The sequence below is a fragment of the Antechinus flavipes genome, chromosome 1, assembly GCF_016432865.1.
Source record: "Antechinus flavipes isolate AdamAnt ecotype Samford, QLD, Australia chromosome 1, AdamAnt_v2, whole genome shotgun sequence".
In the NCBI taxonomy this organism is placed as follows: domain Eukaryota; kingdom Metazoa; phylum Chordata; class Mammalia; order Dasyuromorphia; family Dasyuridae; genus Antechinus; species Antechinus flavipes.
The window spans coordinates 117,372,441-117,479,018 of record NC_067398.1 but is presented as its reverse complement, the minus strand read 5'-3'; the positions used below and the strand labels follow the sequence as shown (position 1 = coordinate 117,479,018).

General features: G+C 43.1%; 7 protein-coding genes and 1 long non-coding RNA gene across 21 annotated transcripts; 5 read left to right on the top strand and 3 right to left on the bottom strand.

The window, feature by feature from the left end:
* The first annotated feature begins 19,797 nt into the window (after positions 1 to 19,797).
* TMEM219 (transmembrane protein 219) lies at positions 19,798 to 24,451 on the top strand. 2 transcript variants are annotated; one of them, XM_051989221.1, is made up of 6 exons: positions 19,798 to 19,894; positions 21,620 to 21,829; positions 21,917 to 22,112; positions 23,000 to 23,241; positions 23,524 to 23,694; positions 24,345 to 24,451. In XM_051989221.1, exons 2-5 carry the CDS (start codon positions 21,665 to 21,667, stop codon positions 23,659 to 23,661), a joined length of 741 nt encoding a protein of 246 aa, XP_051845181.1. In that variant the 5' UTR covers positions 19,798 to 19,894; positions 21,620 to 21,664; the 3' UTR covers positions 23,662 to 23,694; positions 24,345 to 24,451. The 2 variants fall into 2 exon arrangements, with proteins under 2 accessions (XP_051845181.1, XP_051845176.1); XM_051989216.1 differs by having other exon boundaries at positions 19,800 to 19,928.
* A 754-nt stretch (positions 24,452 to 25,205) lies between these two features.
* On the top strand, positions 25,206 to 40,390 carry TAOK2 (TAO kinase 2). Of its 3 annotated transcripts, XM_051989146.1 has the most exons (19): positions 25,206 to 25,914; positions 28,466 to 28,632; positions 28,876 to 28,947; positions 29,072 to 29,173; positions 29,632 to 29,677; positions 29,866 to 29,962; positions 30,061 to 30,174; positions 30,327 to 30,418; positions 30,544 to 30,637; positions 30,738 to 30,819; positions 31,098 to 31,265; positions 32,343 to 32,597; positions 32,920 to 33,072; positions 33,161 to 33,526; positions 33,870 to 34,073; positions 34,676 to 34,915; positions 38,139 to 38,351; positions 38,544 to 38,726; positions 38,846 to 40,390. In XM_051989146.1, exons 2-19 carry the CDS (start codon positions 28,501 to 28,503, stop codon positions 39,365 to 39,367), a joined length of 3,135 nt encoding a protein of 1,044 aa, XP_051845106.1. In that variant the 5' UTR covers positions 25,206 to 25,914; positions 28,466 to 28,500; the 3' UTR covers positions 39,368 to 40,390. The 3 variants fall into 3 exon arrangements, with proteins under 3 accessions (XP_051845106.1, XP_051845085.1, XP_051845095.1); XM_051989125.1 differs by lacking the exons at positions 38,139 to 38,351; positions 38,544 to 38,726; positions 38,846 to 40,390 and having other exon boundaries at positions 25,471 to 25,914; positions 34,676 to 36,897; XM_051989135.1 differs by lacking the exons at positions 25,206 to 25,914; positions 38,139 to 38,351; positions 38,544 to 38,726; positions 38,846 to 40,390 and having other exon boundaries at positions 28,546 to 28,632; positions 28,814 to 28,947; positions 34,676 to 36,897.
* A 1,330-nt stretch (positions 40,391 to 41,720) lies between these two features.
* On the bottom strand, positions 41,721 to 46,391 carry HIRIP3 (HIRA interacting protein 3). Its single transcript, XM_051989162.1, has 7 exons — positions 46,233 to 46,391; positions 45,917 to 46,043; positions 45,549 to 45,693; positions 44,282 to 45,363; positions 43,165 to 43,327; positions 42,712 to 42,810; positions 41,721 to 42,217 (listed from the first exon to the last, which is right to left on the bottom strand). The coding sequence occupies exons 1-7, from the start codon at positions 46,295 to 46,297 to the stop codon at positions 42,042 to 42,044; spliced, it is 1,857 nt and encodes a 618-aa protein (XP_051845122.1). The 5' UTR covers positions 46,298 to 46,391; the 3' UTR covers positions 41,721 to 42,041.
* LOC127556221 (uncharacterized) lies at positions 43,258 to 43,660 on the top strand. The gene is made up of 2 exons (XR_007952380.1): positions 43,258 to 43,348; positions 43,483 to 43,660. It is a non-coding gene; the product is annotated as an uncharacterized LOC127556221 (long non-coding RNA).
* A 590-nt stretch (positions 46,392 to 46,981) lies between the features above and the next one.
* INO80E (INO80 complex subunit E) lies at positions 46,982 to 56,816 on the top strand. The gene is made up of 7 exons (XM_051989233.1): positions 46,982 to 47,218; positions 47,526 to 47,596; positions 47,695 to 47,747; positions 48,823 to 48,901; positions 49,932 to 50,043; positions 50,954 to 51,070; positions 55,978 to 56,816. Exons 1-7 carry the CDS (start codon positions 47,138 to 47,140, stop codon positions 56,200 to 56,202), a joined length of 738 nt encoding a protein of 245 aa, XP_051845193.1. The 5' UTR covers positions 46,982 to 47,137; the 3' UTR covers positions 56,203 to 56,816.
* Positions 56,278 to 69,268, bottom strand: DOC2A (double C2 domain alpha). Of its 4 annotated transcripts, XM_051989186.1 has the most exons (12): positions 69,101 to 69,268; positions 68,954 to 68,979; positions 67,638 to 67,942; positions 63,608 to 63,687; positions 63,125 to 63,199; positions 62,677 to 62,786; positions 59,692 to 59,818; positions 58,982 to 59,041; positions 58,562 to 58,725; positions 58,127 to 58,208; positions 57,617 to 57,713; positions 56,278 to 57,481 (listed from the first exon to the last, which is right to left on the bottom strand). In XM_051989186.1, the coding sequence occupies exons 3-12, from the start codon at positions 67,927 to 67,929 to the stop codon at positions 57,339 to 57,341; spliced, it is 1,230 nt and encodes a 409-aa protein (XP_051845146.1). In that variant the 5' UTR covers positions 67,930 to 67,942; positions 68,954 to 68,979; positions 69,101 to 69,268; the 3' UTR covers positions 56,278 to 57,338. The 4 variants fall into 4 exon arrangements, with proteins under 4 accessions (XP_051845146.1, XP_051845138.1, XP_051845155.1 ...); XM_051989178.1 differs by lacking the exon at positions 68,954 to 68,979; XM_051989195.1 differs by lacking the exons at positions 63,125 to 63,199; positions 68,954 to 68,979.
* A 13,061-nt stretch (positions 69,269 to 82,329) lies between these two features.
* C1H16orf92 (chromosome 1 C16orf92 homolog) lies at positions 82,330 to 85,985 on the top strand. Its single transcript, XM_051989114.1, has 4 exons — positions 82,330 to 84,376; positions 84,905 to 85,063; positions 85,534 to 85,621; positions 85,729 to 85,985. The coding sequence occupies exons 1-4, from the start codon at positions 84,325 to 84,327 to the stop codon at positions 85,748 to 85,750; spliced, it is 321 nt and encodes a 106-aa protein (XP_051845074.1). The 5' UTR covers positions 82,330 to 84,324; the 3' UTR covers positions 85,751 to 85,985.
* Positions 85,986 to 86,081: 96 nt separating this feature from the next.
* TLCD3B (TLC domain containing 3B) lies at positions 86,082 to 95,472 on the bottom strand. 8 transcript variants are annotated; one of them, XM_051989058.1, is made up of 6 exons: positions 94,982 to 95,472; positions 94,432 to 94,562; positions 90,676 to 90,759; positions 88,002 to 88,236; positions 87,683 to 87,778; positions 86,082 to 87,309 (listed from the first exon to the last, which is right to left on the bottom strand). In XM_051989058.1, the coding sequence occupies exons 2-6, from the start codon at positions 94,554 to 94,556 to the stop codon at positions 87,001 to 87,003; spliced, it is 849 nt and encodes a 282-aa protein (XP_051845018.1). In that variant the 5' UTR covers positions 94,557 to 94,562; positions 94,982 to 95,472; the 3' UTR covers positions 86,082 to 87,000. The 8 variants fall into 8 exon arrangements, with proteins under 8 accessions (XP_051845018.1, XP_051845027.1, XP_051845053.1 ...); XM_051989067.1 differs by lacking the exon at positions 94,982 to 95,472 and adding an exon at positions 94,765 to 94,975; XM_051989093.1 differs by lacking the exon at positions 94,982 to 95,472 and adding an exon at positions 90,963 to 91,040 and having other exon boundaries at positions 94,432 to 94,449.
* Positions 95,473 to 106,578: the final 11,106 nt, after the last annotated feature.

Sequence of the window (106,578 nt, the reverse complement as noted above, 5' to 3'; positions counted from 1 at the left end):
GTTAATCTATCTTGTCCTCTAAAGCCTCTTCCTTATGCTCAAAGTCTCTCTTCAGAACTTTGAGATTAATTGTGGGACATGGGAGACACTGGCATTGGACTGCCCAACATTGAGTGCCCTCATCAAAGAAGGTGCTATGCTTCATGAACAAAACAGATATTAAGTAGCTCAAAAGAAACTCAAGATATGCAAAGTTAGAGAATTCACTCTAATGTTTTCATAGATTATTAATTCCTCACCTGTGGTAGAAGCTTCTAAATTCCTATTTGTCTGATCAGTCACAGACATGTAACTTAATGCAAAAATAGTGATGTCATTTTGGTCCTCTTCAAGAATAAAGAACAACCAAAGCCCATTCATTAAAAACTAAGAAAGAATACAAATTATCATAGACAAGCAAAATGAATCTATCCAGCTATCATGTCCCAAAATGTATGTTTCTTTCTGATCCTTGTATCCATCACTTTATCAGGAAATGGGTAACATTTTTTTCATAGATCCTCTGGACGCATGGTGAATCACTGTATTGGTCTGAGTTCTTAAGTCTTTCCATGTTGTTATTCCTTACCATGTATTGTCCTCATAAATTGTTCTGGTTCTGTTTATTTTGCTCTGCATCAGTTTATTTTACCCAGAATGCTCTTAATCATCTCTTTCATCATTTCTTTTGGTGCAATAATATGTCATTACATTCATATGCCACAACCTGCTTATTCTTCAAGAATCTGAGGCTATCTAAGGCACTCCCTTAAATTCTGATTATTTTCTTTTTTTTTCCCCTCCTCCTCTTCCAGGATCCAGAAATGTGTTTTACTTGCTCTTGGCACTATACTTCCTCTTAACACCTTTTCCCTATTTCTACTTGTTTCCCTTTTTAGTCTAACATTCTTACACCAAACTCTTGGTATGTATGTACATGTTCAAGTCTTTTTTGTTCAATTCAGATAAAAGATTCAGAGGTTCACCAGATGCCCATTTCCCTATCTCTTCATCTTCTTGTTTGTAGACTTCTAATGCACCCCAATTAAGAGAAATAACAAGTTCCACCTTACTTTTCTTCTTTCCTACACTGGTATATTCCTTTGTTCCTCCCTTCCTTTACTTTCTCTTCTTCAAAAATATCAGAACAGAACCAATTCATTCCCAGGTCCTTTGTTTTTTTATTAATTCCCTTAATTTCCTTTGGAAACTCTAAGATTCTGAAATGAAACTAATTTCTTCCCTTCCAGTTAAGATGTTAGCACTGTATCATCATACAGCCTCTTCTAATTGCACAAGTACATTTACTTTTCTAGCTTCCTCTCAACTCCTATTTGCATTTTAGAATTCTTGCTCAGCTCTGATTTTTTCATCAAAAATTCTTCAAAGTCCTCTGCTCTATTAAAGATTCTTTTTTTTTCTTGCTCAGCTTCATTAAGGAAATTATTATTGGTAGTAATCTATATCTCAACTTTGCCTTTTGTTGTTCTTACCCAAAGGGAAATTTCCCAAAGTCTCTATTCTGTCAAGCTGGAAATCCAGAATATACTGGAGATACTGGCTCCCTCTATATGTCAACTCCTTCCCAAAGTCTTTTTCTCCTCTGGAGTCCTCTCTCAGAAGAGACCTTGGATCAGTGCATGTCCTCCCTCAGAGTTGGAAGCCAAATGAACTCACTTATCCTAAGTTCTCACCAATTCTACTCTCTACCAATGAGAAAAGTTTTAGACAAATGATCAGGTTTTAATCTCTTCTCACTCAAAGCAATTCAGAAAAAAGGATTCTACTCATCAAAGAGAACATTGAAAGGGAATTGTCCTAGGTCACATAGCTCTCCAATTCCCAGTCCAATGCTCTTATATTCTGTATCAATTTATTCAGACTCCCACTGAACATTAACTATATATGCACTACTCTGTCTAACATACAATGGGGAAACACTTCTATTAAGTTCCATGAAAGCATCAATATTAACCAATCTTCCCATCTCTCCCAGAGATTAGCACTGTACTACACAAACAGAAAGCATTTAAGGGTAAAATGCACAATCTTGAAATATAGTTTGATATAATAGAAAGAATACTGGATTTTGTTCTACATCCAAGCTCCTAAATTTCCTGTTGTGTGAATTTTGACATCATTTAACTTCTCTGAAGCTCAATTTCCTCAATCTATAAATTAGTGACAATATTCCCTCTCCTTGTAAAGCTTGAAAGTCAGGATGTAAGGTTTAAGACACATACCTTAATTATAGTAGAAGGCCCAATGTTATAAGTGCAAAAAAAAAAACATATCAGCAATTTTACATGTGTAACCAGAGAGAAAGAAGATAGCAAGATGCTCAAGCCAGTATGCTTAATTTGGAGTTAGAGGATCTGAGAACAAATCCTTAGTCTGCTACTAAATACCTCTATAGTGTTGTGAAAATTGTCTATCCATTCTGAGCCTCGGTTTCCTTATCTGTAAAATAAAGAGAATTGAGCTAGATGACCTCAAAGATCCCTTTCATTTCTAAATCTATATTCCTATGACAAAAAAAGTTCTATAGTTATAGAAGCTCTGAAGAGCTTCAAAGTAAAATGCAATAGCAAAACCTATAGATAGCTCTCTTTGAAGCTTAGTTCAGGCACTATCTCCCCCAATCTAGTAGTTTTGCAAAACCTTAAATGAAATATAAACAAATGTAAACTATTGTATCTGCTTTATATGGATTTCTTTTATATATACGTATATATATAAAAACAAGAGAAATATCATTTTCTCCCCAAAACTATTCTTAACTTTGCCCCAGCCAGAATCAATGTGTATGTATATATATATATATATATATATATATATATATATATATATGTATATATATATGCATATACATACATATCATATACCTATATGTATATATGTGTGCATTGATATAGGCATCTTGAGGGACAAGTAGTGTTTTGATGGGGAGACAGGCAGAGAGCAAGACAAGGAACAATATAATGAAAGAAGGGAAAAAGAAAATGGGCAGGAAGAAACATTCTTTCATCATTCTGCAACTTAATAAGCAAACATCATTGTCAAGTCATTGAAAGCTAACTTCACAGTATGCAATGCCAAGAATTTTTAAATGCTATAACTATTCCTGCTTGAATCAGTCAAATTTTGGTATAGAAGCCAAGAGCTTCATAGGATAACATTTGTCAGGCTGCCTGCCACATTTTCTACTTTATGAATGAGGTCAAAATTCCACTTTATAGAAAAAAGAGATGCAGGAATGGACCAATAGACATCCTACTTTCTCTAGTGCTAGCTTGTAGCTATGGTGATGGTGATCAGAACCATACAGTAAAAACTTCATTAATCAGTCCTCTGAGAACCAAGCTCCTCTTGGATCCTCCTGATGTAGTAAATAGAACACTGCACTTGGAGTGATGAGAATTAGGATTCTATGACTCATTTTTATGACTTACTGTCCAGTGAACTTCAATTTTTTCCTTTGCAAAAAATAGATAAGAAATATTTGTACTGACCTAACTTCACAGAGTTCCTATAAAGATCAAATAAGGCAAGCACCATCAAAAAGCTTTATATACATATATGTGTGTGTATATCTATATATGTGTGTGTGTGCATGTGTGTATATACATATACATATGTTTGAAGAAACTATTTTTATTCTATCATTTCAACCTCAGTGTGAAAAGAATTAGAAGACCACTTTCCTCAAATCTGATCAAAAGTCTTGGGAATACCTGAAGAATTAGCAGGGATGCTTTCATTCATGTAATTCCCTTATAGATGAATCAGGGCTTGAGTCTGAATGAGAAATGAATTATACTTCCAGGGCACCTATGTCTAGGTCAGTTGGGAGTAAAGGGAGATTCAATTCAGAATGCAACAATACAACCTGAGGAAAATGGCATGGAGAAAAAAGGATTAGCTCTGAAGTCAGAAGCTCTAAATTCCAATCCCAGCTCTACCACTTACTAGCAATGGTGCTTTAAACACCATATTTCCTTAATAGTAAAGTAACATTTTCATTATTTACCTCACAGAGCTATTTGTGAGGCTCAAGTGAAATAAAGTATTGGCAATGTTTTAAAATCCAAACTATTAGCTTTGTCTATGGACTTACCTAATGCCCATATGCCCCTAGACAGCTATTCTGGTTTCAAGGCATATTTTCTGTCAGCCTCCATTTAAAACCAGAGTTCACAAGCCTCCGGTAATGTGTTTTCCTTGGTGTCAATCAGATGCCAGCTAGATGGCAAAGAAAACTTGGAATCAGGAACATCTGAATTCAAAGCCTGTCTCAGATACTTTCTAGCTCTGTGACTTTGGACAAATTATATGACCTCTCTCAGCCTCAGTTTCTTTGTCTTTAAAATGAAGAAAATGATAGAACCTACCTCAAATGAGATAACATAAAGTGCTCTGTAAACCTTACAGCAGTATGTCAATGCTAGTTATATGTAGCTAGGATAACCCAGATTCCTTTGATATACTGCTGAATTACTTCCACTCATCTGCTGGTACAATAGTTAATAAGTTATAGATTGTTATGTTATTTGGCGCTGCTGTCTACTGGTTCTCAGCTGTCCACACCTAATGTTTAGTCCAATAAATTGTGTTTATTCTGTCTTTTACTATTCTTTAAGGTGAGGAGTAGAGATGGAGATAAGGAATGATCTGGCAGGTCTTTTAGCATGTGGCCTTAGAGGTCATTTTATAATTTTGATATTTAAACCCCAAAGCCACCACTAACCAGCAGAAAATCTTAGTTTCTGATTAAATCTATCTTTTGAATACTTTTGCTCAGGGATATGAACGTGAATGTTTAATATAACAAACAGATGGCAAGGAATAGAGGAGGAAAATGTATTCAAGACACACTTTTAAATTTAATCTGCATTATTAACATTTTTCTCCTTCATTTTCTTAAGTCTTAAACAATCAACAAAACTTTGAGTTGTGAAAGCTAAAACCTGAGATTTAACAAACTCAGGAGTGGCTTCAAACTAGCTCCAACACACTCTAGCTTTCCCTTTTATGAAATCAACTCATTATTTGACTTAGAGTGTGAACATATTTTTCAACTCCTTTCTACTCCAGTCCTGCCAATTATCTTTGTGAATCACCTCAGGGAGCAACACGAAGGGCTGGTAGAGCCACAAACCTTTGTCCTACTTTCTACCCAATAACAAAGTGGCTTCTTTACCCTTCAAACATAGTAGTAAAAACTATTCTTATTATAATTCCACTTGCAATCTGTATCTAACCATGGTGACCTTTTTATATTAAAGATTATTCTAGGCCAAAGTAAATGCTTGCTTTCATAGAGGAAAGACATCAGAATATATGAAATCCTGAACAAAAGGCCCTGAGCTAATGTTAAGCTGTTCATTATACCTATGCTTTAGCATCTAGAAATCCAAATGGATTAAGAATTAAATCAGAAACTCAGATTATCAACAAAATTTGGCTCATTTGTTCTTTGTAGGAGCTCATGATTACTTGTACAGGAAAAGTTCCTGAGAAGTTCAACCAAAGCCATGAAGAACAGCCTTCAAACTCTATGAGGAGAATGGACCCAAGTCTGACTCATAGTGAATCAGATTCTTTCTCTACTCCTTTTCTTCTTCCTTTGCCTTCTTCACCAATACTCAAAGATCCCAAAATGTAGACAAAGACGCAGAGATGAAAGATAAACAAACAAGAGATGAAACATTTCTTGTACAAAAGTGGAAAACTGGAAAGCCATCTTATTCATGAAATAAAGTTGGGGGACCAAAGAACCCCTCTTACCTCTATCTTTATCTTTATCTTCCTGAAATCTTGATCATCTATACCTAATATCTTTTAATAAATCTCATGTATATACACTTTAGCTCGATGATGGGATTTCTCCTTTTGCTCTCCCTAGGTGTGACCATGGATAGACTAGAAAATCACTCATTTGCATAGACCAACTGTGGCTACTAAGTTGCATTGATTAGGAGAAACTAAGTTCATTTTTTAAATTCCTAGGACAAACAGAAATTGGTCTCATTCAAATTGCTACAGTGACTGACTCTGATTTAATTGGACCATAAAGTGGAATTCTTTTGGTGAGACTAATTCACTTGGAATCTTGTTGGCTACACCAGTAGTGTACAAACTTTGGCTAGTCCAGCCAAGCTGGAAAGCTTTCAAGAATGAGTTCAGTGAATGACAGATTGTGTGTCTATTGTCTACGATTGAACCTAGCTAATTTCAAAGAGGCTTTTCACCAGAGGATGGTCCATTAGGAGATGTAATTTTTTTTTTTTTTTTTGGTCACAGCAACTATGAACATGGTCTACTTAGGAGTTGTGGTCTACTTCATTAGAGAACATCCACACATAAGAAATTATGTAAATCTTTAAAGCATTATCACAATAGTAATATAAAACCATTTATCTAGATAAAAGTAAAATGATAAGTGACCAAGCCTGGTTTTATTTAAAAAATATGACGAAAAAACATACAACCACCACCCTAATAACTAGGGGATATAATGTCCCCTACACTATTTCAGTCCCTGAGAAGGAGAGAGAGAGATTAGGCTGACAGCTTAACTCATTTTTTATAGAGTACAGTTCCACCAAATTTCAAGTTCAAAGTTCCTTTGGCCTTACTTACCAGTACTGATTCCTGGGCAGGGAGCACTATATTATTTTAAATCCTGACTCCAAAGTTGCCATGAATCAAATACTTGTAAACATGGTCATGACCATCTGAACTTAAAACTGAAAAAACTTAAACTATAAAAACATGTCAGACCAAAACTTTAAACCTGATTCTTGGGGCTACAAGACCTAAAGTAGAGCAAAAATGTATGGTTCCTCACACACACACACACACACACACACACACACACACACTCAATTAGTGCATATTGCCCATGCTGTAGATGATCAAGACCTTCATCCTCTGGATGCCAGTGGAAAGAGAAGGGCAAAATTGAAGTTTTTAGTGATTTTTTTGTTTCTTATTTGACTATATTTATGCCAAGTATCCCTTTCCCATCCTTCCCCATAATCTCATATGACTGTATCAGCTATATTATGTACATATATCTGTATATATACAGCTATACATATATATTTAATAAAAGGAAGGGGAAAATCAACACAAATGATTAATACAGAATGGCCAGTCATGCTAAGCGAGGGGAAGTGAACTTGAGCTAACTCTGGGGGAGTCCAGCCAAACATCCTTTGGCTGGGTTAACCTTGCCTAGAATCCCCCCAACTTTACTGCCATGGCCTTTTCCTCTGTCCTGGGACTGAGCCTGGGGGCGGTATTGAAGACCACAAAAACTAAAAGTATGGGGGTTTTGAGAATTTGCTTCAACAGTTTTTCTCTCTATTAAATCAGGAAACAATGAAAAGGAAAAACAAAAGAAGGCTGAACCAAAAAAAAAAAAAAAACCATCAGAAAACACTGTAAGTGCTTAGACATTTGATAATTCTACCTACAAGAACCTTCAACATCATAACTACAACAGTTACACCTTCTTAGATTTTAACCTGGATCTTTTGAAATCTAGATCTCCTCAGACATCCTTAGGATGAGAGTCATCTAAACATTTAGTTAAAAAAACAATTTCAAGTTTCTTTTTGATTCAACTTGTGAGTTGCTGCATTTTCTCCTCCATAAATAAAGTCAATTCAACAGTTAAAAAAAAAAAAGATTGATAAGTTGAAAAGACATGCAATGTATAACAGCTGTGGACCTCCTGCCTCCATGAAGAAGCAGGTTGGAAATGTCCTTTCATAACTCTTCATTTGATTCCTGAAGGATCTCTATAATTTTGTTATATTTATTTTTGATTTTTTTTGATGTGTAGTTCTTGCCATTTACATTGTTGTAGTCACTATGTAAATTGTTTTCTTGGCTTTCTTGCTTCACATTGTATAAGTCCATGAAAGTTTTTTCCTTACTTCTCTATATTCATCACACATATTTTACAGCACAATAACATTCCATTACATTCAGATACCACTATTTATTTAGCCACTCTCCCAATTAATGGGATCTACTTATTTTCCCAGTTTGTTAGTTTTAAAGATATTACCTATTTCCATGGAATGGAAAGAGACTGCTCCCACCTACATGGTAGGGAATTCAAGATGTCTATTCCTACAGCAGATCCTTGCCATCTCCCACATGGGTGCCTCTATCTTGGTGATATGGCATTTGCAAAGCCATTGAAACCAGGGGGATGCTCATCTATTAGAAAATAAACAAATTAGGTTTATAAATGAAATGCCATAAAAATGAAGAGTTTTGAGGAAAAGAGGGAAATTTTCTGTGAACTGATAAAAAAGTGAAATGAAGAGAAGTAGGAGGTGAATTTATATGGTAACAATATTGTAGAGAAAAAAAACAATTTGAAAAGATTTTAGAGTCATTACTAATGTATTTAAACCAGGAATCAAGATAAATGAAGATGAATCATGTTGCCCACTTCCTACTAGAGAGGTGACAGCTTCTAAAAATCTCAAATAAGACATGCATTTTTTTTAAAATGTCAATGTCAAATGGTGAGCTATGCCTATTTGTTTTGAGAGTTTTGTTAGTGGGTATTGGGGGGAGTATTATTGTTTCAATTAGGGAACAGTAGGAGGTATAAATAGATAATAAAAAAGAAAAAAGCTGTCAATTCAATTGTCTTGAAAGGAGAAACAATGTCAGGTTCATTCTCTTTTATTGTCTTTCAAAAGTGTGGCTTTAGATTTGGGAGGGGATTTCATTTTTGAAGCCTATATACAGAGAGAGAGAGAGAGAGAAAGAGAGAGAGAGAGAGAGAGAGAGAGAGAGAGAGAGAGAGAAAGAGAGTAGTAAACAGGTAAGTATTCTAGGTATGTTTTAGATTGGATTTCAAATCCTTGTTTCTATTCTGTATTTCTTTCCTTGACTCTAGGTACATGGGTCCTGAGATTCCTAGTTTTGGTGGCTATTTTGTAAGCTAGATAGGTCTAAAGTCATTGAGAGGCCTAGGTGTTAGATGCCCAATATTACTTCCTATAATTCTGTTCCCCTTCTCAGAGGAGATAACTATTATAGAAGGTAACAGTTTTGCAGATCAGATTGACAAAAAAAATAGAAATCTTGAGTTGTGGCTTGGACTGTGCAGAGGTGAAGAAAAAGTGGAGTCTATTCGGCAGTCCCATTAGTCTCATAGGAATCTATACATTCACAGAAGAGAATACTAGAAATGAATAGAATAGAAAAGTATGTCTGCATTTTAATGCCTTTACTCTGCATGTATCTCCCTGCTTCAGGTGTATTTTCTGTAAACAACATATTGTAGGATTCTGGCTTTTAATTTAGTCTGCAAACTGCTTCCTCTTTATGGGGGAGTTTACTCCATTCACATTTATGGTTAAAATTACTAATTCTGTATTTCCTGCCATCATGATATCCCCAGATTATGCTTTTCTTCTTTCCTTCCCCCTTACCCCCCTCCCCAGTATTAAACTTGTGAGCACCACTTGCTTCTCACAGCCCTCCCTTTTTAGTGTCCCTCCCTGTAATGGGCTTGAAACTCTTGAGTCGATGCACTGAGGTCAGGACAGCCGAACACGTCAGCTAACTACTGATTGGACACACTCTATGGGCATATGCTTGGAAAATGGTCCTTCCCACTATCCTGTGCTGCCTAGATGACTAGTGTATACAGAGAATTGTAGGAGAGACTAGGGGGTGGAGTAAGACTAGCCAGAGTCACTTTGGCGGTAGACGAGGGAGAAGGAGGTCGAGGAGATTCTGCTTCCATCCAATTCAATCCTACCCCTAAAGACCAAAAATAAAGATCAAGGACTTTTGCTTATCCTGACTCTGGCTGATTCTAAGGCATCCAGAGTGCTAATGCGGTCTTCACATTTGGTGCCCAACATGTGGACCAAAGACCCTAATTTCACTGAAGAAGTCTCTGGTGACCAGGATATAGGGTGAGTATTTTAACAGACAAACAGGGAACTTACTTTGTTAAGGGCTAAACTAGTATCCTTGTCTAGCTACAATGGGGCAGATATTGGGAAAAGATTCTCCCCCAACCCCAGCCTCAGCCCACGCCCACCCCCGCCCCAAGGGGGTGCTATAGAAAGCATACTTAAGTTGATCAAGGGACAAGGCTTAATTGTAACTTGGTTGCAGATTACTAGACTCTTGGATACATTAAAACGCATGTCCCCTTGGTTCTTAAAGGAAGAAGAGATAGGGTTAGATAATTGGAAGCTGGTAGGAGAGCAACTATGTGAGTACTACAATGATAAAGGGCCTTGTTCAATTTTCAAGGGAATATTCTATACATAGAACATAATACAATTGGCCTTAAAGAATCCTGCAAGTTATAGAAAAAAGAAAAATTCTAAGAATAGCCAGATGAGGAAGTATGAGGAAAAAGAGGAAGACAAAAAATGGATTAAAAGCAATATCACAGGAGGGCATGGGGAATTAAGTGAGGATGAAGGGTGTGGTGAAGGGCGTGGTGGTTCAACCCTACCTAAACCGGAACTGGTTCTTGACATGCCCCCATCAACTTCATCTTCCCAGATGGAGGGAGGAGGAGTAGTGGGAGAGGCAGTGACACCAGCGCACCTTCCCTCCCCAGCAACCACCCTCTCCTATGACCAGATTGCAAAAGGCCGTACTTAGAAGCCACAGAAGAAGGACAGAATTTAGGTGATCTGAAAATTGGTATGTATCCTATGATTCAATAGTTTAACTCTTCATGTCAAGAAAGTGGATTTGATATAGAAATACTCAAAGACCTGAAAAAGACTTGCACTCTTTATGGGGCTACATCAGCTTATGTTAAGATGTTATTACAGAATTTGGCTTAGGAAGTCTTAACCCTAGGGATTGGAAATCTATAACAAGGACATGCTTAGAACCTGGACAAAACTTGTTGTGGCTTTCTGAATATAGTGAGCTCTGTAGGATATCATGCCCAACAAAATAGTCATAGGGGAGTTAATCCTCCAATCACCTATGACCAACTAAGAGGTGTAGGTTCTTATGCAGAAATTTCAGTATAGATTAATTACCCCTTAGCAGCATATGAGCAAATTGCTGCTGCTGCTATCAAACCACGGGCTTCTCTCCCCAATAAAAATGACAAGGGTGAAGCCTTCACAAAAATAGCACAAGGGCCAAATGAATCCTTTGCTGATTTTGTGGGACATTTGCAGACAGCTGTCGTATGAACTAATGGTGAAAATGCAGTAAAAGACATTATGATAAGGCAACTTGCTAAAGAAAATGCTAATAAGGTTTGTAGAAGAATTATACTAGGACTACGCAAGGATGCTCCTTTAGAGGAGATCATAAGATGCTGTGCCACAATGGGCACAAATGCCTTTTATAACCAGGCTATGATGCAGACTTCCCAAGATCCAAACATGGGAATACAGGATCCCTTTTGGCAAGGGACTTCCAGAGACACTCATCAATGCTTTCAATGTGGTAAAAAGTAGGGCATCTGAAAGCTCAATGTTGGCAATGTTCTCACAGAGTGAGAAAACAGGATGGGAGAACAAGACCCAATACCCCATGTCCAAAATGCAACAGAGGCTTTCATTAGGCCTCAGAATGTAGATTGATTCAGGAAAACGGGATGAGGAGCCCATCTCCAGGGCCCCAGGCAAAAAACACTTGGGGCATGATGGTGCCCAATGCTATATTCAGGGAGTGCCTAGAAATTCAGTACCCAGACATGACCAATCAGCTAGGAAGCCATCCGATGGGAGAAAGGGATTATAATTGGGGAGAATAGAGTTGTATGCAGCTGGGACAACTGAGATACCCCCTGGAGAGGTGAAATCTGTTCCTCTCCAGCCTATGGATCCCTTGCCTCCAGGCACAGTAGACGTGACCATTTCACCTCCTGAGTGTACTTACAAAACAGTGTCCATCCATACACCGATGTGGGAAACTGGAGAATTTGTAAATATCGCAGTCACTAATACAGGTAGATAATGTGTAACTTATCAACCAGGAAAGGTAGTAGCATCAGGTTTACTGATACAGACTCCTAATAAGCAATCTGGTGATAGTCGCCCAAATTCTGACTCCAAACAACAAAATCCAGGAATATACTAGACAGCAGCTGTAACAGCTGACCAATCTATGCTCACTATCTATATAAATGGCATGCCATTAGAAGGATTGGTAGACATTGGTGCAAATCATAATTAGAGGTGTCAACTGGCCCAGTCACTGGCCAAAGATTAAGGCAGACACCTATAGATCTGGCGTAGGAGGATCAAGAGCAGCTGAAGTTAGTGCTATCCCTTTGAGATGGATATTTGAAGGTGAAACAGGAATTTTTATTCCTTTTATAGTTGAAAAAATCCCCATCAATCTGTGGGGAAAAGACATTTTACAACAATTAGGATTAAAAATGAGTACTTTGGTTTTTTAGGCAGGGCTGTTGTTGAAAGCCTGCCAACACTTTTATCTGTTCCTATTCAATGGAAAACTAATACACCAGTGTGGATAGAACAGTGGCCTTTAGGTAGCGATAAAATTCAGGTCTTATTAGATATAGTACAGGAGCAACTTGACCAAGGACACTTACAACTTTCTCTAAATCCTTGGAATTCCCCCATATTTGTTGTAAGAAAGAAATCTGGAAAATGGAGGATATTGACTAATTTAAGAAAGGTAAACGAACAGATGGAAACTATGGGAATTCTTCAGCCTGGGCTTCCATGTCCTACTCAGTTCCCTAGAGAATGGCCTTTTTGGGTTATAGACATTAAGGATTGTTTCTATTATATCCCTCTAGATAAGGAAGATATGAAAAGATTTGCTTTTTCAGTACCCAGCGTTAACTTAGCTGAGCCTTATAAAAAATATGAATAGACAGTTTTGCCATAGGGGATGAAAAACAGCCCTACTATGTGTCAAATGTATGTTGCTGCTGCTCTTATTTCAGTAAGAAAAGCATTTCCAAAAGTTATGTTATTACATTACATGGATGATATATTGGGATGTGCACCTGAGGAACAAATGTTAGAAGCATGTCTACAAAAGACCATAGAAACACTAAGATACTACAAATTGTACATAGCTCCCAAAAAAATTCGAAGACATTCTCCTTTTCAATATTTAGGATATGAAGTATATCCTAAGGTGCTTACAGTACAAAAACTATCCTTAAAAACAGAGAACCTAAATACCTTAAATGACTTTCAGAAATTGATATAGATATCCAATGGATGCATGCAGTGTTAGGCTTGACTACCTATCAGTTACAACCATTATATGACATTTTAAGGGGAGACAATGCTTTAAACTTACCATGCTAGCTTACAAAAGAAGCTCAAGAGGCTTTGAGAGAAGTTGAACTGGCTTTATCCAATGTGGTTGAAAGAGTCACTCAAAAACCCTTGGAAATATCAGTTTTTGCTACACAAGAGGCACCCACAGCAGTCCTTCATCAAGGAGACAGTGTGATAGAGTGGGTGAACCTCCCAGCACAACCAGAACAAAGCCTTACTCCTTACCCAGTGTTTGTGGTTAGAATTTTATTAAAGTCCATTGAGCAAGCAGTACAATTATCTGGGATAAGACCTGACAAGATATACACCTTTTATACTAATGCACAAATTAATGTGTGTTGTGAGACCATCCCAGAGTGGCAAATTTTATTAGCCATGGCTCCAAATTTTACACACAGGTCTCCATTAAAGATAACCCCAGACTATTACATAATTGGCAATGGACTCTTGAAGAAAAGGTTTCTAAAGTTCCTCTTAAAGAAACAATTATCTTTATAGATGCATCCAAACATAATATTTGTGCTGTATACTCTTGTGACTTAACTATAATGAGAGTAGTCAGAACTCCTTTCAGTCCACTCAGCAGAATGAATTGTATGCAATCATTCTAGCTCTTACTTTATTGAGTAGATATAAATATAATATCTGGTTCAGCCTATTCAGTAGGTATGGTACAAAGAATTGCCACAGCCCAAATAAAATTTGTAGCCTCTAATATATATCAGCTCTTCAAGAGCAAGTGAGAAAGCATCCAGGTAAGATTTATATCTTGCATGTCCACTCTCATAATGGACTTCCAGGTCCTATTTTTGATGGTAACTCAAAAGCAGATAGCCTTCTAACCATGTTGGCCAACACTCCTTTATTTTAGGAAGCCCAAGAATCTCATTTTAAATATCATCAGGCTGCTCGAGTTTTACATTTACAATTTGGAATAACAAGAGAGGAAGCTAGGAGCATAGTAAAAGCCTGTACAGCTTGCATTCCTTTCCATGCTCCTACACTGTCTCCAGGGAAGAACCCTCATGGTTTGAGACCCAATGAAATTTGGCAAATGGATGTGACCTATTATAAATCTTTTGGTCGTCTGTCTTTTATCCATATTGTGGTAGACACTTTTTCAGGATTCACTTTTGTAATACCAGCAGCAAAAGAGACAGCCCGAGTGATCACTGAATTCCTTATACAAGCATTTGCAATTATGGGTGTGCCACAAGCAATAAAAACATATACTTCTAAACATTTTGCACACTTTTGTGCACAGTATAAGATTTTATACACCACTGGCATACCTTTCAATCCTCAAGGACAGGCAATAGTAGAGAGGAGAAATAGAGACATTAAGACACTCCTCCAAAAACAAAAGAAAGGGGGAGCCACAGTTAACCCTAGAGAACTTCTAAATCTAGCTCTTTATACTATTAACTTCTTGATTTTTGACAAAGATGCACTGGCTCCGGCAGACAGGTTTTATAACCCACTGGAAGAGCAGTATCCAGTGCGAGCAGCTCCACTATCTTTAGATAATTTCTAGGTGATGTGGAGAGATCCAGAAAGTGGTGAATGGAAGGAACGAGATAGGTTAACTGCTTGGGGAGAGGGTTTGCTTGTATCTTCACAGATGAAGAAGGAATCAGATGGGTGCCAACAAGTCGTATTCTCCTTGTCCATTGAAGAGAAACAGAGCAGACCCTTGAAACAAAGGAGAAGACCCAAGAAACTTCGGATGGTTCCGTTGCTGATTGTGCCCACCACTGAAAGAGCTTGGCAGTTATGGCATTTGACTCATGGACATCAAAAATTATTGGACTTGAAAACTCTCAGGAATCACTGGATTCTCTGAGACATGATAAGATTGTTGGAGGACCTCAAAAACCTCAGGAATCATTGGATTCTCTGAGACACAATAAGATTTTTGTAGCACTTCAAAACCCTCAGGAATCATTGCATTCTCTGAGACACAATAAGATTGTTGTAGCACTTCAAAATCCTCAGGAATCATTGCATTCTCTGAAACATGATAAGACTATTGTAGGACTTGAAAACCCTCAGGAATCATTGGATTCTCTGAGACATGATAAGACTGTTGTAGGACTTGAAAACCCTCAGGAATCCCTGGATTCTCTGAGACATGATAAGATTGTTGTAGGACTTCAAAACTCTCAGGAATCATTAAATTCTCTGAGACATGATAAGACTGTTGTAGGACTTGAAAACCCTCAGGAATCCTTGGATTCTCTGAGACATGATAAGACTGTTTCAGGACTTCAAAATCTGCTGGAATCATTGGATTCCCTAACACATAAAAAGACTTTGCAGGACTTCAAAAACTTGTGGGGTTCATTGGATTCCCTGACATATGAAGCAATGGACAATAGATTGATTTTGGACTATCTCTTGGCTGCTGAAGAAGGCGTATGTGTGACTATTGTTGACATACCCTCCTTCTAGGACTTCTGGAAATCTTTTACAACACCATGTTGGTTTATATCGTTTGTTATACCACTACTTGTATTTACAATTCATGTTTGTTATACCATGTTGAGCCTGCACTGGCTGTGGGGAGAGTCACCACTAATAGCCTGTGCATTGTTGCTATGTGCTTGTGTAATGCCTCACATGCTGATGAGTTTGTGCATACCTGTTTCTAATAAGACCCTTCAGCCCAGAAACCCGCTAGCAATCTTCACTTCCCTTTGGTGCTTTTCATCTCCCTTCCTGAGAAGTCAGGATGGGGCATTATCACCTCCTTTTTGGGGTTCTCACCTCCCTGAGAAGTCAGGGATGGTGTGACCACCTGTGTTCTAAAACAAAAGAAAGTGGGAGATGTAATGGGCTTGAAATTCTTGAGTCGATGCACTGAGGTCAGGACAGCCGAGAACTTAAGGCTAACTACAGATTGGACAATACTCTATAGGCATATGCTTGGGAAAAACTATGCTGTGCTGGTTTGATGATTGGTGTATACAGAGAATTGTAGGGGGGACTAGGAGGTAGAGTAAGACTAGCCAGAGTCACTTTGGCAGTAGATGAGGGAGAAGGAAGGTCATGGACTCTCCATGATTCTGCTTCCATCTAATTCAATCCTACCTCTAAAGACCAAGAACAAAGACTAAGGACTTTTGCTTATCCTGACTCCGGCTGATTCTAAGGTATTGGTTGCTAATGCGGTCATCATACCTCCCCCCACCTTAGAGTTCCTACCCCTATCTTATCCCTTTTCTTCACGATTTCTGTATTCCCTTCAGCTTAGCTTACTCCTTCCCTTTTAACTTTTCCCCTCCCACTTTTCAATGAGGTGGAAGAAGTTTCACCATAAATCAAATATGTCTAATATTTTTCTCTTTAAGCCAATTCTGATAAGAGTAAGATACACACTATGTTCACCCTCCTCTATTCTTTCTCTCAGATATAATAGGTTTCCTTTGCCTCTTCGTGAGATATAGTACCCCCATTTTACCCTTTTTCTAATACATTTTCTTTTCCATCTCTAGTTTCTAGAACAAATTATACATGTGCTCTTTATATATCTTTATAGCAGAAATATAGTTTCCAAGATTTCTTTTTACCTTTTTAGGTTTCTCTTGAGTTCTATATTTGTAGATCAAACTTTTTGTTTAGTTCCAGTTTTTCATCAGAAATAGATGAAATTCGCTTATTTCATTGAATGCCATCTTCTTCCCTGGAAAAAGATGCTCATTTTGTCTGGGTAAGTTATTTTTGGTTGCATACCAAGTTCCTTAGCCTTTTGGAATATCATATTCCACGCCCTTTGATCCTTTAATGTGGATGCTGCTAGATCTTGGGTAATCCTTATTGTGGCTCCTCTATATTTGAATTGATTTTTCCTAGCAGCTTGTACTATATTTTCCTTGGCTTGATAGTTCTGGAATTTAGCCACTATATTTCTTGGAGTTTTGATTTTAGGGTCCCTTTCAGTAGGTGATCGATGAATTCTTTCAATGTCTATTTTAACTTCTCTTCTTATAACATCTGGGCAGTTCCCTTTGATAATTTCCTAGAAAAATAGTGTACAGGATCTTTTTTTCATCATATTTTTCAGGGAGTCCAATAATTCTCAGACTGTCTCTCCTAGATCTATTTTCCAGATCTGTTGTTTTCCCAAGAAGGTATTTGACATTTTTTCCCATTGTTTAATTTTTTTGAGGTGGGGGGGGAGGGGGTTTGCTTGACTGATTCTTGGTGTCTCCTTGAGTCATTCAATTCCATTTGTTCAATTCTGATTTTCAATGAATTATTTTCTTCACTCACTTTTTTAATATCTTTTTCTAATTGTCCAATTGAGTTTTTAAGTGAGTTGTTTTGTTCTATGGAATTTTTTTCCCATTTTGCCAATTTTATTTTTTAGAGAGCTATTTTCTTTTTCCAATTCACTAATTCTGTTTTTCAAGGATTTGATTTCTTTATCCACTCTATCTTTAAATGAGTGGGATGACTTATCCAGACTCTCCTGCCAAGCTTCTCTTTCCTTTTCCCATTTTTCTTCTAGTTCTCTTGTGAGAGCCTTTTTAATTTTATGAGAGTCCTGTGTGTTGAGGACCTTTTTGGGGATTCATCTGGAGACAGTCTGTTTTTAGTATCCTCAGGTTTTAAAGTCTGCTCTCTCTATATATAGACGCTATGAATAGTTAGAGTTCATTTTAATTTTTCACTCATTTTGCCAAAAAAAAATCAAAGAAAACAAACTAGGAAAAAAACATTTTTTTGGAGGGGTGGGACTGGATGGTATTAATGAGCTTCCTCAGAAGACTGCAGGGGTAGCAGTGAGGCACTAGCAGGACAGCAATAGGAATGTCTTCTGTTGGTAATTATTTGTGTTTTGATTTTTTTTTCAGTCAAGCACTAATTCCGAGGCTCTGTCATGAGATAAATTCTGAGAGCAAAGATACAGAATAAGTAGATGTGTGTGTCCTTTCCGCCATCTTGGCTGGAAGTCCCAAGAATTCTCTTAAAAAAAATTCTCTTCATATATATATGTATATGTATATATGTATATAATAGGTATGTGCGTATAATTTTTTTTAACTGTCCAAAGCCTGCTGTTAGATTGCAGGGTTGCTGGTTTGTCCTTAGCACTGTTCACTGATCTTGGTAATCCCAGTCATCCCCTACTCCAACTCCAGCTTTTGAATGAGCTGGAATGCACTTGCTCCTCACCTCTGCTCCCTAATACTTCAGGCTTCCTTTAAGATATGCCCCTTCTTAGAATGACAGGGAAAGACAATGCGGAATGTTAGAGGAGATATGGGAAAACTGGGACACTGATACATTGCTGGTGGAATTGTGAATACATCCAGCCATTCTGGAGAACTATTTGGAACTATGCTCAAAAAGTTATCAAACTGTGCATACCCTTTGATTCAGCAGTGTTACTACTGGGCTTATATCCCAAAAAGATCTTAAAGAAGGGAAAGGGACCCACATGCACAAAAATGTTTGTGGCAGCCCTCTTTAGTGGCCAAAAACTGGAAACTGAGTGGATGTCCATCAATTGAACAATGGGTGAATAAATTGTGGTATATGAATAGTATGGAATATTATTGTTCTGTAACAAATGACCAGCAGGATGATTTCTGAAAGGCCTGGAGAGACTTACATGAACTGATACTGAGTGAAATGAGCAGGACCAGAAGATTATTGTAGATAAAAAGCTCTAATAAATTAAAAAAAAAAAAAAGATATGCCCCTTCTTACTGGAACTCTTTTTGATAGCCCAGTCATTAGTCTTTCTGGGCTTAAATACTCAAATAATCGTTTATATAAAATTGTTTCTATGCTATCTCTCTTCACATAGTAGGTGCTTAATATTTAAAGTATGATTGGTTGATATGGTCTTTCCCTTTTCTTCCTTCCTCTCCCCCCCTCCCCGCCCCTACCCCCCCAAAATTCCAAACTCTTTGGAGGCAAAAGTTTTGCATTTTGTTTTTGCATCTTCAGTTTCTAGTACACTATCTTATCCAAGTAATTACTTAGAATAGGTTTGGATATAAAAATGTGTAAACTATATACAAGTCATTGAAACAGGAATCCCCTTCTGTTATGATTGTTATTATTAGTCTTTGTATTGCATACCGAGAGAAGCAGACGTTATTTGTTACCTAGGTCTAGATTATAACTTCATAGAAGAGAGCAGTGGTTAAAGAATCAGATGCAAAATACTAAAGTAGCACAGAAGTGAGGATTGAAGATCCCACCCACTTACCACGTGGGAATCCTTCACCACGAGGAGGGGCCAGATTGTGTGATATGGTATGATCCAGAGGAGGGGGGAGTTTTGATCTAATGCCTGAAACAAATGCAAAATAAAAGTTCCTGTATTTTAATTTCCAGAGATAATCTATAGTTTAGGAGATATTTTGGGTTGAACATGAGGGGTTCATCTCTATTACAATAGCCTTTTTTGGAAGGAAAATAAGATAGTAATTTATTTTCTACCCTGCATTACATATTAAAATGGTTTGATCCAGTCATAATTTCCGGAACTGAGGAAATCGGCAGTTTAGGACTTTTTTGCTGATTTAGATTGGCAGTCAAGGTTAGGGGACGGAACGAATGCGCATGTGTGGTCCGCCTTTTCCTCGTCCCTAGCGTGACGTCAGGTGGGCTTCTGGACTTCATCTGAGCATTTAAAGGGTGAGAGCGCTAGGGGCTCAAGCTTATGCCCTGGAGGGAGCTGGGAGGGATGGGAGAAGGGGAAAGGAAGTTGGGGGAAGAGATCCTTTCTGAGTGCAGATCAATTTCCTGAGAGGGACCGTGGTTTAGAGGAAAGTAGCCGCAGATGCTGAATCCCATCCTGGTCCAGATGTTCCATTGGTCCCTACCTGATTATATTTACAAGGCTAAAGTGTGAAAGAGGGTATTGGGATCAATCCTTTCCACTCTAACCAGTCGCCCCTCTTGATGCTTAGTCCTAGGACAGTTCTACCCCGCCCCAACGGCCCCCTATCCTCCCAACACTGGCATCCCAGTATATTGAAAAGAGCCCATCACCTGGAAATTCAAAGTCTGCGTTCTAGTCCTCCTTTGGCGTAGTGCTGCTGGGATGATCTTGGAGCCAGTCACTTCCCCTTGACTCTCACTTTCCCCACCTGTATATGGGGATAACTATTACTTGCACCCACAATATTGTCAACTAGGAAGTGTTATGGAACGTATCCATAATGTGAATTGTTATTTTATTCCTTTCTTTTCTCTCCCACACCTCACCCTTCTATTTTTCGAAATGTCATCTTAGAGACCTTTTCCTTCAATCTGTATTATTAGTCTTAGTTCCTTCGAGTCTTCTTGACCTACAGCCCACTTAAACATAAACATAAACACACACACACACATACACACACACACACACACACACTCTACCTCCCTCCATCAGTTCCTCCATCTCCCCTTCTCCTCCTTGCCTCCCCTTTCTCTCTCCCTCCCTCCCTCCTTCCTTCCCTTCCTCCTTCTCTCTCTTCCCCTTCTCCCTGCCCTTTCCCCCTCCCCCTTTTTCCTCCCTCCCTTTTCTCTCTCCCTCCCTCCCTCCCTCCCTCCCTCCTCCTCTTCTCTCCCCTCCCTCCCTCCTTCCTTCCTTCCCTCCCTCCTTCTCTCTCTTCCCCCTTCCCCTGCTCTTTCCCCCTCCCCCTTTTTCCTCCCTCCCTTTGTCTCTCTCCCTTCCTTCCCCCACCCTCCCTCTCTCCTTTCCTCCCTCTGTCTCTCCTTCCTTCCTTCCCTCCCTCCTTCCTTCCCTTCTCTCTCTCTCTCTCTCTCTCTCTCTCTCTCTCTCTCTCTCTCTCTCTCTCCCTCCCTCCCTCCTTCCTTCTTCCCTCTCTCCCTTCCTCCTTCTTCCCTCTCTTTTGTTTTTCTCTTCTCTCCACCCTCCCTCCACCCCCTTTTCCTTTAAGGTAATTTAAATTGCAGGAATTATTTATTGATAGGGATTGAGCAAGCATGGGTAATTCCCTAATTCTAATGTGAATGGTCTTTCCTCTAGCAAAATTGGTTTTCCTATCTATTAGTTTGGGGAGAAAGATATTGATATATTTGCTTTACCCTGTACCCTCCTCTGAATCTCTGATCAGCTGTTTCCTGTTTTTTAAATTCAGGTGTCCCCTTCTAAGGGATATTTTTGCTGATCCCCTTCCTCTTCTGTCCCCACCCTATTATGATAATTCTGTCCCTCCTCAAATTAATTTGTACTTACTTATCTAGGAAAATGTTTGTACTATGACCTTTCAACATAATACAAGATTGAAGGGAGAGTTGTTTCCAGCCATAATAAATGCTTTGCAGATAACAGATACATAACACATACTTGTTTAATTGAATTTTTCTTCCACTGACAGGTTCTCAGCAGAGTGAGGATTAGCCCCCGCCCCCCTCACCTCCCTATGGGCAGCTGGCAAGCAGGAGAGAACCTGCAGCTCTGCCTGGCACACCGCCCACCTTTGGTTTGTGCTGCACTTGCATTGTTGCTACTTGGGGCTTCAGGTCTAGGCCTTGGTGGTTTTATCCTTAATCATGGTGATGGGCTTCGAAATCCTGATATCCCTCAGGTGAGATTACTCCCTCTCATTATTTCTGCAGATCTGTTTTAACTGTCACTTTCATCTTACAACCCTTTACCACCTTTGTGCACATAGGACTGGGTCTCCTTCATGAGATCTCTGGGTCAGCTGACTCTCTGCCCTTGGAATAGGACAGCTGCAGGGAAACCACCGGGACCTGAGTATCATACTGTAAAACTGCTGACTAGTTTAAACTTAGGAGATGATATCAAGAAGAACCGGACTCAACAACTACGGGCCACTGTCCATGGTCACCAAATGGGACTAAGTGGTGAGAGAAGAAAATGATAAGAGGAGTTAGGCATGACCTGAAAGTCTTCCTTTCCCATGGTTTCTTAGAAACATTTTCCTGTCTCTCCCAATAATGTGAAATAACAATCCCTTACATTTGAATATAGCTTTCAGGGTCTCTTTATATACATTATCTTGCCTGTCATTTGGAACCTGTGAAGGAAACCTCAAGGCAGACAAATATTATCTTCATTTATAGATGAGGAAATAGAAAAACCTCCTCTTCCCAGTAGCACTATGTTCCTTTCCTTTTCTTCATATAATCATAGAATGCTAGAGCTCAAAAGGTCCTTAGTCACCATGTAATCCAACTGCTCATTTTTTCCCATTATACCTCACTGACCATGATGTTGCTTGAGAAGCTACTATGTTCTGAATACTTTAGTGGATATAAAAATATTTTCCCAAGTTATATTTTGATGGAAGTTTATTAATAAAGTTGGAAGAGAAGACTTGTTAGGTGAGAATCATCCCAGCTCGCCACTAGACCACTGTGATATTGAGTCAATCACAACCTTTCTGAGCCTTATTTCTTCAAGTCTACAGTCTTCATTTCTCATGCTTCCATTTCCACTGATATAAATGAGAGATGATGTGTAAGGTTTTTTCTAATTCTGACATTCTATGATTATGATTCCAAGAAGAAAAGAAAAGGAACCATGTTAATGGGGATTGAGTTGTATGGTCTTCCAGGTTCCTTCCAGTTTTAAATAAGTAGTGTGTTTTTTAATTGAATTGGCTATATTTAGGTGAATATGAATGATGTAGAATATCTTCATTGGCATATATAGAGAATAATACTCTACCAACTTCCTAAATTGTGTTCTCCTGAGTTCCCATTTTCTCCCCTCTCTCTTTCTTCCCCAGGCTCTTCTGCGGAGGAGCTAGTATTGATCACAACCCTGGTGCCAGTAGAGAAAACTTCTGGGACTTGCCTGGTTTTCAGTGCAGCTCCCAGAATCCTGCCTTCTAGCCAACCACCCACATCCTGCTTAGAAGAAGGGGAGGGAGATATTGTGAATCCATATGTTGTTGAAAGTTCTAAGCCAGAAGATTGTTATGAGGTCTGGAGCCATGAGGGCCTTATTCTCACCCAGCTACTTACTATGGTAAGAGCCCCAGATTATGAGACCTTTTTGCTCTCTTTATCATTTTCCTACCCCTATGATATGTAAATCTTCCTTGTTTGTGTTTCCTGAATGATTTCTTCTTAGTCTGTTCCTGAGATTTAGGACGTACTTCCCTTGTCCCAACTACCTATCCTCTTCCTTAACACTCCCATTCTCTTCTCCCTTCCCCCCATCGTTAAACTCCTGATTCATGACTGTCTAGGAGAGCTTTTGGCAAGAGAAATAATCTCATCTTTCTTCCTCTGTTCTACTGACCCTCAGGAGGAACGTGTTTTGTGTGGCTCCAGGCTTCTCTACTTCAGCTGCTTTCTTCTCTTCTTTTGTGGCTTTCTATGCTGCTTCGCAGCAGTCTGCACCCATCCACGTTGGGACACATCTTGGCAGAGGGCCCATATCTAAACTCAAAAGGTTCAGACTGTACTTTGCTTATAGGTAAGAGCCTCTACCCCCTTTTCGGTAGACCCTTCATATTGTTCAACTCAGTAGGGAAAGAATGAGGGTTAGGGGGCCTGAAATTCTACTACTAGAGATTTGTTCATTCAGCAGACATTTACTGAGTGCTTTCTGTGTATGCCATTGCAGATGGTAAGCACAAAGACAGAGTAGAAGAGACCCAAGAATAGGAATCCTGTAGACAAATTAACTCCATGATTTGGATTTGTCTGTTTCAGTTCCTGAATGGAACTGCCCCTTTCCAGGCTCCCCCCTTTTTTTTAATTTAAAATTATTTTTTTGCTAAGGCAGTTGGGGTTAAGTGATTTGCTAAGGGTCACATAGTTAGGAAGTATTAAGTGTCTGAGACAGATTTGAACTCAGGTTCTCCTGACCTCAGGGCTGGTGCTCTGTCCACTATGCCAACTAGTTGCTCCTTTCCAGCCCTCCTTTATTGATCATATATGTGCCTTATGTATTTATTTCCCCAAATTTCCTTCCCAATGTTGTTTTTTTCCTCTGGGAGTCAGTCACCTTATCTTATGCTATATGGAAGATCCCGTGACCTAGGTGCCCAGGATATTAAAGCAAAACAAAACACAGTTCTTGCTTTCAAGCAGGTTACAATCTAATCTTTTTCTTTTTTCTAGATCTGTGATTCACATTCTGTAGGCATATCTCAGCCTCCTGAGTTGGATCAGATGGGAGGGGAAGGGGGAGGAGACTGAGGATCATTAAAAATATTTATTATCCCTTCTGTGAGTCGGAGATGTTTTTCTGAGTATAATAGGTATGGTGCTAGTCTGGAAAGTGCAGACATGCTTTTCTCCACCTGGAGAATTTGGGCTACTCCCAGATCTTTTGGGGCTTGTTCATAGATAGTCATAGAATGCTTGAAGGTTTACAAAATGCTTTTCCTGAGGGATGGGAAGGGAACTGAAAATTTAGTCCAAGCTCTCCCACTAGCCCAAGTTTCTTGATATGCAATACAAGAGGAAAAATTAGACCAACTTTCGAATTTTTGATTCTTTTCACCTTTTTGGCATTCTTTCCTTGTCCAGATGCTCTACAAATTTCAGAGTAGCCCACTTTCCCGCCTTTTCTTCCTCTAGCACGCCAGTTCTCTTGACCCCGCCCAATACCTCCCGCGCAGGCGTAAATCTCAGTCTCGGTTCTATTTAGGCCGTCCCTCTCAAAGCTTCCCCTAGCAACAGGCTTGGGACTTGAGGCGGGGTGAGCGCGTGCGACCTATCTCTTGCTATCTTCTCTTCCCCTTTCTGCTGGAGGTTTGGGGACAGGAGGGGGAGGGGATTGGCACCCTGGGCTCCGCCCCCTTCCAACCTCCTCCCATCCGGAGTCCGCGTGGCGGAAGCGCGCGCGCGCACTCTAGGAGCCCTCAAGCCTGTTAGGTTGCGAGAGCCCTACTGTGGCGGCGAGGCCGGCGGGTGCGGGAGGGAGGTTTCCTTTGGGGCTCCTCCCTTCAGGACCCGCCTTCTTTGGCCCGGTATTCCCCTACCGCGCCTGCGCGCTCCCGCCCGGCCACCATCTTGGAACTGGGGGGAAGCGAGAGAGGGAGAGAGACAGGGAGAGAGACAGACTGAGAGGACTAATAGAGGATCAGCCACCGAGGGTCAGACAGGCCGGCGAGCTCAGGGAAGGGAAGAGAAGGGAAGAAGGGAACGGAAGAAGGTTGTGAGAAGCCTAGCAGGCCGGGGGAAGCAGCCGCAGCAGCAGCAGGAGGGAGCCGGTGAGGGAAGGAGGGAGGGAGGGGCGGGCAGGCAGGGTCAGCTCTAGCCTTTCCCGCCTCCCCCTGGTGGAGAGAGGGGGGAAGGAGGAAGCCGGAGCGGGGGTGGGGGTCGCGGGTCTGTCACCCGCCCCTCCGCCCCAGCCGCCGTCGCCCCACGGGGCGCCCGGGGAGGTCGGCTGGGAGGCACTTGCCGGCCTGTCATTCGCCGTCGGAACATCCCCAAGAGGACATCGGGGGTGGGGGGGAGTGTCAGGCGCTCCCCCCCTGTCACCCGAGGAAGTGGGGGGTGGGGAGGGGGCTCTTAAGCTCTCCTCCCGCCCCCGCTCCAGCCTGGGATTGGGGCAAAGCCGAGGAAGAGGCAGCGAGGGGGTGGGGAGTCTCCTTCCCCCTCTCCCAGTGATCCCGGAGCCACTGGAGGACTCCAGGAGGAGGCGACGGCGGAGACGCTGGGGCACCGTAGCGACCCCCTCCAGGTAAGACCCCACCCCGCCTTGTTTGAGGGACAGCGTGCTGCACTTGTAGGGGGCCTGGGCTGAGCCCCCGATTGCACCTTAACTGACTGTATGTGATTGTAGGAAGGTTACTCGTTCTCCTAGGGCCTCGTTTTCCTTCTCTGTAAACTGTACTACCTCCCCCTTATTTTGAAGAAAGCGCATTGTATACTTTGCAAACCTTAAATCGAAACGTAAAGAGTTACTAGTAGTCATAGAGAGGGAGCGCCCTCCTGCGGAGAGGCAGGTTGGTCCCCTCTCCTGTTCCCATCCCTTGTCCAGACGGCGAAATCCCGGAATGCTCAGCCTTTGGTCTGGCATTCAGGGTGCTGGTAGCTTGTGACAACTCTGCCTGGGGACTGCAGGGACCATTTCACCTCAGTGGGGGGCTCAGGTGACAGCATTCTGATGGTATAAGTGAAGTGTCTTTAGGAAGGGGCATCTTCCCTGGATTGAACCTTTTTGTGTTATTCCTTTGATCGATGATTAAATCCCTTCTTGAGGTAGGAGACAGATTTCTGATTTGTTTGGTGAATGTTTGATGATTGTGTGGGTCACCTGCATCCATATTGCCCTGTAAGCAAGAAGTATTTAGAGGATTTGTCTCTTTATGTTAAAAAGAGGGAGATATACATGGAGGAAGAGTACTTTCCATTCATAGTGTTTCAATTCTTAACTCCTTCTGTCTCTTTTTGTTTGACATCATAAGGTTTAGAATGGGGACCAGGAGGTAGGAGGCCAGATGTACATTAAGAATGAGATGAAAATTTCGCCTCTGGTATTTTCCATTCCATCCCCCTTACCTCAGTTGATAGAGAGGTTGTCAGTATCTTGATGGGCAATTTGGAGACCCCAGCTGCCTTATACTTTTTTTCCTCCTACATTTGGCCTCCACATTTACAGGGCCTTAACTTGGATACCTTAACAATTCAATCCATTCATTAAGGTCCTACCAATTATGTGCCAGGCACTCTATGGATAGAAAATCAAAATAATTCTTGCCTTCAAGGACCTTACATTGTATCAACCAATCAGTAAGTATTTATATGTGCCAGGCACTCTACTAGGAACTGGACTCTGAGATACCTGGGAGGAATCTAATTTTCATTTGGCTAATTGCCAGGCCTAGTTGTAGTTTTGTTGGAGTCCTCAGGCTGTGGGTCACTGTGTTCAGGGTAATTTGGGAGTTTGAGGTGGGGAGAAATTTAATTTTCACTTCTAATGGCCCATATAGTTTTGGTGACGTCCCTTTCAGTCTAGGGGAGAGAAGCTTGGATGAACAAGGAGAAGGTATTTTTTCTCTAGGTCTTTGTTTCATACCTTTAAGTCCTGAGAAAACATCAAACTCAGTATTGCAAGTTGAACTTCTCTACTTGTGGGATGATAGGTGGACAATGTCCCTTGTGTGAATGCCAAGAGAAATGGACGGGCTAAAATTTATACTACCTATAGATGAAGATAAATCAGGCAGAAAGTCTTTGAACAAAACCTGTATTTTCAGTGAAGATAGGATAGCTTCATGCCCCAAGGAGTTTACAATCTGCTTGTGGGAAGTAGGGAACTGACATGAAACAAGAGAGAACAATAGGAGAATATAATTAAGTTTCAGATTATGTGATATAGATTATAAATGTTCCAAGACCTTAAAAAAGATAGGTGATTGATGGTTGGGGGTGTCCAGGAAAGGCCTTTATTAAGGAGATGGAACTGGAGCTGGGCCCAGAGTGGGGACAGTGAAGAAACTGGCTAGACTGGAGTGAAAAGTGCTTCTTGAGAAATAGTGGGAGATAAAGATGCACTGGGTAAGAGATGTAGGTTCAGATTATGGAGAACCTTGAAAGCCAGACAAGATGGGTTTATTTCTGTGATTTTACCATTACACGCTTGTTTCTAGAACCCTTTCTCTTCTCTCCCACCCCTAATCCCCAGTGAATACGGGTTTGACAATGGCCGGATTTCCACAGTGTCCGGCCTAGCCACTTCCTGTTCTCCTTCAGGGTAGAAGAGATGGGGGGTGGGGGAGGTAGAGGGAGTGGTACAGAGAACAGAAGCAGTAGGATAGCTGGGCAGCTTTTGGGAAAGAAGGGAAGAGCTCAAGATTGGAGGGAAAAGGAGACTTAGAATTTGAGATTGAGGATTGGAAAATAGAATTTCTAGATCTTTAGAGGGCCAAGAGATCTTAGGAAGTCAGTGTGCAAAGAGGTGGGTTGGGGTGGTGATTTTTAAGACTCTAGGATTTTAGGAACATTCCCAGCAGTTTTATGAACTCTGGGACCATCTTTCCTCACCCCCTTCTTCCGTTGCCATGACAACTTCTTTTTTGGTGTTTAAATGTAGTTTCCACTCTGCCCCTGCTGGTCCTCAACAGTGCCTTGCCCTCAACAAAGGAATGGGGGAGGAGATGGAAACCTGGGGTCTTGTACCAATTCTAAGGATTTCCCCACCCACCCTCTCCACCCAACTTCTTACCCCCATCCTAAATATCCCCTTAGCAATAGAAATACCTATTTCCAAGATTATTTCTAAACCCTAGGCTGGGCCCCAATCCCCGTCCCCCACGGGGCCGACATGCCGGCAGGGGGCCGGGCTGGGAGCCTGAAGGATCCAGATGTGGCTGAACTCTTCTTCAAGGATGACCCTGAAAAACTATTTTCTGATCTCCGGGAGATTGGCCATGGCAGTTTTGGAGCTGTCTACTTTGTGAGTGGGCTTTTCCCAACCCACCTTGTCATGTTGTGCTATGCTGTTCCCTCTTTTCCCTTCCCACTTCCTTAGGCTCCTGATCTCTCTCAGGCTTATGCTGAAATTCTTTCCCAGGATGTCATCCTGCTGCCCCTCAGCTAATTTAGCCCATCCTCCCACTGTTTCGCCTCCTTCCTAGTTTTCTTCTGGGGTCCTGGCCCTATTGCAGAACCCTCCCCTTACAACCCTACGGCCCTCTAGGCTCGTGATGTCCGGAGCAGTGAGGTTGTTGCCATCAAGAAGATGTCCTATAGTGGGAAGCAGTCTAATGAGGTATGTAGAGTCTGGAGGGGTAGGGTTAAGGATAGAAACAGCAACCAGGGCTCTGGGGTCATATGCCTATAGATAACCCCATCTGCTTGCCCAAGTTTATCCTCTATCTTGATTATTCTTGTAGAAATGGCAAGATATCATCAAGGAGGTGCGATTTCTGCAGAAGCTTCGGCATCCAAATACTATCCAATACCGAGGCTGTTACCTGAGGGAACATACTGCTTGGGTAAGTAGGGACTCTTAAACTCACTCTTCCCTCCCCCCTAACTCCAGACTTGACCTAGTCCCATTTTTACCAAATTAAATTTATGAACATCTGGCTTAGTGTTGGGATGGGGAGTGGAAGTATAGTAATGACAATAAGGCAAGAAGATATTCATGGTTTCTAGTCCTAAGGAATTCAGAGACTAACTAGTTGGGGAGACAAAATGAAAAACTTAGAATGGAATATTAAGTATCAAGATTAATGATAAAGCCTTAGAATGTAATAGATCAGGAAGAGAATGAAGACAGGTAAAACTTTTTATGGAGGAAGAGACTTGTTGGTCCTCAAAAGAATTAGCATTTAATGAGGGGGTGCTGGTGAGCATAATGCTTTCTTTTGGAACTGCTGGGCTATAGTTAGGAGTTGAGTCAAAGAGGCTAGTGGACTTACTTACCTCTAACTCTTGGCTTTTTCCTTAGCTGGTGATGGAGTATTGCCTGGGTTCTGCCTCTGACCTTCTAGAGGGTGAGTGACACCCCCACCCCATCCCCAGGCTAATGAGGGAACTCTGAGAGAAGTTGGAAGGCTAACAAAAAGGGAAGGAAGTTGGAATGGTGGTAATGCCCAGAGAGGCAAGGGGAACCCTTTCTTTCCTAGCTCTTTGCAAATCTTAAAATACTACATAATGTGAGTTGTTTCATCATTATCATTAGTTCATAAGAAGCCCCTTCAGGAGGTAGAGATTGCAGCTGTAACCCATGGTGCACTACAGGGCCTGGCCTATTTACACTCTCACAACATGATCCACAGGTAGGTACCATTCCTGAGCCCATTCATTAAATCTTTTTTATCATCCCCTCCCAGCCCAGACATCCCATTAACCCAGATTGATATTCTTTACCCGTCAGGGATGTGAAGGCGGGGAACATCCTATTGTCAGAACCAGGCTTGGTCAAGCTAGGGGACTTTGGCTCAGCCTCCATCATGGCACCTGCCAACTCCTTTGTGGGCACTCCGTACTGGTGAGAGGCAGTGAAGGTTGGGATATGGAGACAGGTAGGGGAGGATTTAAAGTAAGAGGAGTTGGGGAGGGGTTAGAAAGCAAGGTTTCAGGGTTATGCAGCAGAGACTTGGTGCAATTCAGCTCCTTTTCTTGCTCACCCTTTTTTTTCAGGATGGCTCCTGAGGTGATCTTGGCCATGGATGAAGGGCAATATGATGGCAAGGTAGACGTGTGGTCTTTGGGAATCACTTGCATCGAATTAGGTAATGGGACCTCAGCTTCCCCCCTTCTCTTCCCATCTTTCTGCTCCTTTGTCTGCCTACAGACTTGTCTCCTATCTTTTCTGCTTTGTCCTGGTCTCTGTATCCCTTCTCCTTCCTCTCCCCAGCGGAACGGAAGCCACCACTGTTTAACATGAATGCGATGAGTGCCTTATACCACATTGCACAGAATGAGTCCCCTGTGCTGCAGTCTGGACATTGGTGAGAAAACGGGCTCTTCACAAGATGGTCCAGGTTTGGGAAAATAGAGGCACCATGTCAAAGCAGATGTTTCCACTGTTTTGCTGGTTCTTTCTTCCAGGTCTGAGTACTTCCGAAACTTTGTTGACTCTTGTCTCCAAAAAATTCCTCAAGACAGACCAACTTCCGACGTGCTACTCAAGGTGAAGGGTTTTTTTTGGGAGAGGGAGGGGAGTTTTCTTTGTGAAAGCAAGAGTCAGAGAGCTGGAGGCTAGAGGCTAGAAAGCTTGATGACCTTAGGGAGGATAACATGGCCCTCTTGGGAAGGGAGCCTAAATTAGGGTGTGTCCTGTCAAAGGGAAGTGCTAGACTTTCATTGATAGGGAAAAGAGTTCAGATCTGATCTTTAGAATGCCCACATTCCACAAAGGGAAAGGACAAGAGGGGCAGGGTTAATATCCAGGTGTCCTTTCTTTCTTAGCACCGCTTTGTACTCCGGGAACGACCCCCCACAGTGATTATGGATTTGATTCAGAGGACCAAGGATGCAGTTCGGGAGCTAGATAACCTACAGTATCGAAAAATGAAGAAGATCTTATTTCAGGAGGCACAGAATGGCCCCAGCGCTGAAGTTCCCGAGGAGGAGGAGGTGAGCAATTCTTTTCCTGGCCAAGTTTCACATTTACTCACTCATCCATTCACTCAGTGAATATTTGTTGCCGCTAGTATGTACAGTAATAACCATTCACATTTTTAAGGTTCTTCACAGTTTACACATTGCTTTCTTCACAATGATTGAGGTAGACAGTACAAGTAGCAGTATTCCCATTTTGCAAATGAGGAAACAAACTCAGAGAGTGATTTGCCCATGGCTTTACAGCTACTAAGTGGCTAAACCAGAACTTGAACCCTGTGCATATTGTACTCGGGTTGGCACTGTGGGAATACAAAGATGACTGAGACATAGTCCCTGCCTTTGTGGAACTTGTACTGTGATAGGGGAGATAAGAGGTAAGAAATATGTACAAATAACTATAGTACAGGCCAGATTGTGAAAGGTGTTATGTAAGACATATATCTATAAGTTCATACAGAAGACCATGGAGATTCAGGAAGTAATTTTTGTATATATTAGGGGAATAGGGAAGACTATGGGAAGGATGACATTTGAGCAGCACCTTAAAAGTGTAGGAGGATGTCAAGAGTCAGAACTTGGGTTTGTGGGGTGGGAAGGGGGAGGGAGGACATTTTAGGCAGAATGGATGGCAAAGAATAAGTAAAAATGTGGAGGAAGGAAATGACAAGGTATATTTGGGGAATAGCAATTTATCTAGTTTGGCTGGAGTATAGGATGTATGTTGGGTAGCAAAGTAATGGAAGCTAAATCTGCATAGGTACGCTGGAGCTAGGTTTTAGGGTGCTGTGAATACAAGGATAGAATCTGGCCTTTATTCTAGGCATTGGGGAGCCTTTGAGGTATTTGAGTAGGTGTTATGATTAGACCTGTGTAACTCCAACAATGCTTTTTGTCCCAGCATTAGTTATGTTTCTGCTGTTCCCTTTCTCAGCTCCCCAGCTTCACCTCAATAATTTCTACCCCAGCAGTCCTCAGCTCACTCTGTGTCCTCATCCCCCTCCTCCTAATCCTGAGGCCTTCCTGGCATATACTAGCTCTTACTCCAGTCCCTTCCATGACTGTCCTTAAATGCACACTCTGTGTTCCCAGGAGACTGAGCCCTACCTGCACCGGGCAGGGACACTAACTAGCCTGGAGAGCAGCCACTCAGTGCCCAGTATGTCTATCAGCGCCTCCAGTCAGAGCAGTTCTGTTAATAGCCTAGCAGATGCATCTGACAACGAAGATGAAGAAGAGGAGGAGGAGGAGGAGGAGGAGGAAGGCCCGGAGACTGGAGAGATGGCCATGATGCAGGAAGGTGAACATACAGTCACCTCTCACAGCTCTATCATCCACCGACTCCCTGTAAGCAGTGTCTTCTTAGCATGTTCTGCTTTGGGAAACAGACCAGGCGGTGGGGACTAAGTTAGGGGAACCTGATGTAAGCATTAGCAATAAACAAATCTTGGAAAGTCAGTCTGAGTCAATTGAGAGATGTCTTAGTGCTACTTTTTCTTAGCAGTCTGGCTTAGAAGGGTCTTTATTTGAAAACTCAGGAATCTGGGCCTATAAAGTGTGCCTTTTTCTAGCTGTCTATTTGTCTTTTTACCTCCATCGCTTAGGTTCTTGGTCCCAAGAACTTGGGTCCATGAAAACATCTGTACCTCATTCTCCTTCTTTTCTCTAGGGCCCTGAAAATCTATATGATGACCCCTATCAGCCAGAGGTACCCCCAGGCCCCTTACAGGCCCCTCAGCCTCCAGCTTCTTCCTCTTCTGCCCGTCGACGGGCCTATTGTCGAAACCGGGATCACTTTGCCACCATCCGAACCGCCTCCTTGGTGAGTTAGGACCAAGAGCCAAGACCAGCAACCTTTAGTTCTGGTATTCTCTGACTGAGTCCTTTCTTCTTGTGCTCTCTGAACCCAGGTGAGTCGTCAGATCCAGGAGCACGAGCAGGACTCGGCCCTACGGGAGCAGTTGAGTGGCTATAAGCGAATGCGGCGGCAGCACCAGAAGCAGTTGCTGGCCCTGGAATCAAGGCTTCGGGGTGAGCGGGAAGAGCACAGTGCCCGGCTGCAACGGGAGCTGGAGGCCCAGCGTGCCGGCTTTGGGGCTGAGGCAGAAAAACTGGCCCGGCGCCACCAGGCCATTGGGGAAAAAGAGGCCCGCGCCGCCCAGGCAGAGGAGCGCAAGTTTCAGCAGCACATTTTAGGCCAGCAGAAGAAGGAGCTAGCCGCTCTTTTGGAAGCGCAGAAACGTACTTACAAGCTGAGGAAGGAACAACTTAAGGAGGTGAGAGGGATGAAGAAAGACAAGAGAGAGAGAAGGAAGATGAGAGCAGGAAATAAAGGAGACTTCTAGACATTTCCCCTTCTTTCCTGGCCCCTTTCCTATTTTCCTTCCATCTCCCTCTTTCCTTACCCTCATCCTCTTCCTTCCCTGATGTCCTCCCACTCTTTTACCCCTTTTTTACATGTGGGAGGAGAAGAAATTGGGAAAAAGACAAGTGTAAATGATAGAAGCAGGACAAGAGAGGAGAAATGGAATTGGTGGGATGGATGACAGAACATCCAGAGGAGATTTGGTGGAGCTGGTCCTGAGGGACCTCCAGTGGGCCTTTCCATGCCCTGCTTAGGAGCTTCAGGAGAATCCAAGCACCCCCAAAAGGGAGAAAGCCGAGTGGCTGCTGCGCCAGAAGGAACAGCTGCAGCAGTGCCAAGCAGAGGAGGAGGCTGGGCTGCTGCGGCGCCAACGCCAGTACTTTGAGCTGCAGTGCCGCCAGTACAAGCGGAAAATGCTCTTAGCCCGCCACAGCCTGGATCAGGACCTGCTGCGGGAGGTAAGCCTGGACCTGGCACCACATTCCCATCTCTTCCACTCCTTTTCCTGTCCCTTTTGATGCTTTTTTCTCCCATCCCTTCTACTTTTCTCTGTTTCCTATTCCTTATAGCTCCTTTCTGACCTCTTCTCTGCCTTTCTCCTTCCTGCTTCTCTTGTACCTCTTTACTTCAGTGATCTGTCTTCTTTCTTCCCCGAATTCCCAAGTCTTCCCACTCATTACCCGCTTTCTTCTTCTCAGCTTGCTCATTCTTCTGTTTCTATTTTTCCTCAACAATATCTCCTTGTAGGCTTTCCTTTTTAAGATTCCTCTATCTTGTATTCTTCCCTCCCCATTTCCTACCCATTCATCTCTCTCTTACTCTTCTCCCTCCTTGTTCTTCCCACTAAAAGCTTCCCAACAGAAGCTCTTCTTCCACTCCTCATAGACCCATTGCTGCTGGGTGTTTTCCCATTCCCCCCAGAGAAGCCCTTGGTAATTTGTGGCTCCCTTTTGAGATGTCACCTTCCTCCATCCCTATCCTTTCTCTAAGGCCTTTCCCCAACCATCCCCCAACCCTGACCCCACTGCTATGCCCTTCCACCCTTTCCCTACCCCACCAGGACCTGAACAAGAAGCAGACTCAGAAGGACCTCGAGTGTGCACTGCTGCTGAGGCAGCATGAGTCGACTCGGGAACTGGAGGTGAGACAGCTCCAGGCTGTGCAGCGTACCCGAGCTGAGCTTACCCGTCTGCAGCACCAGACGGAGCTGGGAAACCAGCTGGAGTACAACAAGCGGCGTGAGCAGGAGCTGCGCCAGAAGCACGCTGCCCAAGTCCGCCAGCAGCCCAAGAGCCTCAAAGTACGTCCTGATGAGCGCCCCCCAACCCCCCAATCCCTTACCCCTCAGGCCCTGGACCCGAGCTCTGGATCCCTGGGACAACAGCAGACTTGGGAGCTGCCCAGTAGCAGCCCCAGATTGGAGGAACGGAGCCTGCTAGGAGAGGAGGCAGCCCAGGAACACAGGACACTGGGAGAGAAGGAAACAGCTGTCCAAGAGCGGAGGATTCTGGGAGAGGAAGGGGATAGGGCCTCTCTAGGGCCAGAGGAGCGGAGCATTGTGGGGGAGGAGGCCAAAGAGGTAGTGGCCCTGTCCTCCAGCTCTGGGGAGCGGAAGATTCTGGGAGACCAGACGTGGAGGTTGCCCCATGGGGAGGAACCTGAGGATCCCAAAACCCTGTCCCCCAGCTCCAGGGAGCGAAGGATTGTCGGCCAGGAAGAGGCTGAGGAGTGGAGGTTGTGGGGGAAGGAAGAGTGGGGTATAATGGGGGAGGAGTTGGAGCTAGGATGGGACCAGGGGCCAGTTTTGCCCCCAGTCCTGGAGGAGGATGAGGATGAAGAAGCCCCCATTGGGACTCCCAGAGATCCTGGGGATGGTTGTTCTTCCCCCGAGATTCCTCCTGAGCCCCCACCTGGTCCCATAAGACTGAGCCTTTCTAGTCAGCTCCTAGGACTTTTGTGCCATGGCCTTCTAGCTGGGCTTTCCTTTGCTGTGGGCTCCTCCCCAGGCCTCTTGCCATTACTGCTATTACTACTGCTCCCACTCTTGGCAGCCCAGGGTGGAGGTGGCCTGCAGGCTGCCCTGTTGGCTTTGGAAGTAGGATTAGTGGGACTAGGGGCCTCATACTTATTGCTCTGCACAGCCTTGCACATGTCCCCCAGCTTTTTCCTGCTCTTGGCCCAGGGGGTGGCCCTGGGAGCAGTGCTAGGGCTGAGTTGGTTAAGGGGCCTTGCTGGGGTGCCCCTAGGCCTTGGGGCTGCTTGGCTCTTAGCTTGGCCAGGTTTAGCCCTGCCCTTAGCAGCTGTGGCAGTTGGAGGCAGCTGGTTAAGACAACAGGGCCCAAAGCTTCGGCGGGAACTGTCCAGGATCTGGCTGCGCATCCTACTACGCCTATCCCCATCAGCCTTTCGGACCTTACAGGGCTGTGGGGCTGTAGGTGACCGGGGCCTCTTTGCCCTCTACCCTAAGACGAACAAGGATAGCTTCCGAAGTCGGCTGCCAGTCCCGGGACCCCGCCGCGGGCGTCCACACCGGCCCCGAAATCCCTTGGCTTTACTGGCCCAGGCTTGGGCCCTGTACAAAGGGTGGAACTGGCAACTGGCTAGGGCTGGGAGGGGATTAGCTGCTCACCTGTCTCCTGGGGCTGCCCAGGCATTGGCCAGATGGGGTTTGCTTCGGGGAGAACGCCCAAGTAGGATTCCTCGGCTGCTGAGGCACGGTCAGCGCTGCCCAAGGCCCCCAGCTCCTCCTCGAGTTCCTCCTGGGGCTACCTCCAGCCATCGTCTCCGAAATAGGCAGCCTCGAGCCTTGCCACCTTGGAGATGATTGCTTCCCCACTATTCACCCCAGCAGAGAGCACGTGCACTTTATCTCCCACCCCACTGGCATGGGGAGGATCTTCCCCAGCCCTTATTCCTTCCCTTCCTTTGTGTGTTCTGTCCTTTTGTCCACCAAAGCCCTTTCAGTGGAAGGGGTTCCCATAGTTTGCCCTTCCTATCCACTAAATTGGGAAGTGACACTTATTTATGTTCCCTCCCCAGCACCCCTAAATTATTGGTGTCTTCCCATTGTGTGTGTCCTCATCCTCACCCTCATTACTTCTCCAGGGCCTGGGCGGTGTCCCCTCTGGTTTGGGACAGGGCTAGCTGGGAGGGGTAGTCACTTTTTCATATGATTTTGATTTGGTTTTTCTGTTTCTTACCTCCATCCCCAACCCTGCTCCTCAATTGCCCCCCCACCCCCAAGAAAGATAAACATAAATAAAACATTCGAGCGGAACCATACCCTTGGCTCAGGCCGCCGCCTCCGTCTGCTTTGTCCTGCCGCCCCTCAGCCTTCCCTGTAACCCCCCAGAGCCCAACTCAGAGCCCACTTCATCCCTCTCCTGTCCCACCCCATGACTGTCTGTCCCCCTCACTCCCATCTCCATTGTATCCCTCTCCCTGGATCCTTGTCCTTTTTGCTTTGCTCTCCTGGCAGTGTTCCTTGCCCCTGCCTGGTTTTGCATTTGGTTCTAGGGACCAGAATGTGGGAGGTACTGGCTCCCTTGCCCCCAGGCCATGGATTCCCTTGAGGCTTGGGATTCTTCCCATCATCCCACCTGGACCTATTCATCAGATGCCTTCGTCATCCTATCTTGTGCCTTTGTGTATTCTGCCTTGCCCCTTCAATGCACATTCTCCACTCCACCCACAGTCTTGTCCAATCTGCCCATTTTCCCCTTCCCTTATTCTGGCATGGCCCTTGAGGGCTAGGGCAAAGGGGAGGGTAGCCAGCCCCCCATAGGGGGCCATCAAAGTTAAAAAGTAAAGAATGGATCTTCTGGGACAGGCTGGGGATAGGGGGCTGAAAAAGAGATGGGTCTGGTGATGAAAAATGGAATGCATCAAAGGGAGTGACAGGTGGCCCAGAAAAGGAAAACCAAAGTATTGTCAGGGCAATAATTGCACAATCAATCACCTGTGGTCCTGCACCCTCGGGTGCCCAAGGCTCTATTCCCTACTGCCATCCCTTGTCCCATTCCCTGCTGCCTTCTTTTAGGTCGAGTCCCCATGTTGGGAGAGCATATTCCCTTCTCTCCTAATTCCCAGTTGGTGACTCAAGACACCATTTGTAAGACTCTCCATAGTGCTCTGATCCTTATGTGTTCTGTCTAAGCTTTATCTTTTTCACTGGTTCCACATCTGTCATGGTCATGTGTTCTGTAATTCTGTTACTTATTTCCTTATGTGTGCATGTTCTTTTTGTCTTGTGCACATTCTACTTTCATCATATGCTTTCCCATTCATCTCTACCTCCATGCATATGCTTTCTGATACCGTTTGGAGTATTTTCTCTGCTCTGTTCTACGTTGTGTAATTCATACTCTTCTCTTTGTGTTTAGCTTCCCCTCTCTGTCTAACATGTTTTCTGTTTCTCTCCCCTCTCTGTCTGCTTTGGTCTTTCCCTCTCCCTCCTTGTCTTCCCTATCCCCCTTCCTTTGCCCCGTCCCATCATTTCTCCACTCAACCCATCCACTCCATAGTCGAAGGAGTTGCAGATCAAGAAGCAGTTCCAGGAGACATGTAAGATCCAGACTCGGCAGTACAAGGCCCTTCGGGGGCACCTGCTGGAGGGCACCCCCAAGGCCCAACACAAGAGCCTCCTTAAGCGGCTTAAAGAGGAACAGACCCGAAAGCTGGCTATCCTAGCAGAACAGTATGACCAGTCCATCTCTGAGATGCTCAGCTCCCAGGCAGTAAGGCTCAGCAACAACACAGAGCTGGGGGGGAGGGGGAGAGATACAATTCGAATAATTTTAGAGGCAGAATGCCTCAGTAATCATGGAGAGAAGGTGGGAAGAAACTCAGGGCAAGGAAAAGATTCTGAGCACAGGGTGGGGGGTCAGGTGTTTCCTTGCCATCTGACCCCAGCTCCTACCCTCTCCTAGCTTCGCCTGGATGAGACTCAGGAGTCAGAGTTTCAGGCACTGCGACAGCAGTTGCAACAGGAGCTGGAACTGCTTAATGCCTATCAGAGCAAGATCAAGATACGGACAGAGAGTCAGCATGAGCGTGAAGCACGGGAGCTGGAGCAGAGAGTGGCACTGAGGCGGGCTCTTTTGGAGCAGCGGGTACGGGCAGGGGCCCCAAGAGTGTTGGGGGTAGTGGGGGGGATACCGGCGCCTGTATCTCCCTGAGCAGACTTGAAAGTTGCTCAGCCCTAGTCCTGAGCACATGTTGTATGTCGTAGGTGGAGGAAGAGCTGCTTGCCCTGCAGACAGGTCGGTCAGAGCGCATCCGGGCACTGCTAGAACGGCAGGCTCGGGAGATCGAGGCTTTCGACGCAGAAAGCATGAGGCTGGGTTTCTCCAGCATGGCCCTGGGAGGCATCCCGGCTGAGGCTGCTGCCCAGGGATATCCTGCCCCACCCCCAGCCCCTGCCTGGCCCTCCCGCCCCGTACCTCGATCAGGGGCCCATTGGAGCCATGGTCCCCCTCCGCCTGGCATGCCCCCCCCAGCTTGGCGCCAGCCTTCCCTTCTGGCACCACCAGGTCCCCCGACCTGGCTGGGGCCCCCGCCCCAGACAGGGCCTCCCCGAGGTGGGGCCCTACTGCTGCTAAGGAATAGCCCACAGCCCCTGCGCAGGGCAGCCTCAGGGGGTGGGGGCAGTGAAGGAGTGGGACCTGGATCAGTAGCAGGGCCAGGGGCTCTGAGCCGAAGTACTAGTGTTGCTTCTCACATTCTCAACGGTTCTTCCCATTTTTACTCCTGAACTGCGGCAGGGATAGCTGATGTCCCTTGCTTGGGTTCCTTCCACCTAGGCTGAAAACAGACAGAGGTGGGGGAAGAGAGCTGAAGCCTAGGTTTCCCTGGGGCTGGAAGGACCTAGCTCCCTCAGCCACTGGAACCTGGAAGACTGAGGACCTAAGCTCTGGGGGCTTTTGAGAGCCCAAGCCAGCGCTTAGAAGGGAAGGTAACAGGACATTTGCTGTTCTTGCTTCCCTGGTCCCTTCTTATCTTGTGAGCTTCCCTTGGGGTGAAGTCAGGCCCTTGGCTCTGAGTTTGGGAGTATATAGCCTGGACTCCAGTACAGACCCAGGAGTTCCTGACTTTCCCATCATGGTGCCAGTATCTTCCTCCATCATGGACTAGGGAAGGGGGAGATTGTGTGCGCGTGTGCCTGCGCGTGCATGTGTGTGTGTGGGCGTGTATGTGTGAGAGAGAGAGAGAGAGAGAGAAATACCCACCTAGGGTGCCTTGGGAACCTGTATAGAGTCCCTGGGCAGTGGGGGGAGGGGCGGGTAGGGTGTAGATACATAGATATATTCAGAGAAATATAATAATCCCTCCAGGTGCCCTCATCATATTGTTGCCAAGGGAACTCTGGGCCCAGGGGGCATGAGAGAATGGGTCCTGGAAGAGCAGGGTCTGGGGGTATGAAAGGCCCCTGGGTGGCAGAGAGAGGGGGAGGATACTTGGGTGGAAAGCTCAGGATCCCTCTTCTGAACCCTCCTTCCCCCATTGCTGTCTGATGTCCTGTGCCCGTCTTGTCAATTTTTTTTTTTTTTTCCAAGTCAGAGTTGGGGCTGGGGAGGGGGGAAGTGAGGAACAGACCTGAGAAAAGGCAGCTCCCCAGGGGTGTTAAATCAGAGGAGACTCTCACAGTTCCCTTTATATTCCTGCTGTTAAGAGGCAGGATGGGGGCAGTGAGGGCCAAGGCTCCTGGAACTTAGGGGCCATCATGGAACCCTGGGGCCAGGGGAGCTTTTAATAAACTGTTGGATATTCTAACCAGCTCCTTGACTCAGGCTTTCTCTCTAAGATGGGCAACATTAGACTGCCCCCTCATTTTTCCAGGTGGCACAGCACAATGGGAATCAAGGAGCTTGCTGGCCAGGCCCTTGTTTTAGCAGTTCAGGTTGATCTAGTCCTTTGGATTCCCACTCATTTGTGTCAGTCATTTCTAACCCTCAGGCCCTATCAATGCCCAGCTACACATCCCTTTAAGATAAAAATCTATCATAACCTAAAGTTAAGCAAAACTATCCTAACAGTATAAGCAACATTCTATTTCATAGTCTCCCAATACTCTGAAGACAAGTACTTTGTCATCTGTTATCAATCCCCAGCTACACATCCCTTTAAGATGAAAATCTATTATAACCTAAAAAGTTAAGCAAAATTATCCTAACAGTATAAGCAACATTCTATTTCATAGTCTCCCAATACTCTGAAGGCAAGTACTTTGTCATCTGTTATCAATCCCCAGCTACACATCCCTTTAAGATGAAAATCTATTATAACCTAAAAAGTTAAGCAAAACTATCCTAACAGTATAAGCAACATTCTATTTCATAGTCTCCCAATACTCTGAAGGCAAGTACTTTGTCATCTGTTCTCCAGGACCAATCAACTGTTCAATTATTCAGTGGGCTTATCTTTTAGCACTGTATCCTTTGGAATAGGCAGTCTTGAAGCCTAACCTACCTGCCTTAACATTCCACTTTTAGGAGAGCAGAGCTTCTATTTAACTGTCCTTAGTGGAGGAGTGGACCAGACATAATCCTGTGCCTGTCCAATTTAAGGCCTTCAGTAGGTTGAACCAGAATCCTACTAAGGATATCCAAAGATAAAAGAGGAGGCCAGTTGGGGACTAATAAGCGATATAATTGTCCCACTCCTTGGGCTATGAGAAAAAAATTACTATTTTACAATCCAGGAACCCTTGAGAATATTTAGTGATCCCTTTGCCTTATGATGCAATAGCCCTAAGAGACAAACTAACAAGTCTAAAATGACATGGCTAGTTAGGACTCCTGGAGGAGTTTTAAGGATTCATTCCCCAACTCTTGTGAGAAAGGAAGCAGCAATGAGCTAAAACTACTGGTTTATATGTCCCAATGATAAAACTGCTCTCACCTTTGCACACAACAAAAGTAAGAGAACTTAAGTGAATAGAAGGGAAGATGAGAGGTAGATGCAGCATAGGCTGTTCTGAAGTAAAATTGGTTGGTTATTGCAATGATAAGCAATCTGAGTTGGGCCAGCTTTCCTGAGTTGACCTAACACAGAAAAAGAGGCCTTGGCTTGGCTTCCACCTTGGGCCAGAAACATGAAGCAATAGGTAACAAATATTCATTTATTGAGACTTTTAAAGCCCACATAAATATCAGTATTTCAGTCAAAAACATGAGAATATGAACCTAAGAGCCCAGACTCAAGCAACTTCATCCTTGTAGATATGAAAGTCACTGCTTCTGTAACATCCTTTCAGATAAGAAAAAAAAAAAGTCACTTACCACGGACAGACAAAACTGGAAACAGGAAAATACATATATAAATACTTAGACCCAATGGAGGGTACTCTATACAATTTATACAAGGGCAGGACCAGATTCCTTCCTATGCTCAAGAGGCACTGTGGCTTCTAGAAGCTTTGGGGTGTCTTAGTCACTCTCCCCATCACTGCTGATAATGCCCCGAAGGTTTGACCAATCAGTAGGTGGTGGGTGGGCCCTTGGCTCATCCCCATCTGAATCCAGGGCTCTCCGGTGGTACAGCTCCTCCTGGGATAGCCCAACTTCCCCACGTGGGTTCCAAGCATTGCGTCTCCGAGATCGCCCTGAGAATTATAAAATTTAGAATTAGAGTGGATCTTAGTGATTCTTTTAAAATGTTTTGTGGAGAAGAAAATAGACCCAGAGATATTTCGGCATCCAAGGTCACAGACATAGTAAGACAGCCAGAATTTGAACTAGCTTCCAAAAAAAAGTTCAGCATATTCCCTCACAATAGCAAGGGATCAGTGTAGAACTGACCTAAAAGCCTTTTTCCCTTTCTTCTTCTCACTACTTTATACCCCCTACACAAAGTAATGTTATCAAGACAGTAACTTAAAGGATCTCATTTGATTCTAACACCAATCTTATTCATAGTTAGGTACTATTATTAACCCCACTTTTGAGATAACAATTGGAGAATGACACAAGTTAAGTGACTTGCCCAGTCATACAGTTAATGTTTTAGGATTTGAACTCAAGTCCTTCTGATTCGAATGCTTTATTTTTCACCCAGCTACTTCTATATATCTACTTTCCCTTTCCTCACTATCTGTACCTGAACTACTGATGATGTTACTGATGTCCAAAGAGGCCATCTCTGCTGCCTCCTCCCTTCGCTCCTTCACTGCTCGGCACTTCTCCAGGGAAGGGTTACCTGAGAAAAAAGGAATTTTTTTTAAGTTTAGCCTTGATATCTTTTCTCCTAGGACCAGAAGAGTGGGCTCCAAGAAGATAGAAGCAGGTGGGGCCAATACTCTCTTATTCATTGTTTCTTAAATCTATCTTTGACTTGGCTTCTCCACTAGCTCTTTGGTCACCTTTTAAGCAGGACTTTCCTTGATCCCCTCTGGAATTCTTGATCCCTTCTTTCTAGGTCTCCTGAGCTAACCTCCCATTGTCAATCTGATTACCCAAGGTGTCAATAAACTGGTAGTTTTCCCAGAAGCCTGTACCTCCTACCAGGCTTCCCTTCCTTCTCTGTTTCCTTTCCCAGTTGTTTTCACCTCACCCTCTAAGCCTAAATCTTGCAGCTCTGCTTTAAGGACTCTGAGTCGTTCCTGATGAGAGCGGCAGGAACCCAGCAGCCTCTTGTAATTTCTATGGGCACCACAAGCTCGGATATATCGCTTTAGCCGAACTACTGCAGGATGGTCCTCTCCTCTTCGAGAGCCCTGAAATAAAGAGGTTGGAAGGTGAGAAAAGGGTCACCAAGAATGACAGCCAGGTTGGGAGTAGGATAGAGGAAAAACTAACTTTACCCTTGACTCATGATTATGACTTCTACATTTACACTTTCTCCTTTATAAATTTACTTTTCCATACAAAGGATACTCCAAATCACCAAAGAAAAATCTAATTCAAAAAATATGGGAGTAACCAGTATTGAAGGAGTGATGAAAAGAGACATTATATATCGTTGCTGGAGCTGGAAATTGGTCTAACCATTCTGAAACTCAATTCTGAATTGTACTAAAAAAAAATTGATTAAAATATCCATCCCCAGAGATTCCACTGTTGAGCATACATTTTAAAGTGGCCAGAAAACAAAACAACACACAAAAGATCCCAACATATACTAAAATATTTACAACAGAACATTTTTTAATAGCAAAAAGTTGGAAACGGGTGCCCACACGGAAAAATGAGGTATAAAAATATAATAGAATGGCACTCTGCCATAAAAAAGCCACAAACACGAATAGAAAAGTACACATGAATTGATATAAAGTGTAGTAACCAATACCAGGAAAATAACAAATACAATTGACAACGTAGGAAAAAATAACAAAAATTAAATTGAAGGCTCTGTAATTATATGAACAAATTTGTCCCAGAAGACAGGACGAAACATCCCTCTCTCCCTTTTTTGCAGAGATGGGCAACTATGGATGTGAAACTTTGCATATATAGTCAAGACCACTGATTTATTAGTTTTGTTGTACAGTCTTTGTCCCACCCCTTCCCTTTTTCTATTCTTTGTAAAAAACCAAAGAGTAGGAAGGAATGGGATACATGTGGAATAGAATCAGACATAAAAACAAAAGACATCAATACAAGTAATTTTTAAACTAAATCTTCCTATCCTCTCAACCCTGCCCCCGGCATTCCCACACCCCATGTCTCACCTTCCCTGATTTGGCTTCTGGGCTACTGTCCTGAGAGGAAGTGGAAGAAGGGGGTGCACGGCCCTTTTTGGCCTCCTTCTTCTTGGTCCTTCCTGTCCTTTCTTCCTCATCCTCACTTGCTTCAGACCGGCCCTGGACATTTGGGGCTCCCTTTTTCCTGTATCCACTTTGGTTGCTGTCATCGGTTCTGCTCTCCTCCTCACTATCCTCCCTGGGAGCTTTGCTCCCTCCCTCCTCAGCCTCGATGCTCTCCTCACTTTCTTCCTCCATGGCCTTTCTCTCTCCCTTCTTCCCCTTCCCCTTACTGTCTTCTCCCTCACTGCTCTCACTCTGTTTTGCTACCTTCTTACCTCCCCTTGGGGTCCCCCCGTCTCTCTTTTTTGGTCTCCCTCCTGACTTTCTGCCCCTTGTTTTCTGCTCCCTTTCCTCTTCCTCCTCATCACTTGTCCCACTACTGTCTCTGGCCAGTTTTCTTACTCCCTTCTTCCCAGGACCTCTCCTAAATCTGGCATTCTCTTCAGTAGTCTGCTTTGGTTGCCATTTCCTAGCCAGGCTTTTTTTCTCATCTTCTTCAGAGCTGCTTTCCTCCTTCACCGACTTCCCCACAGCCCTCCTCCTTGCAGAGCACTCCTTGGTTTCCTCTGGGGCTCTGGACCCCTTCTTTTGAGGTGCAGCTCCATCCCCCTCCTCCTCGCTGTCAGTCTGATCACTCTCCGACACTTGGGCTGCTTTTCTCCCTCCCTTCACTCTGGGACTGACTTTCTGCTCCTCCTTCCCGGGCTTGGACGCTCCCTTCTTCCCAACCCGGCCCTTCTGTTTGGAACAGGCTTCCTCCTCGCTCCTGCTTTCACTCTCTTCTTCCGACACTTCCTTTACTCCCCTCTTTCTTACAAAGGCCCTGAACTCCTCTTCATCTTCACTTTCCCCCTCAGGGTCTTCCCCCTTAGCTGTCATCTTCCTGGATGGTGTCAGAATCTCCTCAGGCTCCTTCACTCCCCTTATCCCACTGCCTGACAGGGACCTCGGGGAGCTGGGAGGGCTCTCAGGCTGGGGATCAAGACCCGAGTCCTCCGAGCTGTGTTCTGCAAAGTACAAGGAAACCAAATTCAGCAGATGAGACCTTTCTTCCACCGTGGCTCCTGCTCTCTCCCCCTATCCCCCCCAATCTCCTCAGACATAAGGAATTGGATCTTCTCCTTGAAGAGGATGGGGGCAGAGAATGAGGGAGGAATTCCCGGGGCCCTCCTGCGACTTGCAGGAGACTGACCTGTCTCGGAGTTGATACACGGCTTCCTCCTCTTTTTCACTTGGGACGCTCTAGAGGTGCTGCTTGGGCTAAGTGATCGCTTCACCCGCTCTTGCTCCCCAGTTAGCAGTTCTTCTTCTGCCTCCTCCTCCTCTTCTTCCTCTCCCTGGCAGGGTGCAGGGAAGTGTCAGTGGGGAGGGGTGAGTTGGCCAGAGGATCCCGAGGCTTCCCCTCCCCCCTGGCCCCAGGGGCGCCGCGACCACCTCCAACTGCATCTTCGGCAGTTCCTCCTCCCAAACATCAGTGGGAGGTACTGGCCGGCCAGAGGATCCCGGGACCTCCCGAGCCGCCTCTCCCCTTTCCCTGCCTCCGCGGGGGGTCGGGCCCACCTCCACCTGCATCTTCAGCAGCTCTTCCTCTACCAGCCGCTTCAGCTTCCTCTTGTCCTCGGGTTCCAGGTGGTCCAGGCCCACGTGGGCTAAGTACTTCTGCCGTACGATGGAGTGGGTCAACACGCTGGGGGGCGGGACGCGGAGTCAAGGGGAGGGCGCGGGGGCGGGCTCGGGCGCCCCTCCCCATCGGGCTCCCCGGGCGGGGCGCGGCAGGGCGCGGCCTACTCTTGGTTTCTCCCGCGGTTCAGAGCCCAGGAACCCCGAACCCCCTCTCGTCTCCCTTCCTCTCCCCCTGTCTTTTTTCCCCTCTCACCTCAGGTCTGGGCGACCCCGGAAGAGGCTCCGGATGAAGTCCTGCATCTCGCGTTCCCGCGCCATCTTGCCCCGCCCCCTGTCCTGCTCCCACAACTCCCGCCTTTTCCCCACCTTCGCCGATGCCTCTTTCTCACACCGGCTCGTCCCCTTCCAGGCCACCGTAGTTTTGGCTCAATCGGGGCGGAGCTTCACGTTGTATGGAGTAAGTTGCGCAGGCGGCCTACTAGCCGGGGGGCGGGAAGCGGCCTCTCAGTGGAACTGTGAATTTGATGGTTTTTCCCTTTTTCGAAAAGTGTTCAGCCTTGCTTGGGTAAATCGCAGGCGCTTCCGCCGCGCTCGGCTGTGACGTATGCATTTCGCGAAGTCTGAGCGTGGTCCTAATTCTTCCAACGCAACATCCTGAGTTTAAAAACTCGGAGAAGGCCGTGATCTGCTTTAAAAGCAGTACGTCGCAGTATAGTCCTCCGAACTTTTAACTTCTCAAGCGGAGTTATGGGACGACAAACGTCTCGGCTCATCTTTCGTGATGTCATCGCGTCCCTACGCGCCCGTTGGTCAATACCTCCGCTGAGCCCGAGATAACTCCTCCCCCCCCCCCCCCCGGTTGCTGGTTTCATTGCGCACGCGCGTTTCCCTGACACTCTTGGGTAGTCCTTTTTCGTGCTCCACTCTCTTCATCGAAACCCCTGCGCGGGTGCTTCTGGGAACTGTAGTCTCAAGTGGAAGTGAGTAGGCGGATTCCGGAAGTTGTGCAGCGGACAGCGCCTGTTGTGGAGTGGGGAGTAGGTAACGGTTCTCCCCGAGCCTTGGCGGGGGGGGGCCTCCCCCGCAAGGCCTGTAGCCCGAGCTTGAGTAGGATCGGGCATCCGACGCCCGAAGTGAGTGTGATTTCCCCGGCCAGCCATGAATGGGCAAGCGGACGTCGAGGTGGACTACAAGAAGAAATACCGGAACCTGAAACGGAAACTCAAATTCCTAATCTACGTAAGTGTGTCAGGAGACCGATCCGTACCTGGCCCCTCCTGCCCCAGGGTCCCTAGACCTAACCTCTGACGGGTTCCTTGAGAATCTTCTCCCCCCACTCGCCCCCTCGCGCCCCCTCCCCTCCCTCCCGACGAGGAGGCCTGAAGACTCCCAAACCCTCAGGGATTCAGCTCCAGCCCTGCCCCCCAACCTTATGACCTTGGGCTAGCCCCTTCCGTCTGAGCCTTCGTTTCTCTCACCTGTGGAATAAGGGCTTGGTCCAAAGCATGTCCAAGGATCCTTCCAGCTCTGATGCTTTCTTATCCAGGAGCATGAGTGTTTTCAGGAGGAACTGAGGAAGGCGCAGAGAAAGCTGCTGAAAGTGTCCCGGGACAAGAGGTGAGCCCGTCTGAAATGGGAACAGGAGGAGGGTGTTCTGAAGGGAAAGGAGTCCGGAACACGACTGTTCAGTCCTCCTTCCCCATCCTTTTCTTTAGTTTCCTTCTGGATCGTCTTCTGCAGTATGAAAATGTGGATGAAGATTCTTCTGGTGAGTAAAAAACTAGAGCAGAGGAACTGGCCACCCTTGGAACAGTGAGTACTACTCACCCCCTTCATCTCTCTTCATCAGATTCCTTGAGTGCCTTTGCTCACAGTAATAAGTTTTTTAAGACTGATATAAAAAGCTCTCCTCTGACTCCCCCAAAAGCATATGAGGTACTTTACAAATGAGGAAATTTAAGATCGAGGAGATAGAGTTCCAAGATTGGCCAGAACCACGCATCTGTCTTCCCTATTGGTTACCAAAACCTTCTGCCTGAATTTATTCTTTTCAAAAAGTCAAGCCAGGAATCAGAGGAACTGAATGTTACTCTCAGTTCTGCTACTCTGCCTGGAACAAGTTACACTTTAGGTCTTAGTTTTCTAATCTATACAATGAATATAAAGAAATAATAATAAAAGTTAATGTTTACATAGTACAACTAAATTTTCAAAATACTTTTCTCATATTATCATATTTGAATCTAACAGTTCTAAAAGGATAGATATTCCATATTCTACTAATGAGAAAATTGAGTCTTAATTGGTGATACAACATTGGATTTCCTGAGATGGGAATCTTTAAATATTCCTGACTCAAAATCCCACACTGACTTATATAGACACTTTACTACAAATGAAAACTTAATATTCACATTCCCTTTTTAAGTGTTCCTAATTGCCTGCTACTTCGAGGATATCATTCTGGATCTTGGAGCTACAAGGGAGTCCCTGTTTGCTCCATACGAGTTTATGGTCTAAATTTGGGGGGGAAAGCATAAAGGTATTCTATAGAAAAAAGTAGGATATGCTGATCTAGTTAAAAGTACAAGTACAATTAGAGTTCAGGGGAAGAAAAAATCACTCTGACTGGGATGATTATGGAAAGCAGAGAAAAGGGCCTGGAAGGATTGGTCTGAAAGGAAGATGATGACTTAGAGGATCGGAAAAGATGAAAGAAGACATTCCAAATAAGTCAGAACAAGGAATGTGTATGGTGTGTTTAATAAATGTTGCATCCTTCAGTATGAGGGAGCACTGAGGAAGTAGAGAAAATAGTCCAAAATTTCCCTTTTCTCTTTTAGACTCAGATGCCACAGCATCCTCAGAGAACAGTGAGACAGAGGGAACACCCAAACTCACTGAAACACCAGCCCCCAAGAGGTGAGAACATGTCCTCTATCCTTCTCGTCTTAAAGACAAATTCTTTCTGTCCTTTCTTTTTTTCCCCTTTGCACTTGATTTTTTTGTTATTCTGTACTTGACAAACATCATCAAACATGAGCATTTTCATATACACAGAAGAATAGAAAAAGAGAATTGTAGGAGAAGCCAGGAATCTCTATTATATACAGCTTGCCTTTCTTCAAATAATATAATAAATTTACCATGTTAGTGTCAAAGCTGTCCTGCTTGCCTGTGTCTCCTGAGTCTCCTTTTGTTCTCTTCTGTATATTTTCAGTGCTACAAATGACTCTCTTTTCTTTATTGGTGGGAGAAGGGTATCCTTGTCAGTAGGGCCACTCCTTTCTTTGTAAAAGAGAAAAAAAAAAACCTAAAACAACCCACCCTTGTAACAAATAAGAAACAGTCAAGGAAAAAAAATCCTTACGTATTCCATCTTAGAAAATAATATCTTAATCTGCCTTTTTGGTCCTTCATTTCTTTGTTAGGTAGTGAGTGGGTAATATGTTTCATTAGTTGATCCTTTGGAATAGCAATAATATATTGCATTGTTCAGAGTTCTTAACTCTTTAAAAGTTGTTTAGGTTTATTGTTTTGTTTTGTTTTTTTACAATGTTGTAGTTATCGTATAAATTGTGTTTCTGGTTCTGCTTACTTCACTCTGTCAGTTTACCTGAGTCTTGGGTTCCTTCAATTTAAATATTTCATCATTGGTTATGGAGTATTAATAGTCAATTACATTCACGAGTCGTGATTTATTCAGCCATTCCCCAACTTTTAGGCACTCCCTTAATTTCCGTTTCTTTGCCACAATGAAAAGTGTTGCTATAAATATTTTTGTATGTTTAGGTCCTCGCTCTCTGTCTTTGATCTCTTTGGAATATCTGCCTAGTTGTGATATTAGTTCCCTGTCCTTTCCAGAGGGGGTGGCACAAGTAGAATTTGGCTAGAGTCAAGAGTTGGAGGTTTGCTATTTGGGGTCTGATCTTCTCTGTTGTCCCCTTTCTAGGAAAAGAAGTCCCCCTCTGGGGGGTGCCCCATCCCCCTCTGGCCTTTCACTACCCCCATCCTCAGGGTTTCCCCTGCAAGCCTCCGGGGGCCCCTCTCCGTACCTGACCTCGGTGAGTAGAAGTTTCAGTGGTCATGATTTGGCCAAGGTTTCAATGTGACAGCTTTAGTTTCTGTATCAGGAAAGTAAGGCCAGCTGTCTTGCTTGAAGTGGGTTTCACAGATTGGCTGAGACATCATGTGGTGAGCTTGCTTCAGGAACTGGCAGTGGCATTGTTACTGATGGGTTATGACTTTGTCCACCCAGTGTTCATAGGGGCTGGTGTATGGGATGTGTCTACCCTTTTGGCTATGAGTTGTGTCTGTAGTTTTGCCCAGTCTATAGTAAAACTAACTTTGTGCAGGATATAGACAGCCTTTTTGGAAAGAGAGCAGCCAGGCTGATGTTGGTGATGCACAAGGAGAATCCCATAGCTTCTCATGATGCTAAAATGCCAAGCTGAGGGCAGGCAGCAGCTTCTTCTGAATCAGGAACCAACTTAGTATAACTGACTGGAAATGAGCTGCTTTTGTAGGATGTGGGTCTTGGCCAGTTCCCTTAACTGATCTAAGTGAATCTGGTCCATCACTAAGAAGGGTCAGTGCTTACTTGACAAAGTCCTGTCTCTTACTGTTGTATGATATTCCCCCCTTTCCCTCAAGTTCATTTTTATGCAGACTCAGAATCTTTTTGAGTGCAGGGCAGAGGTAAGACAAGTGGAGGGAAGTCCTCCAAGAAGATGATACCTCTGAGGTGAGCGACCAGTTAGTTGTCAGTGCTGGGAGGGAGGCAAGCAGGTTTGGAAATCAGAGGATAGCCAGCTGGCCCCCACCATGCTCATCACCATTTTTTTTGTTTGTTTGTTTTTCCATTTTTTCTTGTTTGGGTTTCTCCTTTTCCTTCCCTTCCCTCAACTTCTTCTCCCTCTCCCAACTTCCATCCTTTTCCCATCTTCATTCTCCCCTTTTTCCCCTCCCCTGCAGCTGGCCTCTCCCCCATATTCCCCCTTCCCCTCCGACTACCTGGCCCTGCAGCTGCCTGAGCCCAGCCCCCTGAGACCCAAGCGGGAGAAACGGCCCCGCCTACCCCGGAAGCTCAAGGTACCTGAATTTTGGGGAAGTTGGGACTCTTGGAGGGGGGTATAGTGTGGGTTTGGGGTTGTCAAAATGATAGGAGAGGAGGAGCTTGAATCTAGGGGAATTTTTGGATTACAGATAGAAATTTAAGGATCTTTTGCTAAGTATTGAGAGCCTGTTGTATACCCAACGTGCTGTGCTTGGTGCTGTTGGCACTTACAGAAGTAGAAGATGTGGTTCCAGCTCTTAGATTATGGTCTGGTTTAGTAGCCAAAGAATAACCTTGAAAATAATTTAAGACATCATGTAGTTTTAAATTTCAAACTGTGAAACAGAGAGGTAAAAGATGAATAGGGAGTAAAGTCTCTAGGGAAAACTTCAGGGAGAAGTTAGGTCTTAGTGTGAACCTTGAAGGTTGACTACGTTCTGAATAAGTAGAAGAAAACAAGAAAAATGATCCACTTAAGATTTATATTATGGGCAGAGGTAAGTATGAGGTTGTGTATTTCTGATTAGACTAGAGATTATACAGAGACCACTGGCAGTTAAATTGAGTCCAGATAGTTGAGGACCTCCAAGCCCAGCAGAGGAATTCATATGCAGTACACTGTTCTTTAGCAAAAAGATGACTTGAAAATATTGTTTGATTAAAAACTGACAGGCCAGAAAGGTAGACTTGTCCCTCTTATCCTCCTCATTTTCCTTTATTCTTTCCAAGAAAAACCTCGAGACCCACACAGCTTCCTTTGAATATAGGTCAGGTGTCAGTCAGTAAACATGAATTGAACCCTTGTTCTGTGCCAATTACTATGCTAAGCTCTAGTGATACAAAGAAGGCAAGACTGGAGACCACATGGATCCAACTATGTATAAATAAAGCGTATGTGGGGATCAACTGAGGGTAGACTTAGAAGGAAGGCCCTAAGAATAAGGGATAGGCAAAATTTCTTGTAGAAAGGTAGAACTTTAGCTGAGACTTCAGGGAAGCCAAGAAGCAGAAGTGAAGAAGAAGTGCATTCCAGGCCTGGGGCTAGAAACTGTCTAAAATCAGGAAATGTCCATGACTTGTTCAGGGAAAGTGGTGTTATGGGATCAAAGAGTCCAGGAAAGGGGATTACATTGTAAGAAGACTGTAAAGGTAGGAAAGGGCCAGGTTATAGAGAGTTTTAAAAGCCAAACAGAGGGTTTTATGTTTGATCCTGTAGGTAATAAGGCAGCCATTGAAGATTATTGAGTAAATAAGTGATGTGGTCAGAACTGTGCTCTAGGAGGGTCACATTGGCAGTTAAGTGGAGGATGGACTAGAATGGGCAGGACAACTAGAAGACTATTTCTGTAGTGCAGGCCTGAGGTGATAGGGCTCTGCCAGTGTGGCAACAGTGTTGGAAGAGAAAAGAGAGGGTAATTAAAGATAAACAGAAATAAGAGTTGGCAACAGATTTAATACAGAGCTAGAAAGAGTGAGAAATATGACTAAATTTCCAGCCTAAGTGACTGGAAATCAATGATGGTGCCTAAATGGTGATAGGAAAAGGAAGGCAAAGCAAAGATGCTGGTATGACAGGAAGAAGAATAAGTAGCACTCCTCATCTTCCTCCATCCCCCCCCCCCAAAAAAAAAACCAAAAAAAAAAAACAACCAAATTCCCCCAGACAAAAATATAAATAATTGAAATATCCAGGAAATGAACCAGACTGAATCCTGATCAGGAAATCCCATAAAAAAGGTCACAGTAAGTCATTTTTCCAGCCTAGGATATAAGGAGGCAGATAAGTGTGTGGATAGTGAGAATAGGGTTTGGCCAAGAACATGCCAAGAAGAGCATTCCAGTACCCAACAACTGAGAGAGGACTAAGTCTGTACACTAGGGTGAGACAAGTTCTCAGACCCCATATCAGGACACCAGATGCCCCTGACAACTTTGTTATACACGATCCAGTTCCAGGTCACAGATCAGGGTATACTGAGGAGGGGCCTTTTCCAAGGATAGCCTTTGGGATGAAGAGTAATTACAGGTGCCAACTATGCATTGGGTGAGGAAAAAGTTCAGAAGCAGATAGTGGCTGTGTAGCTCTTACTCAGGAGTGGAGTACTTCTACTCCACTTGTACTCCAATCTGAAGCCTGCAAAAGAATTACTAAGGCAGGAATCCCAGGCCAAAGAAAAATCTGCAATTCTGTCACTAAACTAGTAAAGCTTTCCATTTGGCTGATGGTGACTGAGTCTAGCATGAGTCTACTGAACCTGAAAAGGCAAGCCCACAGGCCTGTTGCTCAGACCCAAACTCAGATCAGGAACTTGAAGAGCTCAGACCAGGGGACAGCAATTGAATTTGTCCAAGATTAGACCATCTTGGGAACCTTGAAAGCTTACCAGTCCTCAGCCTGAGCAGTCTTTGAAATCCTGGAATAATCCAACACTCAGTATTTTTAAGATCAGTCCACGTGTTCCCTTCAGGTGTGTACAGACAGGGCCTGATCCTAAAGTTAGAAAATAGGCTGGAAGGATGAACAAGTAATAAAAGAATCCCACCATTAAAAGCTATTATAGTGACAGGGACTTTCAAGACACAAAAGCCAGGAGAAGAAGATGGCACCAAAACATCTCCAAGCAAAGCCTCAAAGAAAAACACAAGTTTGGGGACAAGTTCAACAAGAATTCCTGGAAGAGATGAAGTGAGTTAAAAACAAGTTTAAAAATGTTTTTTAAAATGAAATGAGAATGCTAAAAGAACAAAATTAGGAATAAGAGCTATAAAAAAAAGAATTAGGGGGATTAAAAGTTTAGCACAATAGATACAGAAACTTAATCAAAAATCATACTCCCTAAAAATGAGAAATGGACAAAGTTAATGATTCACAAGACAATGAGAAATATTAAAATAGTCAAGAGAATGAAAATATAGAACTTTCGAGGTATTTCATGGCAAACACAATAAATAGGGAAATTTGGAAGATGCAATAGTTTAGGTAGAGAGTTCGATTTTGGACATGCTGAGTTTAAAGTATCTACAGAACATCCAGATAGGGACATCCCATAGTTAGAAATTTGAGATTGGAGGTCAGGAGAGAGGTTAGGGCTTGATAAATTATCAGAGAATCATTATGAATTTATTGAATATTTTTGAATATGAATATTTATGAATAATATTGAATATGAATAATTATTGAATCTATGGCAGCTGATAAAATCACCAAATGAAATAGTGAAGAGGGGAAATTATGACAGAGGCTTGGCAGGGAATACTAATGGTTAGTAAGATGAAGATTTAGTAAGGAGCTTAAAAAGTAGACAGATGAGGAAAATCCAGAAAGAATGATATTAAGAGAAAATATTAATGAGAAAAGAGCACTCAACAGTGACTGAGGGTGCAGAGCTCAAGAATAATTAGGCTAGAGAAAAAGCTTGGCAGTGAAATCATTGGTAATTTGAACAGAACAGTTTCAATAGAATAATGAGGTTGGAAGCCAGACTTCAGAGAGTTAAGAGAATAATAGGAAAGGCAGCAGAAGTAGCGATTGTAGACAACTTTCTCAAGGAGTTTAGCCACTAAAGGGAGAAGAGATGGAGGAGAGTAGCTTTTGGGGATGGGGGGTAGGGATGGAGTAAGGATTTTTTAAAGCTGGGGAATGATATATGGCTTAAAATACATAGTTATTTGCCTATAGCCTCACCTACCTCATTTCCAAGGGAAAGGTTGGGCTAAAGACCATCTAGCCCCTAGGATATGGGATAGACAAAAATTATATATTCATATCACTAATGAAATTTCTTCAAGGAGATTTTAAAGTCTTCAGAGAATATGGCATAAGCTCACAGAGAAATTTTAAGAAAAAGTTACAAATCATAAAAACTGTTAGGTGACCTTTTAATAATAACTGGCATTGATACTTTAAGGGTTACAAAATATTTTCCTCACAATAACCCTGCGATACCACCATTTTTCAGATGTGAAACGGAGGCCCTGAGAGATTGGGTGCGAAGCAGTATTCAAATCCAAGTTTCCTGACTTCAAATCCTGTGCTTTTCCAGTGTATCACACTGCCTCTCCCTTAAAGAGAGAGAGCTTCAGAAAGGCATTTGTTGACAGATCAAAAATCTTTAAAGGGAGCAGGCTCAGGAAGAGTATCATTCCTGAAGCTATAGAGTTAGATTGTTATTGACCTGCCTGGCCAACAGTTTTTTATTCCCCACCTAGGATTTTGCTGGCATGTATTTGAAACCTGAGGGGAGAGGAGAAGTTCGGGGAAATTTTAGAGCACAGAATGCTCCATACCGCACCCCTCAGCCAACAAAACATTTTCTGAGCACCAGTTAAGTGCAGGGCTCTCACAGAATTTACAGTGTACCTAGCGATGTACCAGACACTTGATGAGAAATGCCGACCAAGTGGCATCTACCTTCTCTCCTCCTCCCCCAGCACCAAATACCAAATTGAAATCATAGCTAGACTTGGCCATTGGGTTTGTCCCTTTTACTTGGCTAATGTCTCCACTAAATGCTACTAGACTCTGGTGTCAAAACATAATGCTTCTTAGGAACTCATCAGAAACTAAAGTGTGAGTCCTGGCTGAACAGGACTTAGGACTTTAAGACGGTGATTGTAACTGACAACCTGAGGAAAAAAAATTCTGCAAAGCTGTCGGAGACTGGAGTTTTCAAAATGAAGCAGTCATAGGGTTACCTGGTCCTCTGGTACTTTTCAGTGTGCACCAAGAGCTAACCCACTGAGGGGGTTATCTGACTGGAATATAAAACCATTAGTGATGGGTGGGGAGACCAGGTAATCTTGCCCGACTGTGTAGACTAATTATGGAAGGGAGAGGTCCAATGAATTTTCAGAAAAGTTCATTCCAAGGATAGGGAGGGAAATTTTCCTTATTATCTTTTTTTTTCCCCTGTATCTTTCTCCTCCCTTGCCTTCCCTACAGATGGCAGTGGGGCCATCTGAGTGTCCAGTGGGGGGTTCACTGACCTTCCCAGGCCGGGGAGCTGGTAGTGCTGGGGTAGGGGCAACCCTGGCCCCACTGGGGCCTCCTAAGCTGCCCCCACATACCATCCTGAGCACCGTCCCTCGCCAGATGTTCAGTGATGCCGGGAGTGGAGACGATGCCCTGGACGGCGATGATGACCTCGTGATCGACATCCCTGAATGACCTCCTATCCGAGCCCCTTTCCTCCCTCCACTTGCCAGGTGGCAGCGGCAACAGAAGCAGCAAAGACAAAGAGCGTCGTGTTTTTGGAGACATTTATTGATGCCCGGTCTTATTGGTCCGGCCATTGACAATCAGAAGAGGCGTAAACATGCAGCACGGCGCCCCCAGAGAAGAGGTGGGGAGGCAGCTCCTGGCCCTGAAAGTGGGCCCACGCTGTGTTTGGATTTGCAGCCAGCGTCGCGCAGGGAAGGCAGACAGACTCAGAGGTCAGCCCAGGGCCCCCTTACCCCTGCTGCTGGATGCAGCCCCAGGGGGCCTCTGCCTCCCCTTCCTGAAGGCAAAGCCCCCCCACATCAGCTACTGCTGTAAGGGGGCAGCTAGATAGGGCTAGTTTGTTTTGTTTTGTTTTGTTTTTTTACTGCAGACTTTTATTAAAGGGGTATGTGGTGGTTTTATTTGTTTTCTGAAATGTCCTCCCTCCTTAACCCCCTCCTAATCCGGGTTACTCCCACTGTGGGGAGTTTTGCCGGGGCAGCTTGGAGAGGTGGATGAGAAGAGAAATGACCTGGTTGGGGGGAGGGAGTGGGGCAATAAATTCTCTCCCTCCCCTTGCACATGCGAGTGGTATGGTTCATTTGCATATAGTATCCCATCAGGCAGTGGGAAGTTTGCATATATAGCCCCACCCATCCCTCACAAAAAGACATCCCCACAGTAACAAAGTGAATCTCACAAAATAAGACAAGAAGTGTTGAGGGGAGAGAGGGGGAAGCTCCTCCCACCCCCATGTAAACGTGCAACACACTCGTGCGAAGTTGAGTAACAATCACATGGCCCTGTGGTTCCCCCCTCCCCCCAAGAAGGGGCTGTTCCTTGCCCCCTTTTTCCTCCCCACTCTTGCTAAGGTTCTCCAGGGCCTCTTTCTCGAAAGGCTTAATCAAGAGTTTTCTGCTCTTTCCTGAGCCTAAGGAAATAATAGAGCTTAGTTTCCTTCTTCCCACCCCTTCTAGCTCTTGACTTCCAAGAGTGAAGGGAAGCTACCCAACTGAAGCCCCTGGTTTCCCACGTTCTCTTGCTTTCTTTGTTAGGAACTAGCTTGTGTCCGTGGGGCTGGTTGGCTGGGATCTTTGTGGGGTTTAGGTAGAAAAAGAGGCAGCAGCGGGGGGCAGTTCACTGGTCAAGGTGTGCCAGCGTTCCAGGGTCACATCTGATTGTCGAAGGCAGTCCCTCCAGTGTTTCAGGGCCTCTCCCCGGGAATTGGGGCCCAAGGATACTCCACCTGGGGAGAGGGGAAAAAAGGAACAGTGCTGGAATGATGGGCCTTGATTGCCCCAAATAATGCAGGTTTCCATGCGTAAATCTGATTTCCCATGCTGGCCATCAGAGTCAAACCCACAGAAGCCAGTCTTCTCACCAATGAAGTCATTAGATTTGCCAATGTCGTAGTCCCAGACTGTGACCTCTAAGGTCTTCGTGGCCAGAGTCGGGAGCTCCATCTCATAGAAGAATTCCTGAGGAAGTAGGGAATATGGAGGGCTAGTTTTCCCCACCTTCATCTTTGGGGTTGCCCAAAATTATTTCCCTAAGTTGGCCTTCTGTTCAACTGAAGAAAAGGGATGATGTGAGCACCAGGAAATCTTGTCTGTGCCACAGCAGTCATTGGCTGCCTAAAGACACTATAAGGCTTACTTAAGAACTTTGAGGAAGATGGAATTAAGAGGATTTCTTAGCTAGAGGTGTAGGAGCCCAGGGATCTATATAGTTCCTGTTTCAGTGGGGTCTCCATAATAGAAAACACCTTCCACATCTCCCAGAAGAAATAATGGAATCCTAGTAGTTAGGATGGAAATAAGTGTGACTTCACCTCCAAAATCAAGTCTCCCACTTACTGTGTCTACCACATTTTCCCCTACCCCTCAGTCACCTCATTAAACTCCGGATTCAGAGTTTTCTTCTTCACAGATGTTTTGTGCTTTGATTTCTTCTCTATATCTGGCCTCAGGTACCTGCAAAGACCACAGTGGGTCAGAATGCCTAGGTTCTGGGAGTGGGAGAGGGTAGAAGAGGAACTGGAGGTGGGGAGCAGTTGCTTGGGGCTGATGGAGGAGGGCTGGCTGGGGTTAGAGAACTAGGATTCAGCGGGTCTAGTGAGAAAAGCATTCATGGGGCATACAAGATACTTGGTTTCCCACTACTAACTCATAAATCACTCCCCATTGAAATTTGAGATTTTGATTCTAAGGTTCTAGGAACACTACAGGGTCAGTGAGAACCAGGGGAGGTTGCACAGGAAAGAGGTCCGGGTGCTGGGAGTCAGGACACCTGGGGCCCAGGAAGGGAGTGGGGCTGGGTCCCTCACGTCTTGACGTAGGGGTCTGAGTAGCCGTTGACATCCATGGCTGCAAGATGGGCGCATCGAACAATACCGACAAGCAGCCCCCGACGGTGAGAGCTGTAGGTGAGCCTGAGCAAGATGCGACCCCGTTCCTCCAGCAGCCCCTGGCCCTGCTCTGCTCTCTCCAGCTGAGGACAGGAGACAGAACACTTTGGAAAACTGGACCCTCGAGTCTCCAGCCATACCCAGCCCACTCTAGATGTAATGAAATGATTCTTCCTCTCCCACTTTTCCCCCTGCTCTTTCCCTCTTATCTTTAAGGAGTTGGAAAGGTGCTTCCTTTCATTTCTATTAGGTGTGGGTTTTTCCTCCCTATATAAACAGGACCCTTCTTTCTCTGGGAGACTACTGGAGGGGGTGAGAAGAGGAGCATGATTTCCTTACCTCTTTCAGATAACAGGAAATCCCTCTCAGGGCAGCTGTCATAGAGGAAGGGGATGCCAGCTAGAGGAAAGAGAAGAGAGTCTAAATGCCATCCATTAAAGAACTGGAAAATGACTAGAAGCCCAGCAGTTGGGGAATGGCTGAACAAGGTGTGGTACATGAAGGTAATGGAATATTGTTGTTCCACCAAAAATGATGAACAAGCTGATTATAGAAAGGCCTGGCAAGATTTACACAAACTGATGCTGAGTGAAACAAGCAGAACCAAGAATACATTAGACACAATAACAGCAAGAATGTGCAGTGATTAACCACGAAATGCTCACTTCTTCTCAGTGGTTCAGTGATTCAAAACAATCCCAATAAACTTTGGACAGAAAATGCTAACTGCATGCAGAAAAAGAACTGTGGAGACTAAATGTAAAATAACACATGCTATGTTCACTTCTTTTTTTTATTGCTTTTTTTTTTTTAATTCCTCCCATGGTTTTTCCCTTTTGCTCTGATTTTTTTCTCTCAACATGATTCATAAAGCATTGTGTATTAAATAAACTTACCAAAATAAATGCCAGCTATTTCATTCCATTAACCTCTTGGGTCCACAGACCCTCTTTCTTTTCCCAAGGATCCTAGTCTCCCACCTTCCCCAAGGTTCCATCTCTCCACCCCCCTTGATCAAGAAGTCTCAGCTCCAGATACTCAAAACTGACCGGGACCTGTCGCTCCAGACAGATATTAAAGTGCTTCTTCTGAGAAGGTTTGAGACGGCGAAGTGGTACCCGGGTCTCCCCAATGAACTCATTGTGGCTCAGCTTGTCCTCGTCACAGACAGAAATCCTGGAAGGACAGAGGTATTGGGGGCAGTGTCACAGAGAATCCTAGCTCTGGAGATTCATCTTCACCAGCCACGGGGCAGAGACGATGCCCTGAATGTGGGTGAGGAACTCATGGTAAAGGAGACTGCAGAAAAGTTGCAGGGGATCTGGAGGGGGATGTTCCCTCTTTGTGGGGCAGGGAGAGGCCCATCTTGCTACCTAGAGTTACAGGTAAAGATCTCATGGAGAACAAAGCTGTTATATAAAAATTGGGGGGTCCTCACTACTAGGGACCCAAGGGAGTAAGAAAACTAAAAGCCCAGGTCCACCCAAACCACCTTCCTTTCACTGATGTATCTTGTGGAAATGGCTTCCCTTCTCTCTTCCCTCCTTTCCTCACTTTGGACACCCAATCGGGAATTAAGGAAGGAATGCCAATTCCTGAGGGTTCTTGGAAAACCTACAAGAGGTCCCATCTCCAATATGAGAAAAATCTTTTTTACTAGTGTGATCACATCCAAACATGGTCTACATGTCACCATGTCCTTAAGCTCCCAACATCTTCAAGGACTCAATCCACAGCCGACATGTTGCCAGACAAAGATAGGTTTGGGTCCAGGAAGGAGGGGCTCCCTATCACCCACATTCCCAATTTCCCTGAGGAAAGAGCTGGAATGGCAGCCAAGACAAAGGCAACTCTTCCTTTATTCTCCCCCTCCTAAACTCAGCTCCAGAGATGGAGACTGATCTAGGGTGAGTGGCCCCAAGTGAACCAAGATGAGACGAGTTTCCAACCAACAGGGTCCACAGTCTGGCCACTTTGTGGTAGAGTAACAGGGTCTAGGGATGCCCCGGTAAACCGGAGGCAGTCTGGTCTCAGAGCTGTTGGGGGAGGTTTAAAAATGGTAGAAAGGGCCTGTGGACCTGGAGGTGGCGGGGAGAGGGGGGCATGCACTCTCTTGGTCCTGTGTGTTAGTATCACCTCAAACACTGATTCTCTCTTTTCCAAATTTAATCCCACTTCCTCTGTCTTTGATCCCATACCCTCCTGTTGCCTTTTGGATCTTCTTTGACCAATTATCCCTTGTCTCTTCTGTCTCTTGTATTTTTTATTTCTCTCTGCTGCCTCTTTCCTTACCACCTACACAAATACATTCATATCTTCTCTTTCCTAACAAAACATTGGCTTGACCCTGCTGCCACCTCAAACTACCTTTCTATTTATCTTCTTTCCTTTACTTCCAAACTCCTCATGTGGTTTATTCTACACTCACTGCCTCCACTAACTCACCACCCACTCATTCCTTAATCCCCTGCAGTCTGGCTTCTGTCTTCCTCACTATACTGAAACTGTTCTCTCCAAGGTCACCAGTGCCTTCTTCTCTGCTTAACCTAAATGGTCTTTTCTCAGTCCTCCTCCTTTTTGCCCTCTCATTATTTGTCACCGTTCTCCATCTCTTGCTGGATATTCTTACCTTGGGCTTCTGTGACACTGCGATATTCTAGCCCTCCTCCTAACTCTATGACAACTCCTTCTCTGCCTCCTTTATTGGCTTCTCTTCCTCCTCCTGTTCTCTTACTGTGGGCATCCCTCAAGGTTTGATCCTCAGCCATCTTCTCCACATTCCCCTAAATACTTTTTCCTCTCGATGATCTCATTCACGCTCACAGCTTCAACTATTATTTCTATGCAGATGATTCCCAAAGCTCTCTCTCCAGCCCTCATCTCTTTTCACTGAACTCCAGACTCAGATCTCCAGACATCTGCTGTGCAGTTCCACCTGGATGTCTCATTAACCCTACAAAATGCAGCATATTCAGAACCAAACTCACTGTTGTCCTTCCCAAACCAGCTCTTTCTTGGATCTTTATTTCTATTGATGACACTCATTTCCCCAGTCACCCATGATGTCACTGTCACACTCCACACCTTTCCCTGTCAAAGAATTGGCAAGAACTGGCCACTAATTAGAGGGTCAGATTACAGAGGGTCTTGAGTAATAGAAAGAATTAGACTTGATGAGGTAAGCTCATCAAACCTACATTGATGTAGTGTCAAATGAGAGAATGTATGTTAAAGTTATATTGCCAATTATTTTGATAATTTATCTCGATCTCATCTTTTTGATATCTTTTATATAATAATAATAGCAATAATAATTCTTTATGTTTAGGGTTCTCATGATGTTTTTGTGAGCTACTGTAGGTATTTGATCAGAGGGTTTTTGGGTTGAGAGTTGTGTTTTAGGAAGATGAAGTTAATTCAGCCTGATCGGTTAAAAAGGGAAGGTTCCCTTGGAACCTGTTCTACCAAGGGAAGAGAGAAATTTTTTTAAGGGTATAGTTAACAGTGTGATTTGTTATGGAAATGTCAATAGGCAAGAGAACTTAGACTTTAACAAATCATTTCCCCTCTCTGGGCCTCAGTTTCTTCATCTGTAAAATTCAGGGGTTTTGATAAAATGATCTCTAATGTTCTTTCTAGCTCTAATCTATCATTCCAGGAGATCACTAGACCTGGTAACAACATCACCCAGACTTTGAAGAAAGTGATTTCAGTAGAATGTGAGCAGAAGCCAAATTTCATTGGTTGATGAATGAATTGGGGGAGAAGAGATGCAGGATTGTACACTGTTTTTTCTATTGTTTACCCAGTAATTGTAAGAGAGCTAGATTAATAGTTCAAAGGATCACCAGGGTAAAGAAAAGATTTTTGTTTGTTTTTAAGGTGGGATTGACAGGAGCATGAATGAAGGCTGAAAGGTAGTGTAAAGTGAAGGTAGGAAGAATAAAAATCTTAGGGGGAGTGCATGATTTAAAAATCAAGGCACAGGAAGAGATGGAAAGAATAAATTAGATCAAGAACGTTCTGGGCCTCACCTGAGCACCTTTCGGGTGATGTCCTCATCAGTAATCCCCCGATACATTAAGTCTTCATTCCACACAGGGTTCAGTGTGTTTCTCTGTGTCTTGGTCTTCAGCTTGTTGGCCTATTGGTCATAAAAGAGGTAAGTATCCACAAAGAGAAGGGGAAAACTTAAAGTAGAAGGGGAGGAATCTATTCAAATATAAACTTCTTGAGGCGAGTCAATTATTTTTGTGTTTTTCAGTGTCTAGCACATAGTAGTAGCTTAAAAATAATAATGATTATAATGATAATAATACATTAAGTTGATTCAGGAAGATTTTTGGTCTCTACAAAGAAGTTTAGCAAAAAAGGGAACGGCTCTCACTTCTTGGAGGAGTAAAGGAAGATATTCTAGCAAGGGATATGGAGATGGAAATAGGAAGAAGAGAGAGGAAGGGGAGAGTCAGGAGGAGGAAATACCTTGCAGGCCCCTGGCAGGAGATGTAGTTTGACGTAGGGATCAGCCAGACCATTGAAGTCCATGGGCTTGAGGCCCTATCCACGGAGGAGTAGGAGACAGTAGAGATTCCTCTCAGTTCCTCCCTTCCCTGAGCCCAGGGGAGATTCTTCAGGCCACCCCAAGCCCCCCATCTTAAGTATGCATAACCAGGAAAAGGCTAGGGAGAGGAGGAGAGTGTATAGGAGAGCCAGGAAAATGAAGGAAGAGATTAAAACTGAAACCCAAAGAAAGATGGAAGAACAGTGAGTCAAATGAAAGCTAAAGATGATAGAGGAAGGAAGTTGGGAAGGGAATGTTCAATTCGGGAAGGTGGAGGGGAAGAGAAAAGAAGGAATATTCCATCACTGCTCCTCACTAATAATAACTAGAGCCCAGGAAGAAAGAAATGGGACTATGGGGAAGAAAAGAAAGGCTGAGCCTGTAGAAGTGTGTCTGAGACCCACCTTAGCCCTGAGGATGCTGCAATGGAGAGTACAGGTTGCCTGGTCATAGAGAAGGTCAAATTCCAGAGTGCCCAGGGCAGCTGTAGAGAGAGATCCATTCACATCTCAAATTTAACATGTCTGAAACAACACTCATTAACTCCCTCATCCACTCCCACTCCCCCAAAACACAAAACAGTATTTCCTGATTTCACAATTTTTGTCGAGGGTACCACCAGTTTTTCACACTCAACAAACTGAAACCCAAAGAAAGATGGATGAAACCTAAGAATCATCCTCAAATCTTCTCTTTTCTTTTCTCCCTGTAGACAATCAGTTACCAAGTTTTATCACTTCCACCTCTGTATCTTTAACGTACATCCTCTTTTCCCTTTTTCATAGGCACTAACCCTGTGTCAGATCCTCATTATCGATTTCATGAACTATTTTTAATAATATTTTATTTCCCCCCAATTACATGTAAAAACAATTTTTAACATTTGGGGTTTTTTTTCCCCAAGTTTTGACTTCTTAATTCTATTTTTCCTTCTCTTTCCTCCCTTTTCTCTTAGACAGTAAGTAAACTGATATGCTATACATATGCAAGCATGGAAAACATTCTCATATTAGTAATTTTGTGGAAGAAAACTTGAATAAAGAAAGAAAGGTAGGAAGAGAGAGAGAAAGAAAGAGAAAAGAAGAAAGAAAAGGAGAAACAAGGAGAGGAGGGAGGAAAGAAAGAAAGTAAAAAAATGTTTCAGTCTATAGTCAGATGCTATCAGTTCTTTCTCTGGAGGTGGCTAGCATTTTTCATTATGAGTACTTTGGGATTACCTTGGATCATTGTATTCTGAGAATAGCTAAGTTATTTATAATTTTTCATCATAAATATTAGTTACTATGCACAATATTCTCCTGGTTCTATTCTCTTCACTCAGCATCAATGTAAATCTCTCCAGTTTTTTCTGAAATCATCCTACTTATCATTTCTTATAGCACAATAATATTCCATTGCAATAATATATTGCAACTTGTTCAGCCATTCCCCAATAGATGGATATCCCCTCAATTTCCAGTTTTAAACCACCATAAAAAGAGCTGCTATAAATGTTTTTTGTACAAATAAGTCCTTTTCCTCTAAAAAAAAAACCCCAATACTGAGAATACAGATCTAGTAGTTGTATTGCTGGAGTAAAGGGTATAGCCCTTTGGGCATGGTTCCAAACTGCTCTTCGAAATGATTTGATCAGTTCACAACTCCACCAACAGTTTTCCCACATCTCCACATTTATCATTTTCCTTTTCTGTCTTACTAGTCAATCTGATAGAGATATCAGAGATATACCTCAGAATTGCTCTAATCAATAGTGATTTAGAACATTTTTCATATAGATAACTTTGACTTTTTTTATCTCAAAACTACCTGTTTATCAATTTTATCAACTGGGAAATAACCTGTATCTTTATAAACCTCAGTTTTCCACATTATTAAGAAATTAGGCCTTTATCAGAAATAATAACTGAAAATTTTTTGCCAGTTTTCTGCTTTCCTTTTAATTTTGGTTATATTCATTCTGGAGAGCAATTTGGAACTATGCCCAAAGGGCTATAAAACTGTGTATACCCTTTGACCCAGCAGTGCCACTCTTGGATCTGTATCCCAAGGAAACCATAAAAGAGGGAACAGGACCCACATGTGCAAAAATGTTAGTAGCAGCTCTTTTTTGTAGTGGCTAGAAACTGGAAATTGAATGGATGCCCATTAGTTGGGGAATGACTGAATAAGTTGTGGTACATGAAGGTAATGGAATATTATTGTTCTATAAGAAATGATGAACAAGCTGACTAGAAAGGCCTGGAAAGATTTACATGAACTAATGCTGAATGAAACAAGCAGAACCAGGGATACCTTGTACACAATAACAGCAAGACTGTGCAATGATCAACTATGAAAGATTTGGTTCTCAGTAGTTCAATGATCCAAAGCAATCCCAAGAGACTTTGGACACAAAGTGCCATCTGCACCCAGAAAAAAGAACTAAGAAGACTGAAGGTAAATCAACACATGCTGTGTTCTCTTCTTTTTTCTGCATTTTTTTTCTCTCCCATGGTTTTTCCCTTTTGCTCTGATTTTTCTTTCCCAATATGATTCATAAATCAGTGTGTTAAAAATAAATAAATAAACAAAATTTGGTTACATTGTTTTTTTTTTTTTTTGTGCAAACTCTCTCCTGAACTATTACAACAGTCTCCTAATTGTGCTCTCCCTGATTCCCATGTATCCCCTCTTTAATCCATTCTCCTCACCAATGCAGAGATTATCATTCTAAAGCCAGATCTGACTATATTAATCTCCAGTTTAAAAATCTTCAATGGCTACTTATAGCCTTTATAGCAGAAATAAAATTTTTTGATCTAGTATTTAAAGTCCTCCACAACCTTCCCAGATATTTACTATTACTCCTATTCATTTGTTCAACATTCTGGTCATGATCCACTAGCTGATTCCTGAACTCAATATTCTAGACTCCCATCTTTGTGCTTTGGAATAGACTCCCATGCCTGGAATTAACTCCCTCTCATCTGTGTCTCTTAGAATCCCTAAGTTCTTTTTAAGATTCAACTCAGGTGCAACCTTCTGTGGGAAGCCTTCCCTGTTTGCCAAAATTGCTGGTGCTTAATCTTTCCTAAAATTATCTTTTATTATACTTAATTGTCTATGTACTATATTTTCACATGCTACTCTACCACCCCCACTGCATCCCAGAAAATGTAAGGTCTTTGAAGGCAAGGAGTGTTTCATTTTATCTTTATATCCCCATCCATTTCTTGGAATAATGCCTGGTACATTAAGTATTAAGTAGGTACTTAGTACTTAAAGATATTGGAGCACTTAATAAATGTTTGTCAAGGTGAAACTGAGAGATCTGAATTGTATATGAATTTTTGTGATGGGATCGTGTGTGTGTGTGTGTGTGTGTGTGTGTGTGTGTGTGTGTGTGAGAGAGAGAGAGAGAGAGAGAGAGAGAGAGAGAGAGAGACAGAGACAGAGAGAGAGAGAGAGACAGAGAAACATAAAGAGAGAGACAGAGACAGACAAAGAGAGATACAGAGACAGAGACAGGGAGAGAGACAGAGACAGAGACAGAGAAAAGGAGGGAAAGAGAGAAGGAAAATTGTGTGTATGTATCTGTATGAGAGAGGGAGAAATGAGATCCTGTGAATATGTGACTGTATAACTATATATAGACTTTCTCTATGTGTATGACTATGAGTGTGTAAAATACAGATGATTATGGAAGATTGGAAATGTGTAAAAGAATTTCTATGTATGAGTGTACCTGTGTGAGATCTGAGGAGTGACATTCTCTGTATCAGGAAAGATGGCTGTATGTGACTGTATAAATGACTCTGTGTGTGTGTGTGTGTGTGTGTGTGTGTGTGTGTGTGTGTGTAAGAGACAGAAAACAGAGACACAGAAAGAATCAGAGAAGGAAGGAGGGAGAGAAAGAGAGAGAGGGAGGGAGGGGGAGAGAGAGAGAGAGAGAGAGAGAGAGAGAGAGAGAGAGAGACAGAGAGACAGAGAGACAGAGAGAGAGAGACAGAGAGAAAGAGAGAGAGAGACAGAGAGAGAGACAGAGAGAGAGAGAGAGAGAGAGAGAGAGAGAGAGAGAGAGAGAGAGAGACAGAGAGAGACAGAGAGAGAGACAGAAAGAGAGAGAGAGAGAGAGAGAGAGAGAGAGAGAGAGAGAGAGAGAGAGAGAGAGAGAGATTCTAGCTTGCTCTTATGTTATCAGCTGTGGCTAGGGCTTGAGCTCTGTATAAGTGGGAGGGTCTCAACAGAAATATTTAATATTGAGGCTGGCAGATGTAATGTCACTCTGATTACAGTAGCAAGGCTGCAACATCAGAGCTTCTCTCTCCCCAAAAGACCCTGGTGTTCCTGGTTTCCCCTTCTTTTTCTCCTGTCTCCCAAACCTCCCCTTCCAGAGCTCAAGGGGCCTTCCCATGATCAGCTACCCTGAGACCCCAGCATCTTCCCCAGACTCACTGGTGTCATCTGAGTCATAGCTGTCCACTTCAGCCCCCTCCTCAGAGGCCCCAGCCCCTCGGATACCAGCCCCGGGAGACAGAGCCAGGGGCGTTAGGCTGGGTGTAGCTGCAGCCCCAGCCCCTGGGGAGAGCTGGGCTTGGGGGTCTGCTCCACTCCCGACACCCTCAGGCCCTAGTCGAGGAAAATAGTCAGAGATCTGCCGGATGGGCCGAATGGGACCAGGACACACGTTGATGGCCATGTGCTCCTGGATGTTGATGGTCATCCGGTCACCCCTCCGGCCCCTCATTCACACGTCTCCCCTGAGAAAATGAGGGAAGGAAAAGTTAGCTGTGGAGCCTTCTCCTCTAAAAATCAAAATGACCTTTCCTCCACACTCTATCCTCTACACTCCCCTCTGAGTCTTCTGGGCATCCTCCTCCTGGAAGATAGTCAGGGTCCTGCCCTGGGGGTCCCGCCTCCAGAGAATGGGAAAGGAGAGCAGAACCCCCTCCTCCCCAGAGGCTCTTGAATATCAGGATTCATTAGTATGTGGGGGGGAGATGGGAGAAGGTCATTCCTCTTGGGAGGTAGCAGGGCAAGATAGCAGAACTTTGGGGGCTACAAAGCTAGATCATCCTGATAAGGGATTATTCAAGGCCCCAAGTGGGATCTCTGGGAGGGTTTAGGTGGACTGGGACCTAAATCCTCATAAGCAGCCGGTCCACAGAGCTTCTCCCTTGTGGAAGTGAGTTAATTGCCTGTGTCTGCTAGGCCTTCGTTGACTTAAATTCTTGGGCCTGAAATGGAATAGTTATGGGGGACGACAGACAGCATATGGGCAAACAGGGAGGCTGGCTGGCTTGACCCTGTCCTCCACCCTCTGCTTCCTTCCTAACCAGAGCTATCTCTCTCAGCCCTTTATTTGGCCCTGAGGGGCCAGAGCCTGACTCCAACTAATTCCCTTCCATCTCAGACTGTGTCCTGTTCCCCCACCTCCAGGAAATTTCCCTGGATAGAGGTTCTGACTTTCTTGTCCTTGGTCTCAACCCTCATCCTAAACTCCCTCTGTCCTTCTTATCCCTCAAGCTATCTAAATTCCTCCCCGGATGCTGTGTCTCCCCACCAAGCTCTATCTGAATTCCCCTCTTCCCCCCTCCCCCCTCTCCTGTCTGTCTCTTGGGCTATCTGTCCTCCCCAGGCTCCATTTATCCTCTGGACTGTCTGTCCTCCCGGACCTCTTGCCTCCCCGTTCTGTTTGTTCATCCCTCCTTCCCCCTCATCCCCTATTCCTCAGGGCCTGCTGGGGGAGCCCCTTGCTCTCTTTTCCTCACCTGGCACTGGGCTTCCCGACTGCCGACTGCCGAAAGATTGCAGTAAATGGGAGAGAGATAAACACAGATTCCCCAGACACACAACCTCTCTCCCCACCTCCTCCCCCAACATACACACCCAGCCCAGCCCAGCCCAGCCCCTTCCACCTGTCTCTGTGGTCCAACAGGTGCTTGAGAACCAGGGGGACAGCAGAAAGGAAGCCTCGGGAGCTGCAGGGAGAGGTAGCAGCAGGGAGCGCAGAGATAGGAGGAGATTCCAGAGGTGGAGGGAGAGGAGTCCGGCTGTGCGTGCTTGTGTGAGAGTGTGTGTGTGTGTGTGTGTGTGTGAGAGAGAGAGAGAGAGAGAGAGAGAGAGAGAGAGAGAGAGAGAGAGAGAGAGAGAGAGAGAGAGAGAGAGAGAGAGAGAGAAAGAGAGAGAGAGAGAGAGAGAGAGGCTGCCTGCTGGGGAGGAGGGGGTGAGGGAGGTGGAGGCGAGGATGAAGCAAAGGAGAGGGAGAGAGATATGGATAAAGAAAGAGGGACAGAGGGACGGACAAAGAAGAACAGAAGCAGCCTGGGTGGACACTCTTAGACTTGTCACAGACCCCCAGCACACACACACACACACACAGGCTGCCACAGACTCCATTCCCACATGCAATCTCCCTCCCATGCAGTCACAGACATGTTCACATTTACCACACCCACACACATCACACTGGTCACACACGTTCCCTGACACATGTTTGCACATTCCCCCCAGCCTCACTTATTCACATACATCTTCCTGTCTGTCTCACACAGAGATAAATGACTGCACACTGACACAGACACACTTCTTAATTCACATGCGATCACACATGTATCTGTATTGATATCTCAAAATCCCCTCCTGTCTCTCCCTCTCCCCCACACACCTCTGTGCCCATAGATACACTTATGAGCATTCACACATTTATACGAATTAATATGCATACACAAACACACGTTCATACACACACAGAATTCTGGGTTTCCAGGATTCCCAACACCAGGGACAGAGTGAGAAATGCCTGGTATTTCCCAACTCCCTCCTCACAGGACCCGGGAGTCCCCTTTCTTCCCTTTCTTTCCCATAAATTTCCCTGCTTGTCCCAAGTCCTACTCCCCTTTTAAATACTCCAGGACCCTGGCCCCCTAGTAGGGAACCCCCCCCCCATCCTTCATCTGCTCAGTGCCTCCCTCTTGGGTCCCAGGTGACTGGGCCTGAGGTATGACTGGCTCTGCCAAATTCAGGGAAGCACTGGGTCCTGGTTGCCATGGCAATGCTTGCTCATCCTTTTCTCCACCCCATCCTCCTTCAACCTTCCTGCTCCCAGACTCCCCCTCCTCACACTAAAGAATAGATTCTTGGCTCTGCGGAGGGGGAAGGGACTCGCTTCCAACAGCCCCTAGTTAGCCTGTCCCTCATTCCCTCCCTTAATCCTTTCCTCGATCTCCCCTCTCTTCACTCCCCCCATGTTCTCTATCTCATTTTCCCTCCTTTTTACTGCCCCCCGGTCTCTCCCTCCCTCCTCTCTGGTCTCCTTTCTCCCCTAATTCCCTCATGAGATCTCTCCCTTCGCTTTTCAGTTTTGTCCCCTCTCTCTCTCCTTCATACACATCCTAGCTCCTAATCCCCTCCTAAATCCGGCCCTCAGTGAAGGGCCTGCCTATTTTGATTTTCCTTTCCCCATCACAGCAACTGCCTCCGGTCCTAGGCTCAGGGACCGTATCCATCCTCCCCCCTCCCCCCCCCATCTGCATCCGCTAGGGTTTCCTTAGCTCCAGGGCGGGCCAGTTCACCATCAATTCATTGAGGGTTTCCACTTTCCCCACTAGCCTCAGGGAGGGGGAGGGGGACTGAAAGATCTCGGCTAATTATAGGCTAATGAGGCAGCTGGTATCTGGCAGCCTCCAGGGGCGGGGGCGGGGGCCAAACCATCCATGCGAGGCTCTAGAGAGGGTGGGAGCGCTCCCTCCCGCTTCCTCCCTACTGTCAGTTTATTGCTTGGAGCTCACCTTAAGCGGGCCCAGACACTTTCCCTTCCTAATTGGACTGCCTGGCTCCAGCCGGCACTTGGTTCCGGTCTTTTAGAACTGGGAAAAGATCTTGATATTTGGGAAGGTGGGCCAACAATAGGGAATTAGGGTCTGAATATGTGGGTGAGGGGCTGTGGGAACAGAAGGAAGGATGAAACAGGCGGGTGGGGTCTGGGAGATAAAACGTGGGAGGGGAATAGAAGGGAGATAGAGGATGAAGGAAGAGGGCTAAGGTGTGGAGGACGGTGACAGGAGACTCAATGGGGGAAGAGTAAGTTACATGGGAAATGAAGGAAGAAGTAGAAAAATAGAAAATTTGCAGACTTGGACGGAGGGTTATATTTAACAGGAGAGGTCTCTAAGTAGGCAGTTGGGTGTGTCTTGCATGCTAGAAATTTGTCTTGTAAACCTTGTGTTGGATTTATACAAGGCATTAGGCCCGACAGGTTCTGAGATTCTATGAAAATACTTTGATTCTATATTAAGGCCCGACTTATGCCTGGGGATGGGATGAAGAGAAGGAAAAAGGAAGAACTCTCCCCAATTCTGCCACCTGACTCAGCTTTTCCTTTCTTGTATTTTAGGCAGATGACGAATAGTGATTCTTCCCATCCCTCAGCTTAGCCCGGCCAGAGCAGAGAGCCATTCTATTGATCCATGAGTTTACAATCTATCTGCTCGTTCTTCTGATCACTTAGTGTTGAAGTTATTTCTTTAAATTCCTAAAGACAAGGATTGTATCCTGTTCATATTTTTGTTTTCTCTGTGCTTTAAACAGATCAGGCACGTAGTAAATAACTGCGTAAATAGCTGTTGAATATGGATGAATGAACCTATTATCTCAGTGGTGGAAGCTTAGCTCCTTATTAGTCAAAAGAGGAAGGTAGAACCTAATCCCAGGTAATGAATCAGAGAATGCATTTCCAGTATTCAAATTCTGTTTTAAAACAGTAAAAAGCAGTCATTGGTAGCAGCTTTGTACTTGGAATTGTGAAGAGTTCAAATCAAGCCTCTCACACTTACTAGCAGTGTGAACCCAAGCAAACTGATTAACCTGTTTGCCCATTTATAAAACGAGGGAAATAATAATACCCACTTCTCAGGGTTGTTGTATCAAGAGAAATCTTTGTAGTATTTTGCAAAGCTTAAAGCTCTATGTCAACATTAGCTACTATCAGCAAAATCAGTTTTGATACTGGTTTAAAACAGAACAATAGATCACTGAAACAAATTAGGTAAGGAAGAATCAGAAATAATCAAACTCAGCTCAGGGTTTGAAAAGCTTAAGAGCATAAAATAGTTGAGAAATAGTTGAGTTCTATTTGAACTGGGAAAACTGGAAAGCTGTTTGGCAGAAATTAAATTTGTACTCCAATGATTTCAAGTATCTTACACTATAAATCACAATAAGTTCAAAATGAATATTGAAAGCCATGCCATAAAGAACAAAAGAGAATGAGATCAGGTACCTTTCATAGTTATGTCTAGGGGGATGGTTTTTAACTAAAGAATAGAAGAGATCCCAATAGATAAAAATAGATTATTTGGGTTACATAAAATTGCACAAAGAAAATAATTTCAATATTCAATATTTTTATTTTCCCCAGTTACATGTAAAACTATTTTTACATTTGTTTTTAAATTTTTGAGTTCTAGATTCTCTCCCTTCCTCCCACCCCTACTCCCCACTTCCCACTTCCCACATATGAAGTTATACAAAACATTTTCATAAAAGTCATGTTGTGAAAGAAAACATAGATCTCCCCCCCAAAAAAAATTCTCTAGAAAAGAAAATCATTTCAATTAAGAAAAGAAATGGTGAAAAAATTGTATATCTTTGATAACTATCTGATATATAAGATATATAGATAACTAGCACAAATATCTAAGACCATAATTCCTGCTGGATATATGTGGCCAAAAGATATAAACAAATATTTCTCAAACAAATTTTAAACTATTAACAATATGAAAGATTGTTCCAAATATGTCTGTGACAAACATGGCCATTTGTCTATCAAAGGAGAGCTAGATATTGCCACACAAGGGAGGAATCAAATATGAACTTTTGTGTTTGGGGCTCCAGAAAAAATGTTGGAGAAAGGTGAGTTGAGGGATCAGCCTATCTGAGACCAGAATGGGGGAGATGGAAGTATGGGATGAAGAAATGCTTTGTAGAAAGGGTTAGATCAGCAGGTGTCTTGATAAAGACCTTTTTCTCCACATTGTTTATGACCCCTGAAGCATAAAGAGCAATGGAATCTGAGGAGAACCTCCATGGATTTGAGTGCTCAAGGACCCAACCTTTTCTTGTTGTTGTTGTTTTGTTTTAATAGTATTTTATTTTTCCAAATATATGTAAAGATAATTTTAAATATTCAGTTTTGTAAGACTTTGTGTTCTAAATTTTTCTCCCTCCTTCCATTGTCTTTCCCCCTCCCCAAGACAAAAAGCAATCTGATGTAGGTAAATATGTTCAATCCTTCTAAACATATTAAATCAGACCAAAAGTGGGGGGGGGGGACCCAAAACATGAGAAAGAAAAAAAACCAAATGAGCATAAAAACAAAAAAAAGTGAAAATACTATATTTCCATCCTCATTCAGTCTCCATAGTTCTCTTTCTGGATGTGATTAGCATTTTCCATTCCAAGTCTATTGGAATTGTCTTAGATCACTGCATTGCTAAGAAGAGACAAGTTTATCATAGTTGATTGTCCCATAATCTTGCAGTTACTGTATGCAATGTTCTCCTGATGCTGCTCACTTCACTCGGCATCAGTTCATGTAGGTTTTTCCAGGTTTTTCTAAAATCATCCTGCTTGTGTTTCTACTGGGCTTATACCCCAAAGAGATACTAAAGAAGGGAAAGGAACCTGTATGTGCCAAAATGTTTGTGGCTGCTCTGTTTGTAGTGGCTAGAAGCTGGAAAATGAATGGATGCCCATCAATTGGAGAATGATTGGGTAAACTGTGGTATATGAATGTTATGGAATATTATTGTTCTGTAAGGAATGACCAGCAGGATGACTACAGAGAGGCTTGGAGAGACTTACATGAATTAATGCTAAGTGAAATGAGCAGAACCAGGAGATCATTATATACCTCAACAACGATACTGTATGAGGATGTATTCTGATGGAAGTGGATCTCTTTGATGAAGAGAGCTAATTCAGTTTCAATTGATCAAGGATGGACAAAAGCAGCTACACCCAAAGAAAGAACACTGGGAAATGAATATAAACTGCTTGCATTTTTGTTTTATTTCCCGGGTTATTTATACCTTCTGAATTCAATTCTCTCTGTACAACAAGAAAACTGTTCGGTTCTGTACACATATATTGTATCTAGGATATACTGTAACCTATTCAACATGTAAAGGACTGCTTGCCATTTGGGGGAGGGGGTGGAGGGAGGGAGGGGAAAAATCGGAATAGAAGTGAATGCAAGGGATAATGCTGTAAAAAATTACCCTGGCATGGGTTCTATCAATAAAAAGTTATTTAAAAAAATAAAATAAAATAAAATCATCCTGCTTATCATTATAGAACAATAATATTCCTTAACATTCATACACCATAACTTATTCAGCCATTCCCCAATTGCTAGGTAGCCACCTAATTTCTAGTTCTTTGCCACTACAAAAAGACTGCTACAAATATTTTTGCATATATGGGTCTTTCTCCCTCTTTTATGATCTCTTTGTACTAGAGATCCAGTAGAGATACTGCTGGATCAAAGGTTTTACAGTCTGACAGCCTTTTGGGCATATTTTCTTTTTAAAATTTTATTAATGCTTTTTATTTACAAGATATATGCATGGGTAATTTTTCAACACTGACCTTTGCAAAACTTTCTGCTCCAAATTTTCCCCTCCTTCCTCCCACCCCCTCCCCTAGATGGCAGGTAGCCCAATACATGTTAAATATATTAAAGTATATGTTAAATCCAATATATGTATACATGTTTACATAGTTATCTTGCTGCACAAGAAAAATCTGATCAAGAAGGAAAAAAACCTGAGAAAGAAAACAAAATGCGAGCAAATAACAACAGAAAGAGTGAGAATGTTATGTTGTATTCCATACGCTGTTCCCATGGTTCTCTCTCTGGGTGTAGATGGCTCTCTTCGTCACTGCACAAGTGGGAACTGGTTCGAATCCTCTCATTGTTGAAGAGGGCCATGTCCATCAGAATTGATCATCATATAGTATTGTTGTTGAAGTGTATAATGATCTCCCTTCACTTAGCATCAGTTCATGTAAGTCTCTCCAAGCCTCTCTGTATTCATCTTGCTGATCGTTTCTTACACAACACAACATAATTTATTCAGCCATTCTCCAATTGATGGGCATCCACTCAGTTTCCAATTTCTTGTTGGGCATATTTTCTAATTGTTCTCTAGAAACTGGAAGGGATCCAACCTTTTAAAGAAGGAAAAAAGAGTTCCCGGGACATCTTCAGACTATTGGAGAGAGAAGAGGAACCTGAACCCTAACATTCTACCTAAGAGAAGAGGGATCTCCTGAGCAGTATCAGACTCTAGGGAAGAAGGGCATCAAATACACAGTCCAACAAATTTGAAGAAAAGTAAAGGATCATATCTCAAAATGGTGGAAGCAAAAATACATGGACCTTACCCTCCTGGACCTATTACCATGACTTTTTTCTTATTTAATTACCATGATTTCTTCAGATGGTGACATCAAATCTTATGTCATTTGCTTGTCTAGTAACTACAAATGCTTTCCCCTTCCATCCCAGGCACTGATGTACAGGTAAATGGCTAACAACTTGAACTAAAAAAAAGCCACAATGATACACTTCTTTTTATATAATAACTTTTTATTTTTCCTAATACATGCAAAGATAGTTTTCATCATTCATCTTTGTGTTCCAAATTTTTCTCCCTCCCCCTCCCCTACACAGCAGGTAATCCACTACAGATTAAACATGGGCAATCATGATATACTTCTAAGTTTAATTTGCATCATTACCATTTTATCCATTACTTTAAATCTAGACAATTCATAAAACAATAATTCAAGCCCTGATTTGTAGCATTTGTCAGTTTCCAAGATATAAATGCTCACATCGAAAATGTAACAATCTTGTTCGAACTGATGACAGAAAATCCTTGCTTCCAGGAGAACATAAACCATCAGAATCTCTTCTGAGTAGCATATGACAATGCCTGAATGAGTTTCTCTTGTGAAAATGGAACTCCCGGGAATTGACCCTCTAATAACTCCATATTTGTTTCTCTCTTCCTAAGGGAATCCAAACCACAAGATGGCACTATGAGTCTGAGAGGCAGGGGCCCTAGGATACAGCAAGATTAAATGGAATGAGGAGTTATTGTAATTGTTCATAGGTTCATGTGACTCCTTCGTGGGATATATTCAATAGGGGTGATATAGAAACTCTCCTATATCTTATGGGTATTTCAACTTTAGCATGTTATAGAAGCTGGGAACCTTATGGGTAAAAGACTAAAATTATATTCCAGATAAATTCGGACATTTCCCAGAAATTTGTGTAGGAAAAAGAAAAAAAGTTAAAGAATTATGGATTGTTAGGGAAGGAGACTTCCTCAAGATAAAACTTGCTTTTTCTTTATGATTTGTATGCTTAAAACAAAGCAAAAGATGAGTGCATTGAGACCCATGTTACACATACAGATAGTTCTCACTTTACATGGAACCAGATGTGAACACAGACAGGAGAAGATGGGCAACATGCAGGATGGGAGACAGACACACAGTACCCCAGGTGGAGGGAAGATGGATGCAAGGGTCAGTGGATGGAGCAGGGCAAGGATCTCCTTTCTTGCTACTTGGTGTCAATTCTCTCTGTAGATCTGTTCTACTTTCATTTGGAGGGTATCTTTTTTTCTTAAAGTTTTAATTTTTAATTTTTGCTTTTTGGTAAAGGACCATAGAACACAGAGTGGAGAGGCAAGAATAGAGAGAGCACAATACTATTGAGTTAACATATGAGGTTTTTTTTGAGGGGAAAGGGAGAGGATTTTTTCAGAATTCTTTATATAAAGCCAAATTTTCATAATGCAAACTTACATAAAGCAAGAACTTTCTGTAATTTCATTAGGGGTATATTCCTCTTCTAGGACTATTCCCTCAGTGTGCACTTGCACTATGAGATCCCCAGAGTTTTAGATTAATTATTTTCTCAGGGTCTTTGTAGGTAACCCTCAGAAAATATATTCCTAATACCATTGCTCTTGAGTCCCCAGGCAGTGTGCTTCTCACTAACAATAAAACTTAATTAGTTGTTGTTGTTAGCTTGCTTCAGTCATGTCTCATCCTTCACTACTCCATTCAAGGTTGTTTGAGTTTTTGTTTTTTGTCGGTTTTGTTTCTTTTTTTTTAGCAGAGATAATGAAGTGATTTGCCATTTCCTTCTCCAGCTTATTTTACAGATGGGGAAACTGAGGGAAACAGGGTTAAGTGACTTTCTCATGGCCACATAGCCACTAAGTATCTGAGGCCAGATTTAAATTCAGGTCTTTTAATCCTAGGTCTGTGCTCTATCCACTGTGCCACTTACCTGCCCAGTTAATTTTTTAACTAGGATATTTACTAAAATGGTATTGCAAAAATGTCAAAAACTTATAAAAACAAAAAGCTCAAAAGTCTAGAGCACATCCTCCCATAAATACATATGAGATCCTTGGGGAGAGTGAGCACAGAATGAGACATACAAGTAGAGAGCACGTGTCAAAGAGTAGATCATAACTTCTCATTTTCCCTATTTTCTCTCTTCATAAAATTCTCATGAAATTCCTTTCAGGTGTAGTAGCTCTCTGCTGAGTTCTGAGGGTCAGTGACTTTGAAGAGTCCACATATGGTATTTTTTCTACTGTGATAGTTCACATTGTCTCAAAAGACATACTAATGGAGGGGGTTGAAAGAAAAATTCTGTCTTTCCTTCCCCAAAGCTAAATCCCTTTAAAGGGTTTGGTCCCAACTCTCAAACAAGAATCCTAACTAGAGATCTACCTTAGACTGATCAACCACTTGATTGGCTTATGGTTAGACTGACTGCCATTTTTATATTATACATATACACATACATACACACACATTTTTATATAGGTCCAGAGATATGACTTGATCTTCTTAATTTATCATAAGATCTTTCCTCCATCTGTGGTCTACTGTCTCTTCAATTGGTCAAAATCTTCTCAAATTGTTTAAGGGCATATTCAATTCATTGATTTTTTTGAGGTGATTTTATTAATTGATTGGGGATGGAACCTCACCTATATAAGGGAATAAAACAGGCCCCAAAATGGAATTCAAAGAAGTACTTCTGATTGCCCCCTTCCAGTACTGCCTCTTCCTTATCTCCTCCCACAAACTTCCCAAGGTCCCACTTAGGTACTGGGCAACCAAAAGGTGTCCATTGTGGCTCTTTCCAACAATGAGATGTTTCAGATCAGTTCCAATAATCTTGTAATGAAGAGAGCCATCTACACCCAGAGAGAGAACTGTGGGAACTCAATGTGGATCACAACATAGCATTCTCACTCTCTGCTGTTGTTTGCTTGCATTGTTTTCTTTCTCAGTTTTTTTCCTTCTTGATGCGATTTTCCTTGTACAGCAAGATAACTGTATAAATATGTATACATATATTGAATTTAACATATAGTTTAACATATTTAACATGTATTGGACTACCCGCCATGTTGGGGAGGGAGTGGGGGTAAGGAGGGGAAAATTTGGAACCGAAGGTTTTGCAAGAGTCAATGTTGAAAAATTACTCATGCATATGTTTTGTAAATAAAAAAAACTTTAATTTAGAGAGAGAGAATAAAAGGTGTCCATGCCCTTTACAGGGTATATTCTGCATGTATGTGGGTAGCAGGTCATGTGACTTGGAAAAATCACAATATTCTCTTATAGTTGTAGGAAAACTCAGAGGTCACCTATTTTACCTTTCAGTCTGATAGGTAAATTACCTCAATATCTTTGACAAAGACAATTCGGTTATCTCTGCTTGAACACTTCCAGGCATCAGGGACCTTGTTACCTCAGCTCAATCTATTCTTGGATAGCTATAATTGTTAGAATGTTCTTCAATATATCAAAAAGAAATCTGCTTCCCTATGATGTTCAACAAATGGTCCTTATTTCCACTCTCTGAAGTCAAGAACAAATATAATTCCCTTTATGCCTTAATAAATGAAGCAATCAACAAGCACCTACTATATGCTAGGTATTGTGCTAGGGACTAAGAATACAAAAATAAAAAGGAAACAATTCCTACCCTCAAGGAGCTTACATTGTAACAGGGGAGATAAAAATGCATATACTGTACAAGTATATATAAAAAGATACAAGCAAACCTCTGTTATGTATGTAAAAGCTACCAATAATTAAGGAGCCCAGGAAAAAAAAGATATATGCAGAAGATATGTCTAGAATTGTATCTTGGGGTAAAAAAGAAACAAGGATATCAAGGGTCAGAAGTGAAGTGATATGGAGATCAACCAGCCAGACGGAAGAAAAAACACAAATATTTATTAAATGCATATTATATGCCAAGCACTGTGTTAAGTGGCTTATAAATGTTATCTCATTTGGTCCTCACAACCCAGAAAGGGAGTTGCTATTGTTAGTCCCTATTTTACAGCTGAGGAAATGGAGGCAGAGGATAAATGACTTGCCCCGGTTATAGATTCAGGTCTTTTCTTCATCTAGGCTCAGCACTCTATACACTGTGCAACTTAACTGCTCTAGATTGAGTATCCTGATAAAGAACCGAAAAACACTTGATTGAATTTCAAGAGTGGTGGAGAAAATTAATGTGTAATAAGCCTGGAAAGGTAAGATGGAACCAGGTTGTGAAAAGCTTTAAATGAGCTTTCTATTAGTACCATCAGTACTTAGCACACAGAGTTTGCTTAATAAAAGCTTCACTCATTCACCACAACATAGGGGTTTGTATTTGAGCTCGGAGACCCATACTGATAAGCAAGATCTATGCTTTGGGAAAATCACTTTGGTAGGTGTGTATAGGATGGACTGGAGAAGAAAGAGGCAGGGAGACCAAGGGAAAGCCTTTTGAAATAGTCTAGGTGTGAGATGTTGAGCCTTTGACTAAAGTAGTGGCCCTGTGAGTGGAGAAAAAATAACAACAAAGGATGTCGTAGAGTAGAATGACAAGATTCTCCAACTGATTAGACTTGGGGTAAAAGCTGAGTAGGATACAGAGCTTCTCGACAGAGGTGACAGAAAGAACAGTATTGCTGTTACCAGATATAGGGAATGAGTGTGCTTTGGCAGCACTTCTAATAAAGGAAGGGGAATAGATTGATTAGGGGGACTCGGTGTAGGTGATCAAGGTGTAGAAAACATCAGGGTCAGGATCAAAACAGTGGGAAAAGTCAGTGGTAGATTGAACCCTCAACTGAGGGTTCAAAGTTTGAGTTCATTGTGGGGAAGTGAATATTGGGGTTACATGGTAGGTAAGTGTTGGGAGTTAGTATTGGAGATTTATGGGAATCAGCATTGGGGTCATTGTCAATGCTGGAGGTCACTATTTGGTTCAGGTAGTGTCAAGGTGAGATAGCATAGAGTTTGGTGTTGGGGGAGTAGAGCAAAAAATAGTCCATTGGATAGGAAATGGGTTTGGGTCAGGAATTAGTGGATGGATGAATAAATCAATGAATCAATGGAATGAATGCAAGAAAAAAATTTATTAAGCATTGTATTAATACACAAAACACTGTGTTAAGAGTTTTGCAGATAGGAATAGAAAAATAAAATAATCCCTAGTCTCAGGGACCAGCTCTTATGCTAACAGAGGATACAGCACTTATAAAAGATTTTACCTTTCAGTTATACAGAAAGGTCCAGAAAAGCAGAGTGCAATAAATATTTTTTAATATTATCAGCTTATAGTGTTAAATAATTTGATAGTGCCAAGGCCTTAAGTGTCAAGAACTTTTTTTTTCTCTTCTGGATCTTCAGTAGCAGTGTTAGGAGTCAGAGATGCAGCATCCATGGATTCAGTTGCCAGATTCAATCTTCTGCAAGGATTTTCCCCAGGATGATGGCTTCAGGAGCTAGACTGGTGATCTGAGGGGTGCTGTCACTACTGGAGCAATTGAGCTTTCGTGCCCATTAAACACCAGTAGTCAACCAACCACTGATGTGTCAAAGAAAGTGGACTCTTCCTCCCTGATGATTATTTTCTTTACTAATTGCTGTAAGACTTTGTCTAGAAGCAGGGCTGATGGTCAAGACTTTGGCTGTCTTCATCAAGCTTAAGAGGAGGGATGATTAAAATGGCACCATTTGTTTGACTTCCCTGGAATATATTGCCTCTCATCTCTCCCTGAAGATGGTTTGCTGACTCAGCTGGGCTGGCCAGTCCAGTCTGTTGGTGGCAGGTGGTGACCAGCAGTTAGTGGGATCCTTCCCCAAAGGAATTACTTCTCTGGCTAATTACTGTTTGCCTGGAAGCAGGACCGCTGGTATGGGGGATTCTGATAATTCCAGGCTTTTGGAAATAGCTGTCAATGGCAGCTGGTCAACAAGTTGATCATGGTGAGAATAATGGGTGCCTTCTGAATCCACAGTAGTTATTCCCCTTAGTGCTTAGCACTAAGCTCTAGTGCTGGAAGGATAGTCTAATTACCTCATTTTACAAATGAGGAAACTGAGGCCCAGGGAGTCAAAGTGTCTTCCCCAAACCCCCACAGTGAGTGACAGGACCTGGATTGTAATGTAAGCCCTTTGATTTCAAGTCCACTTCATTTTTCACTGTCTTGCTGCCTCTGGGAATACCTTTCAGTCAGGGTAAGAATAACAATTCCTTATGTGGTATAGCAAGATAATGGAATATTATTGTTCTATAAAAATGATGAACAAGCTAATTTTAGAAAAGCCTGGAAAGATTTGTATAAACTGATGCTGAGCAAAATGAGCAGAAACAGGAATACATTGTACACAATAACAGCAAGAACGCTCAACCATGAAAACTTGGTTCTTTTCAGTGGTTCAGTGATCCAAAGCAGTCCCAATAGTCTTTGGGCATAACTATGGAAGATGAATGTAAATCAATGCATGCTATGTTCACTTTTTCTGTGTTTTTTTAAATCTTTCATTGGTTTTCCCTTTTGCTCTGTTTTTCTCTCCCACCATGATTCATAAAGTAATGTGTATGAAAAAGAAATAAATTTAAAAGAAATAAAATAAAATATTTGTTATTAAGAGAGAAAGAGGAGAGAGAGAGGCAGAGGGAGAGGACAGGAGAGAGAGAGAGAGAGAGAGAGAGAGAGAGAGAGAGAGAGAGAGAGAGAGAGAGAAACTCCTGGTGTTGGAGAATGTCTATGACAGACAAGGTCATTTGCCAATCAAAAGAGAACTAGATTTTCTAAGCCAAGAGAAGGGGCAAATGCAAGCCTTGATATTGGAGAGGCTGGGGAAGATCTGGGGGAGAGAAGTGTCAGTTTATCTGGATACTAGGCTGAGAAAAAGTGAGGCTTGATTGGTCAATGGTCCAATGGGCGGCTAGATAGTGGAGTGGACAGAACATAGGACATGGAGTCAGGAAAAGCTAAATTCAAACACTGCTTCAGACACTTCTAGTTGTGGACAGAACATAGGACTTGGAGTCAGGAAAAGCTAAATTCAAACACTGCTTCAGACACTTCTAGTTGTGTGACTTTGATAATCTCCTAACTTCTTTTTGCCTAGGTTTCCTCAGTTATAAAAGGGGGCTAATAGCAGCATTTAATCCATAAAATTGTTGTGAGGATCAAATGAGATCATATTTGTAAAGCACTTAGCACAGTGCCTGGCACATAACAGATGCTATATACATGTTGCTATTATTATTAAATGTTCCTGAAAGTTAATCATCAGATGTCCTGGAACTTTTCCCTCCACACCAACATTTATTCAGTGAAGCCTGTGAGGAAGCAGGGAAGACAGGAAAGGGGGAGAGAAAATAGGAGGGGAAGGTGGATAATTAGGGTAGGAACAGAGCTGAAGCTGAGTTTCTGCATCTGGTGGGGTTGGGGATGAAAATACTGCATACTATAACATTTCTAACCTGCTATGAGAGGAGGAATTGCCCTCAGGATTAGGCAAAGTCAACTGACAGTTGCTGCTGTGGCAGCTGCTGTGGGGCAGAAGGCTCAACCTTTCCCCCACACTCTCACAAACACACATCTCTACATTTCCTACCCTGGGGCAAAATCCAGGTTGCAACTTTGAGTGAAGGACCAGAGATGGTCCTTGACCATGGAACCTCCTTGCTTCTTCTTCATCAGGACCCTTGGAGGGATCACTAAAAGTAGGGGATGGAGCAACCACCTAATGAGGAGGGAACACAAGCTTAACTGTGGGTTGTCTGGTCTCCTTGAATTGTGTATGGGGCTATCTCTCACCTTGATGAGTATTATTTTGAGCTAAAGGAGAATAGATTCACAATATAAACCACGGGGAGATTGGGAGAGGGAAAGTCTATAGAGAGCATCTGGGGTAATACCTGATTTATTTTTATGGATGAACAAACTGAGACTCATAGAAATTGCCTGGCTCCTGCATAAATTTGGTATCTAACAGTGATATACATATAAAAAAGAAGTAACAATCATTGGGGTTTGAAGTACAGACCATAAGATTTCAACCATAAGGAAATAGGTTTAGGGTAGAGAAGGGATTTGACCAAAGTCATATAGGGGGAAGCTGGGATTAACATAATTCTTCTGACTCCAAATCTTGTACTTGTGCCATCCCATCCCATGGTGTCTCATGATAGTGATGGTGGTGGAAGTGCTCGTTTCTCCAGTTTCTTCACTTTTTCACTGGATGCTATCTTCACAGAATGCAGTAGCCTAATTTCTAATTCCATCTATTGTGAGAACAGACTGAGCATGGATAGTTTCAGTTAAAGGTTTTGGGGAATCTGCACTATCCAGTAGAAAAACATTTTTCTTGGCTTCTAAACAAGTAGAAATATCCCCTTTCCTTTAGTTTCTATGTCAGGAGCTGTTTGTTGGGGAGAATGTCCTTGGTATCTGAGAGGTGGAGAGACAAAATGGAATGGGAGCTATAATCTCTCTCTCTCTCTCTCTCTCTCTCTCTCTCTCTCAACTCAGATTAAAGTTTCACTGGGTTTAGTGGTAACCAAACTTGTCCTGACTGAAGGGAGGGAAGAGAAGAGGGAAAGACAAAAATGGAACCTTCCCTGAGGGTGATTTATAAGTGACCCACACACCTAGAATGAGAGGAATATTCTAGAATTATCTATGACATCATGAAATATCTCCTGTGATAATACTGGAGTGGAGGGAAAATGAAGTCGCGGCTGTGGCTTTGGCTAACAGGGGTATGGGCTGTGGGAGTAGGTAAGGAGCCTAGGCAACTGAGAGCCAGCTTCAGAAAGTGGGTAAAGGTGCTATTTGAGGAATCCAGGGAATTAGGGAAAGAGATATAGTCTCTTTTTAGCCCAGGAGGTGTTAATGGGTCTCTCTTAAGTGTTTGGACAATTACATAAGCTTATATAAGATGACCTCCAATTACAGTGGAGACCTTGCTTTATTCCAGATGAGCTGCCCCAAAGACATGGGAGGGTACCAGGTGTAGAAATTCAGCAGTCTGAGGATGATCTGATGATCCAAAGGGTCTCTAAGGTGACCTTTGAAGTAACTGGGGAACCCTTGCCTATACCCAATACCTTATAGTCCCTACATGATGCCCTCTTTATCAAGAACGAATAGGAGCGGTTAGATATGCCCTGTCCTGGGACAACGGGCCAACCTTGAACACTTAATGACTTGGTCAGTCCCTTTAGTTTTATTACAATTATTTGCTGAGTTAAGTCAACCTCTAAGGTAGAAGTGCACATTTAGCTGATTTTTTCCATTGGATTCCAGCCATTTTTCCCCAGGATTCCAGGGACATGACCCCACAGGACACCCTATTTCTTGAAGATAATCCCAACTTCTTTGATTATCCAGATTCAGCCAAGGACAAAATTCTGGCTGTCTCCAACTTCATTGGAGAGAAACCTGTTTACTTCACTTCAGATTCAGGTGCGGGTATTTGAGAAGCCCCTATTTTCTGAACCTCAGGAACTCAGGATCTCAAGACAAGAGATAGACTTACATAGACTTACATGAATGACAGTGTAAGCAAGTCAAAATATTTCTCTGAAGCTCTTATCTGCAAAATGAGGGTGATGCTACCAGACCCAAGGGATTGTGGGGAAAAGAACTAGGAAAAGTAAGAATTTAAACTGGTACCCCATTCCTGACCCTACTTTTTCTGGATGTGCCCCTAAAGGTGACATTTGTAGAAAACTTGAAAAGCTTTACATTTTATGTACTAATACCTCATTGCTCTCAACCCTTTGAGATAGATATCCCTGTTTTACATGAGGAAATGGGCTCAGAAAGTGAAGGGAATTTGTCTGGCTCAGCAAACTTGTGAACCTGAACTTTTTTCACTCTGAAGTCTATAAGAGTTTTAAAATATCTGCATTTTCCTCCTCTCTCCCAAATAGGCTTCAAATCCAGATTCTTGCACCAAATACTGTTTGGTTCATTCATCCTCCTCCTTATCACCATCCTCTACCAGTTCTGCACCCACATGTAAGGCCCTGCCACCCTCCCCAGGGCACCATCACCCTCCTCCTGCGATCTACGGGATCCCCATTATTTGTGGTTCTTAACTAATGATTCATTCCTGTGCTCTGCAGGAGCTGCCAAAAGGGATCCTAAGGAGATAAACAGGCCATCTCTGCCCAAAGCTCCTTGACCTCTCTACAGTAAACTACTCAATAAAAACTCATTTCCTACTGTGGCTGTTTCTACTAAAAGTATAGTCTCTTCCCATAATCCCAATACCTTGGGGCAGCTAGGTGGCTCAGCGGACAGAGCCCCAGCCCTGAAGTCAGGAGGACCTGAGTTCAAATCTGCTCTCTGACACTTAGCACTTCCTGGACCAGTCACTTAACCCCAGCTGCCTCAGCCAAAATCATCATTCACATCCCTCTCTTCGTATCCCACTCCTCCCTTCCCTCTCCCCCAAATAATTGAGATGAGGCCCTAATGGCATTCACGCTGATCTTGTCTTTTATTAGCGGTCTTTATGTAGCGCCTCCCAAGGTTCCCCCTGCTCCTGGATCTGGAGGAAGCCTCAAGAGGTCTGTAGCACCAGGGACAGGTGGGAGAGGGCAAGAAGGCCAAATCATGTAGTCTGAAGGAAGAGCGCTGGAGCCTCTCCCCCAGCTCCCCCCAATGGGGCCCTCAGCACTGGAGAGGCTGGGCCAGGTGGTGGTGGGTGCCTCCCCCTAAGAGACTAATACAAACCTGGGGAAATAAATGAGATCCCTAAGGGTCTGTAGAGATGCTGGGCTTCCTGTGCAGGAGAGGAGCTAGCTAGCTCTAAGGGGTAGCCAACCTGACCCCTGGTGAGACCTCTCTCCCCCAGAGGGATGCATGAGATTAGGAGCTGCCCTCCCCTAGACTACAGCAGAAGGGGAAGGGAAATAGGCGCGTCCTTGGCAAAAAAGAGAGGGCCCTTCCCTGCTTTACTCCTTGATCCTCTACAATTCCTCTTAGTCCATCCTACCCAAAATTGCTGTGGAATAGGGCGCCTTCCTCTTTAATTTCCCTCTTCTAGGCCCCTTGCAGATTATAGTTGGAAAAGGGGTATCCCTGGGGTTATATAAGCAGGAGAGTGCCTCCTAATTTCCACTTTTCTAGTCCCTACACAGAGGAGATTGTTGGCCATTCCAAACCCTCTGTCCCTAAGTCCCAGGCACCCTGGGGACAAGAGAGGTAGCTGTTTCCTACAAGCCTGGTCCCTGTTCTTTCCCTTTATCATCTTACAGGGAGAAGCTTTCCCCCAACTTCTCCATCCCTATCCTCAGGCCTAGGACCACTGGAAAGGCCCCTGGTCCCCATCCCTACCCATCAGTCCCAGAGCCCAATTCCTGGAGGGAATGGGTGTCCCCACTCCACTCCCCTCAGTCCCGGGGCCCATCATGCAGCCCTGGGGGCTGGCGGGGGGCTGGAGGGGCAGATCCCCGAGGCCTAAAGAGCCGGCACGCTCCCCGACAGATGAGGAAAAACCAGTAGAGCTGTGGAGCAAGCAGCAGGGCGGCCCCCAGGTTGACATGGGCTGGGATATTGAGGGGCACGGAGAGCAGGGGCAGGCCTGCATGCTGCCCATAGGCCCAGTACAGGTAGGGGAAGAGTAGTACTCGACAGCACAGGAAGCTCAGCAGCATCAGGGTACCATTCACTTTGTGCAGCAAGGTGTGCTGCTGCTTGTACTGGTGGGGAAGAGAAAGAAGAAGAGTGGATGAGGGTGGAGATGAAGGATAAAGAGGAAGCCTCAGTAAGGGGGGCAGCAAGAACCATCCTAGGCTGGCCCCCACACCTCAATCCCTTCTCTGTTCACTCTGTTGGATAACAGACTACATGGAAGCAAGGTATGGGAGGCACAAGAGATCCGAGGTCCCAGAGCCTGACTAGTCAGCCACAGCTCTCTCCCTGCCTCCAGGGGGCCCCTCCTTAGCCCCTGTAGCTCCCCAGAACTAAGTGACCCCAGTACATCGAAGACTTCCTTGAGTAAGCCCTTTCAGGCAAAGTTCTCATGACTAACTTCACCTTCCTCCCTCTCTTCCCTTTCTACCATTTCCTCACCTGGATGAGGATCTTGCCCAGGCAGACAAAGGGTGTGCTGACTTCAGCCATCAACATACAGCCCAGGAAGAAGTCCCCCTTGCCTTGGCGCCACACCTTACAGGAGAGAAAAACGGCAAGGGAATGTAACCGCAGCGGCTCTGTCTTCAAGGACAGAAGGAGACTAACTCTTTCTGGTCCCAGCCTGCAGTTGCCGACTTCAGCTCAGGCCTTCCCCGTTACCCCCACATCCCCGGGGACTTTCAGTAGGTCAAGCAAAACCCACCATTCGGGGCCAGACCCTCCCTTCAACCCTTCCTCCAACTTCCCTGGAACTCACCACTGATAGTGGAAAGCAGACCAGCACCATGACTGCATGGTGCAGCACCATGAGGAATTCCTTGTGCAGGTAGCCTCGGGCCACAGCCCAAGTGCCTCCTGGGGGGCCAGCCCCTCCCTCATCCTTTCCATGACCTTTGACCTGGTGTTTGTGCCAGTGACACAGGAACATGGCGTAGATGTCGTAGATGAAGTAGGGCACTGCAAACTGGGTATAAGCTGAGGATAGCCAGTGTCTGCAGGACACACAGAGAGGGAGAAAGAGAGATAAAGAGTGTGTGTGTTATGGGATCAACGGTGGCAACAGAGTGAGAGGGCAAGAAAGACCAAGAGAAGAGTCTCACTGGGTACCAAAAGATAAAGAGGGAATGCTAAAAAGAGAGTCAATAAGACATCAAAGATGAGTGGGCCAAATAGTTGAAGTTAGGGAAAAATAAATTCAGACAGTCCAAGACAAGAGATGAAGCGAGCAAGATGAGAGGACAGGAAGAGAGACAACCAAAAGAAAACAATAAATATGTCACAGAAAAAATAATATGGAGTCATATAGTCCAGACTAGGAGTCAAAAGACCAAAATTGTCATAATCTAGCAGTGTGACATTAAGCAGTTGACTTTCCTTTTCTAAGGTCTCAATTCCTTAATTCCTTTGCAACAAAGAAGTCAAACTGGGTTTCTAAGGTTCCTTCTAGCATCATCTGACATTCTGTGATTTTTATGACAGATCAGAGGTGGCGTCAGTAATGGATGCTACTGAGTGTGTGAGGAAAGAGTTCAAAAGTAACAATTCCAGGAGGTCAAAATCCAACCTAACCCAAAGGAGCGAATTCTAAGAGCACAGCAAGAAGAATCCTATATGTCCTGACAATGATCAACCATGAAAATCACATATGCAATGTTACAACTATTATTTTTTAATAAATGCCATAGGTACCTTCATAAAACTGAAGCTCTGTAGCCAAGTGTCAGCAAGGATAGGACAAAGTAATGGAATTCAAAGTAAGACACAGATAATAGTTGAGAAATCAAGTCACATTCTGGTAGTATTTACATGATATCAAGTCTAAGATATTATGAGGGAAATTGTAGAAATAAATGGAACGTGGGGTAATTGTGTAGAAAACCAGAGAAATTGCAACAAAGACCAGAGAGAATTGGTCCATGGAAGAAAGCCTGAGTACAAGGAGCTAGTCCCATAAGGAGAGCCAGAATGATGACTCTGAAGTTTGGGGTGGGAGGGGAGAAGAAGAAGAAACTCTATGGACCAAGAGTTAAAAGCCTGGAGAACCAAAAGCCTTGAAATATGAGAGAGGAAAGAAGAGGCTGTGAGAAGGGGAAAGTAATGGCAAGTAACAGCCCAAGAATGGAAACAAAAGGTGGGAAACAAAAAGGAGGAGTGAGGAGGATAAGATATAATATAGGTATAATAGTGGGTGGAAAGCAATAAAGCTAGTCCAGGAAAAGAGAAAGGGTCTGAGATAGCACTCAAATATCAAAGTTTAGAAGAATGTGGAATTTTAACATGAAGGATAGAAAGGGCTAGAAAAGTTACCAGGCTACAAGGGGTTAAATCCATGTCCCTAAAGCCCTCAGTAATTAGGTACCTAGAAGCAATAACAGCTGTTACCCCTGGATTAGTCTTGATCCTTCCCATTCACCTGAGGATTAAAGGTGGGGGGAAGAGAAGAAATAAAACAGAGGGAATGAAGGAACTATAAGAGTGAGTCATAAAAAGTATTGGAAGAAATTGTATGGTAAAACTAGATCATGCTGAAAGCAGAGTGGCAAAAGAGTTATAAAAGGGGAACAGTATAGAAAGAGGAGATGGGGACAGAGATGGAGCAAAGACAAGTCATGAATAAAAGAACTCTGAGAAATGGAGTTGGGGGCCAAGTTAGAAGTCAAATAGATCTTTTTCAGCCAGAAAATCTGCTTTCTGGGCTTTAGGGAACGTGAGACCCAGAATCCAAGACTTGAAAACTGACTTGAATCAGCACAGCTTTGTTTTAAGCCCCAGCCTCCAGGTCACTGTGAACCAGCTCATCAGCACCCTGGACAGTGCTGTGCTCTACTCTCTTTTCAAGCCCTCCCCCCGCCCTCTTCCGCCCCACCCCCTTCCTTTGCCCAGGGCTTTTGGCAGACACCCTGCACTGCAGCAGCTGCCAGTGCCAAACTGCGGCCTCTCTCCACTCTTTCCCCACAACCACCTTGACCTTTGAGGTCTATCTAGAATATTGTCATCTGCACTTTCTTTACTGACCCAAGAGTCTGGCTGGGGCTGGACCCCTAAATTTTGAGAGAGGATCCAGATCTGAGGTCGGAGAGGGAGCTGACTGTCTAGTTCCTAGGTAGGAGACTGTGGTCTGAGGGAGGGACAAGAGCTGAAAATTGAGGGCCATTCATATCCTGATAGGCTAATGGAAATCTGGGGAGCAGTCTGATTATTAAGTACTATTTGAATGAGCTCTTGGTTCCCCAATTCCTTTTCTCCTGTACCTGACCTTTAAGAACAGGACAAGCTAAATTTATCCCGGGGTGTTGAGTTGCAGCAGTGGCAGTTAACTTGCTCAGGCCCAGATTGAGGACTGGAGGAAGAAGGGAATGTCTTGTGTGGATTTGGGAGAATCCCACCCCTTCCACCAGTGCATGGGGGAAAGGTCAACTCATTGCACTTACTGGTCATCAATGATATGTTTGCAGGAAGTGGAGACAATGTAGCCAGCTGTGGAGGCCATGATAGCTTGGACTGAGGATACTAGCCTAGGGAAAAGAAGGGGAAGAGGTTCGGGATGGAAGAAAAGAGTAGGATATTACCATTCCTCCTCTAGATGTATCTCCTCTATTTTGGGCTCCATTCTTCACAGAGCATCTTTTGGACATCATCCCCCAGGTTTTTCTTAACACCTGATCCCATATACCCTGATCTAGCCATCTCTGGCTCATCTTCTAAACTCTTATCTTACCTCTTCCCCAATCTTTCTACTCAACACCATTGCTTCTGAGCCTGTCTGAGCCCATTCCTCATTTGCCCCTTTCTTTTGCTGTTTGAAGAAAGATGGAACAGATTCCTCTTCATCTTAAGGAAACCAGGCACATCACTTTGAACTGAAACAATTCTGAGAATGTACTGCTAATAAGGCCTCCTCTAAGGAAACAGCAACCAAGGGTTCACATTGTCTTGTCCTCAAAGGTTTGCAAACTAAGCACCACATTTCCTCCAAAGTCTGTCCCTCCTTCTGCCCATCTTTTCATTCTCCCCTTCCCTTAACTTTTTCCTCCCCATTTTATGTGTCTCTAAAGTTCTATCCTTTACTTCTCTGCCCCCTCTGTCCCTCTCTCACCCTTCCAGCTCTCCACTTTGTTCCTCTGGTCTCCTGAAAACATGTTTAGTCACATGCTAGTCCCATTCCTAGTGGTGGGAGGGGGAAATGAGGGAGAGGAAGGGGGACAGGATGCTAGGAGACCAGATGGTTAGGGTTGGATGAGGTCTTCTGGAGCAATAGAGGAATCAGTAGAAAAGGAAAAGGAGAAGGGAGCTAGAAATCACTGCAGGGGGTACCTAATTCCCTGAGGGGTCCAGAGAAGATATATGGATGACCTGAGATGTTTCTTTATAACAGTGTAGTTTCCCCATTCCATCACCACCTTCCCATCCCCATAAAACCCAAGAGATGGGGAGAAAGGGCTGGAGGGAGAGGAAAGGAAGAGGGGAAGCCGTTTACCTGGCTGAGACAATGACCGCGTCGGCCTCCTCCCAGCGCAGCTGGGGCAGCCTCTGGAGCGTGTTCTTGGAAAGGAGGAAGAGTCCCGGGAACACAACCCCCCCAGCCACCATCGGGGACAGCATCATGGCTCAAGGATTTGGGAAAGGGAAGAATGAGTAGAGCAATAAGGACTGGGGAAGCTGAGGCCTGTGAGGAGTTGGAAGTGAAGAAGATAGAAAGGGGGTTTGGTTAGAGATAGAAGTAGAAATGAAGAGAGAGCAGAATGAAGAAAAGAAAGAATATAGAAAAGAGAGACACAAAGAGGATGGAATGGGGAGAGAGGAAATAGAAACAGGAAGGACAAGAGAAAAAAAGAATAAAATGAAAATGGGGAAAAAAGAAAGGAAAGGAGAAATTGATAGGAACCTAAGAGGAGAAAGAGGGAAGAGAAAGAAAAATAGAAGGAAGGAAAGAGATGAAGATGGAGAGGGGAGGGGATACTATGAGAGGAGAGAGAGATAGGGGACAGAGAAAGGGTGAGGATGCAGACAGGAAAGGGACAGAGCAGGTAGGGGGTTACGCAAAGAGATAGGGAGGGCCTGAGAAAGGGGGTGGGGGTTTGTTGTTCCAACCCTAAGGGGGAGGAGGGAAAGCGGGGGAGTGGAGGGGAGGCTGGGGAGGGGCAGATGGGCAACGGGTCAGCACTCAGTGCTGCTCTCCCGCCTTCGCCGCCTCCTCACACTGCCACAGTCATCGCTGTCTCTCTGACAGACACGGAGATGGCACATGGCATTATATAGACCAGGCCACCCAACCCCCTGCCCCCTTGGTGGGGATCAGGGAGGGAGGGAAAGGATGGGGAGTCACCAGCTTGGGTGGGCGGGGGAGGGGTGGGGAAACGACAGCACCGACCAGACACCAAGAAACCGGACCTGCAGCAGCGTCTCCCCATGCAGCTCTGAGCCTCAGCGGCTGCGACAGAGATGGGGGGGAGCAGAGAAAGGGGGATGGGGGGGAGGCCCTTAAAGAGACAGTGGCTGCGGCAGAGGGGGCTTATGGGGACACAGACCTGATCGAGTCATAGGAAGAAAGGGAGGACTGCTCTCCGGGAAAAAGGTAGTCCTATGATCTTGAAATTACCTAGAAAGTAGCCCCTAGCCCTAGCCCCTCTATCTCTATTCCTGACCCCATTTCTCTATCAGCACTTAAGAGGATGCCTGAAACCTCCTCCTTCCCTACCTTAAATAATGTCCCTAGCTGACTTTACTCTAGAGGGACCAGGGCTAGGAGTATGATCACTGCAGGCAGGAATTCCCTTTGGTGAAAGGAGGGGGAATTGGCCTATTATCTCAGAAGTGTCACTCTCCTCTTCTCTGGAGGATTTGTCCTTGGAGAAGAAAGTTAAGGAAATTGAATGAGAGAAAGGATCTGGGTGGGCAATAAATTGATGAAGGATTATTAGGGAATAAACCTCACTTTTCTGGAATTTCCAAATCCTGATTCTCCTCCCCACTTTCTCCTCTATCGTTGTAAAGTCAACCCTTCAGTTCTATCCTTTCCAACCTAGTCAGTAGTAGTAGTAGAAATAATAATAATAATGGTTCAAGATAGTTCTACAAAATAAAAGTATTTTCCCCTATTTTTCAGATGATGAAACAGATTCAGAAGTGATTTGCTCACAGATCGACCGCTAGAGACCACGTCAGAATTTAGGTTTCCAGACTCCCAGGCCAGTGCTATTCCCACTAATAATCCATCTTCTCAACCTTTGTCCCTCATCTCTAACCCTGTACCACCCTGTCCTCAAGTCTCCTGCTTCTTTCCCTGTGGCCCCTTCCACCTCCCTCCCCTCACATCATCAGTTCATAATACAATTCTACCCCAGGTCTTAGTATAGCATCTTGCTGTTCCTAGATCAATCATTCTTTGCCCCAAGACCCTCCAAAGACCCTCTCATTGCTCCATTATTCTTCTCTTCTGCCTCCCCCCTCTCTCTTGCCTCAATGAGGTAAAAGACTCTGAAATTCAAGATCTTGTGCTGCCCCTCAGTGGTCAGCTGCTGGGACAGCACTCTGGATAGTAGCAGGCCTAAAGCAAGGGTGGGTTGCTTGACCCTGAATTTTAAATGTCCTCAGACCCTCTTAGGAGAACACAATTGTTCTATCTGGATCATGGTGGGGGGGTGGGATATGATTTTAGGATATGATTGTCTCCAAATCCTAAACTACTGAACTCACAAATGGACACACCCCCATGTCCTTAGGGTAGGAGTTAGAAGTGGTAGAGTTTTGATTGCTTCATTTGGAGGAGTCACAGGAGTTGTTAAGATTAGAACTGAAATTTCAGATGTTTTATAAGTTTAAGGTACAGTTTGAAAAGAAACTCCTTTTACCCACAGCTAGGGGCTTTGTAGGATCAGAGGGTCACAGATAAATTTAGAGCAGAAAATATCTGAGAGATCATTTAGTCCAATCCTATTATTATACAGAGAAGAAAATTGATGCCTGCAGGGTTAAGTGCCTTTTACCTTGAGTAGATCTTGGCAGAATTTCTGTGGTCAAAGACAAATTTATAGTAATCATTGGTTTTTTCCCCCAACCCACTTTCCATACCTCACAAAAGGGAGGGACCAGATAGAAAGCCAGGAAGATTCTCCAGATGAAATTCTTCCTTAGGTATCTGATTCCCACTAAGCCCTTTAACTCTGCCCTCACCCTAACCATCTTACTTGGATGCCACCAAGACAGCCTCCTTTTTCTCCATTTGCAGACTGGAATGCTTCTGCAGGCTCCAGCAAAGGATGGTAAAGAACAGTGGGAAGAAAAGGCAGCCTACTACAAAAAGTAGGGACATACCTGCCTGGGTGGAGGGAGCAGAAAGGGCAGTGAGTGGTAGGATATATCTCTGAAATGCCCAGTAACTATTTATTCACCTTTCTCTCAATAGCTACTGCCTGTGTCCACACCCTGGCCATTATCTGTTACCAATAGGACTCCAGTGACAACACTCTCCCAAATCACCATTCAAACGGGACCCTTCAAAGAGTTCCCCTTCAACCCACTCTAGCTGGTGCTTTCTTAGTTGTCCATGGCTCTTAGTTGCCCCAGAAGTCCTCCACATCTGTCATTCAGTTGGTTTCCTTTTGCTCTGATAACTCCAGCCTCTCACTTGGAGACATTTCATCCCAGTACCTTTTAAACTTATCCCACCCCCCTACTATCATCTATCCCAAGTAACCACCTTCCCTCTCTTTCACATAAATCCTCAGAGAGCCTTACTTCTGAGGGACAAGAAGAATGGAAAAGAAAAGTTAGTGATTTTCTTCTCAGCTCCAGAAATTGCAGAGGGAGTGGGATTAGCTAATCCTCCTTTAAGAGATCTTTCTCCCCCTTTAACTCTCTCTATACATATTTATATTTGAAAACAAAACAAACCGAAAAACTCTAAAAAACATTCCTTTTTCCTCTTAAGAAAAAGGAGAGGGGGAACATCTAACGTAATTTTTAAAAATTAAAAACCCATCCCCTCCCCAACCCCCCCAAATTCTCTGTTATTTGGAGGGGAGGGGAGGGGGGAAACCCGAGGGTGGGAGAGTGGGTCCGTAGTCTTCCATTCTCTTTCAGCTCAACGGTCCTCTCCTAATCTGTCCCGTCTAAAACGCAGTTGAGAGCTTAAGAGACACGGCAAAGGCTGAAGAGGGGGCGCCGGGCGGTGGTTTTCGCTCCTGGGCGTCTACTTGCGCCAACATGCGGGGCACGGGGCCACTAGCAGCGGTTGGGAAGGGCAGAAAGGGACCCGTGCGCGTGGACTTCGCCGGCCAGTCTATCGGGGTGAGGAGAGAAGGGAAGAGAATGCTTGTCGAGGAGGGAAGGGGATGAGACTAGCTGGTCAGCCCTCCGTCCTGCTTCCTGCAGCTCCAAGTTGCAGCTTCACTGAGATTCGGACAAGGGTTTGACTTCCTCTCCACTCCATCTTAGTGGCTGTTGGTGAAGGGGATGGTGGATACTTAGAGGGATAAAAGATTTTGGTAATAGGGATCCCTCCGGTGCAAATGATCATTTCTTCAAACTTTCTCATCCAGAGTAATTCTTTTCCATGTTTTTACAGAAATCCTGCATTAAAAATCCATCCATAATGCTCCCATACTCTGCTTCTTTTAGTATCTCTTGTGGGCAAATATATCACTTGGATTGCCCATCTACTTTCTCTCATTCTGTCTGCATGACAAGCTGTCATACTAACTGGGATAATATCTTTTTACACCATTTCTCCCCATTTTGATTCTTCAAAAACTATGTTGTTCCATAATGTGCAGAGAGTACAACTGGGAAAATTAAAGAGATGAGCTATGATGACACAGAGCAGTTTGAGGTCATTGAAAGCACAGCATAATTTCTCAAATTCGATCCTAACCAATCTTCTGAGGACATTGGCTTAAATATAGGAACGATGGGCCCTTAGCCAGGGATAAAGGACACTGAACAAAGGCTGCTAAAAGTGAATTTGCCTAGAATCTTGAAAATCTAATGAAAACTCTCTAAATTGAAAAGGAAAAAGTAAGGAAACATTATATATATATATATATATATATATATATATATTTCCAGTTGCCCCCTCCCCCAAAGGCAAGAGAGGCAAGTTTTGGACTATATAAGTCAATGAACTTGACTTTGATGCCTGGAAAAATTCTACAATGTATTATTAAAATGTTGATTAGTGAATATCTATAAAAGAGAACAATGGCTATCTGCTACTTGAAGAAGCCTGTTTTAATCCAGAAAGTTGAACCACTTAATTTTCTCTCTTTTAAAAAAAAATACACTTCTCAGACTGATAAATCAAAGGAATGCCATCAATATAATTTTTCTGCATTTTATCAAAACACATGACTAAGTCTCTCATGATATTCCTGAAAACAAGATAGAAAGTGGTTGGTCTTGGATGACAATATAGTTGCATAGATTCAGAACTGTCCAATAGCCAGTCTCAAACCATTAATGGTTCACTGTTTGGAAAGAATCCTCTAGCAAAATGCCTCCAGGGATTTGTCCTTAGCCTTGTGCTATTTAACCATTTTATCAGTAAATTTGATAAAGAAATTATCAAATTTGATTTTAGCACAAAAATCAGGGGGATAGATAATTACTCTAGACAACCTTGTTAGGATCCAAAAAAAATCTCAGCAGGCTAGAATATTGAGCCAGCTCTAAGGTGGCATTCAAGAGAGAGAAATGTAAAATTTTATATTTAGGTTTAATTACAAAAAAAAAATCTTTACGAGTCTAAACTCAGGAAGGCAAGGCCAGAAAGCAGTTGACAGGGGAAAAGATTTGGAGGTGTCAGTGAACTACAAGCTTAGACTAAAATGTGATAGGTTGGCCAAAAAGAAAAAAAAAAAAAAGCTAATGTGGCACTGAGCCACCTTAAGAAAGGTGAAATGTCCAGGAAGGTGATAGTTCCACTTTGAACATCTGGCATATGGTGTTCAATTTAGGGTGTCACATGATTAAGGAATGTCATTAGTAAACTGAAGAGTGTTCAAAGATAGGCTAACTGGGAAAGGGAGTTAGATTTATATCATATGTGAACAGATTAGAAGGATTATTGATTTTTATCCTAAAAAAGAGAAGACTGTGAATGGTGGGAGAGGATATTAATAATTTCCCCTTTACTGGAGGTCTTCAATAAAGGCTGGATGATAGCTTGTTAATCATTGAGGGAAATTTTGTTGAAGTAGATATTTGGATTCTACGAAGTTCCATTCAGCTTCCAAATCTTATTATTTCTTTGTGCATGGTCTCCCTGTATTACTCAAACCTTAATCCAGCCCAGCCCTCAACTTTAGTGTTTATAGCAACTAAGTAACTAAATAGAGCACTGGGCAACTAAGTGACTAAGTAGATAGAGTGCTGGCCCTGGAATCAGGAATACCTGATTTCAAAGCCTGCGTCAGACACTTACTATTTATGTGATCCTGGGTGAAATTAGGATAATAATAATACCTATTTACCAGGATTGTTGTGAGATTCAAATGAGATAACATGTGTATAGTACTTAGTAAAGTGCCTGACAAATGGTAGACATTCAATAAATATTTATTTCCTTACTTCTTATCTGAGATACACGCACTGATGTGCTAATGCCTTGGACAGTTCATCCAGCCATGTTACAGTAAAAAAAAAAAAAAAAAAAAAAAAGTGTTTTTTATTCACTTTAATACTTTTGAGATGAATGGTTAGGCCAATTTCATCTAAATTGCTTCTATTTTTGTTTGGCTTTATTTTACTATAGAGGCTGGATTTTTCTGGGACTGAATGCCATAGTAGGGGCTCCCAGTCCTCTGATCACTTGGCTTTTCCCCAGCCCAGTTGTGAAGCATGGTTAACTGAGACAATAAACTCTTAAATTAAGTGTAAAGAAATGTTTATACTTTTTTTATTTCTCTATGTTGTTTGAAGAAACTACTTATCAACCTTGATAAAATTAGAGCTAAGTGAAAAATCAGTTATATCCCTGGTGATCTTTGAGAAGCAAGACAGTCTTAAAGGACACAGATGGCATTGAGAAGCTTTGGAAGGACTTTGTTGTTATTTTTTTAATAATGTATCTAAAAAATTGTAAAGCTTTTTATTTTGAAAATATAGACATAGGTAGTTTTCAACATTCACCCTTGCAAAACCTCGTATTCCAAATTTTCTCCCTTTCCCCCATCCCCTCCCCTACATTAAAAAGTAATCCAATATATCTTAAACATGTGCAATTCTCCTATATATATTTCCAAAATTACCATATTGCACAAGAAAAATCAAATCAAAAAGGAAAAAATGAGAAAGAAAACAAAATGCAAGCAAACAGAAAAAAAGTTGAAAATACTATGTAGTGATCCACACTCAGTCCCTATAGTCCTCTCTGATAGCTCTTTCCATCTTAGGGCTAACCATCATGAATCGAGCTTTATAGAAAAGGTCTAGTAAAAGCTGGAGTATCTGTACCTAGAAGGAACAATATCAGAAAGCCAAGAGAAGATAAAGAGAAGTGGGGTCTCCAGGATCATAGGTGTGAGTTGAGCTTGGGTCATTTACATTTCAGTCAAAAAACATTTATTAAACATTGACTAAATGCCAGGTACTTACAATCTAGTGGTGGGGGAAGAGATAACATACAAACAAACAATGTACAGAATAAATGGAATGTAATTAATAGGAGAGAAGGCACTAGAATTAAGAGGAGTTAGGAAACTGCCTGTAAAAAGTGGAATTTTAGCTGGGATTTGAAGAAAGCCAAGAAAGTCAGGAGATAGAGGTCATAGAACTGGTGATGACAGGTTATATCGCTGACTCTATCATCCCTGCTCCATGTGTGTGCCCACTTTTCCCATTGTTCCTGTGTATAGCTGTGGAAGAATGTGACTCAAGTTTCTCCAGGAACATTTTGTTCTATACTCATTTTATTTTTTAATAATATAATTTTTATTGTAAATTCAACAATTATCAACAATTACAAGCATTTTGAAACACAAAGTATTCCAAGAGGACTGTACAAAAAACTATGGACTTCTTCCAAATACAGATAATATAGATATGTATATATGTACACATAATATATATTTATATACATACACACATGTGTGTCTATATTATGTTTATATAATATAAACATGTATGTGTGTACACACATTTGTTGTTATTGTTCAGCTGTTTCAGTCTTATCTGGCTCTTTGTCACCCCATTTGAGGTTTTCTTGGCAAAGATACTAAAGTAATTGACCATTTCTTCAATTCATTATACAGATTAAAAAAAAAATAGAAGCAAATATGTTAAATAACTTGCCCAGAGTCACACAGCTGGTAAGTGTCTGAGGCCAGATTTAAACCTAAATCTCCAGGCCCAGCATTCTATCCACTCAGTCACTTAGCTACCCATATGTATATAAAAGTATATACACATATATGTGTATATTTAATATCAAAATACAAATTAATATTCCTATACTTGTATCTCCCTCTGCATCTCCTTTTCCTTCTCTTTATGCAACTTTTAAAGTGCTTTATTGGTCTTCTTTTCTTTGATGTTACCCACCAATCTACCTTCTCTTCTCTCCTAGTAGTTCTCCCATATATGGAACTTCTGCTAGGAGACAAGGGAAGGCAAATTGGTGGGTAGCATTTTACACACACACACACACACACACATACCCACACGTAGGTATATGTATGTATATATATCCACAAATATATATATATATGCATACACATACACGTATGTACACACATACATCCTATTGATTCTTCCTTTAAAAAATGAACATTTTGAAAGTGTCTAAGAATACGTGTCTGTCTTTGTATCTCTAGTCACCTCTTTGCCAAGAGGTAAAAAGTGTTTTTTTCATCATCAGGCTTTATAAGTATAATTGGTGACTGATTTCATTAGTATTCTTCATTTTTTCAGAGTTCTTTCTCTTCACATTATTGTTGCGATCATCATTTAAACTATTCTTTGGGTTCTACTCATTTCACTCCACATTAGTTCATACAAATCTCTCCACATTTCACTGTTGTTTTCCTTTTTTTTTTTTAATAACTGTTATAAGATTAGACTTAGTGATCTTGATCATCAAAATAGTTTCTTCTTGAGAGACTGTAGAATCTATGCTTGGAAACCATTGTTATTAGGTCTGCTGATCTTGAAACCATCATGATAGTCTCTCCTTAACAGAAGCTGTGAGTTTATAGAACATATTCATAGAAAAAAATATTGATATTTTTCTCAGGTTTGTACAACTATGTGCCCAAAATAATTTTTTATCCACTACCACTTTCTTGTTTTTTCTCCATGACTAACAACCTTCTCAAAAAAATAATATTTTGCCCTGACCCCTGATATGTAAATTGGTCACCTCAGGCGGGGCAAATATAAGAACCATATTCTCAGAAGGACACTTTGGAGAATACTTTTCTACTGCTCTCCAACATAGTGCTATTCTTACATGAGTTGTCATGAGTTTTTCTCCCTCACCCTCTCTCCTTTTTCCCCATTTGCCAAAAAAAGCTTTGCATTAAACTTATCTCTATTGTTTTACATGTTATTCTCAGCATTTGAACTCATTAAAGGATAGTTTTCCCCAAAGTTTCTGATTGGTCCACTCCTTAGACATAAACTGGGTACCCAGATAAGGACTTAACCCTTTTATATCTGTACCTGCACTTGGAGAATATGGTGCTTTGAGCCCAATTGTAGAAAGCAAGGAACAACAGGGAACCCTATATACTAGGAGGAAGGACTCTGTTATGCCAGAGAAGTGTCCCAAAATAATAGAACACTCATATACCAAAATTTGTTTGTTCAATTATTGTCTAGTTGATGGACAATAATCTTTGTTTTTAGCTTTTTGCTACAACAAAAAATGCTATAGCAAATATTGTAATGCCAGAGAAACTGAGGCAAGATAGAGATTAGAGAATATTTAATAATTTATTAAATGGGAGAGATTTACTGGGACCAAAGGGATCCATGGTTTGGTCCCAGGGCTGAATGAGACTATTGTCTCCAAGAATCCAGCAAACAATGTGAGTTCTCAATGACATATATACACATGGCTCAGATACAGAGGGTAGATTGAGACAGGGACGGAGTCAGGGTGCTGAGAACAGGAATGGGACTCTGACAGGATGGGGTGAACCTATGGAGGGGGGGGAGGCATCTTGATAAGAAGGTATCTAACATTCTGATAGCTTGGGATAGGGAGAGGCATTCTGATATTCTAAAACATAAGATCTTTATCAAATATTGCATAAGATCCTTATCAAATATTCTGATAAAAAAGGAGGGGAAGTTTTGCAGGTCTGAGCTTTGAGCTGATAATTATAAACTGAAGCAGAACAATTAGAGAAACTGAGTCAGGATAATTAGGGAAACTGAGTATAAAAGAGAACTGTGGTATAGCAATATACGTCAATGTTTGAGTTTTTCCCTTTGTCTTTGACCTCTTTTATAATACATCTTTAATAATATTTTCTCTAGGTCAAATGGTATGCATAATTTAGCAATTTTTGGAGGATAGCCCCAAATTGTTTTCCAGAGTGTTTGGATAAATTCATAGTACACTTGTATGCCTGTTCTGCTAGCCCATCTTTATTAGCCTATTATTATCTAGAAGAACCAAATCAGATTCTCTTCTTCCTCCCTTTGCAAAGAAGAGAGTTGGAGGTGTCTTCTCATCTCTCTTCTTTAGGGTGAAGCTTTGTCATTATGATTTCCTACCACTCAGCTTCAACCATTTTATGGTTGTTCTTTCCATTTCCATGACTGTCTTCCTGGTTCCAATTACTTAATTTTGTATCTGTTCATATAAGACTTCTGATGCTTCTTTGTATTCATATTTATCATTTCTTAGAAAATAGTAACATTCTATTTTGTCTGTGTGCTACAATGTTTAGCCATTCTCAAGTTAATGGCTTTATTTTATGTTTGTTTATGTGTATCAGTGATGGAGTAGAATAGTTAACCAAGCTGTTCAGTCACTGCTATTATCCTTTTCCTACTAGTTCATGCCTAGATGAGGTTTCTGGTATAAACATTTTCATTCTGCTCTATGAAGTTGTAATAAATGAATCTATATATTTTTTCATGTTCTAGCCCCCAAACTAGAGACAATCTTCTAGCAAAACAATACAGTTTTAAATCTATTTCTCTCTTTTCTTCAGTTGCTCTCTTCAGTGGTTCCTCTAAACTTCATTTTCAGAAAATACACTCAGATTAGCAATGCCTGAGGTTAATCTCATTTATTATAATGACTCTTAGAAGACAAAGAAAACAAAGGTAAATACATTTTCACTGTGGCTCAAAGGAAAAGGCTTCAAATTTCCAAGAGAGAGAGCCCAAAGGGAGAAAAGGAATATATATACTGGGAAGAGAAAAAAGTCAATAAAATAGCATCTGTCCAAACAAAAACCACTGTTTTGTCAATCTACACAATTTCATTTCCAGGGACTTTGTTCTTACTAATCATAGAAGTTGCCTTCACTTGTTTTTCTGCTCTTCCAATTTTAAGCAGTTTCTGAGCTTTAATTCTTCTAGTCTGTGGGTCTTCCAAGCTGGCCTTCTCCTCCACTGAAAGTTTGGGCTGGTAAACTAGCTCCTTTTGAAAGAACTACCTGAAATGTAGCTAGTCCTCTCCAACCCAATGCAAAGTATCACTTTCAATTAAATAAAGATAATCTTTATTTAATCTTCACATTTTATAAAGGAATTAACAAAAAGTTGGCACATATTAATATTATATATGTAACTAATTATTATTAATGTGATTAATATTATATATGTAAAATTATTATTAACCCCTTATTTCGAATGATTATAAAAATTGAGCTGGAATAAGGGGCAAAAATCAGCTGGTCATGAGACAGCCTGACTTCCAACTCCACTTGCTACTTTAAAAGTATTTCTATTGATATTTTGATGTATCTTCCTATCAAGTTTTATTTTATTTTTTTTAATAACTTTTTATTGATAGAACCCATGCCAGGGTAATTTTTTACAGCATTATCCCTTGCATTCACTTCTGTTCCGATTTTTCCCTTCCCTCCCTTCACCCCCTCCCCCAGATGGCAAGCAGTCCTTTACATGTTGAATAGGTTACAGTAACCTAGATACAATATATGTGTGTAGAACCGAACAGTTTTCTTGTTGCACAGGGAGAATTGAATTCAGAAGGTATAAATAACCTGGGAAGAAAAACAAAATGCAAGCAGTTTATATTCATTTCCCAGTGTTCTTTCTTTGGGTGTAGCTGCTTCTGTCCATCTTTGATCTATTGAAACTGAATTAGCTCTCTTTATCTAATAGATCCACTTCCATCAGAATCCTCATATAGTATTGTTGTTGAGGTATATGATGATCTCCTGGTTCTGCTCATTTCACTTAGCATCAGTTCATGTAAATCTCGCCAATCTTCTCTGTATTCATCCCGCTGGTCATTCCTTACAGAATAATAATATTCCATAACATTCATATACCACAATTTACTCAACCATTCTCCAATTGATGGGCACCCATTCATTTTCCAGCTTCTAGCCACTACAAACAGGGTTGCCACAAACATTTTGGCACATACAGGTCCCTTTCCCTTCTTTAGTATCTCTTTGGGATATAAGCCCAGTAGAAACACGGCTGAATCAAAGCATCCTGTTCTTCCCCAGTGATTTGCTTGATGGCGCCATTGAGAGCAGTGCCACGGAGAAGAGCTGAGGCAGGACAACATAAAAACCTGGTATGTAAGTAGGAGTGAGGGGGCATGATGGAGGATAAAAGAAGAACTCAGCCAGCACTCACCGCGCTAAAGAAATGAAGAACTTCCTTGCAGAGAGAAGAATAGATCAAGTAATGATTCCTGCAGGAATGACTGACTATCTCCAGACCCTTGATATTGCAATAAACAAGCATGGAAGTCAATGACTACATTGAAAATAGAATGGAAAGAAATCAGCGTGGAAATTTTGTGAAGCCCTGTTTGCAAGAAGTCGTGACTTGGGTGAAGAAGTCGTGACTTGGGTGAAGAAGTCATAGGTTAAATTACTGACAACTGTGTCGCCAAGGCATTACGAGCAGGTTACCTGGACAAGACATGTTCATTTAAAGAGAGCTATATTGCTGGACATGACAGATTGGGTCCACTTCTTCTGAAGGACATAGAGGCGCAAGACATCCAGGACGGAATTCAAGGTATGGACACTTATGATGATGTTGTTGAAGAAGGTGACATGATCATTATTGAATAAAGGTATTTTTTTTTGTTCACATTTACCTGTTTATTAAAATTGCTGTCAATGTTCATTAAAATAAGCCCTCCCCTGAAAATAAGCCCTCTGGTGTTTTTCTGTCCAAAAAAAAAATTTAATAAGACAGTGTCTTACTGTCGGGGAAACACGGTAATACTTCCTATCTAGGTGACCCTGGGCAAGTCACTTAACCCCAAATGCCTCCAAAAACAAAAACAAAACAAGAGAAAATGAAACATCCTGGAAGGGGAAAATAATTAAACTAGGGCTAGAGGGATTCTCCTTAAAATTACTTTGTATATATTTATCTTTGTAAATATTGTATCCTCCCAATAGAATATAATAACTATTTAAAAACAATATTTATGTAATACTTTATAGATATTATCTCATTTGATCCTTACAACAATCCTGTGATATAGGCCCCTTTATCATCCTGTTTTACAGGTAAGGAAACTCAAGAGAGTCTAAGTGAGTTATCCATGGCTGCAGAGTAATGAGTATCAGAAGCAAAATTTGAACCCAGGCCAATCTCAATCAACCTCTCTCTATTTTGCCCAGTGTTTTTCTGAAAGGGCAGACTTTTCTATCCCCAGTGCTTAGCAAAGTATCTACCTAGTACATAGTAGATGCTTAACAAATATTTGTTGAATTAAGTGAAATGAAGAAACCAAAGACCCAGAGAAGTTAACCAAGATCCTCTAACTCCTATTGTACTCAAGTAGCAAAGCCCAAGGGATATCAGTTAAATCCTCTCCTAATAATTCTGCAGAGACATAGAAGTACTCCCTTCCTTATAAGGCAAACTCTGTTTACTTCCCAGGCTAAGTACCTGACAATTTGACCTCACTTTTAATAATAGAGGAGGTGTTGTTAAGCCTCTACTCTACCTAAATAAAGACCTAGGTGCTGATAACTGATAGGGAAAATCCTTGAGAGAGGAGTGGGAGTCAAGGAAGTAAGGGAGCAAAATTAGGCACAGACTTCCTAGATTTGAATCTCACCTCTATGCTCAGACTTGACTTGAGATAAATCTGTACTTACCTCTATGTGTCATTAAAACAAAAGTTCTTCCTGTCTCCACTCCCTCCTACTGACCTACCTTGTAAGGACAATGAAAAAATAATACTCTGAGGTGGTGAGACTCAAACACCCAAATTATTATGCTCAGATAAGTTTCTCCCACCCCACCCCAATGTTATTGCATAGAAAGAAATGGGAACCTTTTATGGACTTTGAGAATCTGGGATAAGGGAGCATCAGAATGTTATTGTTATTCTTTCCCTGCCTGTTCTCTTTCTCCCCTTGCAATACAATGACCTGGAAAGTGGCCCTGGGTAAGTACTGGGCACCACAGGCTGTCCCCTCCTGCATAATAGATAAGCTTGGTGGCAAGAACAGAACATGATCAGGAGAGAGAGTCTGTCTGTCGGGAAGCTGTCTGACACATCCCAGTGCTATTGCCAAAACTGACGTCTCCATTGGCAGGAACAGCAAAAAGGGAGGGAACTGCTACTACCCTAAGGCAAATGGAGTGATGAGGTAACTATCAATGCCCTGGAGATTTATATCCCTTCCAAGGTGTTTGGGAAGGGAGAAAGGTCCTAATTGGTATTGTTTTTGAATAAGAAATTCTGTCATCAAAGTAGGAGACTTTGTAGCATTGGAAATTTTCAGATGTCTTGTTTTTTAGGGCTGAGAAGCTGGAGAGGTTAAAAGCATCTGAACAATTGAGTGGGAGAAACGAAAAACGGCACCTATAGTAGAGAGGAAAATTACTTATTGTCAGAGACATTGAGACCAGAAGTAGAACTAGGACTAGCAATTTTGGCACTGTAGACAAAACAACTCAAAAACCAAGCTGTCATGTCAACTTTTAAAGACAAAGTTAGATAGATTTTGAGGCTGAAGCTGAGGCTGCTAAGGTCAGCTGGAGAAGTAGGCTGAAACAGATTAGGGAGTTCATTTAGAGAAAAAATCAAATTGTAGCTTTTGATTTTGAGTTATTGTCTTACTAAATAGGTGTAATTTAGGTAGTTGGTGCAACACAGGATTGAAATCTGAAAGACTCAGATTCAAGTCTTGCTATCAAAGCATTCA

Bases quoted from the DNA above. Each gene is read 5' to 3' on its own strand.
- HIRIP3 (XM_051989162.1), bottom strand. From the start codon at position 46,297: ATGGCGCGGGAACGCGAGATGCAGGACTTCATCCGGAGCCTCTTCCGG. The intron at 46,044-46,232 runs GTGAGAGGGGAA...CCCGCCCCCCAG, and splicing joins CGGGGTCGCCCAGACCTGAG to CGTGTTGACCCACTCCATCG. The intron at 42,218-42,711 runs GTACAGATAGTG...TATAATTCTCAG, and splicing joins TAACATCATCAGTAGTTCAG to GGCGATCTCGGAGACGCAAT.
- TAOK2 (XM_051989125.1), top strand. From the start codon at position 28,501: ATGCCGGCAGGGGGCCGGGCTGGGAGCCTGAAGGATCCAGATGTGGCT. The intron at 30,175-30,326 runs GTGAGAGGCAGT...CTTTTTTTTCAG, and splicing joins TTTGTGGGCACTCCGTACTG to GATGGCTCCTGAGGTGATCT. The intron at 30,419-30,543 runs GTAATGGGACCT...TCCTCTCCCCAG, and splicing joins AATCACTTGCATCGAATTAG to CGGAACGGAAGCCACCACTG.
- TMEM219 (XM_051989221.1), top strand. From the start codon at position 21,665: ATGGGCAGCTGGCAAGCAGGAGAGAACCTGCAGCTCTGCCTGGCACAC. The intron at 21,830-21,916 runs GTGAGATTACTC...TTGTGCACATAG, and splicing joins GAAATCCTGATATCCCTCAG to GACTGGGTCTCCTTCATGAG. The intron at 23,242-23,523 runs GTAAGAGCCCCA...ACTGACCCTCAG, and splicing joins TCACCCAGCTACTTACTATG to GAGGAACGTGTTTTGTGTGG.
- INO80E (XM_051989233.1), top strand. From the start codon at position 47,138: ATGAATGGGCAAGCGGACGTCGAGGTGGACTACAAGAAGAAATACCGG. The intron at 47,219-47,525 runs GTAAGTGTGTCA...TTTCTTATCCAG, and splicing joins AACTCAAATTCCTAATCTAC to GAGCATGAGTGTTTTCAGGA. The intron at 51,071-55,977 runs GTACCTGAATTT...CCTTCCCTACAG, and splicing joins GCCTACCCCGGAAGCTCAAG to ATGGCAGTGGGGCCATCTGA.
- C1H16orf92 (XM_051989114.1), top strand. From the start codon at position 84,325: ATGAAGTCGCGGCTGTGGCTTTGGCTAACAGGGGTATGGGCTGTGGGA. The intron at 84,377-84,904 runs GTAAGGAGCCTA...ATTGGATTCCAG, and splicing joins GGTATGGGCTGTGGGAGTAG to CCATTTTTCCCCAGGATTCC. The intron at 85,064-85,533 runs GTGCGGGTATTT...TCTCCCAAATAG, and splicing joins TTACTTCACTTCAGATTCAG to GCTTCAAATCCAGATTCTTG.
- DOC2A (XM_051989186.1), bottom strand. From the start codon at position 67,929: ATGAGGGGCCGGAGGGGTGACCGGATGACCATCAACATCCAGGAGCAC. The intron at 63,200-63,607 runs GTGGGTCTCAGA...CTCCGTGGATAG, and splicing joins GCAGCATCCTCAGGGCTAAG to GGCCTCAAGCCCATGGACTT. The intron at 57,482-57,616 runs GTGAGAAGACTG...CCCTCTCCCCAG, and splicing joins CAAATCTAATGACTTCATTG to GTGGAGTATCCTTGGGCCCC.
- TLCD3B (XM_051989048.1), bottom strand. From the start codon at position 91,849: ATGATGCTGTCCCCGATGGTGGCTGGGGGGGTTGTGTTCCCGGGACTC. The intron at 90,760-91,721 runs GTAAACGGCTTC...TCTTTTCCCTAG, and splicing joins GCGGTCATTGTCTCAGCCAG to GCTAGTATCCTCAGTCCAAG. The intron at 87,779-88,001 runs GTGAGTTCCAGG...CTCTCCTGTAAG, and splicing joins TCTGCTTTCCACTATCAGTG to GTGTGGCGCCAAGGCAAGGG.